This window comes from Notechis scutatus, chromosome 6 (genome assembly GCF_049901735.1).
Source record: "Notechis scutatus isolate UNSWTSFEM ecotype Mainland chromosome 6, rNotScu1.2, whole genome shotgun sequence".
Classification (NCBI taxonomy): Eukaryota; Metazoa; Chordata; class Lepidosauria; order Squamata; family Elapidae; genus Notechis; species Notechis scutatus.
The window spans coordinates 20,016,315-20,160,493 of record NC_142014.1 but is presented as its reverse complement, the minus strand read 5'-3'; the positions used below and the strand labels follow the sequence as shown (position 1 = coordinate 20,160,493).

At 39.3% G+C, this 144,179-nt stretch overlaps 1 protein-coding gene and 2 long non-coding RNA genes across 4 annotated transcripts; 1 reads left to right on the top strand and 2 right to left on the bottom strand.

Annotated features, from left to right (window-relative positions):
- Nucleotides 1-9,265: 9,265 nt before the first annotated feature.
- On the bottom strand, nucleotides 9,266-11,394 carry LOC113418669 (uncharacterized). Its single transcript, XR_003371790.2, has 3 exons — nucleotides 11,065-11,394; nucleotides 10,726-10,852; nucleotides 9,266-9,760 (listed from the first exon to the last, which is right to left on the bottom strand). It is a non-coding gene; the product is annotated as an uncharacterized LOC113418669 (long non-coding RNA).
- Nucleotides 11,395-53,578: 42,184 nt separating this feature from the next.
- On the bottom strand, nucleotides 53,579-55,283 carry LOC148130138 (uncharacterized). The gene is made up of 2 exons (XR_015750280.1): nucleotides 55,150-55,283; nucleotides 53,579-53,767 (listed from the first exon to the last, which is right to left on the bottom strand). It is a non-coding gene; the product is annotated as an uncharacterized LOC148130138 (long non-coding RNA).
- LOC113418649 (copine-8) lies at nucleotides 55,157-123,726 on the top strand. 2 transcript variants are annotated; one of them, XM_026677640.2, is made up of 21 exons: nucleotides 55,166-55,526; nucleotides 81,721-81,761; nucleotides 83,616-83,662; nucleotides 88,372-88,475; nucleotides 90,546-90,585; nucleotides 91,336-91,412; nucleotides 92,088-92,153; nucleotides 95,506-95,569; nucleotides 96,961-97,064; nucleotides 98,177-98,281; nucleotides 101,566-101,607; nucleotides 102,678-102,753; nucleotides 105,370-105,423; nucleotides 107,834-107,895; nucleotides 110,576-110,622; nucleotides 113,491-113,672; nucleotides 114,371-114,498; nucleotides 118,424-118,526; nucleotides 119,873-119,930; nucleotides 120,778-120,851; nucleotides 121,648-123,726. In XM_026677640.2, the coding sequence occupies exons 1-21, from the start codon at nucleotides 55,393-55,395 to the stop codon at nucleotides 121,834-121,836; spliced, it is 1,797 nt and encodes a 598-aa protein (XP_026533425.1). In that variant the 5' UTR covers nucleotides 55,166-55,392; the 3' UTR covers nucleotides 121,837-123,726. The 2 variants fall into 2 exon arrangements, with proteins under 2 accessions (XP_026533426.1, XP_026533425.1); XM_026677641.2 differs by lacking the exon at nucleotides 92,088-92,153 and having other exon boundaries at nucleotides 55,157-55,526.
- Nucleotides 123,727-144,179: the final 20,453 nt, after the last annotated feature.

Below are 144,179 nucleotides of genomic sequence, written 5' to 3'. Positions count from 1 at the left end.
AAACTGAATATTAACGGTATTAACTAGGTTTCTTTTATGACTCCCTCATCACCTAACTGATGAGAACTCTGAGGTGCCCCACTGCAAGCTTCCCTCCACATAGATGTAATTGTATTACCAAGTTATGCTAAGTTAAATATCTTCGATAGTCTTGAGATTTTAAATTTTGCAATAATGGACAACATATGCAGCTTAAAATTGAATTATTCGGTTCTTGGTGCTCTCTGGCAATAAGGCTGCAGACTTAAGTAACATCATCAGGGCAGAGTGGCGTGAACCATGGGTTTTCCTCAGGGGTGAGCTTCAAAAATTTTAGCAATGGGTTACCTGCCTGGTTGCTGGATGGGCGTGACCATGTTGGGTGTGGCCTAGTTGGCCTCCTGCACCACGATGGGGGCGGGAGCGTTTTTACCCTTCCCAGCTGGAAACGGGCCCATTACTAACCTTCCTGAACTTCCAGGATGCCCGTTTTTCTACCTTCCCAAGCCTCCATGTGCACCTTGCACTTACCTGCATCTGAAACGTGCCATGTGGGGACTCCTGGGAGGGGAGGGGTGGGTTGGGGTGGGCAGGGCAAGCCAGGAGTGGGATTTGGGGGTTCCCTGAACCTCACAGAATCTTAGCTAGGGGCTCTCCCAAACCCAAAGCAGCCCACCCCTGGTTTTTCTCCCAAATGTCACTTCTCAATGCAGCTAGCGTGATAATGAAACACCTGTGAGAAGAAAACGAACTCAGAGATCACCAGGAATCTTTTGAAATCATGCCTGCAGGATAAATGCACCAAAATTCAAGGGAGCTTCTATGCCAAGAAATCTCCAATCTACATCCAGTAACTTTCTCTCTTATTCCAGAAATTGTATTGCGAAATGTGATGACCCAGGGTGGGATACAAAAGCAACAAAGTCCCCCAAAACAGGTGAAGTCCCTTTAATTCCTTCAGCTTGACTTCAAAGCTCCAATTATCCTTGACTGGAGAAAAAACTCCCCCACAAACAGTTGCGAAAAGGAAGACATGCTGTTCAAACTCAAAACATATATAAATTATAAATAGAAAAAACAACGCAAGCCACACTGAAGCAATTAATGAGACAAGGCAGGATAAGGGCTTGAAGAGGTCCACAGATATCGAAATACACACACTGGGAAGGACGCCAGAACTCAGATAAAAACCGAAAGACTAGAATTATTTCACGCTTTGCTTCCAGCACTGGGCCACGCACAGTTTGTCCTTTTAAACAGTCCTCACGGCTGCAGTCCATGAAGGGGATTAGGGCCCTTTCCTCCCCCGTAGACCACACCATTCACGTTTCTCCCTTTTCCGCTTCTCCCTGCATGGCCTAGGATGAAGAGGGGATGAGCCTGGGTTTTCCTCTGAATGCCCAACCGACCTGTGCCCCTTCCCTGTTTCCTCCACAACCTCTGGAGCCACACTCCCACTCCCTGTCAGCTCTTCGTCCTCTCCCTCTGAGTCAGATTCTAACAGGGGCATGACATGAATTGCTGATGACAGTGAGTCTGCATAGAGGGGAAAGTAGGTTTATGTCAGTGTTAGCAGCAGTGTTATCAGGAGTTATCAAATGGTGGGTTGCAACATTGAGTCACAGCTTGGTTAGGAGGCTTTTGAAAAAAAAAAAGTGGATGAAGTTTGAGTAGGCCAAATGAGAAGGATGTCAAAAATTATTTCAGTTTTGCCTGGGCATGCCTACAGCAGTCTTGCTTGGCAAAGCAGAAGCAAACTCTGGAACCACTCCTGAGACATAGTCAGGTCCAAGGGCCTAGCCATATGTCAAAATCATCTGCCAACTATCCAAAAAAGAAAGTATTACTCGGTTTTATTTAAGGACAATGCACAAATGCATTTTTCCTTTTAAAAGGGCATAATATGGGAGCAGTTCTGTAGTGGACAAAAAAGCTCTACAGAGAATCATTAAAAACTGCCCAGAATATCATCAGGTTCCAGCTACCAGCCCTGGATGACATCTTCCCATCTCGCTGTTTGAGGAAGTTGCACAACATTCTCAGAGACTCTTCCCATCCTGCTTACAATCTTTGTGAACTCTTGCCTTCTGGCAGAAGATACAGAACAATTAAAAGTCAGACCTCATGTTTTCTGAACAGTTTTTATCTCAGAGCTATAATTGCACTTAACAGTGAACTTAAGGACCACCATCAGTGAGCTGTTGGATAGTATTTCTTGGTTTGTTGTGTGGATGCTTATGTGTTTTTAGGGGGTGGGTAGGGGTGTGTTTGGGAATTGTCATGTGTGGGTCTGGTCTCTGGGTGTTAAGTGAATTGCGTTGTATGTGTATACTGTGTATATACATACAATGACAATAAAGTATCATTGTCATTGTTATTGTTATTATATTTCAACCTTTGAGAACCCTTGTGTTAGTTTGATGCACAGAAATTACTCCACTAACAAACTTTCGACATATCTGAAGCTTTGCCAGTACGAACAAGCCTGTCTACACTCAGAACTTAGGAGAAGTTGGGAAAGGGCCAACATCTGTTGTGCTGCATAGATATGTGGTGCACTGGAAACCATTCCCTCCTATTCTTTCCCAACCCTCTGTACCCTTTAAGCTGGAGTTGCAGACAAACTACAACACAGTTGTTATCCCAAGCATGCAGTAGCATTTCAGCAAAACCCGATGGGTCTAGCAAATCCTGGGCCATGGCAGGAGAAGGCAAGAAAGGGCCCACTTCCAATGTGCTGCACTCGATGTCCACCCACGTGAGAACTACACCGCACAAAACCCAGACACTAACAGCATCTCAGTATGACAGAACATCTATCATAAGTAGGGACTGCCTATACATGTCTATTTAAAGCAAGGGTGTTAAACTCGATTTCATTCATCAGGGTTATGTTTGACCTCAGGGAGGAGCAGGGGGAGGGCATTGTTAAGTTTGGGAAATAATGGAGACCAGACATCTGACCAGTGACTTCAACTCTTTAATAATCGTAAATAGAACAGAACAGAGCAAGGCTATAGGCAACAGCAACCCTTTTATAGGGTTATCTGCTACCTTATTAACCAATGGCATGTGCCATAAGTTTAAACTTATAACCAATGAGAAGTGTCCAAATAGTGGCCAATCAGGGACTACTTATGGACCAATCCCTAGTTGTTGTATAAGGGCCAATCAGGTGTGCAGGTTTCCAAACCCTGATTTGCATTTATGTTAGTAACTTTTATTCATTCACAACAGGCATGGTCAGGGTGGGCGTGGCCAGCTTGACGTCACTCATGTCAGAGGTGCCTGTGGAGGCCTGAGAGCTCTGCCAGCGAAAACAGGCTCCTGAGCTACGTTTTTGGCTGCGATGGCTTACTGCAATCCTCTGCCAGCAAAAACGGAGCTCAAGAGGGCTGCAGATGGCATTCTTGAGCTCTGTTTTCGCTGGCAGAGGCACCACGGGCCTTTGCTGTTTCCAGGGTGGCCCTGTGGGCCGGATCTAAACACCAGCTCCTGGGCCTTGAGTTTGACACCCCTGATTTAAAGCATCTGTGTCAGGATCCCAACTAACAAACCCAAGCAAATCAGAACTCTGAGGATGAGGTCTTCCTCTAAGAACTTCTTTATGGGATACATCGTATCGGCACAATCAAATGGAACTCTAAATGTTTCCCATAATTTCAGTATAACTAGAATAGGAAATAACTCCCTCCCCAAAAGTGACAGATGACATTGGCCAATTAGGTTAATTGGTGGGGTCTCCAGGAACTCCTCCCCACCTCTATCCACCACCTGTAGAGATGACCTTGGTTCCCATGAGAAAGTTCTGTGTTTTATCTAGCAACACATTTCATCCCCCTTCCCCCCCACTCCTCTGTATGGCAACTGAGGAATAGAAAAATGGCTCCTGCCAGGTTCGATTTGAAGTTGACAATCTATTTATCAGCAACTAGAAAATGCCTTACAATGGGCAAAGGTGCAATGGTTGCCTCTAAACATATTTTATTCACCATCTGTTTTTGGAAGCAGGGAGGAAAGAAACAGAACGGGAGCAAAAGTTAGACTTGCCACAATCAAATAAAGAAGGATGCCTGAAGAATGGCCTCAAGCACAATTGCTTTTTGCTCATTGTATGACCTCCTGGGTATCAACTACTTTAGGAATCAAGATAGGATGGACAGGTTTTTTTTTTTTTTTGTCCTATTCTTTGCTTCTCCTCCCACTTTCTCCTAACTTCCCTTTATAACCTTAGCGGCACTGTCGAGCCATCTGTTTTCAAATTATGCATGGATTGTGAACACCAAGTCTATGCAAATTGTCTTACAGAAGTGCTTGCTCTCGGTGACAAGATGGTCCTCTTACAATGGTCTTACAATAATGAAACAGAATAAACAGAAATAAACAGCATGTCTAGAGATATAGTAATATGAGTGCAATGCTTTCATAAGCATAATGATGATTTTTTTTTTTTGGAAAGCATGTTTTCCCTAGGGATCCAAACTTACACCACTGCAGTTCTTCACAAGTCAACTCCCAAATTACAGATTACTCTGCTATTGGACCCGACATAATTTTAAAACCTGAATGACAGATAGACAGCATCCACAATGGGAGTGCACAATCACAAGGAGTGTCAGAAATAATCAATAATAAATTGATTCTGGGCTGCTTTCCAAAGAAATTTGCTCCAAAGTAAAGTGATAAATAACTAGGTTTAGAAACCTGATGCTTGTACAGAATATCTTAACTCAGGGGTGTCAAACTCGCAGCATCACGGTGACATCGCGTGACGTATTGCGACTTTTTCAAGGCTAATTGGTATCTTAAGTAAGTTAATAAATATATTGAAATCCTACTGCTAGTATTTTCATATCCTAACTCATGTTATTAACATTAGCTGATTTGACTCTAGTATTTTGAGGAATACAGATTAGTTGGGACCAGCCCTATCATTTAGCAATTCTCTCAGGCATTAGACAAAGGCATTACATTGGGGCACATGTGCCTCCCCTCCAAACCTTTACAGTGACTTGCCAGATATAATTCCTGCCTATATGACATAAGCTGGAGAAATTGATTCCATACCTTCCTCCCTTAAGGTGTGAACATATGCAAACCTTCAGCTGTTCGGAGGAGCTGGTTCCAGCAGCTGACCCTTGCCAAATTGACTATATTTTATTTATTTATTTGTCTAACATATACAAGATAACAAGTATAAGTATTGTTAGGTATAACATTGATACCAAATATGGTTTGGGTGAATAAATATATAAAACTTAGATATCATGGTTTAAGTGCTTATCACTTTAAGCACAATGCAGCAGGCAATTAGCCGATTAAGGGTGCGGTTAGAAGTTACAATATAAGGAAGCATTAGAAGCTGGAAAGCTGGCTGTAACTGTGTGCTGCTGCGACTAACTGTGATTACTGACTGTGAGTGCCTGTGACTGAACTGTTATTGTTTGCTACTGTTTGCTGATTATTGCGTAATTCTACTGAATATCCAGCGTTTGTTTCTCTGGAGAGTGAAACCGAGGAGGAGAAGATATCTTTATCGGCTGATAAAGATATTGCAAGGACTCTTAACTTGGACTATACTAGTGAGTCTTACTGGATGGAAATACTGTGAATGACTTAATGGACTGAATGACAATGCTTAAACTCTAACTGGATTAAAAACTATTTAAACTACAAACAGTGTTTGTGTTCAGTGTGTGTATACTCTGGGGCCCTTCCACTCTCGTTTTGGCTGCCTGGCTTGACTACTGCTGCAATACTCTTCTAGGGGTTAATTCCCAAACCCTAACATTTATGAACATAAGCAAGAACAAAGGAAGTAAATACAGATAAATGGGGACAGTAAGGCAGGGATGTAGGCATGCTGGTGCGCTTATGCATGCCCCCTTTATATATATATATATATATAAGATGAGCAGCTACCATATCATATATATAAGATGAGCAGCTACCATATAACAAATGATTGACTGACTGAATAAGGTTATACTGAATTATACTATACTTACACTTATGTATTTATACTAATGTCTGTGTGTATGTCAGTGTGTTTGTATAATTCCTAGAACAGTCTAGTGAACATTCTGTTTTCCTTTGAACTGCCTTTGTGCCTAAAGTAGAATTTATAGTTTCCTGGTTTCAAACCTGATGCTTTAACTATGACACCAAACTGGCTCTCAGCCAAGTCCTTAGCCATTTTCAAGTTAGTTGACGTTCACTCTTGTTCTGAACTGCTGCCAAAGTGTTGGCTTTGCAGTTGCTCACTCTGTGCTGGGTTGGGAAAAGAAAGGTGCTTTTTTCCCCCAGCTGCTGGCTGGCTATATTCTCAGTGTTTCAGAGCTACTGGACTCTGATTCTCCTGCTGCTGGTTTCTTGACATTCAGTCCTGCCCTTCATTCATCATCAGTTGCCTGCAGAGTTTGGCTGAAAATTCTTCCTCGCTGCTCTGCCAGATAATACAAATCTTCCTTTCTAAGCATGAACATTTCGATGCTCTCAGCATTTTCCTTTTATAATTGGAAACCAAATGTGGTCCAGTGCCTTTGAGACTGTCTTAAATGCCTAAGGAAAAAACACAAGGAAGAGCTCATAAATAAACAAACCAACAAACCAACACTGGCTACTGCTTAAATTACACAGTTTTTCAATGTGAAGGAAATAATACGACCAAAATGTGCTGTTGATAAAATATTTTTATTTAATTGAACTCCTCATCCTTCTTGTTTTTGGGGTGTATATCTGTTTTTCCTATTGATTCTTCATTGCTTAGTTTTGAAGTGTGGGGGGGGTGATTTTTCTCTTTGCCATAATATTAATTTGGCACTTCTACTAAGAGTTTGAAATAAAATATTTAATTTTGAAAGCGCCATCATTTTAAACGATCACATTTCAAACCAGAATATTTAAGTATTTTTCACTTCTTTTTTTATTTTTTCCACATTGGGATTAAATTATTATAACAATATTTGGTTATTAATTATTTTTCATAGTATTGGTTGTTACATATTTGAAGGATTGCCTTTCAGTAGGTACATTTGAAATACTAGTGATAGTGTTTCATAGTATGGAAGAACATGAGTTGAAATTTTGAAAAATGTCTGTTAACCTTGATACTTTTGCAATTCCTGCCAATTCTATTTTAACATATTGATTGAATCCAGAGATTGGCAACAAAAATGATGCAAGGTCTGGGGGACAAAACATATCAGGAGAGGTTGAAAAAACTGAATATGTACAGCCTGCAGGACAGAAAAGAAAGGGGACGCATGATTGAACTTTTAAATATATTATAGTATGGGTGTGAATCAGAGGTGGTATTCAGCAGGTTCTGACCAGTTCTGGAGAACTGGTAGCGGAAATTTTGAGTACTTTGGAGAATCGGCAAATACCATCTCTGACTGGAGATTTTACAGTATCCTACCCCCTGCCATGCCCACCAAGCCACACACACAGAACCGGTAGTAAAAAAATTTGAATCCCACTACTGGTATGAATAAGGAAGGCAGTATTTTGAATATTAAGCAAAAATCAAGAACACGGGGACATAACTTCAAGCTGACAGGAGGGAAGTTGAAAAATAATGTTAGAAAGTTTTACTTCAGAGAAAGAGTACTGGAAGCTTGGAACCAACTTCCAGCTGAGGTAAATGGGTCATTCATCAGTAACTGAATTTAAACATGCTTGGGATAAACACATGTCCATCATCCAACTAAAATAAAATAATAAAAAATAATAATATATACATAAAAAGAAAAAAAAACCCTCAAAGGGCAGTTTTGATGGACCACCAGGTCTTTTCCTGCTGTCATTTTTCTATGTTTCTATACATTCTCCTGCCTTGGGTAGGGTAGTCTAGAAGACCTTCAAGAACTCTTCCAATCTTATGATTCTATAAGTTACCAAATTTAAATATTTTATTCTTACCATTTCTACAAAATCGGGTTAGGAAAAGTGAAACCCCTCCCCCGCCACACTGTCTGATTCTCTATTATTTATTTGTTTGTTTGTTGGTTGGTTTCTTACCATAGGGTAACTCTGGGTGGCTTACAGTTACATATACCGTTAAAACATAAAAAGACATTAAATTCAAGGACACATGGGGAAGGCGGGGGGGGAGGTGGGATCCGCTATTACTCAATCAACCACCTCCATTGCGCTGGGCCTCCACTGGGCCCCCAAGTTGAGTGGCACAGCCACGTCTTTAGGCCCTTATGAAAAGATAGGGTTGGGGACAACTTCACATGGAGTGGGGGGGAACACAAGATCTTTTTGGCCCATATTCCCATCCTTACACACACATACACACACACACTATCCTCCAATTCCATTTACACCACATGTGAATTGAGATGCTCTATCTGGAGCAAGTTTCGTGGAGTGTTTACATTCAGCTCTTTCCCAACTTGCAATGTCTTTGTATTAACTTTCTATGATATTTTGCCATTCCCTGTGTTAAGTCAGCTCTCTTAAAGTCTAAGACCCTAGTTTGGTGTTGTTTAATTACTTGTGACTGCATTATGTTGAATTTCAATATGACGTGTCACGTGATGGTCATATGGTCTTTTGCTTTTCTGCCTGTGCGGTTTTCTTTTTGTTCTTGTCTTTAGTATTTAGTTTTTTCATTGTTTCCCATATGTCCTGAATTGGGGGTTTTTTTCTAGGATTTCCAGCCATGAAATCATTCCTAGACTCTTAGTTTGTTGAAGTGTAAATACGTTATAAATATATATTTACACTGCTTCCACCTAGAAAGGAGAATGTTATTCTAGCCTAGGAGAACATTATGCATCAAGAATCAGACTAAGTTTTGTTGATGGAAATAATGAAAAGTGAGATCATAATGACTCATGATGTTTCTGTAAGTGTAAGGAAAATAATCATTGCAGAAATGCTGACAATCTGATACTCCCCATAAGTTTCCATCACTTATAAAGGATTCTAAGACCATCTGCAGAACTACTAAAATCTTATAAGATCTTGCAAAATAATTGTAACGTTGCTACATGAGATGAAAATTGCAGAAAATCACTGAACTCTGTTAACCCCCTGATATTTTGGTTTTTGGTTTGGGTGTAATTTCCCCAAAAGTGTAAGTTTTGGGGGATGGGAGTTATCCTAAAACCTTGGAGTGCAAGGTTTCCTACAAAGCAGGGCCTTATTTTGTGACATGATTTATGATTGGGGATCAGATACTTAAATACATACAGTTTCTTTAAAAAAAGGAAATATAGAACAGAAGCCTAAGGGTCTTTAGGTAGGAAAAAAAAGCAAAGAAATAGCATCCAAAGTTTATTTATTTATTCAGTTTGTATTGCCATCCATCTGAAACAAATGATTCTGAGCAGCAAACCATCATGAAATCATTTAAACAACTTAAAAACAGAATACAGGGGGAAAAAATACATAGAGCAACCAGAAGATAATTTAATCCATAATTGTTAACATCAGTGGGGCCTTCACAAACTCAGGACTGAAGACACAGAACCAGGTCCTCAAGGTCTTCTGAAAGGCCAACAGGATCAGGATGACTCTAATCTCAGGAGGGAGGATGTTCCAGAGGGGAGGGGCTGTGTGCCCCACCCTACAGCTTCCAGACACTCTGTCAGCCTTTCCAAAGTACACCAGACGGTGCATAACAACTTATCCCCCTGCAAAAGCTGCTCCGTATGCCTGGTGTATTCAATAATCCAATCAGCCAACTGCCAGGTCCTGGAAAGACGATGGTCCAGCCAAGGTGAGTTCCAGGCACCACCTGAAATTCTATCCGAAGCCGCTACGCAGCCTAACAAGAGAGACAAATTGTGTGGCAAAAAGCAGCAGCAACTAAGCTCAGTAGAGCAAAACCCCACATTTGCAGAAACTCTACCAATCCTTAGTCCATAGACCACCTACCTGCTGCCACATACTAAAAGTGACTACCGTTGGAACCTGTTCCCCACGCATCTGGTCTCGGTCAGTGGTGGGATTAATTTTTTTTTACTACCAGTTCTGTAAAATCTCCATTCCCACCCCACTCCTGGGGGAAGTTTACTGCAAAATCCCCATTCCCTCCCCACCCCACTGACCTGCTTTCTAGCTCCGTTCTCCTGTGCAGGGCAACAAAAGAAGACCCAGCCAATCAGCTGGGACTCAATGGCAGGCAGAGAATAGATGGGGGCAGAGCCAGTCAGAGGTGGTATTTGCCAGTTCTCTGAACTATTCAAATTTTCCACTACTGGTTTTCCAGAACTGGCCAGAACCTGCTGAATACCATCTCTGGTCTCAGTGCCAGTTGAATAGCAGAGTGGTCCTGAGGATGGTGCAATGATCAAAAAGCACAAATGGCAGGGTTTATTACAAAGTCAGAAGTGTACAACAGAAGATAACAGCCATTATTTGTAATAATTGAAAGTCGTAGATGGAACAAACTAAGGGCCTTTCCCTGTTACAGAGAGGAATTATTATTATTTAACCAGAGGTGGTATTCAGCAGGTTCTGACCAGGTCTGGAGAACCGGTAGCGGAAATTTTGAGTAGTTCAGAGAACTGGCCAATATCACCTCTGACCAGATGCAGCTGACCTGTTTTTCAAGAGGCACAGAACAAGCAGTGTGTGGTGTTTTTTCTACATTTTCTTATATCGGGTGGGAATTTAAAATTCTAAGTGCACACCCTGAGTCCTTCACAAGACAGATCCTATGGAGAGGAGCTTACCATTCTCTTAAATGCCCATCGTATTGGTCATGGCCAGTGAAAAACCAACAATCACCTTGAATGAATGGAAACTGATGATCCAGCTCTCTATTCTCCATATTGCTTTAGATTCCCCCAGCTTAACTTGTTCAATATTGGGTGGGTGGGTGGGAAGATCATAGCTCCTCTACTTCTAGGTTCATCTGCGTAGAAAAGAAATGAGAAAAATAAAAAAAGAGGAAAGTTGGCAAGTGTTAGGGAACCTTACACCGATTAACTCAGTGAGTGCAATTGAATGACACAGAGATGTTGAAGTTTAATCTACTGGATAAATATATACCCAATTTGAGATACAAAGAGTGGGATCTTTCCTTTCACTCTCAACGCTTTCCCTTGATGCTCTAAATGAAATTACCTTCATTAATGAAACCATATGTTTTCCAGTATCCCAGACCTCCTCAGGAACTTCAGGAAATGTCTGATGGACTTTAATAAGCTGGAGGAGATAGAAAGGAGTCCATTACACTGTTGCCAAGTTTCTCCAGGGATACCTTAGTCCACCATCAAGTGGAATCAAGTGGCATCTCCCTGCCCCTTTGTCCCAGGAGAGAGATTATATCAGGAACAGGGTGGGCACCCAAAGCTTACAATCCATACTATTTTAGCTTTGCTACCTATATTGATCCTAGGCTGATGGTTTCCACAGTAGCGAAGCTGGTTCGAGACATGAGGAGAAACATCTCCAGCCGTGAACACCTTTGCTTGTTTCTTTGAATCAAGAATCTCATTGCCAAAGCACATGTGTATGCCATTTATGGTAAATTCTTCTCTAGACTTCTGGAGCCATCTTCTCCCTCTTACATTCCCCACACATCCTAAATCCCAATTCCTTTGGAAGGAGGAAAATTTGGGATGGCATTTCTATCCAAGAATTCAAGGTCATTGTAAGCACTTCTTTCTTGTCTGCAATTGTGGCCTTGGAACTTTACAGTTACTGTAGGTCGGCATCTTCGTGAAGAGATCCCCTGCATGAGGAAAAATTGCATGAGGAAAAACTGTAACAAGCCAATATTCTCACAATACTTGATCCCAGTCCTCAAAAACACTCCCACACTTATTGTTCAGTTGGGACATTTAACAGGAGCTTTAACTCTTGATTCTCTGAATGTTTGCAGTGGCCAAGTGTACCTTCAGGCTCTTCCCAGGACTTCTATGCCTTCAAAATAAAAAGGGGGTGCTTTGAGGTGGGAGACTGCCGAAGAAGGCCTCTGAGCATGAGACCAAAGACCTGCTCCGTCAGCTTCTCCACCTGCAAGGAAACACAGAGATGATGTGCGCTTTTCTGGAATGCCTGGGAGTATTGCTGAAGATGGTATCTCTGGAACGTCCTCATTTTTTCTCTCTCCATGAATGCCATCCACAGGAAGCCATAGACGTCCAAGAGCTTAATTTCCACAGGTAGGTCCATGGCTGGTGGGACCTCGCTGTAGGGGCAAAAGAAGGAAAAGGTATCAGTGGCCAGCTGGGTCAAGCACTAGATTCTAGTGACTAGAAGGCATGGAAAGTTCCTCTTTTCTGTCCACGTTATAAGGAAAACCTTTCCTTTGATTTGGCTGCCCCAGCAGAAAGTGTCCAAAATGGCAATGAGCCTAACTGAAGCTTCTGGCTAGGGTTCAAGAGCAACCGTATGTGGAGTTTGTGCAGTAGTCAAGCTGCAAGTTGACCAGGGCAGGATTGATTGTCTGAAAGGCCTCCAGACCTAGTAGGGGGCACAACTGGTATAACACATGAAGCTGTGCCTTTAACTTTTTTCTTTTGTTTTCTATTGTCCCCCTTCTTACCCTCTAAGTATTACAAACAGATTTTTCTCTACTCGCGACAAAAGAAACAAGAGGTTGACCTGATCTCATATAATGTTAGCAGGGCAGTGCAGTCCCACAGTGAAGCAGCTAAACTGGTTGTCCTCCAATAGATTCTGGCAGGAAGCAAGAGCGGAGAGAAGCAAAGAATTCAGGGCCAACCAGGCTGCTCCAGCCCTTTCTCTTTGTCCCAGCCCCTTTTGAGTTGCTATTACGCTACAGCTTGTCTCTTAGTCCAAAGGAAAATTACTCCCAGGTTAAGAACCCTTTGCATGGCCCTGTTTTTGGAAAGTTTCATTCCGTTTCTCTAGCGGACTAAACGGTCTGAAAATAAAGGGGTAGCTTCTCCTCTCCCTCTACTGCTACTTTCTCTCCATCCTCCTTGGCTTGCTCCCAATTACCACTTTTCTCCCACTTACTTACCATGACTGCAAGGTTACATAGAGGTTTTATTCCAGGGAACTGGGGCAGGCATTTCCCCGCTCTGCTTCATCTGAAACAGGTGGAATGCAGGCCCTGAATGGATGCTTGGTCTTGCTGCAAAGCAAAATAGTATTGGAAACGTATACATATATATCTATAACTTTAGCTGTATAGCCCCACAGATCAAATATAATGTACAGTCACCATGGGCCTTGCTGCTTAAATGTTTAACTGTTAGAGAGAACTCTCCTCAGAACAAAAGGTCATAGAGTATAACCATAGATGCAAACTTATGAACACTGCCCTCTACTGGTTGCCTGTTGCTGTAGTTGTTGCATAAAATACAAGCAAACTACAAGTAGCCCTCGCTTTACGATCACAATTGAGCCCCAAATTTATGTTCTTAAGTGAGACATCCGTGATATCAATTTTGCCCCATTTCGCGCCCTTTCTTGCCACGTTTGTTAAGTGAATCACTTCGGCTGTTAATTTAGTAACAGGGTTGTTGAGTGAAGTTGGTTTTCCCATTGACATTGATCGATTGAATTTATATTGCTGCCTATTCGGCCATGGTGACTCAAGATGGCTTACAGAATGTAAAACCATATTCAAAATAAAAAAAACAATAAAAACTAACAAAAAGAATCAAATAAATTAATAAAGTACAGTAGAACAAAATATGAAGAAAAAAAAATCACCCCGAACTCCCTCCCTGCCCCAACAACAGCAGATCACAGGAGCCATTCGATGGGCTCCATCCCGCTCTGGGTTCCCCAGGCCCGCTGGCAGAACCAGGTCTTCAGTGCCTTCCGGAAGAGTATTAGAGAGGGGGCCATTCTAATCTCTGGGGGAATGATGTTCCAGAGAGAGGGAGCCACCACGGAGAAGGCCCTTCTTCTGGGTCCCACCAGGTGTATCTCCCTCAGGGATGGGACCAGCAGCATTCCCTGTCTCCCTGCTCTAATGGGTCAAGTAGATGTGACCGGCAAGAGACGTTCCCTCAGATAAACCTGGTCCCAAGCCATGAAGGGCTTTAAAGGTGACAACCAGCACCTTGAATTGCACCCGGAAGCAAATCGGCAACCAATGCAGCTCCCGCAGGAGAGACATTGCTCGTCAGAAGGTCACAAAAGGTGACCACATGACTCCAGGACACTGCAACCGTCATAAATATAAGTTGGTTGTCAAGCCTCTGAATTTTGATCACGTGACCATGGGGATGCTGCAATGGTCATAAGTGTGAAAAACGGTCATAAGTCACTTTTTACGGTGCTGTGGTAACTTTAACGGTCACTAAATGAACTAGTGGAAGTCAAGGACTACTTGTATTCCAACCAAGATTTAGATTGTAAGGCTGTGTAGAGTGTTTTGCCCTGAGTTGTCTCTAGTGATCTCTTTTTCAGAGAGAAGTTTGAAAACTTTCTGAGACTCTCTCTGTCCTGAGGAATCTTTTGCACCATATATTGAGTTTGGGCAAAAGGGACTGTGATTCAGACATGAGGTCCAAACCCAGCTATAGCAAACTCTATGCTCATGGAAGGTCTATTTTTGAAGCTGCCTCTGTATTCCACTCATGGACTTCTTGCCAAAGCTTTTGGCCAGTGGTGGGATTCGGGTTTTTTACTACTGGTTCTGTGGGCGTGGCTTGATGGGTGTGGCATGGCTTGGCAGGCGTGGCAGGGGAAGGATACTGCAAAATCCCATTCCCTCCCCACCCCACTAATCTGCTTTCCAACTCCGTACTCCTGTGCAGGGCAATCAAAGAAGACCCAGCCAATCAGCTAGGACTCAGGAGGCAGAGAATAGATGGGGGCAGGGCCAGTCAGAGGTGGTATTTGCTGGTTCTCCAAACTACTCAAAATTTCCACTACCAGTTCTCCAGAACTGGTCAGAACCTGCTGAATACCACCTCTGTTTTTGGCTGGTCCACTGGTCAGATCTAACATAGGCAGCCTTACATTGGGTCTTACATACTCGCTGGGGCTTTGTTTTTTATGAAAAATCTGGAAAAGGAGAGACAGGGTTATGAGCACATCAAATGTTTAGGTCTCCTCTGGCTGAAGAAAACCCACCGAAATCAGACCTGTCTTTGCAGCAGACTCTATATAAGACTGTCTGGCTTAGTTATGTTTTTCAAAACCTTAGGCAAATTGCAATCTAAATATGCCAAGGCAAATGTAAGATTTCTGGCAAAGAATTGAGAGGTTTCCCAAAAGGCTCCCATGGAAGGCCAAAAACTTCCAGGGAGGGCAGGGTGGTCAGAAGAGGAAGGGCTTTGGACCAATGAGAGTAGCCCAATTCCCATTTTGTGTTGCCATGCTGTTTTTTTTTTTTATTCCCAACATCTCTATGTCTAGGGTCAACTTCCTCTATCATTTCTACTAGGTATATCCCAAACTATTGTTAGATGATATAAATATACATATAATATGCATTATATATAGGCATATATAGCTAATAAATATGTATACATATATAATATATATAACATGCATATATAATAGATGTATATGATATAATAAAATATATATCATATATTATAATTATATAATATTGTAATAATAATATATGGTGTTATATGATGCATAGGGACAGGATAGACAGTACCGGCAAACCAGTAGTAACTGTGAAAGGATCTAGGTATCCTAGTAGAGTGGACCACTAGTTGAGTCTGAGTAAGCAGTATGGTGCAGTTGTCAAAAAAGCCAATGAAGTCCTAGGTTGCATCAACACAGGGAGCATCAAGATAATCAGAAGTGATAGTACTACTTTATATCACTCTTGGAGGCCACACATGGAATACTACACTCAGTTCTGGTCACCACCAGTGGTGGGATTCAAAAAAAATTTTTATTACCAGTTCTGTGGACGTGGCTTGGTGGGCATGGCATGGCTTGGTGGGCGTAGTGTGGCTTGGTGGGAATGACTTGGTGGGAATGGCATGGGAAGGATACTGTAAAATCTCCATTCCCTCCTCACTCTTGAGGGAAGTTACTGTAAAATCTCTATTCCGTCCCCACCCCACTAACCTGCTTTCCAGCTCCGTTCTCCTGTGCAGGGCAACAAAAGAAGACCCAGCCACTCAGCTGGGACTCGAGAGGCAGAGAATAGATGGGGCGGGGCCAGTCAGAGGTGGTATTTGCCGGTTCTCTGAACTACTCAAAATTCCCGCTACCGATTCTCCAGAACTGGTCAGAACCTGCTGAATACCACTTCTGGTCACCACAATACAAAAACCATGTTGAGATCCTAGAATATGTGCAGAGAAGAGCAACAAAGATGATAAAGGTTCTGGAGGCTAAATTGTAGAATGAATTGTTGATGGAACTAGGTATGTCTGGCCTATTGAAGAGAAGGATTAGCAGGAACATGATAACTGTCTTGTAGTGTATGTAGGTAAAAATAAATGTGGTCACATCAATAATAGTATATGTAGGTGGGTGGGTAGGTAAGTAGTTTGGTAGGTAGATAGACATTTACTTATTTTTCATATTTACTTGCAGCCCATCTTGTGGTTCAGGTGACTCTAAACGGAGGGGATTGAGCAAAGCACCAGAGGGAAGGACAAAATGTAATGGGTGGAAGCTTGTTAAAGAGTGATCCAACCTAGAAGTAAGGAAAATTTTCTGGACAATGAGAACAATTAATCAATGGAACAGTTTACTTCCTGTAGTTGTGGGTGCTCCAATGCTGGAAGTTTTCAAAAATAGACTGGACAACCCCTGTAGTCCATTCTAGCATATGATTATATGATGCTGAGTTTCAGGACAGAGAGGGGTGTGTGTGAGAAATTCAGACATCATTTCTCATAGAGCAGATCAAGGCTGAAAAAAAACAAAACAATCTTGTATTCATAGAACAGATTTTGCCATGGCAAAATATTATATAGCTTAATGATGCTGAACCCCACTGGAGCAGTGTTAACCGAATTAGATGGGGACCTATTTGTAACTTAATATCTCCCTTACTATTGAGTGGCTTATTATTGTGGAAGTTTTTCAAAAACTCTCAGATTTGTGGATCTGTTTTGCTTATAGAATCCTAGGTACACCAGTCAAGGTTTTGGAGAAGAGATTCCTTATATCAAAGCTGCATATCTTTTTTTTTTTCTAAACCTGAAATGTAGCTTTGGGGAATATATCACTTACAGTATATTATCTATTTTTATAAAGACTTTTGGAAGGGAAAAAAAAACCATTTGGCTTTTTGATTTATTCACCCCCTGTTTATTTTGTGGACTATAGTGTCCCCAGACCACCAATTGGGAACCATGGTTTTATAGCTGAGAAGCAGATGTTGAAAGTACAAGATAACATTTAAACTTCTGTAAACTCAAATATTATCCTATTTCAGACACATTATGCAGTTTGCTCTTATGCATAATGTGTCTGAAGTAAGATAATATTTGAGTCTACAGAAGTTTAAATCGTTTATCTTATATGCTCAACATCTGCTTCTCAGCTATAAAGCCATGATTCCCAACTGGTAGTCTGGGGACACTATAATCCACAAAATAATAAACTGGGTGAGTAAATAGAAATAAATCGACAAAATTACTGCAGATAGTCTCTGATCAAGGCTGTCCCTATCTTTAAAAAACTGCCAAAATTTTGAAGATCATAACAATTTTGGTAGAAAACCCCAAATCCCATAAGATCTTGAACTGGTAGATATATTCATTTTGGATTTTGCAATCTGAGACCAGTTATACATGCCATGGTGCCTGTATTTACTGCACTACCAACATATGACTTATGGGATGGTTTTTGAAACAATTTCCTCTTATTTCTAACTTTCTTAATCTTTAGCCCATTTAAATTATTTTATTTATTTATTTATTTTATTTATTTATTTTATTTATTTGATTTGCCAATTGTTTACAAGATAATAAGTATAAGTGTATACATAGTTGTGAATACATGAAATGGGTACATATAAGAAAAATAAAACAAGAATAAGAGAAACAATAGGACAGGGACGGTAGGCACGTTGGTGCGCTTATGCACGCCCCCTACAGACCTCTTAGGAAAGGGGTGAGGTCAATAATAGACAGTCTAACGTTAAAGTTTTTGGGGTTTGGGGAAGAAACTACAGAGTCGGATAGAGTATTCCAGACATTGACCACTCTATTGCTGAAGTCGTATTTCCTGCAATCAAGTTTGGTGCGGTTAACTTTGAGTTTGTATCTATTGTGTGCTCATGTGTTGTTATGGTTGAAGCTGAAGTATTCATTGACAGGTAGGACATTGCAATGTATGATTTTATATACCATGCTTAAATCAAACCGAAGACGGTGTAATTCAAGGTTTTCTAGTTCTAGAATTTCAAGTCTGGTGGCATAAGGTATTCTACAACGAGTAGAGGAGTGGAGAACTCTTCTTGTGAAATATTTCTGGACTTTCTTAATTGTGCTAATATCAGATACGTAATGTGGGTTCCAGACTGATGAACTGTATTCGAGTATTGGTCTAGCAAATGTTTTGTATGCTCTAGTTAGTAGTGTGATATTACCAGAGAAAAAGCTACGTAGAATTAGGTTAACAACTCTTAATGCCTTTTTGGCTATGTAGTTGCAGTGGGCTCTAGCACTTAGATCATTAGAGGTGAGTATTCCAAGGTCCTTTACAGAGTTTGGGTCATCAACAAGATCTTGACTATTCAGCTTGTATTTTATTTTCTGATTTTTTTTGCCAATATGTAAGACAGAGCATTTATTTGTTGAGATTTGAAGTTGCCATTTGTTTGACCATTCTGATACATAGTCAAGATCTTTTGTAGGGTAGCAGTATTGTCTGTGGTATTGAACAGCTTTACATCATCAGCGAAAAGAACGCAATTGCTCTTAATATGATCACAGAGGTCATTTATGTAGAGTATGAAGAGAGTTGGTCCTAGAACACTGCCTTGGGGGACACCACTATTGACAGGTACAGAATTTGATAGGACGCTCCCAATTTTGACCATTTGTTGTCTGTTTGACAGGAATGCTTCTATCCAGTTATGCAGTTGTCCAGAGATACCATAGGATTTTATTTTTAGGAGTAGTTTGTCGTGTACCACTGAATCAAAGGCTTTACAGAAGTCTATGTAGATTGCGTCTATTGCTTTGCCCTGGTCGAGTTGTGTCGTCCATATGTTTTTGCAGTGTAAGAGTTGCAGATTACAGGATAGTTTTTTTCTGAAACCAAATTGTTTATTGGAGAGTAGGTTGTTTGTCTCTAAGTGGAGGATGATGGATTGGTTAATAATTGATTCCATGACTTTACAGGTGACGCAGCATAAGGAGATTGGTCTGTAATTTTCAACTAGGCTTGGGTCTCCCTTTTTGAAGATGGGGATGACTGTGGCTTGTGACCATAGGTTAGGCAAGGAGCTGGTCCTGAAAGATTTTTCAAAGATTATGCTTAGAGGTTTGGCTATGGCAATGGATAGCTTTTTTAAGAAGTAGGCACGTATTCCATCCGGTCCAATAGATAGAGATGGTTTTAGATTGCGTAGTGCTTTTTCAACATTGTCTTCTGTAAAATCGATATGTATTAGACCATTGTGGTTATCTGTGGTACGGCTAGGAAATACTGGGCATGATCCATTGCTGTTTACAAATACTGAGCCGAAGAATGTGTTAAAGATGTTGGCTTTAATGGTGTCATCGTTGCAGTCTTTACCATCAGGTCCTATCAGGGGTGGGATGGACCTTGAGTCTTTTAGTTTGTTGTTTACAAAATTGTAGAAAGCACGGGTGGAATTGGTGCTTAGAAGGTTTTCCTCTTGTTTAATGTGATAATTGGTGCATTCGGTCTTTATCTGGTGGCATAAATTTTTGTATCGGCTTTTGAAATTGGCAACGTGACCAGATTTGTTTTTCCGCCAGAGTGATCTCTTTTTGGATTGAAGTTTCCTTATTGTTATGGGTAATCTGCTTTTTTGTTTTGTTTTGGGAGTTGTTGTTGGTACATATAGTTTGATGACTCTTTTGACTTCAAGTAAAAATATGTTGTAATGGTCTTCAACAGTATTGCATCCAGTAAATAGAGATTGCCAATCAAGGGATGAGAGATCGTTGTCTATAAGATCATAGTTGCCTTTTTTGAAGTTACAATTGGGGATTACATCATTGTGGTGATTTTTGTGTGGGCGTATGTTGAGACAAAAGTCAATCATATTGTGGTCACTGCTGGAAAAGGGTTCTTTAGTTTGTATTCCGTAAATTAAATTCAAACTATTGCAGAAGATGAGATCGAGGCAGTTGTTTAAAAGTCTAGTGTTGTTGGTTACTAGTTGTTCCAGTCCCAGATTTGTAATAGCATTGTAGAAGGTTGCGTGTATGGTTTCAGTTGTACATTCATTTAGGGTCCAGTCAATATGAGGTAGATTGAAATCACCAAGAAAGATAAAAGGGTATGGGCAGGATGCAGCCCATGTTAGTAATGTATTTAGCTTGTTTACATGTTTGATGTCATAATCAGGTGCTCTGTAACATAGTAAGAATCGAATTGTGATATTTAAGGATAGTTCACAGATGATGGTCTCAGGAAGAGCAAGCTCCTGGGTAACTTGGATATTATGTTGCAGAACTTGATTTCTTTTCATTCTTTCTTTAGCCCCCTCACAAAATCCTTCAAAATTTTAATTTTTTTATAAAATGAAAAAAAGAAAAAAGAAAAGAAAAGCAGAAACAGAGACAGAGAAAAAAATGTCTGGTGCTGAGGTCCAAAAAGAGCAAGAAGGGACATAGCATTATATCTACAGAAGCATTATATCTAATAAAGAAATTGAGAATAATCATATGGGACAAAGAAGAGATTTATTTTTAAAAAATTGCAGAAATGAAGGCAAACTTTAGACACCATAAGAAGAAAAAGATGACATCATAATAGGACAAGGAAAAAAAAGGATGACTGGAGAAAGAAGACAGATGACAACAGATATGTAAAAATACGTCTAGGTTCCACTGCTGCATTTATAAATAAAGCCATTTATTATAAAATATTAATCTCCAATGCTCCTTCACTGAGTAGCTTATCTGAGAAGTCCACTAAACAATAAGCATCAGGGTTGCTATATTCCAGCACATGTAACATTTGTTTATTTTTATCTGAAGAAAAAAATTGGAATGTTTAAAACAGCTGAATTATTGTTTGGAGTGCTTATTCATATCAGCCTCATTCCTCAACGGAGTTTTCTGCTGAGGAATTAACGTTTTTCATCCCCCAAAGTAGAAGATTGGCATTTCAGTTCCAGATCTATGCAATTAATAACTAAGCATCAACTAAGAAAGTAACATTAATATTGTTGTGATGTTTATTTTGTACTTCTTGCTTCCAACAACTCCACTAGTGGATTAGGAAAGAGCGATGACTATTTTTCTGTATGACTATTTTTCTCTACAGAGACTAAGGTCCTATATTTGCTCTAATACAGTAGATGCTTTTCTTCCCACTGCTAAGATTCTTGCTCTTCTCTTTCTTCACTGTCCTTTTATCTTGTTGTCTTAGAGACAACAGAAAAGTAAGGTAAAAATTATAGTAGTTTTCCTGCTAATATTCCCAGTGAAAAACTGATACAACAAAAGCTAATGGAAAGTGCTGAAATGAATATGAAACATTTCATTGAACATTACATTGAAATTGAAAGAAAAAGAAGACTCTGAATATTTCTTAATTTGGAATAAATGGTATGATTGGATAACAAACAGAAATAAGAAATAACATAGAAAATTAATTTGTAAGAGAACTTAAGAAAATGAATGATAAATATGTAGAATATATAAGAATAAGAATTATGAATTAAAGTACTAATCAATGTTAAATAAATGTAAATGTAATGTGTTAAGTCATATAAGATAAGAACTTATATAGATGTCAAAAATGCTGTTGAAATCATGATGTTTTGAGTTGTAATAATGGAAACTTAATAAAAACATATTTTTTTCAAAAAAAATTATAGTAGTTTTCTGCATTTGGTGTAGCACAAATTTCTGAATACGGACAAAAACATGCACATATTCCCCAGGGAGTCTGTTTTTATTTGATTGCTGATTCCGTGCCATTTTAATCTCTCTTTGCTTCAATTACAGGTGGTCCTCGACTTACAACCATCGATTGAATGACCTTTGAAGTTACAACAGCACTGACAAAAGTAAATTATGACCATTTCTCACACTTAACAGATAACAGATAATCAGAGTTGGAAGGGACCTTATAGGTCATCTAGTCCAACTCCCCGCCCAAGCAGAGACCCTACACCATTTCTGACAAATGGCAGTCCAATCTCTTTTTGAAAGTCTCAAGTGATGGCGCTCCCACAACTTCCGAGGGCAAAGCTGTTCATTTGGTTGATTGTTCTCATTGTCAGAAAGTTTCTCCTTATTTCCAGGTTGAATCTCTCCTTGTTCAGTTTCCATCCATTATTCCTTGACTGGCCTTCAGGTGCTTTAGAAAATAATTGACCCCTTCCTCCTCTCTGTGGCAGCCCCTCAAATATTAGAAGACTGCTGTCATGTCTCCCCTGGTCCTTTTCTTCCCTAGACTAGCCAGGCCCAGTTCTTGCAACTGTTCTTCATATGTTTTAGCCTCCAGTCCCCTAATTATCCTGGTTGCTCTTATGGCTTATGACTGTTGCTGCATCCCCATAGTCAAATGATCAAAATTCAGATAGTTGGCAACTGGTTCATTTTTATGACAGAGGCAGTGCCCCAACAATGGGGAATGCAAAGTCAACAAGGAAGCCAGATCCCCTAACAACCATGTTATTAGCTTAACAACTGTGGCAAGAAAGGTCATAAAATGGGTCAAAACTCACTTAACAACTATTTTACTTAGCAATAGAAAGTTTGGACTCAGTTGGGGTCATATGTTGAGGACTATCCGCAGGGTTTTTTTTTTTTTTGTAGTTCAATCTTTTTCCTCAACAATTCTGTTGGTGTTAAAATTCATTTTAACTGTCAAGCTAAGTTAATTGGGCAGACCTGATCCAGTTAGAACTGTATGGTGTAGAAGGAGAGGACAGTATACTATACATTCAGATTTAGCAGGCTTTCATGAATAACGAAATCTTTTATAACTTATTCCCACTAAACTGAACTTACTTAAAGTTGGGGTTTATTTATTTATTTATTTATTTGTGATATACCCAACTCTCATCCGTTAACAAAGTAGGTAGAAATGTGTTCATTTACACAGCCATTTTTGCTTCTTTCAGCAAACTTTCATGCCTTTCAACAAACCAATACTTCCCACGATCTTTTTAACAGCTGTCAACTCATAAAACATTTTGTGTACACGTTTTATAGTTGACAACAGAAAGAAGGGGGGGGGAGTTTCAAAGAGCAGGCAACAGGGTAAATCGAAAGTACATTCCATTTATATTTTCTTCTAAGAGTGATTAGATGGCTCAAGCTTCTGCCTCACAAAAATCTAATTGGAGAGCATGATTGATGACTGTTGGCTGTGGACATGTTTCGTTGGATGATACACCCAGAGGGGTGGGGGCAGGGGTGGGATTCTACAGGTTCGCACCTATTGTCTAGAACTGGTTGTTAACTTTCTAAGCAGTTCGGAGAACCGATTGTTGGAAGAAATCTCCTTTTGTTTTTTTCTACCCTTCTTACATTCTTGGCAGTATGCCTAGACTTACTGTCTCCAAAGGAGGTTTTTCTTTTCTTTGCTGGTACTTTCTTAAAGGGGAAGGGTTGTTTTAAGCTTTTTACACTGCTATTGGGAGGAAATACTCCCCTGTTGGAGTTAGCACTTTGAAGAAATAATTGAATAATGAAGCAGAGCTGCCAGAAAGAAGCTTTTAATGACAAGGAACCAAGATGAGGGACATTCAGCAAGGCTTCTTGGCTAGCTAGAAAGATTGACATTCAAACGTGAGTTTACATACCCTTTCTGAGTTTTGATCTAAAACTGGTGACCATTCAAAGTTACAATGGCGCTGAAAAAAGTGACTTATGACCATTTTTAACACTTACGACCATTGCAGTATCCCCACTGTCATGAGAGGCCAGGCGGGGAGAAGCGCCCCTTGATGTGAGTGTTGTTGAGTTGGCCACGTTCACCCAGTCACATGACCAGCAAGCCACGCCCACCAACTAAGCCACACCCACAGAACCAGTTGTTAAAAAAATTGAATCCCACCCCTGGGTGGGGGGAAAGGCAGGATCAAGGGTGACAGTGAATTACGTATCTCAGAGTTGGCTGCACCCAGATTAGTACCGGATGTAGAATGTTACCTTCAAATAAATCCCCTTTAGTTTTGGGAGTGTGGCTCAAGGCTCATGATTTAATTGGAGTAACTGCCGGAACCCTGACAACAGTATTTGCATTCTGAAAAATCTCTATTCATTTTTGCTGCCCATTAAAACAAAGTTACAAAAAATATTTTACTTGCTGTAGCATTTGTTGCTGTTTATATGTATCTCCCCCCCTGCCCCGTCAAATATAACTTCCCTGATCTTGGGGGGTATTCATTTCCAGATCACACTCCTTGTGCAGGCCAATATTTGCCACTTATCAGTTCAGTTAGCAGCTAACAATATAATCATTTTGATCCAAAAACACAGGAAAAGTCATTTCCCCAATCAATAGGCCTCAAACATCACCACAAGCATCTCTTATACATTTATACACAAATATCATAACAATCAAAAGGATTTTGTGTCTCCTACTAGTACTTCTGTTCACCATTGAACCATTTGCTAAGCATTCCTTTTCTTCACACGTGTATCTTTCTTCCATTTTATCCTGCTTTTTATTGTAGTCAGTAACCAATCTTCAGGTCCATAATCATGCAAAATATTTCATAATTGAAGCCTATTGCTACAATACATTTTCTCACATCCATTAAAAATACCGATGGAAAAGAATAAACAAACAAAAAGAGGCATTTTGTGTTTTGGCAAAAAATAAATGTGGTCACATCAATAATAGTTCTATTCATACATCAGAAATGTGGGATGCCCATGATGGGAGCATTGTAACTGATCCTTATTTACTCCCAATGTTGCTGCAGAGATGCCAACTTTCCTGCACACATTCATGCTTTTGTGTCTATGATGATTCTCAGTCATCCAGGTTAATGTTGTGCCAAGGGTGCTTTTCAAAAGGCAATTGGGTTTTCTTGTTTTTTTTCCCCTTGAAGATGTTTCGCTTCTCATCCAAGAAGCTTGTAGGATGAGAAGCGAAACGTCTCCAAGGAAAAAATAAGGAAGTCCTTGGGGACATTCATGCTTTTAACACAAACATTTGTACCAGAGAAACCATCTGGATATAACCAGCTTCCCTTTTGAGTTAAGATCCTGAATGTTAGGGAAACCAACTCAGGCACAAATTATGACCCAGATCTGGATTTCACCGGTATCAACCTGAATACAACTATAGTTGGGGTAGCTTCTCTCGTACTGGGGGGAAAATATCTCTCTCTAATATGATGTTAGGAAACCGACAAATTGTATTGAATAATTCATATCTGCAATGCTGGAAGAAAGTTCTTGGATTAATGTGGAACCAAACTGCAGATGGGCAAATGTGTTTTTCTTCAGGTACAGATTTAATGCTAGGCTGTGCTACGAATGCTGTGCTAGAATGAAGAAATAAATGATGGCTTTCTCATTTTTGGAAATGGAAAACCCAGCTGTCTAATTAACTGTTATTGGAAATGAACGGAGCTTGATTTGAACCATGATGTTCTTCATCATTGGTTATTATGCCTTTATTTTTTAAGAAGCATTTGTGGAAGTTAATGACCCAATAGCTAGCAAGTATTCCGTAGGGAGCATTTCTTTAGCATGGAGTGTTTTTTCTTCTTCTGAGGAACAACAATGTTGGAACAGAACTACTCTGGGCCAATAAGAATTTGATAGATTGTGTTTACAGTGCTTCTTTCGGAAAGATTTCAGCCATGGCTCAGATGTCATTTGCTGGAATTAAGTTCACTATAGAAACTAAACCTGGTGCACTAGAGCAACAAATATGATTGTCATTTTTCGAAAAGGATGGTGGAAAGGGATTGAATGTTCCTCCGGGTGTTATTGCTCTCTCTCTCTCACACACACATATACACATTCAGCCACATCGATCTTTTTTTTTTCCAGCTATCACCTGCAAACTCCAATGCTCCATCACAATTAGATCAGTTCTGCTTTGTCAGCTTATTTTGAAAGATGGCATAAGGAAATTAATTAGTGATGTGAATCATAAAACTGTCAGATCACGGCTATGTTAGCTAGTAGATGGGGGTGAAGAAACCCTCTCTTGGACAAATATACTATGTGTCAATATTCCAACTGATGAACCCAACCAAAACAGGCACGGTTGAGATGATCCAATCTCAGAATACAAAACTTTATTGAGTACAGCATTTTAGCACTGATGAGGGCAAAATCAGATTTAGCTAATTCCTGAGCAAATCCACATAATTAAAGTAGAGGATTCCCACCCACCCACCCACCCATTAGTGCAGGTCACATTATCCAATTGAATGTCACTTTATTGTTATGAGAAAAAGTCTTTGGTTTTGGCAGACACCTGCTAAAGTGTCCTTGGCTCTCAAGGTTTGTCTTCTTGATGTCTGGAGTCTACATTCCACTTTACCCTTCCCTCACCACTGGTTCGTTGGCAAGCTGAAAATTGATAGTAGATACAACAGCAAAAGCATGCTTCAAACTCAACACTATGATATATATACCAGCACGTTCTTCATGTATCTGTTTAAAGGTTTGTTCCTCTTTATTTCCATATTATGGCACCATGCTGGCATTGAAAAGCAATACTGGAGGAGTCACTGTGGAACTAAAAATAATAACATTTGCCTCATTCCCTATTCATATTGCATCCTTAAATGTGTTCTTCTGAATTATTTCAGGATCATCTGAAAACAAGTACTATTAACAAGAACTATTGGCTCATATGTAAATGATGGTCAGCTGGACATCTAGATCCAGTTACTCACAGTTACTGCTATTGAGCCAGGTATTGCATATTCTGTACCAATGCATTTGGTATTTCCTGCCTAAATGCAGGATTTTACTTTTTTCACTACTGAACTTCATCTCGTTGGATAGGGACCAATGCTCAAGTCTGCCAAGATCCTTCTGAATCTTGAGTCTATCTTCCAAAATGTTAGTAAGCTTTATGTCATCTGCAAATTTGATTAGATGTTTTCACTAAAAGATTTGACCCTCCCTTGTCCAAAATGGTATAAGGCCATGATAGCGAACCTATGGCACGCATGCTGGAAATGACACGCAGAGTCACTTCTGCTGGCACGTGAGAGGTTGCCTGGAAGAGCCCCACTGCTCATGTGCGTACACTACCTGCCCAACAGCTTATTGTCGGGTATCTGGTGCGCATGCGCGGGGGGCATGGGAGACACGTGCACATGCGCAGAGACACACAGGGTGTGCAGGGGGTCTCACTCGCATGTGCAGAGATGTGTGGGGCGCATGGGGGTATCACATGCGCATGCGCAGGGGGCGTGGCTCCCCCCACACACATTGCCTTCCAATTTTCGGCACGGGAGCTGAAAAAGTTTAGTCACCACTGGCATAAGGTCTCCTGCTCAAGGAGGGATTGGACTAGAAGACCTCCAAGATCCATTCGAACCCTATGATTCTATTGTGAAAGAACTCTTAAAAAGAAGGCCTTCAGGATTCAGCTCCAATGTCCGGTCACAGGATTCTCAGTGGCCATTGTCCACTGATTTTATCATGGATGAGGCAGCCAATCTGGCATGATTTGGGTAGGCATCAAGGGGGATCTTCCCCTTGCCCTGGCTTTCAAATTGGGCGTCAGCGGCTAGCCTAGAGTAGGTGATGTAGGATGACTATTGCAGGATCTTATTTGGTCACTGGGGTCAAAGGTTTATTCTTCCAAGCTTTTGGGCTTGTACTGGAGCCCATCATGAGGGAACTTCTCTTTCTCCAGAATATGTGGGCTGTTCTACATGTTGCTCTTATCTAGTTCCTGGCTGTGTGTGGCTTTTAGTTGTTAATTAGGATGGTAATAGCTGGCTATTAAGTCATTAATTATTGTTTCCTTCTCTCTTGGTGCCCTAGACTCCTAGGTACCTGATAGGCTGGGGGAAATCAATACTTCTATTGACTTGCCAGGCGTCAATAATTTTTCTGGCTGTTTTTGTCCCTGCTCCGCCAACAACAATAGTAGCTGTAAAATTGAATGCATGTCCTTTTTCATTATAATGTGAGGCTACCAATGAGTTCAGATTTCCTTGTCTAACTGCTGGCTCATGTTCTCACAATCTTGTGGTTAGCTTCCTCTCCATCTGTCCCACGTATTTGCAGGGACAATCCATGCAAGGAATCTGGCAAATTGCATGTAAAGTTTCTCTCACCTCCAAATGATCATTGTAGTGCATGATTTGTCCTTGCATGGCAGTCTTTCTGTGATGGCCGATGTCCACTTGAAGATCACGGAAGTTCTATCCTTCTGAAATGTTTTGTAATATATGGCAGGGTGTGCCATGTGGTTAGTTTTGTTCCTTCCTTCTTCCTTTCTCTCTCCAGCATATTACGCAGGAATCTTGTGATCAGCACTTGTGAATACCTATTCTGCTTAAATTGTTCATGCAGGTACTTGCTCTCCAGTTGTTTTGCTTGCTGGGAACTAAGTGTGTTCTCATCCTGCTATATGCTGTTCTGATGCAACTATTTTTATGTGACAGTGGATGGTTAGTGTTGAAATTCAGAATGTGTGAGTGTTGGTAACCTTGTGATATATCTGGTTTCTAGGCTTCCATCTTCCTGTCTGTCAATAAGCACATCTAAAGACGGCAATTGTTTAGCTGTTTCTTCCTCCACTGTGAACACACACACACACACACACACACACACACACAAGGTCAAACAAAACCCTGATGTAGCCCTCAATTAAATCGAGTTTGACACCCCTACGGTAGGGTATGAAAGTTTTCCAGAGCATTTCTTCTGATGACAACAAATGTGTCATCCACATAGTGGCGCTGAAATTTAGGTGTGTAGCTTTGAAATGCACAGTGTCCTAGTTCATGTAGGATTGTTTTTGCAATGACTCCTGATATTACTCCTGATGAGTATTGTCCTTCAAGCAAACTTATGCATGTTAAGGTTGTTGAACAAGCCACTGAACAATATCATTTTTGTGCCATTTTGTGGCAGGCCTCTTAAACTAGATCTGCCAAAACTGGATTGCGAAATGAATAAATAAATAAAAATCAAGATTATCATAAAATGGTAATGAAGAGTTATCGCTTTCTGCTTCTCTTTGCTGCCACTTATTGGTAATCTGGATTTTTTCTTGAGGAAACTGGTAATGTTAACCAAAGCAGTGTTGCTCTGATAAATTTTTCCCCTCACCTGTTTATATCCTAAACCAGTTTTCTATAAAGCAAGAACAAAAGATCATTTCATAATTGCAGCACTATACACAGGATGGGATTTATGATGGTTTGTTTACATTAGCACTCATTCCAGATCTCTATAGAAGTTATTTGGCAAGCAGATCAGGCTTAACTATTAATGTCATTCTACAGTCAAGGATAGCATTTCCCCAATCCAGTTAGAATATTGAGTTTGAAAGCCACTCTCTTTTGTGCTTCCATTGCTGGAAAAAATATCAGAGGAAGAAACATCAGTGCAATATACTTTGAAATGTTTAATTTATGTTGCACTACTTGCATTATTCAATTGGCTCCTTGACAGACCAATTAGAGTGAATATTCCTTCTTTATTTCTCTGCCCCTATGGTAAAAGCTCTTAAATAAAGCTCAGACTTCAGTGAATAAAAGGATTGGTCCAAATGTTGCTCACTTGATTTAAGGATTTTATTTTGCTTTTTAGAACCCATCCTTATGACGTTATTCTTCCCAGATACATAGATATCCAAGTTTAAATTACATCTAAATGAATGGCATATGTGCGTTTTAACCTCTTGAACAGTGCATCTGGACATAATCATGAAAGTGTCCTTTATTTTAAAGAAAAATAAAATTTCATTTTACATACAGTATATTAAAAAAAATTTCTGTGTTTCATTCATTCATTTGATTCCTAAGTGGCATACAAGAAGTATAAGCTCTTTTGCTTAGATTAATATATGCATATGCTTCTTCGTTTAGGTCAACTAAATGGCTATTATTAGTTGATTTGTTAAAATATTGAATTTACATATTCGAGAATGATTAAAGTCTAACTGAGTCCAATGGAATTTACTCCTAATTAAGTAAATACACAGTATAGGATTACAGCCTACTGTAGTAGTTTTGCCTACTTCCTTTCTCTTTTTCCTCTTTCCATATTCTCTAAATTTACTGGGAAGAGTTCAGAATCTTCAACAGCAAATATAGTAATTATAGGGACAAAATGAAATAGGAAAACTCTCTGGTAAGAGTCTATTAATGTAATGTCAGATTAAAATTATAATCCACAGATATGCAATTTGCAGTTCAGAACAAAATAATGGAATAATAGAGTTGGAAGGCAGCTCCAAGGTTTTCTAATCCAAACCTCTGTTCAAGTAAGAGATCTTATACCACTTCAGACCAATGTTTGATCTCCTTTTAAAAACGACCAGTGTTTTTAATTTGTGGGATTCCTCCTCCTTCAAAACTTTAAAATTATGATCTAAAAATTTAACAAGATTATTCGTGATGTCACTTTACAGTAAATTGACAGGAGGGTTGGGATTTTTTTTTCATTTTGCAGCACCATTGATCTGTTAAAACGATTTTAAAAAAATCAATAGCAAGTGTGGGAGTCATTTCAGGATTACACAGTGTCAATTACAACCTGGAAAGAATGCTTTGCCAGCAGCTAAACAACTGATAAAATTAAAAACTTCTTGGAAAGATGTTTTCTCCTTCCTGTGGATCTACCTTGCCAGAAGAATGCATTGTGCACATCTACTATCCTTTGGTTCTTCAGTTGGTTCTGTTGACTGTTAACCAAACTCAGAGAAATGACATGCTGTAGGTGAGGGTGATAAGTATGAGTCTAGGTGCTATGCAAAGATACAAAGAGAATTCAATGGAGCCTGCCCTCAGCTTTTCCTTCTAAAATACTCTATACCCATGATGGAGAACCTACGGCACGCGTGCGGGCACGTGAACCCCATTTGTGCGGGCACGCGAGCCCCAGCCAAATTTCCTGCACTGGGCACGCACGCGCCTTCCAGTTGATTTTCGGCCCGTTTGAGGCCGTTTTCACCCTCCTGGAGGCTCGAAGGAAACCTCTGCAGCCTCGGGAGGCCGAAAAATGGGCCTTCTGAAAATATCAGAAGTGACTAAATGGGCCTGTTTTCAGCCTCCCGAGGCTCCAGAGGCTTCCCTCGAGCCTCCGTGAGGGCAAAAACGGCCTTAAACAAGCCAAAAATCAGCAGGGAGGCATGTGCATGCGCAGTGCAGGTAAGGGGGTGGAGTAGGGGTGTTGCACATGCATGCACAGGGGGCGGGGCACATTGCATTGTGGATGCCAGCACGCATGTGCGTGCGCTATTGTAGCATGCATGCTTTCGGCACATCACAACAAAAAGGTTCGCCATCACTGCTCTATACCAAAATATCTAGCTTTATATGGTCAAGTAGAGAAGTAACTAAGGAGTCAAGGAACAAAGGAAAGTTTCCTTGAGGTGCTAACTTCTGGGTGCAGGGGATTATATTTTGTGGGTGGCATAGGTTTAGTTTAAAAGATAATTAAAGTGCTGAGAGGGAAAATCTAAACCAGGGGGTCAAACTCGCGGCCCGTGGGTGTCATGTGCTGGCCATGCCCGGTTTAGCAAAGGGGGAAAAAGTCGTGACACATCATGTGACACCTTGATAAACCGGGCTTGACACCCATGATCTAAGCTAAAGGAAGAAAGGAGTACAGTAGTTGAAAAGAAAGATGGATAGTGAGCAAGAGAAATTAGATATATCTTTCATAATTGCCATGCAGACAGGGAAGCAATGGCACAGGCCAAAAAGGTTTGCAGAATATACTATCACAAGTGACTTCAGAGCAGTGGAGGAGAAGACTAACAAAACACCTCTGTCTTAACTCAAATAAATATTTCATATATTGTTATTTCCATATTACAATATTACATATTATCACTTGGGAAGTGGCCAAAGCATAAATTTATGTTTTGCCCATCCTTTTCTAAAAACATTATTAATATTTTCACTGCTTCAGCAGGTGATTCCTTTTTTTTATTTAAATTAATTTTTTTAATTTTTAATACAATCATTCCATCTTCAGTTGAACAGGGTGTTGTCTGGGTAAAACATCTTTGTCAAATAATCAAAGTTACAACATCCTTCAGTACATATTAATTCTGCAATATTTAACATAGTAATGTCTGCCTATCAATATTCAATATTAACATAGTAATATTCAACATGTTAGTCATCATATTAACTTATCTCTTTTAACGTATCATCTTTATTTTGTTTCCCTATTTCTAACTTCCATTTTTATTATTTAACCATTGATAGAATAAATCCCATACTATATAATATTCAGTTTGCTCTTTCTCCTTAATTGCCAGTGTTAATCTATTCATTTCCACACATTCTAGTATTTTCCTAATCACATTCTCATCTGTAGGTATCTCTTCACTCTTCCAATTTTGTGCAAACACAATTCTGGCAGCAGTTAATATATGAATAAATAAACACGCATTTTCCTACTGTATCAAATCAGCAGGTGAGTCCTATGATATTTTATACAGACAGTCCTCAACTTATAACAGTTCATTTAATGACTGTTCATAATTACAACAGCACTAAAAAAAGTGAGCTGTGACCATTTTTCACACTTACGACCATTGCAGCATCCCCATTTACATTCATATGCTTAACAGCTAAACAATTACTACCAACCTGCCTTCAGTCGAGGACCTGTATACTGCATGAGTCAAAAAGAGGGCTGTAAAAATATTTACAGACCCCTCACATCCTGGACATAAACTGTTTCAACTCCTACCCTCAAAACGACACTATAGAACACTGCACACCAGAACTAGACACAAGGACAGTTTTTTCCCAAATGCCATCACTCTGCTAAACAAATAATTCCCTCAACACTGTCCAACTATTACAAAGTCTGCACTACTATTACTGTTAATCTTCTCATCACTCCTTATCACCCATCCCCTCCCACTTGTGACTGTATGACTGTAACTTTGTTGCTTGTATCCGTACGATTTATATTGACTGTTTCCTAGTATGATTTGATTGCTTATTGTACCCTATGACTATTATTAAGTGTTGTACCTTATGATTCTTGACTCTTGATGAATGTATCTTTTCTTTTATATACACTGAGAGCATTTGCACCAAGACAAATTCCTTGTGTGTTCAACCACACTTAGCCAATAAAGAATTCTATTCTATTCTATTCTATTCTATTCTATTCTATTCTATTCTATTCTATTTTTAGGATAGTTGCAGTGTCCCAATGTCATCTGATCCCCTTTTTTGACCTTCTGACAAGCAAATTCAATTTAACAACTGCAGTGATTCACTTAACAAACGTGGCACAAAAAGTTGTAAAATGGGGTTGCAAAACTCACTTAACAAATTTCTCTCTTAGCAACATAAATTTTGGGCTCCGTCGTACATTGAGGACTACCTCTACTCAATTGATTGATTCCAGGCAGCCAAAAAGCTTTAATACTTTAAAAACTTTAATATCTGCATTGTAATAAAAATGTAATAGTTCTCTTACAATGCAGTGTCATAAGTGTACCCAAAAGTAAATCTTACAAAATTTAATGGAGCTGATTCAATGGTGCAAGATTGCATTCATAAATTGGACAAATTCAAACATTAGGCAAAAGGAAGCATCTCTGCTGATAGATTTTTGGTATATATTGGTGGTGTTGTCCCCAGTTTGGGTCTGAGCCTGGTGCCAAAGATCATGATAGATGCCAGACACGAAGTGCAGGTTTTCTGATTGCTTTTTATTGGAGTACTCCAAGGAAAAGGGCTCCTGGACAAAATGTCAAGAGCTAAGAACAAAGGATTGAGCAAGTTTTATACATTTTCACTAAAGAAGAAGGTAGGACAAAGTGAGAAAATAAGAAATATCATCTAATAAACATTTTAGTAATAATTCTACAATTTGTTCTATTGGTCTCTAGTTGTCCCTATTTCTAAGCCTTGGCTAATGAATGCCCTAGGAGTTATCTAATACACATTTGATTTGCTGTAGGCCAGTGATCCCCAACCTTTCTTATGCCGCGGCCTGGTATCCCCAACCTTTTTATGGCGCGGCCCGGTACGGCATAGCTGGGCGCCGCCATCTTTTTGATGAAAAGTGCTTCCGGTGAGCTTTCTACCCGAAAAGCTCACCGGAAGCACTTTTTCATCAAAAAGATGGCGGCGCCTAGCAAACCAGCGGCCCGGTAGGACTTGTTCCACGGACTGCACGTCCACGGACCGGTGGTTGGGGACCCCTGCTGTAGGCCATCTCTATCCCTAACTGTTAGCTGAGGCCTGCAAGTTGGCTAACTCATGTTCCTTTTATCAGCTTTCCAATTAGCCAGGATTGTTACAAGATTTATACATGCCTATCTCCTGTGGATAAACATTCTTTGTTCTTGCCAGACAAGACTCCACAATTACAGGCTTCCTGATTTACTTTGAAGTGTGTGCCATGACCTGGCTTTATTTTAGCAGATGGCCCATCAGTGGCATCTTATCAAATGTTTTTTTTTTATTATATATTTTCCCATAATTGGTTGGTCACTTTAAGGATCAGACTGGTTTTATCAACTCTATTAAGAAATAAAATGTCTGCAAAACCTAAAAAATATTTCTACATTTAACGAGTGAGCCTATCAGAACAAACTTCGCCTGCTTAAACAATCTTGTATTTTTTTAAAATTAAACTGCCTTAATTCGTTTCACATGAATGGAAATAGGCCTGATAAAAAAAAAGCCTATCATCTTGAACCTCATAATAGAAATTGAAAATAGGTTTCCTAAAACCGTACAAATGTGATATGTCAATTTGTGCTTAGGGTGTTTTTAATCAACACAGAAAAATGACTTAAGGCCTTTGAAATCCTTGTGCATATATTGCTCATTAAACATTAATTTGGTTCAGTACATTGTTGTTTTGGCATATATGAATGCAAAATGTGCTTTCATATCTATTGCCTCTTTCCACAGCTATTGCCTTGATTGTAAGGAAACAGGATTCTCAGAAGAAAATAGATACTAAAAAGTTTTGAAATTATTCCTGTAGCTGTAAAGATGTAGGTGGTTCAGGGACAAAGGGCCTTTCAGTGCAGATGACAATTTGATGCCATCAAGCATCAAATCTAGTTTCATACAAACTCAGTTAGGGACATCACCAAACTTCAGAATATTTTGCAATATTGCACACTTGATAAAAATGCTGATTGTATTTTTTAAATTGTTCCAAGGTTAATAGGATAGGATAGGATAGGATAGGACAGGATGGGATGGGATGGGATCGGATGGGATGGAACAGAATGGAATAGAATAACAAAATACTTTATTTCTGTTAAGACAGAAAACAAGCATTTTTTTCTCTGAAGCTGTTCTATGACAAACGTTATCAGGACAGTTCACAAAAATGGATAATAACAACATGCAGTAAATGAATGCAAATGATAGGAAAATACGGGACAATTAAAACATGGATTTTAATTTGAGATAGATATTTTTCAGCTGGCACTGAAGAATTATAAAAATGATCCCAAACAAGCCTCTCTTGAAAGAGTGATTTACTTAATGTTTACCTTCCTCACTTTATTTCAAAGGCGCATAGAACAGGATAATCTGCTGAACAGCAGGCAATGCAAAAACAGCTTGAATGTGAAACTCAATAATAGATGCTATAAGAAGCTACCTTGCAAAGCTTGCTCTACATAGCATATTAATAAATTTATGACTATTTTTGATGAAATGAAGTAGATTTATATATAGCTCTATATTGTGTAGAATATTATAGAATATAAGAAGAGTCCAATAGGCTACCTCTGCTTCTATGACATTCCTCCTCAATATCTTCCCATAAAGGGATGCTCAGATTGGTCAGGTGGCCATGGACACAAATGGTGCTTCTATGACTCTAATCTTGGAAATATGGGATTATCTCAAAGCAAGGAAGTTGGGCCTCTTAAGCTCTTCAGGGAGCTAATGTGTCTCACTAAAATACCAATTTCTCTTGTTTCTTGCCATTAAGACTCCTTGAATCCATGCGTTGGCTGGATTGTGCATTCTCCTAAGCCACACCTAATGCTTTTCAAGATTGGGGGATGCAGACAAATAAGCCCCTGGCATCTCAAGCAAAATTTGTGCCAACCTTAAATAATAAAGTTACCATATGTTTGTTTGCTTCTCGCTTGTAGAAATGGAAAACTCCAGCAACGCCTCTTAAATATGTAGAGATGACTGTCTCTCTTGAAACTAGGGAGTTGCAATCAACAAAGGTAGCATTTTGGACATGATGGGAAGGACCCTACCTGTCAACTAATCTGATGTAACAGAAGTTTTGTTGTTTTCTCTGAGCTGAAAAATAGAAAAACTAGACAAGCCCAAGCAGTTGAAATATTATAGCATGAGTCATGAAGCAATCTCCATGCCTATCACATAGTGTAACACACACAATTCTTAGAACCTGCTGTTACAGATGTCACAACTAGCAAAAAGGATTCTAAGAATATCTGAAGGCAGCAGCTCTTCTTAAGAGAGCAAAATATTAGCAAACATAAATGGCCTTTGTTAATATGGTATCACACTCTCACAAATCTACCTCCCATGTCTCAAGAAATATTAATAATTAGTTTTGTCAACTGCGATCCAAACTGCCAAACCCAGCTACAGTAATGAGAAGTCATACATTTTTTAACAAGTGATCCTAGTGCCATTCAATAATGTTTTCTATGAAGGTATTTTGACATGGTTGGAAAAATATACATTTGAGTCTGGAAGGTTCTCAAAGAAGCCTGCAGAAGGCAGGATATAGGCAAACATACAGATATTATGTTAGAAAAATGGTCTCCCTTTTAGTGATGGCAACCAAAATTAATACATTCAAGAAATATGGCAGTACTAAATCACCACTAGGCTTTGATTTCATTCAAACAGCAATATTTGTTATTAGAATTAGAATTCTTTTTATTGGCCAAGTGTGATTGGACACACAAGGAATTTGTCTTGGTGCCCATGCTCTCAGTATACATAAAAGAAAAGATATATTTGTCAAGAGTCCAGAATCATAAGGTACAACACTTAATAATAGTCATAGGGTACAATAAGCAATCAAATCATACTAGGAAACAGTCAATATAAATCGTAAGGATACAAGCGACAAAGTTACAGTCGTACATTATATATGTTATATATAGCAACCCACGAAGAAAGAACCTTTTTAAGTATTTGAGTTGAATGACATACACTGCATCCAACCTGACAGCCTTAATTAAATCCCACTCATTATTTATACTGTATATATTAGAATCTTTAAATTGTTATTAAAAAGATCAGAAGACTGGCATCACAAAAGAAATGAGCATTACAACCTGTTCTATGAAAGATCTATAACACTCTGATGAAAGTTCTTTAAAAAGTGTTCATTTTCACAATATCCTCTAACAACAGATCTGTGGGATACAGGGAATACTTCTTCCTCAGCAAGAATGCAAATAATAATACTTACTTTTTTTTTTAGTTTAAAAGGCTCCAGTAAAGCCTCTGAACATCAGTTCTTAAGAACTGCAATCAAAAGGATTGTTGAAGTGGGAGGAAGAGAGTTTCTGTTCTCCTGGGAGGCAGGCGTGCAAGGACAAAGAAGCCCCTGATAATCTTCTCTCAATAGAACCAGGCAAGTATTTCTCCCTCAGCTGCACCCATTTAGCATGACAGCTGCCAGAGGTCAGGGAATGTTAGAAAGAACCTTACAGAAACCTCTTATCACTTAAGATCGAGGTGTTCTTGCTGACTTCCATTGCTCCTTCCAGTGCAGCCTGCAATAATGGTTAGTAAAATTAATAATAGCCAATGTAAGTCAATTTCTACTCTAGTGGTTTGGCAAATATTTTGTTGATGAGATTATTAGAAAAGAGTGCAGTACTGCAAATTCGCTTTCTGCCACCCCAACTGGCAATGTACATCATTGCAATCATGTGGCAAAGTGCATCTTTTATCAGTTTCACATCACAATCCTAATTCTCCCATTTTTAGAAGCTTTTCAGACACCATATTGTAGGAAACCGTTACTTCCAATGTTTTGCCTCAGTCCTTTGGCTGCTGTGTTGATTGCTTGTTTATCTTCTTGTCAGAGCCAGCTGCCTGGCCCTGTCTGATAATAAACTGAAGGATGGATTTTGTGCCGCTATCAAATTTTTAGCTTCCTTGAAACACTATATATCAGCATCTGCCTGTTCTATTTTGCTTGAAAGCCACAAAGAAAATACATCTGTATGTAGATTACTCTGGTTTGGATAAATTATTGTTCGACTTGGAACCTGGCCATGTTTGGCTTTGAATATGTTGACTTTCAGACAAAAATGTGTTACCGAGAATATCCTTTGTATTAAATACACCAAAGGGAAGTTGTATTTTCTAAGTAGAACATAGAATTATCATATGGTTAGAAGGGACCTCAAAGATTTTCTAGTCCAACCTCCTGCCTAAGGCAGGAAATCATATACCATCTTGGTCAAATGGTTGTCTAGTCTACTTTTGAAAACCTCCAGTGATAAAGCACTCACAACTTCTAGGTTGTATCTTTCTTTAGTAAGCTTCCACCCATGGCTTCTTGCCCTGCCTTCTTTGTGCTTTGACAATAAGCAAATCTTCTCTTCTTTGTGATAGTCCCTCAAATACTGGAAGGCAGTTATCATGCCCCATAATCCTTCTCTTTGGTAGGCTAAATGTACTATTCTCCCTCAATTGTTCATCATACAATTTAGCCTCTACTCCTCTTTATCATGTCTAAGTGCAGTGGCCAGCCAGTTGCAAATCCATCTGATGGTAGTTCTGTCTATCCCACATTGTTCTATCTTACCAAGAAATAGGTTATGATCTACTTTGTCAAATGCCTTTCTGGAGTCCAAGTATACAATGTCCATGGCATTTTACAGGTCCAGTAATTTACTCAATTTATCAAAGAAGGCAATAAGGTTTGTCTGGTATGATCTGCTTTTAACAAACCCATGCTGGCTTCTAGAAATTACCTTGCTTATTTCTAGGTACTCACAAATCCTCCATTTGATTATCTCTGATATTTCTTATGCTACAGAGACTTGAAAGATTGCATTCAGTGGCTCTGATATTATGTCTGCCCGCTCCTTCAGAACCCTGGAATGTAAACCATCTGTTCCAAGTGATTTGTACTTGTCCAGAGTGGCTAGGCATTTGCTTACTAAATCCTTACCTAGTTTGACTTCTATTTCTGTTCTATCTCCCTCAGTGCTGCTTTTGATAACTTGGACTATTTCTTCCTTTTGTGTAAAAACAGATGCAAAGAAGGAATTAAGCAGTTCTGCTTTCTCCTTGATTCTCATTACCTTCTTGCCATCTGCTCCCACTACTGGACCTATTGTTTCTTTAACTTTTTGTTTCTTACATGTTGAAAGAAACTTTTAAAATTAATTTTGTTATTAGTTACCAGTCTCAGTGGGTTCTGGCCCTTAGCTTTCCGGATTCCATCCTTGCAGATTTGGGCTATTTGCTGGTATTCTGTTTTAGCTCTTTCCATTTTTTAATGTGGCATTTTTGTCCCTCAATTGATCAGAGAGGTCTTTGTGCACCATGCAGGTCTTGTCTGCTGTCTTTTGTTTTTCTTTCTCTGTGGTACTGTTTTTGTTTGGGCCTTCATTATCTCATTTTCAGGCGCCTTGTACTGCTTTTCGTTTTAGAACTAGTCTGACTTGGTTTTGTTACCTGGTTACATTATAATGAATTCAAGAATGACATGGTTACTCTCCCCAAAATTTCTATATCTTCTACTGCCTCAACCATTTTATCTCTATTGGTAAGAATGAAGTCCAGTATAGTTGACCCTCTATTTCCCTCCTCTATCTTTTGTATGATAAAGTTATCAGGTAGGCACATCAAGAACCTGTTTGATCTTCCACTTGTTACAGAGTTTGTTTCCTAGTTGATGTCAGAGTAGTTAGGGTAGTTAAAGTCCCCATTAGTACAGTGGTGTGTGTTCTGCACACATCAGCTAAACCAGGGGTGTGAAACTCAATTTCATTGGGGGCCACATCAGAGTTGTGTTTGACCTCAAGTGGCACGGCCAGATCATTGTCACTTGTGTCAGGGGCACCTGTGGTAGCCCAGGCAGGGCTGGGGGGGGTCCATTGTCCTCCTGGGCTCTGTTTTTGGCTGCTCTCTGCCAGTGAAAATGGAGCCCAAGAGGACCACATGTGCTCTTCCTGAGCTCTGTTTTCTCTGGCAGAGGCACCATGGGCCGGTCCTTCACTGTTTCCAAGGCAGCCCTGTGGGCCAGATCTAAGGACCTCGTGGGATGGATGCGGGCCGCGGGCCTTGAGTTTGACACCCCTGAGCTAAATGATTAACAAAGAATTCATATATCTCCTCTCATTGGTTGGGTGGCCTATAATATACACCCATAGCAAAGTCATTTCTTTTTCTTCTAATATTTACCCAAATACTTCCAAGAAGACTTCGACCCCTTGTATTGCGTATTCTACATTTCCCAAGTACATTTTAAAATGTGGTGTTAAATGTGCCGTGTTCATTTAGAGAAAGATTGGCTGGAAATTTCTTTTGAACAAATCTCATAGAAGCAGATAAGGGCTGCCACAGAAAACCTGACAGTTATTTCTGGAGAATGTATTTCTTAAAATGTAAAACATATTAACTTTCTAACTAGAAAAATACATGATTTTGCTTTCTGGGGGTCTCAGAAGTATACTGCATGCTCTGCTCTGTATAAGTTGACTTAGTTGTTGATATTTTTCTCTTGCCACCTTGTCAAATTACATTTTTTTATAGTTGACTGTAAACATACATTCCCATATTTATAAAATGCATGAAGTCTATTCCCATTTGAAGCATAACTAACAGGTCACTGCACAACTGCCAAAATTGCTCTGTGATAGGGAGGCCATGTTATTGCTTCATTGAGATGCTGTGTTCCAGTGACAACTTTCCCTGAAGAGGCTGATGGACATCTACTGTTCAGCCTAAAAGCACAGGAATCCAAAGAAACCTGGCCATTTTACTGTTGGGAAGCGTGAGCCACACTGTTTTGTGAATTGCCTTCAGAAGCCTTCACTCCAAAGATCACTGAAGCAAAGGCTCTTTTTCAGAGTTTTGCACAGCTCCAATAATTCAGCTATGCTAAGTGACCCGAAAGCTACCATGTTTCTAAAAAAAAAAAAAAGTCAAAAATGAAGATAAAAGATTCAGAAGGATCATGATAGAGCAATGGACCCTATCTAATCAGATGCAGTTCAGCAGTGAGAAAAGTAAGATCCTGCACTTAGGCAGGAAAAACCAAATGCAGTTACAGAATAGGCCAGTGGTGGCTAAGCTTTTGGGGCTCCTGTGCCGAAAATTGTGCGTGCGCTCATGTGCTCGCATGCCAGCACCTAGAAGGCAATGTGCACGCCCCCACACCCCCTGCACATGTGTGCATGATTCCCCCTCGCTGCTCCCTTACCTGCACTGCGCACCTCCCAGCTGATTTTTGACCACTTTGAGGCCTTTTTCAGCCTCCCAGAGGCTCAAGGGAAGCCACTGCAGCCTTTGGAGGCTGAAAAATGGGCCCATTTCATCACTTCCAGTATTTCCGGAAATACAGGTAATGATGAAACCGGCCTGTTTTTCAGCCTGCAAAGGCTGCAGAGGCTTCCCTCAAGCCTCTGGGAGGCTAAAAAAGGCCTCAAACGGGCCAAAAATCAGCTGTGAGGGGCACGCATGCGCAGTGCAGGTAAGTTTGTCTTGGGCTTGCCTGCCCGCACAAATGGCTCTGCGTGCCACCTGTGGCATGCGTGCCATAGGTTCGCCATCATGGGAATAGGCAGTACCTGGCTCAATAGTGGTAACTGTGAAAGGGATCTTGGTGTCTTAGTGTATCACCACTTAAATATGAGTCAGCAGTATGCTGCATCTGCCAACAACAAATCCTAATGCAATCCTATGCTGCATCAAGAGAGGAATAGCATCAAGTTCATGGGAAGTAATAGTACTGCCTTTATTGCACTAGTGAGGCCAAAGCACTGAACTGCATCCAGTTGCCACAATACAAAAAAGATACTGAGTCCCTAGAAAGAGTGCAGAGAAGAGCAACAAAGATGATAAGGGATCTGAAGGCTAAACAGTTCAATGAATGATTAAGGGACCTAGGTATGTCTAGCCCAGGGCTCTGCAACTTTAAACACTCAGAGAGCCATTTGGACCCATTTCCCACAGAAAACACCAGGAGCCTCAAAGCCTGGGTAGGCGTGGCCAACTCAACATCACTCCCACCTGGTCACATGACCCACCCCTGCCACGCCTACCCAGGTTTTGTGGCTCCCAGTGTTTTCTGTGGGAAATGGGTCTCTCTTCCTCCTCCCTCCCTCTCATTTCTGTTTAATGTGTTTTACCTTCTCAGGCCAGGCCAGGCATGACTGGGAAGGAAAGCAAGGGGCGGAGCCAGCCAGTGGTGGTGTAGCAGTAGAAAAATTACACATAAAGCACTTTTGTATTTGGCAGGGGTCCCCCAGTTCCCTAAGGCTTTGCTTAGGACAATGTTGTGCAAAACCTCAAGGTTACTGAACCAAGGAACTAACCATATTACAGTAAACGAGGGTGGATATGGAAAATAACAGATGGTGTAAGATAAAATGAGTAATTATATGTACTTCTCTTTTCTTGGTATATATGTTATTCTCCTTTGTTGGTATAGTTTAATAAAAGTAACGCCCCGGGCTAAGCTGAGGTCATGACATGTATAAAAGTGACGCCTCAGGAAGAGCCAGGGGTTCAGAATTTGCCATGCTAATGCTCTGAACCTTGTGCACAAATAAAAACCTGTATTCTCCAACCTTTCGTGGTCTTGTGTCCTGATTTGGAAACAGGATCTGCTGCAACAGTGGGATCACCCAACAGGGAGCCACAATAGAAGGCCCAAAGAGCCACATGCAGTTCCAGAGTCATGGGTTGCTGACACCCGGTTTAGCCTAACAAAGAGAAGGATTAGGGGTGACATTATAGCTGTTTTCTAGTATATTTTAGGCAGTCACAGAGAAGCGGGGTTGATTATTAAGTGCCTGAAGGCAGAACAAGAAGGAACAGTGGAAGCTCATCAACGAGAGACCCTACCTGCAACTAAGGATAAATTCCCTAACAGTGAGAGCAATTAAATAATGGAATAGCTTACCTCCCAGAGTTGTGGGAGCTTTTCAAGTAAAGATTGGATATCCATTTGTCCAGGATGATATAAGGATTCCTGCTTTCAGCAGGGAGTTAGACTAGAACACTTCCAAGGTCCCTTTCCAACTCCTATAATTCTATGATTTATATGACTATTAGTATTCTGGTATCCTATATAACAGGGATGGACTAAGACAGAAAAGCTTTTGCGGAACCAGAAGACTACATTTGAGCCAATAGCAATACAGTGAGACTGGAATTCCCTCCCTTGAGTTTTTCCTCTTTGTTGTGCTGTTTTTGTATTCACACATCCTTCCTCAAAATAACTGATCGAAGGAAATTTCATGGTTGCAGGAAAAGGATTTCATGGACTTCATGTAAGAGCAGGGGGCTAAGGGTAGCTGAGCCACTTGACAAAACTTTTGAAAAAGCTTGTTGCTGCGAGGCATATCACTGAGAAATGGATGATACTTCAGAGTTGAACTTCTGTCGGCCTCTGGTCTATATGAAGCTCTTACATAGCAAGACATCTTAAAGTGGGTCAGAGTGTTTGTTTGTTTGCCTGTCTGAACACTGTGTATCAGGCCTGTCAAACTCACAGCCCATGGGCCAGATGTGTCACGTGCTGGCCACACCCACGCCCAGTTTAGAAAAGGGGGTGGAAGTCCTGATATGTCACGTGACATCTCCATGACGACGTGAGTTTGACACCCCTGCTGTATATCGTCAACTTGATTTACTTTATCTGAGACTCTAATCTTTACCATCAGACTGATTTTGGACTGTGCCCCTGAAAAGACTCCAACTTTGTTGGGGTGGTTTTTTTTTTGAGTCTCCAGCTATGACCCATGAATTTGTAATGAGTCTTTCCTCAACTGGTTGCCGTGGCCTATGTGAGACAAGAATCTTAATACTAACATTTTCTGGTTTGGGTTAAGGGAAGATAATGTCAGAGTATATTCATGAATTGGAATAGAGCTTGGTCACAAGGTCAGCCAATGAATAGGCACAGCAACTAAGTCAGTCAATGAGGACTGATTGGAAACTGAAACTAGAAGTAGCCTAGGCATGGCTCTGTATTAAGCTCTGCAACTCTGCAGCTATGTTAAGCTCTGAGTCTGTCTATTGAAAATGAAACTGCTTCTCTCCTCTTGCTTGCCTGCTGAACTAAAGTAAAACAGAAACTAACTTGCTTGCTGCTGAAGTTGAGGTACTTGCAACATGTTTCTGTTTGAGTTTGCTCAATGTTGAAGAAATCTACAACTGGTATTGTAAAATTTTTTACTTGTGTTTATAAAAGAAGTTAAATGAAACCTCAGCCATCTGTGTTTACTTTTCTGGCACTGAATTTACGCTGCAAAACTCTAAATAGATAATATATGACTTATAGCAAGGGTCACCAACCTTTTGGAGCTCAGGGACCACCAAACTCATAATTTTAAATCCCGGGGACCACTAATATGAATTTTGACTAACGGTGGCTTGCTGACGTTGGTGGGAGAGAGAAAGAGAGAGAGATCTGATCTAACCTCTCTCTCTCTCTCCCTCCCTCCCTCTCTCACATACATACACACATACACAGAGGTAGGGGTGGGATTCAAATTTTTTAACGGCCAGTTCTGTGGGTGTGGCCTAATTTGTGGGTGTGGCTTGGCCATGTGACTGGCTGGGCAAGGCTTATATGTAAATATTATAAATATTTATATAAATATTGAATTTTTGATAAAAAAGAGCAACTTTTACCCAAAATCAGGCAAAGCAGGCAGGCAGATTGAGTTGCCCACAGAATCACAGATTCATTCAGAGATCTGTGAGATCGACTACCTGAGCCTGTCACATAAAATTTGCTTGCAAGAAAACCCATAAAATTTGCTAGCAAGAAAACTCACAAAATTAACTCACAACACACCATGTATGTAAATATTGAATTTTTTTTAATCAAAATCATATAAGCCAAGTTTGGCATGTCACCTAACGAGTAGTCATTTTGTCATGAAGACTGTTATTGTGTTTGACATTTATTAGCAAACCTATCCTCATCCAAAAGTGATAGTGGTCCATATGAAACTAAACGATGGTCTTAACATTGGAGTGAATCCAACAGGGGTGTCCATAGGATATGGGGAAAAAGTCCAGATGGTTGCTGTGATAATAAGATCAAACATTTGCCAGGCTTCTTTATATACCTCAGTGTGCTCTGCGCATAAAAAAAAAAAACAGATAGAAAAAAGACATAACCCCTGGATACCACACAAGATATGAGAGACAATAACCCCAGAAGATATTTGCCTCACTGTAGTCGTATCTGAAGCACCTTGAATTTTGAGTTTCCACTCCTGAGAAAATTATAATGTAGTAGATTATAGACATGCATTTGTTATTTATTTTTCTTAATTATCACAATTATTATCAATAATAGTAACAATAAAAATAGCATTATCTTATTGATATAGTATTGAATATTTTCTGTTATTCATGACCATCAATACTTCAATTAATTTATTTGACAACAATAAATAGTACAGAACATTACCTTCTTCCATAGAGGGAGGGAAGGGCTCTTTTGTTCTCCCCCCCCCTCTGTGTGTATGTAGATTTAGCGAGCACATTTCCCACATCAAGCCAGAAGAGAGATTAAGCAATCAGGAGACAATTAAAGCCAATTTAGAACAATTTTGCAGCTGTGAAAGGGAGACCTTTTTGTTATAAGGATTTTGAACTTATGTCATATGTAATGAGAAGCTTGTGACTAAGAAAGGAATTAAGAAAAAAAAAAACTACAGAGAAATACTAAAAATAGACATGTTTTCCCATTTTTAATTTTCATCACATGGTAAAATATTACTGTTTTTAAAAAAATGCAGCTAGGCATTTTAGTCATACATTTTCATTCCATCAGTCACCCAAACACAATAAAATACTCTGTTCACAGAAAGGCAATGCAGTTAAATATAATTGAACACTCTTTATCAACCAAATTCCAATAGAACATATTAAGCACTTGAATTAGACACACTTAAACCCACCAAAACGAATGGACTTAATGCATCTGAATAGGATTGTGGCCACTTTGTCTAGTTAAAGAATAATGGGCTGCAAATATGTTGTGTACCTGCAAATCTTTCTGTGTCTTTTATTATATGGGTGCTTAAACATGCTGAACCAAACATATGATAGTGGTAACATTTAAATAAAAGATCTACTTAGCAGAGGAGTATTTCCATAGAAACATTCACTTAGCTAACAGCTTACTTCCATGTGGATTATAGACATATTTATGAACTCTTTTTCATTCTTGGCAATTTCATTTTAGTTGTAATTATCACATGCAAATTTCAGTGGTAATATGCAATACTGACAACTGAACCTTCACAGCTGAGTTTTTCAACCCACCCATTAAGGCAAACTATATTCTTTTTCTATTGTTGCCTATCATAGTGATCTCTATACTGTTTCCACTGTTACTAAGGTAAAGGGATGTCATGTCTAATAGTTGGAAAATGAAATAAGATGCTTCCAAAATGGAACAATCTTTTCTGTAGAGCTAAGAGGCTCTACAAATGTATAGACTACAACACGTTTCTTGATAAGATTGAACAATGTGTGATAGACAATATCCCCATCAAATGGATTTTATTTAGTAAATATGGCAATGACTTGTTAAAAGGGATCATCATTCCTACATTATAAAGGCTAAGTAGCAAATTTATAAAATAATGGAAAAGGCATTCTCCAAATACTGTGACAACGTCCTTTTTAATACTATGTCTCTTCTCATTAAATAAGTGTTTTGGGGATATTTATTTATTTGTTTAGTTAGTTAGCTATTGAGAGTGCAAAGATTGAGTCGTGTACATTTTATTTTTCTTGAAATGTATTAATTATTGACCTAGAAGGGAAAAAATACAGAGATGGTTAAAGAGAGAATGAGCAATGTTTGTATCCTGTGGCAATCAGGTTCAATCTTCAATGTATCAATATTTAATTACAATTTATTTAATGCTATAAATTTCATTTTTCTACATTCTAATTTGTATTGAATTAAGTTCCTTTTCTTAAAACTTTGTGTGTACTACTGGATTAATAATGAGTAAGAATGCTTTAAGTTTCAACAGAAGGTTAAATATCTCTATCTCATTTCTCATTTCATTTTTGGCTGGAAGCCCTTTCCTTACGTTGTGCCACTGCTATTGCTTCACGTTGCAGGCAGCTCTCCTTTGTAGGATGAGCTCATGGTATATTAGTTAGGAGGAGCTGCAGTATAGACTGCTTCTACAGTTTCTCTTTCGATAATATAAATTTGCGCTTTGCACAAGCTTTTGCAATCGCAGCAGCGCAGCAAAACAAGAAGTTAGTATCATATTTTACTATTGTAGTCCAAAGTTATGAGGATGTGGATATCTATGTTTTTCAAATAATCAACTTCTGTATTTTATGATGGTCATGTTTTTAATGCTTGATTTATTTAATAAAGATTTATAATGCCTTTTATAGCATTACCCATAGGTCTTATTTAGTGCACACAACTGGGACCAGCAAGTCAGTTTTTAAGCAAAGTGGCCGCTAAGTGAAACTGCAACTGTGTTTATGATCTTCAGCTTTCCTCTGCTACAAAGGGTCTAGGACAACTTAGTGCGCCAGCTTACCACCACCAGATCCCCAATGCCAAGTCACTTCTGCCAACTCACTGTTGCCAAGTCAATATGGAGACAACTTGCCCCAGGAAAACAGAGGGATGGCAGGGCAGATGGGCAGATGAGCAAGTGGGTGGGCAGAGTTCAGAGTGGCGGCAGTGGTCGGGCACTTCCTGTTTTCACACACCTCACTGCAGCTACCATGCCAAGCTTCAGGTTATTCAGAGTTTGGACCATTTGGCAGAGATGAAAAGGTGGCAGTGAGGCGCATCACATTTTCACCTCCTGCCGCTGCTACTGAGCTCTGGGGGCTCCAGTAGCTTGGTGTGGTGGCAGCAGCATGGGTGTGAAAATGGGATGCACCCAGGGGTGGGATTCTACCACTTTGGAGTGGTTCAGGTGAACCCTTTGTTCCAATGATCAGCTGGCTCAGAACCGGTTTGCCGCAATGAGCACCTGGGCCCGCCCGCTCCTTTATTTCCTTTGTTTAGAGCACAGCTGATTCACGCGGCAGAGCGGTTTGCCGCTCCTCAGCTGTTTGAGTCACAGAGGCTGCAGTTGAAGCTTTTTTGTGGGCTTTTTAAAAATGTGGAGCGCACGATCACCAAACCCGTTGTTATGCCGGTGAAATCCAACCCCTGGATGCACCCGGGCACCTGCCCTGCCTGTTGTTGCCACCGAATGGCCCAAACTCCAAATGGCCTTGAGCTCAGTGTGGTGGTAGCAGTGGCAGCAATGGCAGCAGGGGGTGTAAAAATGGGAATGTGCCTGGCCACTGCCATCTTATATATCTTCAGAGCATAATAGGGTAACAAATATGCTCTTAATTTTTAACAAATTAAAAAAAAAGAAAGCTCAAACTGCCCAAGGAGCTGCTGATACAGTTCTACAGAGGAATTATTGAGTATGTCATTTGCACCTCTATAACTGTCTGGTTTGGTTCTGAAACCCAAAAGGACAGACAGAGACTTCAGAGAGAAATTAGGATTGCAGAAAAAAACAATTGCTACCAACCTGCCTTCAATCGAGGACCTGTATACCGCACGAGTCAAAAAGAGGGCTGTGAAAATATTTACAGACCCTTCACATCCTGGACATAAACTGTTTCAACTCCTACCCTCAAAACGATGCTATAGAGCAGTGATCCCCAACCTTTTTTATGCCGCGGCCCGGTACCGGCATCAGCTGGGCGCCGCCATCTTTTTCATCAAAAAGATGGCGGCGCGCAGCGCTCCGGTGAGCTTTACCTGGAAAAGCTCACGGAGCGCTAGCACCGCCATCTTTTTGATGAAAAAGTGCTTCCGGTGAGCTTTCTACCGGAAAAGCTCACCGGAAGCACTTTTTCATCAAAAAAAGATGGCGGCGCCCAGCAAACCAGCGGCCCGGTAGGACTTGTTCCACGGACCGGTACCGGTCCGCGGACCGGTGGTTGGGGACCCCTGCTATAGAGCACTGCACACCAGAACAACTAGACACAAGGATAGTTTTTTCCCAAACACCATCACTGTGCTAAACAAATAATTCCTTCAACACTGTCAAACTATTTACAAAGTCTGCACTATTACTATTAATCTTCTCATCACTCCTTATCACCCATCCCCTCCCACTTGTGACTGTAACTTTGTCACTTGTATCCTTATGATTTATATTGACTGTTTCCAAGTATAATTTGATTGTTTATTGTACCCTATGACTATTATTAAGTGTTGTACCTTATGAGTCTTGACTCTTGGCAAATGTATCTTTTATGTACACTGACAGCATTTGCACCAAGACAAATTCCTTGGGTGTCCAGTCACACTTGGCCAATAAAGAATTCTATTCTATCCTATAACAAATCATAAGGCTATACCTAGATTTTATTCAAATATTCATGAAATTATATTCAAGTTTTTAATCAAATTTATATCAAGTTTTTCCCGATTTGTATTTAAAATATGCATCATTAAATAGGGGTCATGTATTAATAAAGGTTCAAAAGGAAAAAGCATCTAAACAATAAAACAATTGCAGCATTTTCAATTTCCTTTTGTGTTTTCTATTGTTAAAACAAACTAAAAATAAAGAATTAAGCATTCTGATGACTGTGAACACTTTTTATCATTTTTTAAAATATTGATATTTGAAATACGTAATGCTAAACATTTCTGGAAGCACTGATTTTTGGATTTAATACAGTTGAAACTAGACTATATTTCTGCATGCAATATTAACAAATGGTATGGACCACTCATTAGAACTGATCTAATTTCAGCGTTTTTAAATTAAATCTTTGCAGACAAATTTCCACTATTAATGATTAGAGAGAACAACTGTCTCCTGCAACTGAAACCCATCAATTATTGGGAGCAATTCCAGCCCTGTTAGGCTTGCCAAACCCAAGAAACATGCTGCAATCAAATGCAATGGTTGTAATTATGGGAAAGAGCTGGAGAATAGGTAGCTTTGAAATGAATTTGAAATGACAGCTGGAGATGCTATGATCTGAGTGGACTTTGGAGAATGTACTGATTTGGCCCACCAAATGTTCTATATTTTAACATTTGCTTCAGAACTATTTCAATTGTTGACTGCATTTGTGTGTGTAAAGAAAAAAAATCAACATGCTATAACTAAGCCCTGAATTCTGGTAGCAGTTCTGACAACTAGTGCCGCTTCAGTTTGGGGCTTCTATGTATGTTAAGACCAGAGGTCCCCAAACTTGGCAAAGCCTACTGAGAAATTCTAAAAGTTGAAGTCCAAGTCTTAAAGTTGCCAAGTTTGGAGACCTCTGGTTAAGACCCTGAAAGTGACATTGGAATAAATGGGAGTCCTATAATTCCTAATTATGCCATTTAACATAATAGTTTCATGAGATATTTTTTATAGTCCAGCGCATGCAGGTATTTGTTTATTCTAATTAGCTACCCAAGAATTTTTTTTTGACTTACAATCATGCAAGGTCTTCTTGTGAAATGAAATACTAGACAGAAAGCATTAGGTTTACGAGCATTGAAAAATAATGGTGTTTCATTTGGAATGTAATATTAATGAAGGTTAACTCAAGTTTTAAAAGCAAAAGAGTGCAGCTGATTGCATCTCATGGTGCTGATGGGCTGATCTAATGTGATGGCTTGGTTTTAAGTGCTGAAGGAATTAACAGTGTGCAGTTCCATTTCTGTCAGGTTGGAAATATTGTATTGAGTTGGCTTAGGACAGGAAAAAATGGTGGGACTTAAGGAAATTGAGAGAAAGGAAACCCAAAGACAACAATGAAGGAGCAGACAATATCACTGGAAAAGGAAGCATACTGGGAAATGAGGTTGTCAGCTAGCACGTGGAAGTAAGTAACTGAAGCAAGGAACAGCTAGTAAATGAACTGAATAACCTCATGGTAAGAGAGACAAGAATGACATGGAGGTGCCTCAGAAATAGTTCCTAAAGGAAGCCAATCAAATATAGTAAAGGAAAACATAGAAAAGAAAGAAGGAAAACATAGAAAAGAAAGATAAATGGACCAGGAGCTGCATACTACTAATGTGAGTGGTAGACAAGGAAAGGAGACATAGGTATCTCAGTAGAATGTAGCAACTATGGAATGTTGTTGTTGCAGATTTTTTGTAGCACTGGAAGCTAATGTGGACCCAAAATATGCACAGAAGTGCATTTACAATTTAGAATTTATCAAGTAATATGGCCTGGGCTTTAAGGATAATTGGTATGATCTGCAATAAAAACCTTGTAATGTGGCATATCTCCAAGGTTCCAGACAGTCCATAGACCTTATTTTCCTTCACGGTTCCTTATTTTTTTTCTCCCCTCATCTATTATCTCCTTTCTCTCTCTTTCCCACAAAAATCTACATTTAATACTACATTAAATCCCTACTGAAATGTTGAAAGAGGAAGTATATTAATTCATGACAGTGCCAGTTTTAGTCCTGCCATGGACATGAAAACTGGCTGGGTAACTCTGGGCCAGTCTCTATCAGCCCATCCCACCTCACAGGGAGAAAATGGGAGGGAGGAAAGTTAGGTATGATCAGTTTCTTGAGTTATAAAGAAAAATGATGAAGGTGGGACATTTCTGCAAATCCTCCTGCTGCTTCTTTTTGTATATGGATAGCGTTATTTTGGCTGCATAAAACTCCACTCACATATGTACTCCAAAAAGAATGAGAACAGGTTTCACTCTAAAGCGATGAGAACTGAAAGAGCAATCATATACTGTACATAGCTCCTGGGAAGTATAGTATCAGGAGACTTATTTCTAAGAAATAATGCACAGAAATATTATATTTTTGCTGTACACAAGGAGCAGCAGTATTATCCTCTCCAATTCCTATTTCATCGTTATTAAAGGTTCAAATGTCAGTTGTATGATGAGATATTCATAAACTTGCTCATTTGCTAATGGGATGTGTGCTGCCATTTCAACCCAATACACACACACACACACACACAAAAAAAGGGGGGGGTAATAGACCGCTTTCTGCCATCAATATTCAAAAACCAATAGGAAAGTACTGAATCATCTAGGAAACCCATCACTGATCTACAGATTGCTGAGGCTATAAAGGCTAATTTGTTTGAGAAAAGCTGAAATTTGTTAGGAAACTTAATATTTCTCAGAGAATAAAACATTTCCAAGGTTTCTTATTACATTATATGGAGTCAATTCAATAATGCAAAATGTCTTTGCGTATCTGTTTTGTAAATGCTAGGTATCTATCAAGGGTGGGATTCAACTGGTGTTACTACTGGTTCGGTGACTTTGTTGTGCGCGTGCATGCGTGTGTATAAAAAACCTTAAGCTATGCTGCCCAGACAGCTGAAAAGTGCTGTGCGCAGGCGCGCAGCATTTGAAAAGCCATTTCCCCCCCTGCTTTTTCAACCTCAGCTATGTCTCACAAAGTAGCTGAGGTTGAAAAAGCAGGAAATAAAGGACAGGTAAGAGCCCAGGTGGGCCAAACAGCAGCAAACACAGAACCGGTTCAATGTCTGCTGCTCTTCAATTCTATAGAGCCGGGCAGAACCAGTAGCATCCCACCCCTGGTATCTATATCTTTCTCCATGGCTCCTTTTATATTTTCCACTACTCTCTCTCTTAGTTAACATTCAGTGTCTTCGATGAAATAAACTGTAGTCTGCAAAAGCTAAAGCTACACTCAATTTGAGACTTTAAACTTTAAAAGTCAATATGACTTTTTATGATCTCTGCAGGCTGCCCCTTTCCAAACTTCAATTTGAGAACATCTGAAGTTTGACCCCTTTGGTGTTTGAGGACTGAAGAGGTTTAGTTTGTTTCAGAAAGAAAAAAAAAAGGTCACCCTGTGAACCCAAGAGCACTTAATAGCGTTCTTGGAAGGTTTTTCCAACTAGTGTAAAGGTGTATCAGCTATTTAAGTAGAGCATGTTGCTCTGTTTCAATGCACTTGAGAAATCCTGCAGCACTTTCCCTCTTTAGGAAGAAATAGAAGAATTTGTGGTTCATCAGTGAACAAATTGCAGCATACTCTTGTCTGGCCATCTCAGGCAGCACTTGGGAGTTTTTGTGGGAGTTTGCATCAAAGGCACCCAAGCTGCCATCCAGAGCCAAGAATGTGAGGTTCTTCTCTTTAACAATTTGAACACAGTTTTCTCCCCCTTTCTTATTAAGAAACTGAATCCAACGGCGATGCTATAAAAGAAAACTGTAAGGATCCTGACGACGGTTGTGTATTTATACTTCATAACATTTCACGGACTATTTATATACTTTACATTCGTTTAGTAAGCCTAAGCTGACTCATCCACGTTAGGCGTGGAAAGATCGTTCCTCAGCAACGGTCGTCGTTCCTCCTTTTTCAGGATAGACCTCTTATGTCACCGGGGAATGCCGCCACCTTTTTTTTTTTCCTGGAAAGAGAAAAGACCCCTTAGTAGCAAATCCCCCCCTAGCGGAACTTTCCCCCCCCCAACTCCGCTGATCCGGAGAAAGCGGTTGGTTGCCCTTTTGCAGGAGAGCTTTGGAAAGGATCTATGATTGCCGGGGGCGACCGTCAGTTCAGACCCCGCGTTTATTGACCTCCCTTGTGCTGCGTTGAAGAAACGGATGTTTCCCGAGCAAATCGTGCAAAGGGAGGGAGGGAGGGGTCGGAAGCGGGCAGCCGCCGCGGATCGATTTTCGTCCCGGGGAAGTATGTTGCAAACCCGATTCACTCGGGGTCGTTTTATCGTTAAATTAAAGGCTAATTTGTTTGAGAAAAGCTGAAATTCGTTAGGAAACCTATTATTTCTCAGAGAATAAAACATTGCCAAGGTTTCTTATTACATTATATGGAGTCAATTCCACAATGCAAAATGTCTTTGCGTATCTGTTTTGTAAATGCTAGGTTACAAAATGCTAGGTTACATCAGGGGTGGGATTCAACTGGTGTTACTACTACTGGTTCGGTTTTATCACTTACAAGCACCAGGCAGCCTTTAAAACCACGCGTTTCCTGCTGTGAACCGCCTGGGGTGCGCGTCATATACACCCCCACCCTCTTTCCCGGATTGTGCAACACAGGAATTTCACACACCCCACGAACTTTTGCCAGGTTGCGTGGGGAGAGGAGGGGCCGGTGCCAACCGGAGCGTCACGGCGGGTCAAGAAAACCACTGACACGCACGGAAGAAAAAGTCCGCGTCGAGGATTTCCCGCACCCAACCCACGGGGGATGGGGGGGGGTGTCGTGGCGTGGGTGGCTCCCGTCAGGGCTGTCAGCACTTAGGGTTGAGGAAAGCCCAAACCCAGCAGGATCTTTAGGGGAAAGAAGAAAAAAACCACGGCTTAATCGCCGCAACCAGGGTGGGCTTCGCCTCAGAGCGCTAAACCACAACGGCTTGGGGATGTCTCAGGCGAACGTTCATTATTTTGATTTGTAGCCTTAAGGAAAACCGCAACGTGGGGAATGGGTTGGCCGGTTTGTTAACTCGCCGCTGGTTTCTTGGGCAGTTTTGTTTTTTAATTTTCAAACTTTCCCTAAGTGTCAAGACGGGCCCCGCTGAGTCTCGTCTGCCACGTAGTACGAGCAACACTTGAACTTTGCGGGGAAACGCGCATCTTCACCTCATCCGGAGATTCCTCCTCAGCCCCGCCCGTCCCGCTTCTCGCCGCCTCCTTAAAAAGCTGAGAGCAAATCTCGGGCTTCGCGCCAAATTCCAAACGCCAAGTGAGAGACACCCCCCACCCAATCCGCCCGCATACCCAGGGGGAGGGAGGGAGGGGGGGACGTTCACGCACGTCTCCTGAAGGCGGTGACGTCACAAACCCACTCCGTCCCTCGCGCCCGCTGTCCCTTCCGAGCAGTCCGCGTTGGGCGTTCGCAGACCCGCGCGCCTCGCTAGACGCTCCGTCGTTCCTCCTCCTCCTCCTCCTCCTGCACCCCTACCCCGCCCCTCCCCGCGGCGCGCGAGCTCCGTGCCTGCCCGCTAAATTCCGTTAGCGCCACCTCTTCCCTCCGCCTCGCCCCGCCTTTGGCCCCACATGTTCGGTCCGGAAAAGCTGTTGGGGCAGCTGCCCAAGCTGGAGACATACGGGAATATGGCGTCCGTGGGGGATTTTAACTCGGTGAGCGCCAACGTCCCGGCCACCCGGGTGGAGATCTCCGTGTCTTGCAGGTGAGGCGAAGGGAGAGGAAAGGCGGTTGCGGGCGCGTCTTTCTTGATTCGGGGCGAAAGGGAGCTTCCCGCTCCTGGACGGGACAAAAGGGGAGGAGTGGGGAGTGGACCCACCCGCGCCTTTCTGTGAGGCGGTGGGCGAAGGAATGAAGGAACGTGTGAACGGAATATCCTTGCTTTGCCTGGCTGGCCGCTTGGAAGGGTCGCCTCCGTCGGAGTCGCGTCGTTTTTCTCCTCCCCCCCCCCTCAGATCCTTGCTGGGTTTGTGTGGGCTTTCCTCAACCCCGCGGGCTGACAGCCAAGACGGGAGCCGGCAACGGTCCCCCGTCCCCCCACCCCGGTGGGTTGGGTGCGGGAGATCCTCGACGCAGACTTTTCCTGACCCTCCGTGACGCTCCGATCGGCCCCGGCCCCTCCTTCCCTCCCCCCCCCGCCTCCTCCTCCTCTGGCTTCCCCACACGACCTGCGGAAAGTTCGTGGGCTGTGAAATTCCTGCGCCGTGCAATCCGGGAAGAGGGTGTGTGTGTGTGTGTGTGTGTGTGTGTTTGACGCGCACCCGCCAGGCGGTTCACAGCAGGAACTTGTGGCTTGAAGGTTGCCCTGTGCTTCCAAGTGACAAAACGAACCGCAAGGCCACTAAAAAATAAAGTACGGGAGAGTGGAGAAAAGGGGGGGCGGGGGGTGGGTGGGGGGAAATGACACGGAACTCAACAGTATAAATTCGGGTATTGGGGGTAGGAAATGTTTCTGGCGTCAGTCTTTGCTTAGGATTACTATTTCGACATCCAGCAAAGGGTTTGATTTCCTCCTGTTTGAAAAGTTGTTAAATTCCTGCAGTTCTTCAACTTCGGATACAAATGCCGATTTTCATCCCCCTTTCAACTCCATTGATCTGATTGGTAACTTCAGTCTGTGTGAACCTTTTCCTGGTAAAACAATAAAGAAGATATTAAACCCCCCTTTATCCTAAGCCCCATGTTATTGTTTTTCTTACAGGATGCAAACAAGTGGAAAATACTGACTTTATTATCTCTGGGCAAACATGCCAATAGTAATGCATGTTCCAATTTTCCTTTGGAGATCAATCAATCTGTCTATCATCTTCAAGAGAATTGTTTGAAATCCTGTTAACTAGGAAATGAGTAATTAAATCTGATTTTTTTTTCTACTCACTCTGTTTCTTCCTGCAATCCAGTATTGGACTTTTGAAAATAGATTTTTTTTTATCATGGTGATTAAGGAGACAAGAAAATTAAAACTGATATTGGGCATTATGAAACCAATATCCATTGCCTTTAATGTTCGTTTCCTTCCTTATTTTATTAGGAATTTTTAGATATACGTTTTCTGGAGTTCTAATAAAGAATTGCAACTTATGTCTACTAAAGCTATCTGCTAAAGGAAGAAAATGGTTACTTCTTATTGTTTGAAATTTAGAGAAAAGACCTTCATATTTTTGTTTCCAGAATGTCTTGGCTTCTTTTGAAATGTTATGCCAGTGTGATTACCTCGTTTTCAGAGGCCTTTATAATGAATAAAATTAAATAGGAATTGAATTGTCTTTTCTCATTTCTGAATATTTGTAAAAAAAATTGTACTAGTTTAATTTTGCACTAGACACATAGAATGGCATTTTTCTGCTGTTTGCAATATCAGTAATCGGGTTCGGTTCTTTTGTATAAGCAAGAGAATGCAGTAACCAGTTTGTGATGATGAGAAAATGTGGTTCCAGATTTTGGAAAAGCTCTGAAGCCAGACCTTATTTGTTGTAGCAGTTAATTTCCGACCATTCTTTCATTATAAATACATAACTTCCTCCAATTGTTTTGGGAAATGGTTTTTCTTTGGAAGAATTTGTGATAGCTACAAATGGAAGAAGACTATTCAACAGAGTACACCAATACAGACATTTTATATTCAAGCCTATGTGATTTTGAATAAGCTGTTCATTATGATGGTATTTCCACATTGGAAACAGTTTCCTTTAATGCATAAAGACTGGTACAGAAGAATTTGAAGGGGTATTTCATTGTCAATGGATATAATAAATGTTGCTCCAATTACTTAAAACGTGATGGAACACATGTTAATAAAAGAGCATTAGGAATAGACTGATGTAGCAAACTAATACCAATTTGGAGGATGCAGAAAAATTATTATGTGATCCATAATGTTTGATAGATTCAGCATGTTTTAATCGTAGCATTAATTGTCTGATGTTTTTCATGGCAGCCTTCTTCTCGGATCAAAATATGATGCCCTTTTAAAAACATTACTTGTTCATTTTTATTATTTGGTTTTTCTATTCCTTCCTCCAAGAAAAGATATACATATATAGATAGTCCTTGATCTTACGACCAAAATTTCTGTTGCTAAGCAAGACAGTTGAGTTTTGCCTCTTTTTATGACCTTGTGTGCCACAGTTGTTAAGTGAATCACTATAGTTGTTAAATTAGTAAAACAGTTGTGAATCTGCTTACCCCATTTTTTTCCTAACAAAAAGTGAATGCATGATCCCCGGACACTGCAGTTGTCATAAATATGAACCAGTTGCCAATCTGTTTAGAAAGTTTTTGTCCAATTGCTGTATTATGGGGGAGGGGGGTTCCAAAGAATTACTAAATGAGGGATTGAATCAGTATTTTATACATGCTGTGGTACCCCATTCCCTCCCTTCTCTGTATAGCAAAATGTGGCAACTTGATTGGAAAGAATATACAGGTTGTCCTTGAGAATAATTGAGCCCAACATTTCTATTGATAAGTAAGACAGTTGTTAAGTGAATTATGCCCCATTTTAGCATGTTTGTGCCATGGTTGTTAAGCGAATCACTAGAGTGAATCATGTGATCGTTAAGAGAGTTTCCCCCATTGACTTTGCTTGTCAGATGCTCCTTAGGGCCCCACGATGCTGCAAATATCATAAATACATGCCGGTTGCCAAGCGCTTGAAGTTTGGTCATGTGACTGGGGATGCTGCCACAGTCATAAGTCACTTTTTTCAATGCCATGTAACTTTGAACAATCATTAAACAAATGATTGTAAGTCAAGGAATACCTGTAGCAGAATATTTTTGACCTTTTGCAGAGAGGAAATCTACATAGTGGAAATGAGCACAGGAAACTAAAAGACAAACTCCCGTCCATAACATCCCTAAATCTGAAAAAACCCATAGCTCCTTTTTGGTGGGGATTGCTTCAAACTTTGGATGGAGTTAATTAGGTGAAGGGATTAATCAGGTTTGATACGTAGTCTTTGCTCTCACTAACCACACACCCCTGGGATTAATTGAAAAATATCAGTTAAGTGCGGGAATAGGAGGCCATGGCTTCCTGCTCCTATTGCCATCTTAATTTTTAAATTCATGCTCACATACTGCACCACCAAAATGTACTTATTTATAAATCAATTAATTTATGGGTTGTTCAACTCAAAACAATTCACCATGGCACATAAGATAAATTAAGTAATGAGTTTGGGGATGAGTTTGGGGCTCATCTTTAGGTGCTGATGATCCATGGAATATAGGAGACTGGACGTTGGTAGAAGTTACCCTGAACGCCCTTTCTATCTATGCTGTGAGAGAGCCCAGGATGGGTTGACTCCTTCCTATGACGTCATTTAGTTGAGTCTGTACTAAGATATAAAAGCCAGACCCCGGAAGTTACCCCAGCTTTGGCGAAGATACTTGACAGACTGAAAGGTGTCTCTGAAAGCACAAATGAATACAGAATTATGACTTACCCTCTCCGGACGAATCAAGGGAGGAGCTGGACTCTCTCGCAGCATAGATAGAAAGGGCGTTCAGGGTAACTTCTACCAACGTCCATTCTCCTCCATGCTGCATCGAGAGCCCAGGATGGGACATACCAAAGCTTGCATGTCCACGGGCGGGTCCTCGTCCGGCTCATCACACCAACTGTTGAACCACTCGTTGAAGCACCCGTCTGCCAAAGGCTGAAGTTGCCGAGGCAAAGGCATCCAGACGGTAGTATCTGATGAAAGGAGACGGAGATGTCCACGTGGCTGTATGACAGATCTCCTCCAAGGGTGCTTGGGTCGCCCAGGCAGCCGAAGTGGCCGCGTTTTTGGTAGAGTGCGCCGTCAGACCTTGAGGAACCGGAAGGGCTGCAGCTTTGTAGGCCTGCTCAATGCAAGATCTGACCCACCTGCTAATAGTAGGAGAAGAGGCCTTGTGCCCCAAGTGAGAAGGGGAAAGGAAACAAACATGGCGTCTGATTTCCTGAAGGAGAAAGTGCACTTAATGTATATTCTAAGAGCCCTTCCTATGTCTAGCGTGTGCCACTGCTGCTCTAAGTCATGGTGCGGGAGGGGGCAGAAGCCAGGCAACATAATATCCTGGGACCTGTGGAACAGGTGTTAACTTTTGGAAGAAATGAGAGGTCCAGACTGAGGACAACCCTATCATCGTGAAAGGAACAAAGGTCCTGTCTGATGGAAAGAGCAGCAAGCTCGGATACCCGCCTGGCTGAAGTGATGAAAACGGGGAACACTACCCTCAGAGTCAGGAAACGGAGAGACACTGTTCTAAGGGGTTCAAAGGGGGGGGCTTCGTAAGGGCATTAAGGACCTCATGAAGATCCCAGGAGGGATACCTGTGAACCACCGGGGGTGCAGGTTGGAAGTCCCCTTTCAAAAAAACTTCCTGATTGAAGGGTGATGGTATAAGGAAGGAAGCGAACCCCATGAAAGAACTGAGGAGAGGGCCTCAACCTGCCTGCGTAAGGAGTTGGGGGCCAAACCTTTCTACAGATCATGCTAAAGGAATCTAAGAACCTCTGCCAACTGGGCTGAAGCAGGAGAGAGACCCTCCCTAAGGAACCCTCGGGAAGGGCCTTCCAGGTGGCATAATAGAAGCGCCTTGTAGAAGGTTTGCGAGATGCCAGGATAGTGATGATGACCCTTTCAGGAAGATCAGCCATCCCTAGCTGCTGCCGCCCAAGTGCCACATGGTCAGCTTGAGCCACAGGGGCTCCGGGTGGAGCAGAATCCCCTGATGAAGGGAGGTTAGATGGACTGGGATCCTCCAAGGAGAAGCCCCCGATAAGTTGACCAGGTCTGCAAACCAGGGCATCCTTAGCCAATAGGGTGTCAGGAGGAGGAGCTCCACTTGTTCCTCCAGCATCTTCCGAATTACTGCCAGAATGATGGGAAGCGGGGGAAAGGCATAGAGGAGACTTTTGGGCCATCTGCACCAAAGAGCATTGATCCCCTTAGCTCCCTGGCAAGGAAACCTGGTGAAGAATCTGGTGACCTGGGCGATTTGAGGAGTGGAGAAGAGATCCCCCTCTGGCGTTCTGAATCTGAGGGAAAGGTCCCTGAATAGAGACAGAGGAATGGACCATTCTGCCTGGTCGACTAGGCTCCTGCTGAGCCAGTCGGCCTGGGAGTTGTCGATCCCGGAGATGTGGTCCGCCAAGATTGACAACAGGTGTTTCTCTGCCCATAACAGCAACCGTAGCGCCTCTCCCATGAGGGCTCTGGACCTCGTCCCCCCTTGCCGGTTGACATGAGCTATGGTGGCCATGTTGTCCATAAGGACTAGAACATGAGAGCCAGTCACTGGGTGCCTGAAATGCTTGAGAGCTAGAAGAATGGCTCTGAGCTTTAGCCAATTTATGGGAAGGGCCAGCTCTGAGGTCCTGAGCTATCTGGTCCTGAGCTATCTGGCCTTGCATATGGGACCCCCAACCCAGGAGGCTGGCATCGGTGGTTATCACTAGCCTGTCTGGGACCCTGAAAGGGAGTCCCTTCTAGATTAATGGGGAATACCACCAATTGAGAGATCTCTGGATTTGTGGCGGGAACGGGACCTTGATGGATGAGAGGCCAGTTCCTGCTCGTTGGTAGGGAAGCAGGAACCATTAGAGTGGACGGGAGTGGAAAAATCCGTGGCTCTGGAGATATGACAGGGTAATTTGCAGATCCCGATGGGCTGCATGGATGGAGGAGGACAGAATCAAAATGTCGTCCCAGTAGCATTGGATCCTCACTGGAACAAAACGCAGAGATGCCATCAATGCTGCCAGAACCTTCGTGAAGACCCTTGAAGCCGATGAGAGGCTGAAGGGAAGTGCTCAATACTGGTAATGGGTATTCTGATAACAGAAACGGAGAAACTGGCGATGATGAGGCCAAAAGGGGATGTGGAGGAAGGCTCCATGAGATCAATGGAAGAGAGGAGATCACCCTCCCGAACGCTCTCTAAAATAGAATGCAGAGTCTGCATTTTAATTTGTCTGTATTTTACCAATTGGTTGAGAATTTTTAGATCCAGCATGGTTCGCCACCCCCCCCCAGAGGCTTTGGGAACGATGAAAAGGTGAGAGGGAAAGCCCACGTCCCCATTGAGAGGGGGCAACAGGTTGAATAGCTCGGATTTCAAGAAGGTGTTGAATGGCCTGTTTCATGAGGTCTTGCCTTGAAATGTTCCGAGAGACAGGCCAGCTCAAAAAAAAATTTTTTTCTTTTTCCCCCTTTTGGGGGTGGCATTAGGAAGTCCAATTGTAACCCTGACCTAATAGTGCAGAGCACACAGGCATCCGTCGTTGACTCCTCCCATTTGGAGGCAAAGAAGGCTAGGTGACCTCCGATGGGTGGGGAGAACGAGGGATTACTTAGAGCGACGGAAGGAACAAACCCCCCCTCCCCTGAAAGGGCTGTTTACCAGTAGAAGGTTGTCGCCTGCCAGATGTTTCCGCACATTGGTCTTGGCGTTGGGAGTATGGACTCTGAGACTGGGGGAAGCAGGATGAGGTCTCCGCTTGAAAGGCAGGAGGGCGATAAGGAGCTGGGCAATAGTCGGCTCTCTTCCCAGAGGAAGAGAGAATCTTACGTTTATCTCTGGTTTCAATGCGATAAGGTTCCAGAGCATCGCCAAAAAGCTTATCGCCCGTGAATGGAACTGAAGCCAGCTTCCATTTACGGCGTGACTCCGCCTGCCAACTTCTGAGCCATAACAGTCTTCTTGTTGCTAAGATGCCATGGCCCTAGATGCAAATTTGGCAGAATTGAGAGTGGCATCTGCAGTGAATTCCACCGCTGCGATAATCTTATAAAGGTCTTGGTGAGACCGAAGGTCAGATGTAGGCAATCTAATCTGGAGTTGGTGCAGCCACCGTATGGATGCCCTCGTGAAAAAAGGATGCTGCTGTTGAAGGCCGAACAGCCCATTCAGCGCCGGAATGTCAACAGAAGGCACTGCCTGGGCATTGTCCAGGGCTGCACTGACGTCGTAGAAACGCTTATCCAGAGAAGATGGGCGAGGACCTGCCGAAGGGGAAGCGCACTGTTCCTTGACCGTGACCAGGAGCAAAGTGGGAGAAGGAAAACCCCCTGCATGCACTACAGGCTTGGAGAAGAGTGTGTCTCCCTGTCTAGAGGGATTTCCTTGTGGCTCGGGAGCCACTTCCTCTGACGACAGCTTGGCAGTGACCAAGGCCTTGCTGAGTAATGGCCTGAAGAGAGAAGGATTGAAGACCAATGCAGAGGATGTCTGCTCTGGGCAAGAGTCCTCTTCCTCTGAAAGATTTTGGTCAAAGGTCTCACCCTAAATCAGGGTAATGAGGCAGGGAACTTATAGATTGAGAAGGGAGAAGGGCCTGAGCCCTTTCCAGAGGTCAAAGAATTTGCTTGAAGCCTTCAGCCAATCCCTGCCTAATGGCCAATGAGACAACATCTTGGATATTCCCTGGTCTATGCTCAAAGGTAGAGGCAGAAGGCCCGCTGCTGTGGGAGTGAAGGTGGCTTCAGGCCTAGATTGAGAAGAGGTTCGAGGCCTGGAGGGAGGGGGAGGAGCATAGGGCCCAGAAGCCTGTTGGAAATAAGGCCCAGATCTGCTTAGATCCTGAGGATCATATTGTACTGCTAAAGCCTCAGGAGACCAGGATGGAGGATGGAAAGGCTCAAGATAACTTCTCCTCCCCTGGGAGGGCTTGGCTGGGGCCCACGGGTATCACCTGAAACCTGCTGTAATTGCACTTCCTTCTGTTGAATAGTTCTGTTGAACTGCCTCTCTAGGGCTGCATGTCTGCGCTTTTCTGCCCTCAATTCAGCCTGAGTTGCCTTCTTAGGGGCTAGAGCCTTAGCTCTGATTTTAGCAGCCACCTCCCTCTGGACTGATTGGGTGCGTTGCCTACATCTTTTTCTCTTATTGGCTTAAGAGACTGCTCCACTGGGGGGAAAAGCTCTGCCTGACCCTTATCTTGCTCCATTGTAGAATAAAAGGCTCTTGCGATGGAAAGAAACTGTAAATTTTTCTATTAAGCCCCTTAGGGTATAAATGGCCCCTAGGCTTACAATATGGCCGCTCACCTCGTGGTGGAAGGCTTCAATCCAAGATGGCCGCTAACTAGAGGAAACAGGCTCCGAGATCGAAGAATCGCTCCTTAGGCTACAAAGAGCACCGAGCGAAGTCAGCAAAGGAAAGGGCAGCCTCTGGCCACACGATCAGCTGGCTGACACTGTTATTGATTTGCCGATCGCTTTTTAGACCGCTCAAACCGCAGGCGTGGGGGAGGTCTACAGATGCTGTCCAACTTGCCTGAACAGTGCTCTGGCAACGCTGCTCCCAACGTTGCAGGAGAGAGAGAACCCTGCTCTCCTGGAAGAGCAGCTGTCCAGATCCTGGAAGCTGCTGAAGCGAGGACAAAAAGGTACTGAAGATCGCTGGTACTGAAGATCGCTGGTGAGTGCTAACTAACAGAACTCTTTCAGAGACACAGCTACTGACTGAAAGGAGCTCAGTCAAAAGCTGGGGTAACTTCCGGGGTCTGGCTTTTATATCTTAGTACAGACTCAGCTAAATGACGTCATAGGAAGGAGTCAACCCATCCTGGGCTCTCGATGCAGCATGGAGGAGAACATATGTTGCTCACTATACTATAGATCAGGAATGTCAAACTAGGCCGGATGCATGACACTCTGGCCATGCCCACCCCCCGGTTTAGTGAAGAGGGGAAAAGGTGACAATGTGATGTCGCGAGTTTGACGCCTGTGCTCTAGATTAGCAGTCACCAACTGGCGGTCCATGGACCACTGGTGGTCTGCGAGAAAATTTTGATGGTCCACAGAAAAATTATTTGCATTTTTTATACTGCATTAAATCAGGGGTCCTCAAACTATGGCCCCTAGGCTGGATACGTGCAATTAACATTTGTGGTGCTGCAGAGAGTCTCCCCCTTCGGGGTTTTTTTGTGTGGGTCGGAGGGGGGGCAGAAATTCTGACTTGGGGTCTAATTCAGCCTCCTGGTGCAGGGCTTTGGGTGAAGGCTGGAGGGAAGTGCCATTGGTGGCAAAGAACCGGAGGGCCTTGTTCCAGTAGGACTGCATTATGTCCTGGAACTAGCTGACCATCTCAGTCCACTGAGCCTCCAGGCGCCAGTACCTGGCCTTGCGCTCCCGCAGGTCTTCCCTCTGCTTGGAAAGCCTATGTTCGTAGCCCTCAGTGAGGTGCTTCTGCTGAGCCCCCTTCTCAGTCATATCCAATTTGAACTGAGCCAGCTGTTTTGCCAACTCTTTCTTATGGTGGCTGCTTAGCTCCAACAACTGCTTCCTGTTGGGGCTGTAAGGAGACAATGTGGGCAGGCAGGTGAGGCACAGTGGCTGGGAGGGGAGGGGTGAGTAGAGGCTGGTGAGGCAACCCTCAATGTCACATGACCACCTAGCCATGCCCACCCAGCTGGTCATTAGGCAGATCATATCAGTGGTCCGCAGGATTTAAAATTATGAATTTTGTGATCCCTGAGGTTGAAAAGGTTGGTGACCCCTGCTCTAGGTCATAAGGTCCTTAACAAAGGAAGCAACAGTGCCTCCTAGAGGAAAAATGTAGTCTTGTTTTTGCATTTGAGAGTTTTACTATGCAACTTACAGTATGTAATATTTGTTTATAAATTATGCCACTGATACTTTAAAGAAAAAAACCTTAACTATATACAAGTCCTTGGGTAACAAACAATTTTAAAATATTTTTTGAATGTTTGGAATATTTTTGGTGGTTAGCGATATGAAAATCATCTTCTTTGCCGCATTATGCATTACAGTATTTAAAATAAAATTGTAGGAATTGTGTCATTTTTTCATTTTCATAAAAAATATTGTAGAAAAATCAGGTTTCTCAATATTTTCTTGTTTTTATCCACCCTCACATTTCTAATGATATATTCTATACACATCCAAAACCAACATCTGCATTTATTTATAGATTTATATCCATTTTTGTTCAGGAATCACGTTGGCATGAAAAGTGCTCTTTCCTCCAATTTTACTATGCGACACCCCTGTGAGGTAGTTTGGGATGAGAGAATGCGACTGGTCCAGAATTCCTCAGTGAAGTTTTTCCACCGAATGTAGACCAGAACCTAGATCTTCCCAATGGCAGTCCATTCCTCCTACCCACCATACCAACCTGGTTCTTTCATTATAAAATAAGGTTTTCTTTGAAAATTTACTAAAAATATTCCAGATTTGTAAGATGTGTAATCCATAAACATACATGGTGGAATATTAATTCCATGTTTACTACATGTTACAAACATTCAGAGCATTTTATACACACACTGATATTTAGATTCTTTACATCCGTGATGGCGAACCTATGGCATGCATGCCGGAAGTGGCACACAGAGCCACTTCTGCCTGCATGCGAGAGGTCACCCAGAACAGCTCACTGCGCATGCGTGCATGCTGCCTGCCCACCAGCTGATTGTCAGGTATATGGCGCGCATGCACGTGGTACGGGGTGTGGGAGATGCGCGTGCATGCGCAGACACGGGCATGGGGGATCACATGCGCAGGGGCGTGGGGAAGGCACACGCGCATTGCCTTCTGGGTGCTGGCACACGTGTGTGCGCATACGTGCACACAATTTTCAGCACAGGAGCCCCAAAAGGTTAGCCACCACTGCTCTACATGCTTCTAGATCATTTAGTTTTCAGTAATGCACCTAATAGCAAAGCGTCTACCAGGATTTTTAGCATGTCTCTTTCAAAATAGGAGATGTGAAATACGCTCTAGGAGTGTAAAATATTTTTGCATTAGATAGGAAGGCAAACATTGGTCTATACATGTTTAGAGGTATCTTGATTTCAAGGATATTTTACCTATGCTTATTTTACCTAGATTTTACCTATGTATGCAGGAGGTAGAATGATACCACAATGAAATAAAGTCAAAAGATTGTATGGAATTTTGGACAATGGCCGTTTCCTGGTTTTTCATGCAGGGTAGTTGAAACAAGACTAAAGTGTGAAAGTAGAGGAGGAAATTTCCAAGTAGTTTTCTGCATGGCTACAGAAATCAAATTATATTTATCAGTACACTAGCCTATGCTGTAGCTCTCTACTTGTTTAACTTTATCCATTTTACTAATATTGTCTTTGTCATTTTACTAATATTGCCTTTGTAGGAGCAGCTATACTTTGTTTTAGTCAGTTCTAAGTCCCCAGGACTCTAGAGTAGACTGGGAAGTAAAAAAAGTAAAAAAGTAAATGACAAACCTCTTATTTATTGTTATCAAGAATACTAGGTTAGTATTCTAGCTCATGTAATCATCAAAAGTATAGTTGCTTGTGCAATCCTAAAACGGATTAAGACTTTCACCTAAACAGTTTTATAATGAATAAATCTTGCTCTGAGATGAGATGGCTAGATTGCTCAACCTATGATAGCATGCTCCCTTTTGCAGTTAAATTGCTGCTTTTATATTATAATGTGATTGATTTTTATATGTGTATAATTCTGTATTATAAATTATTTCATTCCATTCACATTCATTCATTCACTGTTATAAGTTAACATGATTTTAATGTGTCTTTCTCACAATCATTTGGAAGCTTCCTTGTTGAATTATTTTTATTGCTCACTCAGTATGCAGGCTGGCCATTATAATGTCTTTATATACCCTATTGAATAATCAGTTACGCACTATAAAGCTGAAGTCAGCCTGAGGAAATAATAATATGCTTTTCCTGGTGTTAGGTTTAATAATCTGGCTTTCAGCACCAGCCCTTACCTTTTTAATCTACAGTATCTTGCATGTTTATGACTATGTATGACTTTATCTAATATTTGTGATTTTCAATCTCATTTTCAGTTTGTTGCATCTCAGGTTCTGTGTAGATTATATTGAACTTTCTGCTCTAGAATGTTTTATACACTTGAATAAAAGGGATGTGAGAATTTATTTTTTCAGTAGAGAGAAAGCATCCTGACCAGTAGAGATCATGACAAAATCACTGAGTAACTTGTTTTCCGATTAAGGGTTCATGAATGAAATAGTTAATAGAAAAAATATTACGCTGTCTTATTGTTCCTGGTCATAGGTAACTTACAAATTTAGTGACCATTCAAAGTCATAATGGCACTGAATAGGTGACTTATGTCCATTTTTCACACTTAACAGCTGCTGCAGCATTCTTATGGCCATGTGATAAAAATCCAGACACTTGGCCACTGGCATGTATTGATAACAGTTGCAGTTTCCTGGGTTCATGTAATCTCCTTTTGCAAGCAAAATCAATGGGGAAGCCATATTTTATTAACAACTACCGTATATACTCGAGTATAAGTCGACCCGAATATAAGCCGATGCACCTAATTTTACACAAAAAACTGGGAAAACTTATTGACTCGAGTATAAGCCGAGGGTGGGAAATGCAGCAGCTACTGGTAAATTTCAAAAATAAAAATAATTAATTTGGGAAACGATCTCACTATCATGAAAGGTTTAATTGATTCACTAACCCAAAAGAAGAAGATGATGATGACAGCGGGAGGCAGGAGTCACTCTCTTCCCCTCCCTCGGAGGCCCCTGAGTCAGGAGTCACTACCGCCGGCGCGGCCCCAGTCCCGCCGCCTCGGGAAGGGAAAGGCAAAGTGCTTTTGCCTTTCCCTTCCCGGCTGGGGCTGTTGGGAGTCGCTGCCGCCGGAGGCCGCGACTCCACACCATTTTTTTCAGAGGGAATCTGACTCGAGTATAAGCCGAGGGGGATTTTTTCAGCACAAAAATTGGGCTGAAAAACTAGGCTTATACTCGAGTATATACAGTATGTCACTGACTTAACAACTGCAGAGATTCATGTAATAACTATGGCAAGAAGGATTGTAAAATGGGGCAAAGCTCATGTAACAGCAGCTTTGTTTAGCAATAGAAATTTGGGGCTCAATTGTGGTTGTATGTCTACTTCCCGATGTGTGTGTGTGTGTGTGTGTATACACACACACACACACACACACACATACATACACACACATACATGTTGTTCAGATTTAACTTTTAGAGATGAATTAGAGAAGCTGAAATTAGAGCTAGGAATATTCATATTTCTGAGAATTTTTAACAGAGTAACTCCGTAGCCAGATGGGCGGCAAATAAATTTAACAAACAAATAAATAAACATAGCAAATTAGTATATAAATGCCATAATAAACAGTATATTAGGATTTTATTAAACCTTAAGTTGTATTTATTTATTAAGAATTCATACCTTTTGTTTTTTCTTCTAAATTGTTCCATAAGAACAACAGAGGCAATAAGGCTAATTATTACTTAGAACAGAGAACATAAATAAAAGTGTTGGAAGGGAGATTGGAGATCTTGAAGTTCAGCCCACTGCTCAAGCAAGAGACTCTATACCATTTCAGTCAAATGGCTGTCCAATCTCTTCTTAGAAGCGAAGGGGCACCTACACCTTCTGAAGGCAGGCCATTCCAGGGGTTAATTGTTCTCACCATTAGGAAGTTTTTCGTCTAGTTTTAGGTTGCTTTTCTCCTTGTTTAGTTTCCATCTATTGTTTCTTGTGTTGCCTTCTGCTGCTTTGAAAAGTGAGTTGATCCCCTCTTCTTTGTGGTAGCTCCTCAAATATCGAAACACTGTTACCATGTTTCCCCTGCACCTTCTTTTCACTAGACATACCTAAGTCATGCAACCATTCTTCATATGTTTCAGCGTCCAGTCCCTTAATCATTTTTGTCACCCTTCTTTGCACACTTTCCAGAATCTCAACATCTTTTTTATATTGTGGTGACCAAAACTGGGTGCAATATTCCAAGTGTGGTCTTATTCAGGCTTTATAAAGTGATACTAATAATTTACGTGTTTTTGATTCTACCTTTCTATAACATTACATTGGCCTCTGTGGCTTCTACTGCATACTACTGGCTCATATTTTAGTGATTGTCCACTAGGACTCGAAGATCCCTCACGGTTATTGCAGTTGAGCAAAATTTCACCTAATCTGTATCCATACAATTGGTGTTTCTTGCCTAAGTGTAAAACCTTTTCTCTCAATTGAATTTCATTTTGTTAGATAGGGCCCAGTATTCAGGTCTGATGAAATCCATTTGGATCTTGATATCTTCTGGGGTATTGGCCAGCTTAGTGTCATCTGCAAATTTGATGAGTTCCCCTTTTATTCCATCACCTAGATCATTTATGAAGATATTAAAGAGTACTGGGCCTTAAATAGAACCTTGGGGTACCCCACTGCTTACTTCCCTCCATTAAGGACTACACATGGAATATAGTTTGTTAGCCAGTTACAAATCCATCTGGTGGTGCTGCTGTCTATCCCACATTTTTCTATCTCACCAAGAAGTAGGTTGTGGTCTGCTTTGTCAAATGCCTTACTAAAATCCAAATGTACTATGCCCAGAGCATTTCACTGGTTCACTAGTTTACTCACTTTTGTCAAAGAATGAAATAAGATTTGTTTGGCATAATCTGTTTTTGATGGCCAACCCCATGTTGGCTTTCGGTTATAATTTTGCTAGCTTCTAGGTGTTTGCAGATTTGTTGCTTGATTATCTTTTTCAGAAATTTCCCAGGTATTGATGTCAGACTGATTGGTCTGTAGTTTCCTGGGTCTGTTTTTTTCCTCTCTTTTTTTGAAGATGGGAACCACATCATCTCTTTTCCAGTCCTCAGATAAGTTCCCTCATGCTCTAAGAACTTAGAAAAATATGGTATGTAAATATGGTTCTGAAATCACACATATCCCAGTTCCTTCAGAACTCTGGAGTGTAATTCATCAGGACCTGGTGATTTGAATCCATCTAGAGCAGGGGTGTCCAACCTTGGCAACTTTAAGACTTGTGGACTTCAACTCCCAGAATTCCTCAGCCAGCTTTGCTGGCTGAGGAATTCTGGGAGTTGAAGTCCACAAGTCTTAAAGTTGCCAAGGTTGGACACCCCTGATCTAGAGCAATCAGGTGTCCTCTTATCTTTTTCTTGCTCATTTTAATTTGCATTTGTAGTCTGTGTTTTACAGCTCTGTTTTTGGTAAGTTGGGTTGTATTTTCTTTTTGCATGAAGACAGATGCAAATGAATTAAGCAGCTCTGGTTTCTCTTTACTGCCAGTTACTTCTTTGCCATCTTCTCCCATTAGTGAATGGATTGTTTCCTTGACTTTTTTTTCTTGTTTTCTTATGTGTGGAAAGAAACTTTTATTATTATTTTTGACATTTGTTGCAAATCTTACTTCATTCTGAGGCTTAATTTTCCTGACTTCATCTTTGCAGGTTTGAGCTATTTGTTGGTATTCTGTCCTAGGTATATATCCCTCTTTCCATTTACTATTACTATTATTTATTATTATTATTAATTATAGGAATTTTCTCATGTAAAATGAAATCATTAATTCATGATTGTGGTTCTTGCTGTGGCTTTGGTCTATATTTGTTGTTAATACCTCTCCCTCCCTCAGTATATTCCCACTGCAAACTGTTCCTCATCTTTTTTCTTATGTTCCTAAGATTATCTAGTTTGGTAATAATTCTGACCTTATTTTTCCCCATATCATTGCTTTGGATTATTTCTGGTAGAAAAATGAGTATTAGCAAAGGGCATAGGGCTTGGGTTTTCCGATTGTAACTCAAGGGCAACAATATGCTTATCACCCTATTTTCAATTTTTTAACTTAAAAATAAATATGCTTTCAAAATTTCAAATGCTCCCTATTCTAAACACTTGGGATACTTGTTACTAGAAAAGAACATTTCATTTATACTTAAGTTTTTGTTAACTTTAAATGTAATAACCTTAATGTTCAAATACACAGAATAATTTACTATTCTTCATGTTATTATAAATTTCAGAATGGGGCAATCTGGAGTTCCAGGATGACAATAATTTCAAATGCCCTCTTTCAAGTCAAGGCTCTTCTTTCCTGGCATCCCCTACCCTCCCTACTAAGGGAGTAACTGTCAAATAGTTATGTCCCTAAGAAAGTAACTGTCAAATAGTTCCTGTGATAGTAACTGTCAAAGTGTTCCTAAGAATTCAAGCCGGTTTAAGGTTCTTGACAATTGCCTGGAACAATAAAGTTGGCTGAAATTAATTTTGCCCAAGTGGAGCAAATGAGAAACAGACATGTTATTCAAACTACATCAGTGGAGGCCTCCAGATAGGTATAGTGTCTTCACTAAATGTCTGTAAACATAGCACAGGAATTGTATATGGGTTCCAACATTTATAGGGGATGATATTACAGCAATAGTTTCCAAACCACATAGGATAATTTTTCTGGGCAGCAACGAAAAGGTACAGTATTAACTGGCAAAGAAACACTAAAAATATTCCAAGCTATTTTCAGTCATCCTCACATAGAATTTCGTAGTTGGATTCTAATCATCTCCAGTTATGATTAATTCTTCATGGATCCTCTGAACTTTAATAATGAAAATAATAATATCAAGGATCCATTTTACATTGTCATTTGATAACAAGAATAAGCCTCACTATAGTTGCTCAGCCTGTCCTTTTGAAAATTATCCCAAGGCATTTGGTAATCTTCTGAATTCTATGTTTCTTAGACTATTTTAATTAACCCCTTACTTTAGCAGGTGGACAACTTGGCTGCTGGTCGAAGTGGTTTAGGATAACAATGGATTAATAATAGCATTTTTCCCATCCCAACTCCCATACATTTTATTGTATTCACTATCACTTTTCACATTGTGAAGTTAAATGTGAATAAATATGACTCATGAATAACGTACTTAGTTGGCATACAAACCATGAAGTCACAAACTGGCACTGAGAAATCCTTGGCATAGATTTTATCTTGTCTTTATTGTATCAAAACTGGTTTTATTTTTCTTATTTTTCTTTCTTGCAGATTATATGCATTAGACTGAGTATCTATTGCGTATTTGTCAGTTTTCCTATTTCACCGAAATTGCAGTTTTACTCAGGATAAATTTGATAGCTCTCTCTTGAAGTGGAATAGCTGTTGAATATATAGTCAACACAATTTTTAGGTTATCTATGAAAAAGTGTTCTTTAGTAAAGCCAGGTTCCCACTTGTAGAATGTATTTGTTAGCCCTTTAATCTAAATCCTTCCCATCTTTTGCAAGTTCTAATCTCGTAGTCATTTAGCCTTCTTAATGACCATCATTTCAACTCAGTGGGTGAATTTTCAGTCCTTTGAATAAATTTTACCTTACTGAATAAATTTTACCTTACTGATTTTCATTCCCATGTAACTATAAAGCATTTGCATGATCGTGGACTATTATTTTTATATTACAAAATAAGGATTTCCATATATATGCCAATGTTTTATGGGATGTATTCATACAATACCCTCATGCAACAGCCTTTTCCTAGTGGTATTCTTTGTTTCTTAAGCTGCTGTGTAGCAGCCTCAGGGAACTGAGAGAAAAAGCAAAAGCTTGATTATGGAAATATGCAGATAGTAGAGGAAGGCTTCTCACAAATGTCATTCTCAGCCATAGTACATTTCTGAATAGGACTTGTATATTTAAGTGGAACTGGGTTTTTCCGTTCTGTCTTTTGCACAATTTTCTTAAGTAGATAAGAAAATTATTTTCTCAAATAGTTCTTAAATATTGCTTGAATTGATGGGCACATTATCTGTCTCTGTTCTTGATAGAATATCCTGAGTAAATAGTAAAGGTGGTTAAAAATGAAAGCCTACATTATAAATCCCTGGCACTTTTTTTCGGAAGCTGCATGTGAATTTGCTATTGGTATATGCAGCACATAAGAAATTTTGTGAAACCTGGAAGTATGCATTGTCTGTTGTAGTGCCTGGCCTATTGGCTTTTGTAAGACACTAAAGACCTATCTGTTGCCATGAGCAGTGTGTATATAGTATGCTGGCTGGTATCCTCAGCTACCAGTCTGTTATTTGCTTTTGATTAGTATTGTTTTTATGATTGACTTTAAATTTGTAATTTTTAAATTTACGTATTTTGAATTTGTGAGCTGCCTAGGGTGGTTTGCAAGTTGGGTAGCTGTAGAGGTTGAATAAATAGCCAAACATCTTTATTGCTTAAAATGTTTGACACATGAGATAGTCCTGAGAGGATCATACCAAAAAATTACAATACAATTATTTAGAAGAAAATTGTATTGTATTGTGTTCAAAGACTTATGGTTCAAAATGTAAGTTGAAAAAAGCGTTAGACAGGTTTACTCCCAGTAGTCTCTCCTTTTCATTAATATAAGTATTATACTTAATTTATTTACTTGCTGTAGGAGATAAATGACACAAAAACACCTAAAGCAATACTAGTAAAAGATGTGAATATAATTATGGATAAGCATAGATATAAATCAATATTTACTTTTATTTTTTTAAATGACTGCCCATCTTATGGGCCACAGCCCTGGGCAGCTCACAAAAAACTATAATAAAAAACAAAGAAAAATAATAAAACCAATGTCCAAGATAAAATAAATAAAATCCCAGCTTCTTAAACAACATTCAGTACATCAACATTTACAGTCACTCACCCCATTCAATTCTTAGGGCGAAGAACCAGATTTTTAAGGCTTTCTGGAAAGCTGGAAAAGTTACAGAAAAGTTAGAAAACTCAGGTTTGACTATATACTATGACAGTAAGAGTGACAAGCATCCATATTTATGTTCTTTTCATGATTGCAAAATACCATTCAGTAATACTGTTTAAAGAGAAATAACCCTATTGATGAATGGTGACAAAATGAATTATTGGCCAACTTCTGTGACCTTTTTGCTAGATATTTCAGGAAGGAAAATCATTCATAATTTTATCAATTAGATGATAGTTAGTCAAAATTCAATTAAGAGGGACATCTTCCAATGAGAGATTTATTTGAAATTGTGGATTCTGATGAAGTGGGCAGTATTTTACATGAATTGGATTCTTGTCTCTTTTAACCTAATCAAATTGCCAAGAAGGAGATATAGATTTGATTGGGAAAGTGGTGAATTCTTTGAGAAAGGGGAATCATCATCCTTGAAGGAAATGGTAGTATGCCCTGTCCACAAGAGGGAAGCTTGAATCTTGAAGTGGCCAACAACAGACATTTTCTGCCCCATCAAGCAGCTACATCAACTGGGAGATAAATTCTGCGCCAATTGGGAGATCAAACAAGATCCTGACATGTCTAGTTGACAATTTTGTCAACCAAAAGGTAGAGAAGGGAATAGAGGGTCAGCTATCCTGGACTTCATTTTTACTATTAGGGATGTAATGATTGAAGTTGTAGGAACTTGGGGGGAAGAGTCACTATGTCATATTAGAATTCAACATAATGTAGGCACAGGTAATTGAACAAAATCAATCCATTGTTTTAGATTTCAAGAAAGCTGACTTCAACAAACTAAGAGATTAGGATGGAAATTGTAAAGGGTAAACAATTCAGAATGTTTGGGAGACACTGAAAATGAGATTATAAAAAACAACAACAATCAAACACAATACCACAGAGGGAAAAAAAGAGACACAAGATGAAACCAGCATGGTTGCACAAAGAACTGTCTAAGAAACCAAGGGACAAAAAGAACAAGTATAAAATAAAATAAAATGAGGGGCACATAACTAGAACAGAATACCAATAAATAGCTCAAATCTACAAGGATGATGTCAGGAAAACTAAGGCACAGAATTAACCTAGACTTGCAGCAAATTCCAAAAATAACAAAAAAAGTTTCTTTTAGTATGTAAATAAGAAGAAGAAACTCAAGGAAATGATCATCAGTTCACTAATGTGAGAAAATCATAAGATGGCAGCAGGCAGCAAGGAGAAAGTGGAACTACTTAATTTCTTGTTTGCATTTGTCACAAAGGGGGGGAAAAGTCCAATGATCAAAAGCAGCAGACATAGAACAGGACTGCAGTTCAAAAGAGGCAAACAAATTAGTAAGAGGACATCTATCCACTCTAGACAAATTCAAATCTCCAGGACCAGATGGTTAACATCTCAGGGTTCTAAAGGAGCTGGCAGATGTGATCTCTGAATCACTGAACAAAATCTTTCTGTGGTCCTGGACCATGGGGGAACTAACAGAGGACTCGAAATGGGCGGATGTGATTCTCCAATTTTAAAAAAGGAGAACATGTGGAACCAGGAAACCACAGATCAATCAGTTTGACATTAAAACCTGGGAAAATCCAGGAAAAGATAATCAAGCATAGGATTTGAACAAGGCAATTACTAGAAGTTAGCAATGGATTTGTTAAAAACAGATCATGCTAAACAAATCTTATTACCTTCTTTGACAAATGACTAAATTACTGAATCAAGGAAATGCGGTGAATATAGAATGCATGGACTCTTCAATAAGGCATTTGTCAAAGGAGATCACAGCCTATATCAGCGCCATCACCAGATGGATTCACAGTGTGAATCGAACTACATCTACAAGGAGGGAAGCATGCAGTGGCGTACCTCAAGGTTCTTTCTCCCCCCCCCCCCTTTCAACTTTTTTATAAAAAAAAATCTAGATGAGGGGATAAACCTGAGGGGAATTGCTAAAGCTTTGAAAGATAGAGTCAAGATTCAGAAGGATTTTAACAGACTTGAGCATTGCACCTATCAAACAACATGCAGTTGAGTTATGAGAAAAGTAAGACCCTACTCTTGCCAGCAGGAGGAACTTGTTCTGCTGATTAATTGTTTTCACTGTCAGGAAATTTCTTCTTAGTTCTAAGTTGGATCTCTTTGATAAATTTTCATCCAATTGGAGAGAAAAAAAGATGCTGAGATACTAGAAGGAGTGTGCCCTAACCCAAAGTTGATAAAAGTTCTGGAGGCTAAAGCATATGATAAACAGTTAAGGGAACTAGTTATATCTAGCCTGAAGAAGAAAAGGTTTAGGGATGACATGATACTGGAAGAATACTGTCTTCCAGTACTTGAAGAGCAGTCTCAGAGAAGAGGGAACAACTTGTTTTTCAAAGCATCTGAGGGTAGAACAAAAAGTAATGGGTGGAAAAAGAGAGATCCAACCGGGAATTAAGGAGAAATTTCCTGACAGTAGGAACAACTGACTAATAGGACAGCTCATCTCCCGGAATTGTGGGTGCTCCGTTGCTGGAGGGTTTCAAGAAAAAAATTGTACATCCACTTGTCCAGGATGGTCTAAAGTCTTGTCCCTTGAACATGGGGCTGGATTAGAGGACTTCAAAGTCACTTCCAGCCCTATGATTCTGTTTCTATGTTTCTGTTAATTTAATGTCAAATATTATAGTTTAATATTAGATTATATCCTGGATGTTCACTTCCATGACTTACAACTACAGTTGAGCCCAAAATCTCTGTTGCCAAGTGAGACAGTTGTTAAATGAGCTTTTCCCCATCTTATGACCTTTCTTGCCACAGTTGTTAAGTGAATCACTGCAGTTGTTAAATTAGCAACATGACTGTTAAATGAATCTGGCTTTCCCATCGACTTTACTTGTCAGATGACATGACTCCGGGACACAGCAACCATCTTAAATATCAGTCAGTTGCCAAGCATCTAAATTGTGACCATGGGGATGCTACAACGGTCATAAGAGTGAAATACAATCATAATTTTTTTTCGGTGTCTTTGTGACTTCAAACAGTCACTAAACAAACTGCTGTAAGTCGAGGACTACCTGTACTTTTTATTGTATCTTTGTTAGGGTTTTAAGATTATACAGAACAGTAACACAACAGTAACATAACATTGTTTCCCAACCCCACCCCAAAAATTGTTTTAGCGTACAAAATTAAATTTGTATCTTATTTTACTGTCTTCCTATTACTGTACATTTACAACTGTTTCTATTTTTATTCAATCTAGAGATAGAAAGGTATAGATTGAATAAAAATAGAAATAGTTGTAAATTTCTATCTCTATGTTCTATTTCTCTATTCCTATTTCTATGTTTGTAGCACTATGTTTTCTTATATTAACTCTTAGCTTTTATATTAAAAGCTTAATATATTAATATAGCTTATATTAAATCTTAGCTTTTTAAATCTTCCCTTTTCCTCAGATCTTATTTTCCAGTAGCCAGTCTCAGTGCATTTGCATGCAAAAATCCTTTTCACTATAGACTTGTGAATGGGGTTTTTCTTCCCTCCCCAGTAGGAAGAAATTACAGCCTGGAGCTGGTTCTTACAGCTACTGCACATGGTGGAACTTAGCTATGGACTCTGATTGGGCTCCTTTCCTCCCTTGTGTCTCAGCTCCGCCTCGCAACAGCCTTGCAATTCTCTTCCTACCTGAAAACTACTCTGAGTTGCTTGTCTTTTTGGGTTGGAGGTTTCTCATTCCCAAGTCTCTGCTCTCTTTGTGGCTTGACTCCTTTATTGATATACTCAGCCACCTGCTTTCTTTCAGTTACCTTTTTATAAAACAAACTCACCAGTTAAGGAGAGCTTGGGGCTGTTTTAACCCTCCTGCTTCCAGGTAATACCAAAACTCTGAAATGCCTGCTCACTCCAGATGGCGAGTTCATTCTTCCACAGTCATAACCACCTAAAGCCTAGGTTTGAGGTTGCTGTAAAAAAAAAATAGAATGGTAATATCCACAAAGCCAACCATAAATTTATTGGAGAAATTATGGGATAAAAATAGAAAAAAAATAATTCTTCAAGCCTGGTGAAAGGTACTCTGAAAATTTGAAAAGATGGGAGATTAAAAATAATTTTACAGAATCATGAAAAGTATGGTGCAAGTGCTCATCTGCACCCAATATATAAATATATGCTGAGCCCAGCCCTTTAAATTTAAACACAACAGCACTAATTTCTAATACTTGCCATAATATATTTAAGAATTTTAAGACTCATTGCATTGCTGACTAGACAGTTAGGGTTATGTTTTCTTCCATTGCCCTGAGCCATTATGCCTTGCTTCACTACACTGAATTTAAGCTGGAAGCTATGGCCAGAATTGAAGACCTTCTCTTCAGAAAGGACAGATGAATAATACTGGTAACACCTAGTATGGGGTTCTGAACTTCATGCTAGCCTGTATACAGGCAATAACTATTTCATTTCACAACTTCATTTTCTTTAACTGCAATCTATAATCTCATTAATCTTGATAAAAGTCCACCGACCTTAAAGACTACACTGTTCTATAGCTGTGAGGGTTGCCAGACATCAAGTCCATCTACATGGCTAGCACAAAGCCACTCGTACCTTGTTTGGGTTAAGTTGAAGCCCATTGCAACATTGAGACCCTTACAGCCTCCAGACACTATGATGGGATATCCATGACATTGTTCAGGGCAGACCAGGGTGGAGTATAAAGCTCGGTATTATTGGCATATTGATGATACTTCTCCCCGTACTATCAGTCACCTCACTAGCAGCATCATGTAAGTGTTAAATAGAGGGAGGAAAATTGAGCCCTGAAGCGCCTCGTGAAATCGGTGCTGTTGGCTAGATCTCTCCCTCCCCCCATTCCATACTGAGTGGAACTGTCCCTGAGGAAGGAGAGCCAGCAGAACATAGTGCCACCCATCCCCAACTCCTGAAACCAGTCTAGTAGGATAGTATCATCAACAATATCGAAAGTAGTTGAGAGTTCAAGAATAGTAAGGATGGTCACACTACTCCCATCCCACTTTCGCCAGAAGTCATCTAAGAGCACAGTCAGTGCCATCTCACTCCCATAACCCAGACTGAAACCTGACCTAAAATAATATAATTATCTGGGGAGAGTTTGATTGCATTGTACCTGTGCACATATTATCTATGTGATAAGATAATCTGCTTAGTAGGGTCCAGAGTCCTCTGCAGTGCCATGTGACCACCTTCTTCACAACTTTCCACAAAAAGGAGAGGTTGGAGATTGGGTGAAAGCTATCCAGACTCATTGGGTCAAGTAATGGTCCTTTCAGGAGAGGGCATACTACTGCCTCCTTAAGAGGAACCACTCCTTCCCTCAAGGAGTATTAATCATTCCCTAGACCCAATTATGTGCCCCCCCCCGGCAGCTTTAACCAGCTAGAAGAGACATAGGTCTAACGGAGGTGATTGAGCTAGCAGCTACAAGAGACCCTGGCCACATCCTCAGGTGCAATGCAATCAAACTCTCCCCAGATAATCTTGCAAATCTTCACCCCGGTAATCTCTATGGGCATTTCCATAAAGCTGCACTAGAGTGAATATGAGAGTCTTAATCTGCATGTTCCTGACGCCGACTCTGCACGTGGAACCCAATTTTACTCTCCCCGAGATGGGACTGAGTCACCAAAATAGGCTTGCTGGACAAATCCTTGTGGATTTATTAATGACACAGAAATAATCACATTTTGCTGCCCTTACCATCATAAGATAGACTCTTAATAGTGGCTCTAGTTCATGTTCAGTTGTCTTAATTCCTCATCATTTGCCAGTGGCACTTTAGGCATCTCTTAGCCCTCTTTAGTTCCTTCAGCTCTTCTGTATATCATGGGGATTATTGGGAACCATGTGCACAAAGAGACCACTCAAGTACAATCTGATCCAAGGCTGTAGCCCCTCTCCCATTTCAATGAGCACCAAAGCTTTGATGAGACTGTGCAGCAGGTTTCCCAGGACAATCCCAAGCTGGATCCAGTAGTCATCTGGGATGTGCCGGGTGTGTGTGCCAGAGAATTGGAGGCTCACTGGTCTGAGCATGATGGGAGAAACCAGTTTTTTCCCCCTCCCCCAATGAAAGAGCATTCTGCCACTGGTCTGACAGAAAAGTGTGATGAGGTATATGACCACTATTTTACTATGGTCTGTCTGTTGATTTAATGTTTCTTGCTGTTTTTGCAACACCCAGAATCCACTGGAGGTAAGCAACCAATATATATATTCCTCCCATTAAAATCTGACAGAACACCTCCCCCTTTTTTTATTGGTCGTAAAAGGTCCGTTGACTCTCTCTAGGCACATCTGGCACATCTAGGCATATTCCTCTGGGCAGCACATTAAATTTGATTTAAAGATCCAGCTGCTGAAGACTACAGCATCCATCTACTGAAATATAAAGCGTGTGTGCGTGTGTGTTCTTTCACAGAAAGTATTGCCACTTTTCAATAAATGGATGCTGTGCTGTTCAGCAGCTGGACTTTAAATCAAATTTAATATGCCCAGAGGAAGTCACCTGACTTTTGACAGCCAATAAAAAAGGGGAGGTGTACTGTCAAATTTTGACCAGAGGAATTTTGACTGTCTTTTGTGACAGTTGCCTAGAGTCTTGGATGATGGGATTAGGTAAGACAGAAAGGCCTTTAAGTACACTTAGAATTGCATTTGAATTTCTTTGTATTTAAAAAGTGTGTAAGCTTATTCTTTTTCCACATCTTTAATACTCTTGATTTTTGTCTCAATCCTGGGATTGATCTGTTGCCTTGTATCTATCAGCCATTTCAGCTTGCTTGAACTAACTCCCAAAGTTTTTGTTTCGGTTTTGTTTTGTTTTGTTTTTGCATTGAGCCAGACCCCCATTTGGGAGATGTTTTCCCCTCTGTCCTCTCCTGCTTCCCCACATAACTGGTGTGGAAAGAAGAAAGGTTTATAGCAAAACAGAAGGGGAGGGCAGCAAGGAGACTTAACTTGCTAATTGCTGTTCACCCACAGCTGCAAGTTACCACAGAACAGGAGAGCCTCACTGAAGGGACTGGTTCTATCCCAAGGATGCCTCTTCCCTCATTTCAGATACATTTACCACTTTAGTGCCTAACTGTGTGTCTTTTCAAAGTTGTTTAAAATAAATGTATGGCATCTATTGCTCTGATTTTCCACCTCCAGCTACTTATTTGGCATCTCTTCGAAATTATTGGTTCATAGCATTTATACATGCGCTGAGTGATCTCACTACATTTCAAGTATTTCAATTCCTACAATGCGTCAGTTTCCATGATTCCGCTCCGCAGTTTGAGTAAAATGTTTTTAATAAAAATATAATTTTATTTTGTTTTATTAATAGGAACCTTTTGGATAGAGATACATTTTCAAAATCTGATCCAAGTAAGTATTATTTCCCTTTTGGAATAAAACAATGAAGAAATGAAATTGTAAATTTACCGTTGTTTCCTTATCATATCTCGCTATATTGCTAACATCATTTTAGCTACTAGTTTAGCTTTTCTTTGTTTAGTTTGAGTATTCAAGGAACTGGCTAAAAAGTTAAAGATCCTTTCTTATGTATACTGTAGTATTCCAGAATAGTGAAAATGAGATATACTATTTCTTTTGCAAGTTTCTCCTTACCCTAATATTGTAAAAAAAAAAAAAAAGATATCTACAAAACTTTAATCTGTACAACAAATATTCTTGTCGTTATTTCTAAACTCACAAGAATTGGCAGAGAACAAAGTAATGAAACCCCAATTCAAATTTTGTTTTGAATCTCATGACCCAAGTAGAATATAGATTTTTTAAAATTAAACTATTTGCATAAAATATGAGTTTCCTCTGCAGCTAATTCAAATTGTCCTTCCAGGTAATTGTCCTTCCAGGTAAGAATAATAATAATAATAATAATAATAATAATAATAATAATAATAATAATAATAATAGCATCTTGCAAAGCTTCTTCATGATAGGCTTTAGAAAGAGAATATAAAAATCTAATATCTTCATAAAGCAGGTAAAACTCTATTTAGGAGACATCAGGTGTAACGGGCAGAATTGTATCTCAGGCTTTACCCCACATAGTGAGCAAAGTGTTATTTTCAAAGCAGTTCAGACAATTGACATAATTTATGTAATTTGTTTCAATGTATGTTTGCATAATCATGCAGTTGTGCAAATAACACATTGATAAAAATTACATTAAAATTAATTGCATAATTATGCAAATAATGTACATAATGTACATTTGCATAAATAATGTACATTACAAGGATATAATTTTAGATACCCCTTCCACCAAATGTACTGTTGAATTGAGATTTTAGTGTAGGAATTTAAAAGCCAAATGTTGATTAATTGAACACCTATTTGAATGCAGTTTTGAAGTAGGCTGTGTTTAGAGATCTGAAAGCTTGAAAAAAAATGTAGATATTTTGTGCCTGTTTTTCCAGGGCCTATTTTGTCTTTTGTTTCCAAAAACTGATAAAGTGGCTATTAAACATTTTTTTTATTTTTAATATATGACATTCAAGACGTTAAAAATAGACAAGCTTGTCAAGGGACAAATCTCAGTAGAAGCATGAATTCTATTACACTCAGCCTTAAAATTAATATACCCACTGTTTTCCAATTAAGTCTCTTTCCTTTACTGTTGTACAATAAAATATATTACATTTTTATAGTTAAAATGACACTTTAAAAATGTGATGTAAGGTGGGATTGGCAATAGTTTTTATGGCTGACTGTAGTTGGCCATATGTGGTGTGGAAGGGATAAAATAAAAAAAAGATTATTCCTCCCCCCCTTTATCTCCTAGTGTAATGGACAAATGTTGAACTTTGAATTTTCTAAAATAAATCTATTTTCTGTGAAATCTGAGGAGGGGTCTTTGTTCTCTCTGTGGGCTCTTCCTTGGGGAGGCATACAGCCTGTGAGTTGTATAGTCAGGTGTAAATTAACAGGAATGGATATTTCTGGTAAATTTGAGTGTTTTTAGTATACATTTAACTCTGACTCAAATGCCTATTTTTAAAAAATACAATTATCTGTTATATATTTTTTAAAAATAAACAAAACACCACATACAAATATATATTCAAATTCCAGATATTAATTTCAGTTCATTAACTCTTAAATATAATTTGTGTTATATAGTTTTAAAATCTAAAATCTGCCTAATATTACAGATTAAATATTAGTCTAATACATTTTTTATATTGATTGCCTGTTTTTTTTCCTCTTCTACAGTTTGTGTTTTGTACACCCAAGGGATGGGAAATAAAGAATGGAGAGAGGTAAGTTATGTATAGCGGTTGAGTACTGTCATATAAAAGTAATATGTATTGGTATGATAATTTCTTGCTTTCCGAGAACTGGCAAGGACCAGCATAGCAAATCTACACAAATGCAACTTCCCCAATAATTGCTTTGGGTTAAACTCTATCCTTCTAGGTTTTGAAAGTTGATGTTGCCATGTAAATGTCTTGAATCCTTCATACTCAGTCTCTAACACTCAGTTCAAACAAAAGACTCAAAATCTATCAAGTACCATACAACCTTTGCCTTGTTCCAGATGTTCTTGCACTAGTTGCAATGTGGTGTGGTCCTTTTCTAGCTGCTACCGAGTCCAGGCAAAACTTTAAGCGGGATTCCCACCAGGATATGATGCTCTCTGCAGTTTGTGGTCCTGGCAATTGGTTTGCTGTTTGAAATAGCTGCCCATAGAACATAGAATCATAGAATTGGAAGCGACCTTGGAGGTCCTCTAGTCGAACTTGAGCAGGAAGGCAGGAGAAGCAATGCCAGTCAAATAGTTGTCCAGTCTATTATTAAAAACCTGCACAACTCCAGGTGGCAAGCTGTTTAGTTGGTTAATTGCTCTCACTGTCAGGAAATTTCTCCTTAGTTCTAAGCTGTATCGCTCTTTAAATTTCCACCAATTACTTTCTTGTCCTGCACTCTGGTGCTTTGGAGAATAAGTTGAACTTTTCTTTGTGACAAACCTAAAGTATCAGAAAACTATCATGTCACACCTAGTATTTCTCTTTGTTAATATGATATGTAAGATAAGTATTCCTTTAAAAATACATAGCAATACCTACTCCATATTTACTCTTCAGATGAACTAAGCTGGAGTTATATAAAAATGTTTCTATTTTCATGAAAACATGTTTGTTTTCAATTTTGCAAGAACATATTTTGGCAGGGGATATAAGACTTTCTGACAGGTCATATGGGCTTTTTGGAGGGTCACCATGATTAGTTTTAAGTTAGAAATAAATAATGTCAAAGGATGTAGATTATGTCAAGTATTATGTATATTCCTGGAATTAGAAGGGGAATAACAAGTATGATGGACATTATTAAAAACAGACCCTTACCCATCCCTGATCTTGACTAATGAGAATATAGGATGGGAGGAACTGGGGTAGGCTTTAGAAAAGGTATAAAAATATCTATTGTATCACTGGAAGCTTGTATCTCACTCCTCCCCAAAGGAGAGTGAGATTCCACATTTGTACACACGTATACACACACACAAATATATATGTGTGTGTGTGTGTGTATGTATATGTATGTGTATATATGTGTGTGTGTGTGTGTGTGTGTGTGTGTGTCAGAATTATCAGAGAAGCCATAGAGATTGAAAAAAGACCTGAAAGCATGAATAGAAGAGATGATTCCATCAGACTGTCAATTATTTGGAAGCCTGCACTCACAAACAAAAAAATCTCCACACCACTAGCCAGGCAAACACCTGGGAACAAACAGATCCCCCCTGATACCTCCAGCTCAAGCACACCCCAACCAGGCACCCAGATGAAACCTGGCTTCCTAACAAATGATAGCCGTCCATTTACTCGGAGCCAAGCTGCACTAAAAGCCTCCAATACGGTAACACAATGTTGCCAGCCAATCAAGACACAAAAAAAGCCACAAAACAGACAGAAGATATTAGAAACACCAATCAAGCAGAACACAGCAAACTCCAAGACCAATAAACACAGACCAAGACTCCCAACCAATCAGGATGAAGGAAAAACCATTCTGGCACAGCAATAGGCTGCCCCAAATTTAAAACTGAAACAGCTGTGAAAGTCTTACTCACAGACGAACACAATACAGAAGCCTGATGATGGCAGATGAGATTCTGCCGAAACGTTGCTACAACTTTAAAAGCACAACTATAATGACGTGGGAAAATACCCGAACAAAGCTCATACATACATACATACATACATATATAACTTCAGATGGTCACTAAATGAATGGTTGTTAATTAAGGACTACCTGTAACCAAATCATGAACTGCAGATATATCAGTTTCTTTGGCCCACTGAGAAAACTGTTATAAGATAACCTTTACTGTCATTTTTTACTGTGAGCACTCAGGCACACATTAAAAATGAAATTGTGTTGCCTATTCTCAAAGGAAAGTATATATCAACCCATACGCATACATAACACACATAAACATATGCTACACACACACATGCCTACACATACACATACATATATATAAACTGATATATCTGCAGTTCATTTATTTGGTTATAGGTAGTTCCTCGCACTTTCAACTCTTGCAACATTCTCAAGGTCATGTGATCAATATTCAGGCACTTAGCAACTGGCATATATTCACAGTGGTTGCAAGATCCTGGGATACTGTGATTGACATTCGTGACTTTCCCAGCTGGCTTCCAATAAGCAAAATAAGTGGGACAAGCCAGATTTGCTTAATGGCAAAAATATTGTAAAATCAGGAGCAACTCACTTAACAACCACCAAGATCAAGTGAGGTACTAATACCACACTATAAAGCCTTAGTAAGACCACACCTAGAGTACTGCATCCAGTTTTGTTCACCACATTATAAAAAAGATGTTGAGATTCTAGAAAAAGTACAGAGAAGAGCAACCAGGATGATGAGGGGACTGGAAGCTAAAACATACAATGAATGGTTGCAGGAACTGGGCTTGGCTAGTCTAGTAAAGAGAAGGACCAGGGGAGACATGATAGCGGTCTTCCAATATCTGAGGGGCTGCCACAGGGAGGAAGCGGTCAAACTATTTTCTAAAGCTCCCGAAGGCCGGACAAGGAATAATGGATGGAAACTGAACAAGGAGAGATTTAACCTGGAAATAAGGAGAAACTTTCTGACAGTGAGAACAATCAACCAATGGAACATAAGTTGCCCTCGAAAGTTGTGGGGGTGCCATTACTTCAGACTTTTCAAGAAGAGATTGGACTGCCATTTGTCAGAAATGGTGTAGGGTCTCCCGCTTGGGCGGCCGGTTGGACTAGATGACCTACAAGATCCCTTCCAACTCTGGTTAGCAACAGAAATTCTGATCCCAATTGTTCTTCAAGGATTACCTGTACTGTCAAGTCCTTTTTTGTGTGTTCTTCTGAAATCAAGTAATGCAGAAACTTACTCTTGTCCCATACGCATTGAATATGTATATGAACATATATATTTGAACATATACATATATATGAACATATATATTTCATGTAAAACTACTTGCTAGGATACAAGTGGTTGTATATGAAAAATAAGAAACTTGTTATGATACTTCATTGTTTGTTACCTCTTTTCAATTGTGCGGAATTAAATAAAAATATAATCAAATAATGATTTTGGTTCTGATATTTATAAAAAGCCTTTGAAAACTTTAAATTGGAAACAAGCATGCATGTGTTGTATTTCAGGCATACTTAAGATACAGTTATTGGTGCATTGCATTGCCTTTTTATATACTAGGTTCAATTCTTTTTTGAGATTACAACAGAAGAAAAAATGATCATGGCGTATGTTATAAATGAACACCCAAAGGATTGTATATAACAGTTTCACATAGTCGAAAGCTCCCTTCAGTCAGGTCAACAGGCCAAGAAGTACTATTTTTTCCACCGGAAAGAAATGGGAACTTAATGGAGCATAAATTAATGCTTTGTTGTCATTAGCAATAAAGATGTACTAACTCGCTGGGAGAATTACAGAATAACAGAATTGGAAGGGACCTTGGAGGTGTTCTAGTCAAACGTCTTGCTCAAGTAGGAGATCCTATATTATTCTGGAAAAATGGTTTCCAATCTCTTCTTGAAAACCTGAAGAGATGAACCACCCACAAGCAGTAGAGGCAAGCCATTCCGATGATTAATTGTTCTCACTGATAGAAAATCTCTCTTTAATTCTAGGTATTATAATTTTTTCTTGGATAAGCTTCCATCCATTACTTCTTGTCTCTCCCTCAGGTTCTATGGAGAATAGTTTGACCTCCTATTCTCTGTGACCACCCTACAAATATTGAAAGACTTCTATCACGTCATCTTTAGTCCTTCTCTTTGTTAGACTAGACTTTCCTAGAAAGAAAAAAGAGAAACTTTTCGCTTTCCTGTTTCATTCTGGATAAGGGCTGAAAATCCTTCCAATTTTGCTAACAAAAGAAAGGACTTTTTTGTCTCCCAGAAGAAGAGTAGGATATTTATGGAAATGATGTTATACATATGAGTGTAGGAAGTGATTTTGTTTGTGTACATGCTCTATATCCAAACATCTGAAGTGACTGCAGAGCCAAAAATCTTACCTACTCATAGCTTATATAATAAAAAAGTGACAGACTGGGATAAATGGCTCCTTAATGAAATCTGAGTATTTAACAAAAGCATAATTTGAAGCAAATTGGACTATGACTTATTATTATATCCTTTGTAGTCAATTTTGGATGTATTAAGTAGAAGAATAATATTAACATATTACATAGATCAGATAATATTTGGAAATAAGTTCTGAAAATACTTAGTTCTGTAAGGACTGAAAGTTTCTGTACCAGTATTTCATTTTAATTAAAGTGTCTCATTTCCTCCTTTATCTCCTTTAAACTGGTCCACAATTTGTTCACATATGTTCATATTTTTTTATTTGATATTTTTGTTTGATGTGCATATACAGAAAGATATTTATATACTGATGTATTTTCTTTAAAATATTCTTTTATAGTTTGGAAGAACAGAAGTAATTGACAATACTTTGAACCCAGATTTTGTAAGAAAATTTATAATGGATTACTTTTTTGAGGAGAGACAGAATCTGCGATTTGATTTGTAAGTTTACTAATAAACTTGGATTTTGATCATATAAGTTAATTGATCTATCGTAATAGTATGGATAGCTATTTTGTCAGTAAACTACTTACATTAGATAAGTCATATTTTATTATAGCAGTTTAAATTGTAATGAAGTGCTGCTATTTAAAAACAAACTGCAATAAAAATCTTATGTGAAATTTTTTTTTCTAAAATTATAGTTTTCATTATTTTATAGTATATTTTCAGATTAAGACAGTGTAAAAACTGTCCTGTGCTGCAGGCAGGTCAGGATATATCAATTTATCAGGAATTAACTTAAGTAACAGCAGAAATTATTTCTTATATCTCAGAACAATGTAGCAGATAAATACATGAAATCATATTACCACAATCTGTTGTTTCTTTTGCCAACCACATATGTATTTTTATCCAGTAATTTTTTGCCTTTGTTCAAGTCCACCACATATGCTAATATGACCCAGGAGAAACTTAGTTTTAAATGTTCAAAAGCACATTCTGTCTGCAGACAATTTACTGGATTTTTTTTTAACTTAAAAAGGCAGTTTAGGCATATTGATTTTGCTTGGACCTGAAAGCTCTTTTCATCCCAGTAGTTTTTGTTGACATTAAAGTAGTTTCAGGTCTGCTGCTAATCTAAAATAACAAACAAAAAGTGAATTAGTTATTGTCATAAGATATTCTCAATCATATTGGTTCATATTGGTAATTCAAACTACTATGTTACTTACAGTAGAGACTTTTCTCAATGTTTGCATTCTCATGCAAGGATCTTACAGTTCCTGATTTATTCTGATTATCTGTGGTGAATGCTGTTAGTTCATGCTGCCTGCAGCACATTCCTTTTTACATCATTTAAATAAGAATAACTAACAACAAATTTTAATGTGAAGCCATAAACCAGGTTTTGCTGTCATATCTTTGTTTATATAGTAAATCAAGAATGTAAGTTTGATGCCACATCATAATTTGTTTTGCTTGATTATTTAAGAAAAACAAACAGAAATAAATGGATAACGATACCCAAGTACTGTTTACCAACATTTAAAAGTATTATTTGAGGGAATCGTGTAGTTGCTGTCTTTTTAATAGTGCCCACCATCTGGAACAGTATTCCCCCAGAGTTTCAAATTGCTCTAAGCATCCTGTTCTTTAATCCAGCCTTGAAAACCTGGCTATTTCCAATAGTAGGTGCCCAGTGAGGGAGAAGAATTTTATCTATGCATTAGTGTTTTAGTCCCTGGATTTTTAATATCTATATTTTTTTAACTTGTACACTATCTAGAGTCACGAAAAGATGTGTGGCTTATAAATAAACAATGATTTGTAATTGACATATGTAACAAACCCTTCAGAGTGATATGTATTTTTGCTGTAAGTATTTTTCAATACAGATGTGCAATAAATACCACCTGTGGGCGGTATATGGCCAGTGATTACTCCTCTTACACACAGTCAGACCAGCCCTTTCTCCCAATTCAATACAATTTTTATTTTTTGTTTTGGCATTTTTGAGGGGTAGCTGAGCAAAATGGGTGGCATAAAATTTGTAGAGACAAATTTATAAGGCAACATTTTATCCCTTGTAAAATGCTAAAACATCTGAAAACTTGAGATACTAATCCCACCCAAGTTTTTTTTAGCATATATCTTTTTTAATGAATTTCCAGTGGGCTTTGTAATAAAGTTGTGAAGCAATGCCTAAATAGATACTATGATCTTAGTGGAGTACAAATCAGAAAACAAAAAAACCTTCATAATTATACTATTTATGTTCTGTCAAATACAATGGAATGCCAGTTAGAATCAGGGATTTCCTCTTATTTCCTATGTGTGCTATACATGTTGTTCATCACTTTTTGTTTGTTGGCTGGTTTTCCATTTTGGAGATGCGTAATTGATTTAGCCCCAGAGTGCAAGATTAAGCTAAACCTGGAAAGTGGGTTTCTCACATAGTAGGTTTTATCTTGTTCATTGTCTCTCTATGCTAGCTTTAGTAAACAACTCCAGTATGTCCTTGAATATTTTTGATAGAAAATATGAAATAAATCTATCATTTCTTTATAGGTATGATGTTGATTCTAAGAGTCCAAACCTTTCAAAGCATGTAAGTGCTTTAATTTAATGTTACAAATTTATCCATATAATATTTTATATTAATTGGGAATCTGGGAGCCAGTTGAGTATAGTGATCACGGCACCAGGGTAGAAATTAGTCTCAACTTAAGCACAAAGGTATCTGGGTGACTTTAGGTCAGTCATCCTTTCTCAGCTGTAGGAAGAAGGCAATGGCGAACCACTTCCAAAAATGTTGTCAAGAAAACTTGCAGTCTCCAGGAGTCAGTACTAAATGAAAACTGGAATGAAATTCACAAGAAAGATTATAAGGTGGGGATGAAGTGAGATATTAGAGCAGGTATTTGTTTAAAGCTTATCACTGTATATGTCTTTTTTAAAAAATAGCTGTACCAATTTTGTTTTTAGATAAAGTGTAATAATATGTTCCATTCAGATTAGTAATATCTGTAGCAAATTTCATATACATATTTGAAAAGTATTGAGGGCAATGAGTATGTACAATGAGCTCTTGACTTACCTAAGGTCATTCTGTTCTCATAAACTGTAATTCTTGCATCCAGACATAATTTGTTTTATTTATTTATTTATTTATTAAATTTATACATCACCCATCTCACTTTTGAAGTGATCCAGAGTGACTTAATTTAATTATTCCTAATTATGATTTTATATCTTAATTGTTCATAAGTAATGTATTTCCTGTGCTGATAAATGTAGTGAATATGGATGGAGTACTGCAGATGGAATAATGTCTAATAATGTCTTTTGTGATTTTCAGGATTTCTTGGGACAAGTGTTCTGTACATTAGGAGAGATCGTTGGGTCACAAGGAAGCAGACTAGAAAAACCAGTTATGTAAGCACATTTTTAATGATACAAATTTAGTAGCGCTGTGTTGTTGCAAGCCCAATGTTGTTTTCATAATTTTTATTTGTTCTCACAATGCTGATCTGAAACTGATAGAAGAGAATATTTGTAGCTCAGGGTTGAACCGTGGAGTCCTTGGTGCTCTCTGAACTTGATGGTTTTCTTGCAGATGTTTTATTACCAAACTAGGCAACATCATCAGCACTGAAAAGAACCAAAATCAGGTAGCACCAAGAACTCCACTGATCTGAAATTACAGGTAACCATTATAGCCCAACAAGGTCATTATTTGAGATAATTGTTTTCTCACTCAAACAGAGGGGACTTCTTCATTTCTAGCCCTGTAGGAATAGAATTTTCTTCCAACATATTGTTTCTTCTCCAATTAAATTAAATTGTTGAGTTGGTTTTGAATATATGATACCTTTGTATTGGTTTTTTAAATTGTATTGTAAAATAGAGCTGCCTGAAATACACTTACATGAAGAATTTAAATATCTTAAATAAAATCAAGCATTTAAGAATATTTTCTTTTTGTCATATATTACATGCATATAGCGTTATATAAATGTATCTCCCTAGATAAAAATACATTCCTATTGCTATGAAATAAGTGTTTTATATAAGTCCATGAATTGTAAAAGTAAGATATCTATTTGGCAGATCGAAACTTCCCTGGTGGAACCTGGTTGTCAAAGCAAAAGTGGCTGATCGAAGTAGCCTGCAGAAGTGTGTATTTGTTGTTGGAGGGAGAGTAGCTGCTGCTTTCATTTGGAATGACTATGTATTGTTGCATACATATGCTTTGGTGTGGCATTATACATTGCTGTGGGACTGTGTGTGATACCTTTATTTATTTATTACATTTATATATGCTGCCCATCTCATTCTTCAAAGTGACTCTCGTACATATTGCTGCTTACAATGTATGCTTATAATTTATAGTCATTTCTAGTGGCTGGGTATCTTTTCAAGTGCTGTACAGGTAGTCCTCATTTAGAGCCCAATGGAATGGTAATCAAAAAGTAATTTCGCAGTCAGACTTCATATTTATAACCTTTGCAGATCTGTAGAGCAAAGGAGAGCTGAAGTACAGGTAGTCCTGGATTTATGACCATTAGTACTTTTGGGTGTAGATTGTAACTCCCTTCGTTCACTGAATGAAGGGAGTTACAACCTATGTCCAAAGGTACAGCCTTTGCAACAGCCCCATTGTAAAGTAATTAAAATTTGAGCACTTAACATTTGTGCCCCACTCAATCATGCTCCAACTCACCCCCACCTGCTTATCTCTTCCCATCTCAGCCACCCACCAGCATGCATAAAGTTACTATGTACCTGGAGGCCTCAGCCTGCTCACTGGCTACTTCTTCCTACCTCATCATGCCTGGGAAGCCCAGCCCCACTCCCCACCCCACCATGCCCTGGAGGCCTGGGCCCTCTCCCGACCCAATCACACCTGGCTCCACTTACTTTGGACTTTTTTCTGCAGCTGTGTGGATAGGCAGGCTCAGCTAGAAAGAAAGCTAGCAGTTGGGATCTTTGTGAAGATTAGAAAAACACTTTCTACGTTTTCACTAGGTTTCTAGCTACACCTCCCATGGGCTGGGTGTACCTGTTAGAAGCTGCAGAAAAAGACAAATGTAAGTGGACCTGGATATGGTGAGATGGGTAGAAGACACAGTTCTCCTGGCCTGAAGCAGGTTTCTGCATGCTGGTGAGTCCTGTAGTCAGCCAAGGCCTCCCAACCCATGCCCAGTTTCCACACACCAGTAAGTGCTGGACTTCCCAGGTCTCCCTTACCTCCTGAGGCGCCCCTGCATGATCCTTTAATGACTGCAACTGGGAGAGCTAGGATTGAGTTTATTGAGTGAAGTCATGGTGTTTCATTTAACAACCACTTCACTCAACAACTGAGATTCCAGTCCCAATTGTAGTAATAAATTCAGGATTATCTATAAGATTATAAGCACAGTCACTTAATAACTGACTTGCCACTCCCAATTGTGGTTGCTAAATGAAAACTATACTGTTATGCCAAGTTTAATGCTTATATGTACTGAGCTCTTGCATGTTGTCAGCATGTAGGAAGTCTTTGCTGCCTACCTGTATTTGCGTTTACTGCATTCCTACACAGCCTTATTTCCTATGCTACAGTGCTGTTCTTATGCAGTATGTTTTCATATGTTGCAGTGTTTGTATATACAACATATACACAGTGTACATAATAATGCATATCCCAATGCTGTTTTCCCTTGATTACTGCTGCATCGTAATCTTAATTTGCCTGGGGCATACTGCTAAATTTTGCTTTGTATATTTTCATAGGATGTTCTTCTCTGTTTTATTGTTATTCTTACTTGCTTTGCTTGTTGCATGCTTTTGGATATGTCTGAAATAAGGGTTGGACTGAGTAGCCTGACTTTGTGTTAATTTTCAATTTTTGGCTTGCACCACTTTGTGCTGCTTATATCTCTTCTGCTTATATTCAGTTGCCTTGTAGCCTTTATGATAATAGATTATATGGCAGAGTTACTGAAAATATTCTCAGCTTTAACTTCCCATCATTGAAACAAACAAAAAAATGGTCTTGAATTACGTTTTAAGCACTTGGACAAATTATGAATATAAAGTAGTAGTCAAGGATTTTTTTTTAAAAAAAAATTTATTAAGCCATTGGATGGGGGAATATTGGGCATTTATTCATTCATTTATTTGAAAAGTAACAGATGTTGATAGATATAGAGAGTCAGGCAGTTTGGCCATCATAGGAGAAGAAAAGTGGCTATGTACTGTGGTCCTAAGATCTTATTGATTCATTGGCTTTTCCTAAAAGTTGCGTTGTAGGGTGTTCTGGGGAATGTGAAGTTAATAACATTAGTACATCAAACATTGATTCTAAATATAAATTTTCTGTCACTGGCACAAAACTGTCCAACAGAAGTGTAGCAAGTTGTGATTTATTGTAGATAATGTATCTTATGGAGGTGAGGTGGGCAGTGGCTCAGCAGGTAAGATGTTGAGCTTGTTGGCTGGAAAGTGGGGAGCTCACATTCAAGACTGAGTGCCATATAAACAGGGTGAGCTCCCATTCTTGCCCCAACACCTATCAACCTATCAGTTCAAAAGCATACAAATGCAAGTAGATAAATAGATACCACATTGGTGGAAGCGCCCTGTGACATCATGCTGGCCACATGATCACAGAAATGTCTTTGGACAGCACTGGCTCAATGGCCTTGAAACGGAGATGAGCACCACCTCTACATGACTAGTGGAGTAAATTCCGCAGGGACTCGTTTATCTTTTCTTTTAATGTATCACACATCTGCTATGTATAAGGATGTGTTATGGTCATTAAGGTTCTCACATCTACTCTGAATTAAGTGCATCACTACAAATTATTTATATTTATATATTTGCACACTTCCTTAATTGAAGAACATTTTCTCTGACTCTTTTTTGTGAACAGGAAAGGCTGTTTTTGTAAATCACATTATCATTACTATAGTTTTTTTTAAAAAAAATAATTAAAAAAATTCCTTTCATAGTAATTTGAATGTAAATAAACAGAGCACTTCTGATATGTTAAGCACAGTATAAGTGGTATGCATTGTGAATAGTATTCAACCTACAATACATCCTCCCACTTTTTAAAAATTAGTTGTGTTGAAAAAAATCAAAAAAATCTTCACTTTAAAGAAAAGGCATTTTGTGCCCCAGAAAGCAGGGAAAAAATGGTAAATTAACATCTATTATTGCTGTGCCATATAAGATGTGGACCTATCCTATTAAGTTTGCTTGCAACTTCTCTGTGAGCCTATCTTAGTTGATTAGTTCCAAATAATCTTTTTTGAAACCTGGGGGAAAAAATTTAATTCAAGGAACTGTAGGTCACTAGTGTATTGCTTTTCTGTTTTCTTTCCTATCCTTTCAGCTAGGGAAAAAGTGCATGTGCTATTACTATTGAAACGTATATGAAAGAGCAAACAAATCTGATAGAAATTATCTAGTGTTCTATTTGTTTGGAAACTTTCTTTACATTTATATTTCAGTTACGCATATGATTTTTTTTTAACAGAGGAATTCCTGGGAGGAAATGTGGCACAATAATACTGACAGCAGAGGAACTGAACTGTTGCCGGGTAAATTAAAAAATTTTGTTCACTGTGTAGCATGACCAGTCATTCTCTTATCAGCTCAACCTTACATGCAGGATTGTTGTGGGGAAAAGTAGAAAGAAGGTGCATGGTACACAGTGCCTTGAGCTAATGGGTGAAAGGTAGGGAGGGAAGGAACAAAGGAAAGTGTTCTCTAATAGTTAACTGGAATCAATAAAAACACTTTCCCCTTTGACTATAATTCATTACAGTAGCAACCAATTCCCTAAAAAGATGATGGTTCTCTAAAGTTGAAAAGATTCTAGAGAGGAGACTCACTAGAACCCAAAAAGCAAAAAAAAAAAAAAGGTCAAATCTTAGCCCCATCTTGCTGTGATTGCATGGATCCTAGGAGCTCTTGTATGGTGCTTTTCACACTTAATCTTTATCTTGAAAAGTATCCACAAAACAAAAGAAGCTTCTTCTGAATATCAGCATTATTTTCTAGATGACTACTGAATTACAATCCTATGTCATTGCATTACGAGCTACTACAAATCCACAATATTGCTATTAAGAAGGCATCGTGATTGGAAAAGCAGAAGTCACTTGCTATCTGAAATTTTCCAGCCAATGGTTCCAAAAAAAAAGAAGAAATATATTTATCTAGCTCACAAGAGAGAGGGAGAGAGCACTCACTGCCTCTTTGGGGGAATGTTTTCGGTGATGCCTTAACCAGACACCTCAGTGTGGGTGGAACAATAGATCCTCCGGCAATGGCAGTGGTAATGGGAGCATGGCCACTGGCTACTTCAGTGAAGCAGGTTGCCCACCTCAGACGTTTTTCTCAAATTGGAATTTTCTTAGGGAATGTAGCAACATTTTCACTCCATTCCCAGTATTAAAACGCTCAGATGCTTTCCTTCAACAATCTTTATTTCTGTGAATGAACAAAGAATATTATGATTCAGTTTGTTATCTGCCCAGCTACTCAAAAGAGAGTTCTGAAATTCACTCTTGCCCACCCCCATAAATCCAGAAACACTGACTGATATACTTTTCAAACTTCCCCTTGCCGCTACCTTGATTTTTTCTGCTACATTTTTTTTAATTATATTTAGTATATGCTCTTAAAATCTATTTCCATTCTTAGATAATACCACAGGAGTGTGTGTGTGTGTGTGTGTGTGTGTATATCTGACAGGTAGAGACCCTGGGCTTAAAATGAGACCCTGGGCTTAAAATATCATTCCATCTTAGTATTAAAAATCCAGGCAACTAATAAATGTTTTAAAGACTTTCATTACCTTTATTCTTTATTATAACTTTATTCTAATCTATTAGAATATTTAAAAAAATTAAATTGTGCATATTTTATGTAAATTGTTCTCTGTGATTTATGAATTAATATTTCTGTTATCCCTTTATTTTTTTAGGAAGCTGTTTTGATGCAATTTTGTGCAAACAAATTAGACAAGAAAGATTTTTTTGGGAAATCTGATCCCTTCCTGGTATTTTTTCGTAGCAATGAAGATGGCAGGTAGATGTTCACATTTGTTCTGCTAAATATTCAGTCTTATAAGCTTTAATAGTGATTACTGGATTCTCTTCATAATCTATGAAAAGTTTTCTCCTTACTTTCATAGCGTTATCAGCATTTTTTTATGGATCAATATCCCTCTAAAATATCCCTGTAAAAACAGTAGTATCTATAAGAGAGATCTAGTTGTCCCAGCAGACGACCACTTGAGTATGAGCAAACAGTGTGCTGCAGCTGCCAAAAAAGCCAATGCAGTCCTGGGCTGCATCAACAGGGGTAGAGCATCAAGATCATGAGAAGTTACAATACCACTTTATATTAAATATTAAAGCCAGTTCTGATTATCATGATACAAAAAAGATGCTAAGACTCTAGAAAGTATGCAGAGTACAGCAACAAAAATAATAAATTGTCTAGAAGCTAAATCAAATGATAGTGGTTGAGGTAGTTAATATGTCTAGCCTATCAAAGAGAAGGATTGGGGGACATTATAACTGTCTTCTAGTACTTTCGGGGCTTTCATAATGAAGAGGGCATTGGCTTATTTACCAAAGCAATAGAGTGCAGAACAAGAAGTAATGGGTAGATTCTTGTTAAAGAGAGATCCAATCTATAGAAGTAAGGTTAATTTTTTTTGACAGTGAGAACAATTAATCAATGAAATAGCTTGCTTCCTGGAGTTGTGGGTGCTCTATCACCAGAGATTTTCAAAACTAGAGTGGATAACTATTTGCCCAGAATGGTATAGGATCTCTTGCGATGTGCAAGGGGTTGGATTAGAAGATCACTGAGGTCATTTACAATTTATAATTCTATGTTCTATGTAATTTAAACTTGTTGATTATGAAAGAACATGTAATTCCCCAGTGATTTGTGATGTTAGGTAGAGGGAACAGTTATAATTAGATACCATCTCCAAAGCTATAAAAACAAAGTTATCACAATCCTTTGCTCTGCTTGCTTTGACTTCTATTATCTTTCTCTTCTGCACTGATCATGTTTTTTTTTAGTTTACAAATGTTCATTCAAACTATGAGGCATCAGATCTTTCACAGTTTTTCCTGATGGCAGATAATAAATACAAAGTAAAAAATATATATTTTTTGTTTTAGTTTCACAATCTGCCACAAGACAGAAGTTGTGAAGAACACTTTAAATCCAGTATGGCAGGCATTCAAGTTATCCATCAGAGCACTTTGTAATGGAGATTATGACCGGTAAGTGAAGCAATTTTTTGTTTAAATGTGTCAAAATGCTTATAAGATTGTTCATTTTAGTTGAATCCTTTTAAAAACCTTTTAAAATCCTTTTTAAAAATTTTGAATTCATAATAAATATTAATATTTTATTACTTATTTTATTATTGTTGTGAATGTCTGCCAACCCAGTCTGATGTACATGTTTACTTAGAGGTAAAATCCAATAATCCCATATAATGTTAAGTTACTGTTCATAAGAGTACAGTCTAAATGAAATAGAGAACATTTTTAGTACAATAGGTGCTATTCTTTCTACAGATGATTGACAAGCAGATAAAAAGCAAAATGTCAGGAAACAAGAAATTACTGCTGCTAGTACACTAAGATATTAATTACTGCTCTGTGTTATTAAAAAGTAAACATTGATGATGATGCTTTCCTCAAGCCAAACTATTAAATTTCATGGAAATGTCTTCTTGCTTAAAATAGATTGGATAAAAATAAGACTAAGAAGCTTCAACAGAATACATGGTACTCTCATTCATTTCATAACATCTATCATATCAAGAGATATGAATCTTGAGTACTACATTCAGTGCTTCTGATAAATAAATTCGATTTAGGTGATTGCCAACATTACTGATACAATCGCTACTTCAACTGATCTATCTTCTCTTCCCCCTTTGCCACCTTCAGTGTGAAACTTCAGGCTACATTATAAGCCACAGAATGGAGGAGGAAAGTTTCAGAGCAGTCTGTCAAGGTATTCTGAACTAAACCAAGTGAAGAAAAAGTAGCATTTGCAGTTGACAAAATGAGTTACATGTTTGTATAGAAAATCTGCTGACTTTCCTTTTCTTCATTTCATTGTCAGAATAAAGTCCTCCCCCCCATCAGAGAGATAAATTAATTATAATATATTTTCAATGCAGAAATGCTGAATTATGTACATTAACCTTAATCTTTTTTAAAAAAACAAACAAATATTTAGGAGACTTGTTCAGTCTCACATATTTGTCTCTGGACACTTGGCATCTTCAATTAATATGCCAGACATCTGCTTTCTTAAAAAGACATCGTGTTTTCACTAGCCGGTTTTCTTTGCTTTTTATGAGTGCCATCCATTGATGGAATGCAACATATTAATCTAGTGCACACATAAAAATCCTATGAGTTGTTTGTGTGCAGTTTATGAGGTAATACTTATATCAATATTTATCTAGACAAGTACAAATGATTATAAATGATATTATTTAAATAGTCTGGTTTTTGTATGGAAATTAGTTGTGAGTCCCAACCAATTTTCAGCTGAAACAGAATTGAAAAAAGTTATGGGCATGTCTGTAATATAAAGTCATTGATTTTGGAGATCTGATAGCAATGATTGTTCTTAATAGACTTAATATATTACTTTTAAAAAAACCTGAGAAATACAATTTAACTTGCCATGAAATAAGCACTAAAATATTTCTTTTTGAAAGCAGGCAGTTCAATTAAAATTATGGCTACAGTTCAAATTGACATGGACTAGAAAGAGTATTCTTACAGAAAATGCTAATATATTCTGTGGTTTGAAATATGTAGCTTTCTGCATCGTTAATTTGTACTACTTTGAACTTTAAATTTATGAATAAATATGGTTAACCATATATATAGACAACATTTAACATTAGTGATTCAAAGTATCTAGGCATAATTCCTCAGAAGCAGCTTCATTAATTTATTGTATATCTGAACTGCCTTCCTCCATAAATTCTGAGGAAGGCGAAGTGACTTGAAATGATCTATTGATGTTTAAGAATCCAATCTGGACAAGCTGATAGGCTTCATCTGACTTGGAAATGAGAAAGAGGTAAAAGCAGTTTTAAAAATCATTGATTTCTTTATTCATGACACAAATTCAATGAAACATTCCTTCATCTTATCAAAGCAGCAGTAGTAGTATAGGCTCTTATGAGGAGATCTGCAAAGCTGAAATCTTTATTAGTATTTCAAGATGAATATAATTTATAAAACTGTGGCTTCCCATTAAGCAAGATGGTTAATGTTATATGATATCCATTCTTGTGAATGAAGAATTTGTTCCCCCTGAAATATTTCTCTGAGAGTAGATCCAACAATCCACATAATTCCAATTGAGTGTTCTTTTAGCATATTCTAAAATATCATACAGATAGTTTTATACTCTAGCAGCAGTATCTGCCTCATTGTTACATCTGCCTGTCAGTCATCTATGGAATGAGAAGTTGGGATAATTGGACCTACCCTCAGAGAAATGTGTTTTTCAGGTAGGGAAAAATCTTAATTATTTTTTTCATTTATACAATTCGATTAAAAATATTTTGTTCATTACATTTATGTAGTTTTGATCATCTGCCATTTCTTTACATTATATACTTGTAGATCCTTTTACATTCTACCCATGCTTGTTTCTTCCTAAGTCATAAAAATAATAGAATGACTGCTAAAAGTTACCAAATAAATGATATTGAATGCTTTGTGCCAATGACTGAAGATTTGGTTGTTCCTTAACCATGTATTAATGTATTTGTTTAATTAAAAAGTTTAGTATTTCAGTTTATTTAAAAAATAAAATACGAAATATTTACATTAGCTCATTCCTTCATTGCAATAAAATCTAAGTTACATAGATCAGTTTGGGTGAAATAATTATGCTAAAGCCAAGTGTTTGTTAAACTTGTATTTATATCAGTCCAGTCAACTGATATAATTTATGTTATTTGCATCAATTTATTTCATTTATTTCTTAACATTTGTATTATGTATGTAATTTTATGGAAATTATGTGAATTACATAATTATATAAATGATATCAATAGATGTAAATGTCATATATATTACAGCAGTTGCCTAGATTGTTTTAAGAACAATGGATTTTATTTTTTGGAAATTAAATCTCATCTGAAATTCTGTCTATCTGAAATCTGCTGAAGAGGAGACTACAAAATTGAGGTTTTACTCTATCTTCTCCCCCGTGGAACCTTATATTTGGATACCCACTTTTGGAATATCAGACAGGTTACATAAGACGTATATTTTTCTCAGTCAAAGAAAGAAAAATCGGCTCGATTTTTGAGTAACTAGTTGGATTTTAAAGATTTTTTATAATGATCTTAGATTCAGTTGTACATTATCTTAATACTTACCTCTTGAAAGGATATCTTGAGACTTCTATAAATGAATTATATTGCCCTGTAAATTTGAACAAAATGATTGGCAGTGATAGTGCAGTTCAAATGATGTATTTTTTATTCTAGAATGTTTTCTTTATTTTTTTACAGAACAATTAAGATAGAAGTGTATGACTGGGATAGAGATGGAAGGTAATTATTATATGCACCACTAATGTACAGAAGATACAGTGTTACTTATATTTTTAATGCTAGCTATTTGGGGTGTTATGAAGGTGCATTTATCAATTAATTTTACTGAAATATTTAAGATTGGAATATGCTTATTAAGAGAAAAGACATGAATCTTAGCAACTCTTACTGCTTGCCATTTCCTTACTTCTGCTATCATTTATACACACATGCACAAATACAAACATATATGTACATACACTGTACTGAGCATACTGGTGTGTGGAAAAAATTCTGATAGAATGCATTTGCCTCTTCACTTTTGAGAGACGTGCTTTGAATTTTTATTTCTTTTATCACATAGAACCCCAACCTTTTAGGAAACCAGGGACCAGTTTCATGGAAGACAATTTTACCACAGACCAGGGGGAGGGGGAGGATAATTTTGGTTTTGCTCACTCACTCACTGCTTACCTCCAGCTGTGGGGCCCAGTTTCTAGTAGGCTATGGACCTGGGGGTTGGAGACCCCTGTTTTAGTAAACAAAGAAAAGTTAATTTTTGAAAAGTGGCTGATGTGATATCTTTATCAAGAATCAAATTCTTATTTTTTGATGCTTTTGACCCTTCTTTAAAGAAAAAATAGCGATTTAACAACCAAACATTTGGCTCCTTCTTTTAAGTATATATGCACTCCGCAGCACCATTAACTACTTTGCCTCCCTATCCAATAAGTTGGCTATCCCCCCAAGCTAAGTATTTTATGGATCACTGCCCCAATTGTTTCTTGGCCAGCAGATCTCTAAAATTTGCTACGTTAGACATTAGCACTGCCTTTCTGAATCTTTAATTTCTGTTAATAACAGTGTGGTGTTATAGAAGATCAACTAGTGGCCAAATGCATACTATTGAGAATATGAACATTGCAGAGAGCTTGCTGTTATTATTAAGTTTTTAGAGATTTGAAATATTGAAATCAATAGTCTCCAGAATTGTGAACAATTAATTAAAAAAAAAAACTTGGGCAAATATATGTGTCATTGTATTGTAATGCTTGATTCTATTAATGTGAATATTTCTTTGTTTTTTCTAGTCATGATTTTATTGGAGAATTCACCACAAGCTATAGGGAATTGTCTAGAGGACAGTCACAGTTTAATGTATATGAGGTAACGAGTTAAATTGATTCCCCCCCTGTATCTTTCCTTATTTTAAGAAATCAATACTCATCACCTCAAATCTTTACTTAAAGCTTATTAGAGAAATTGAGAAAAGGTAAAAACAGTCTTTGGAACCTGTCTACTCTTTTCTTCTCCCATTACTCAGGCATATTAGTTTAACTACAAAGATAAACTTGTTCAGGATTTTATAGAATTAAAATTAATTTCTTTTTAAACCCTTTACACCTCACCAATTAAGAGTTATTATTTAAAGTATGATGTATTATATACTTAACTTAAAAACATAAGAATCTCTTAAATACAGTATTATATATAGCTGTAATGTTAAACATAACAAGTACTTTTAAAAGTCTAAACCAGAGTTCCCCAAAGTGGTCATTATCAGCCCCAAGGACAATGGGGCTATGCATTCTTGGTTTGTTATTAATCTTTGTAGTGTTATTAGTTAAACACTATTTATTAAATTATTTTTACATAATAAACATTTGGAGTTGGTGAATGATCTAAAACTTCTTGAAGAGGTCAATGTGTTGAAGGAGTTGAGGACCCCTGGTCTATATGTTTGAGAGAAATATTTGGGAAAGCATCCCTTTTTGTCTTGGAATTGCTCTTAACATCTGTCTTAATAATCATCAAGGGATGAAAATCTATAGATGCACTCCACAAAAATGTCCCAAAAGTGCTTTTTTCCAAAAGGCAACTGGATTTTCTTGATTTTTTTTCTTTGAAAACATTTTTCTTCTTATCCAAGAAGTTTAGATGAATCTTGCTGTTGTGCCACTATGAGTTACTAGTCAACCTATTTGCATAGTACTAGGATTAAAATAGGAGATAGCACAGAGTCAAAAACAGATCATGCAACAAATCTTATTAGTTGCATTCTTTGACAAAGTGACTAAATTAGTGGGCAAGGAAAATGCTGCAGAGATAATATATTTGGATTTCAGTAAGACGTTTGACAAAATAAAACACAATCTACTTCCTGGTAAGCTAGAAAAATGTGGGATAGACAGTATCAGCACCAGGTGGATATTTAACAGGCTAACAAAACACACTCAACATGTAGTCCTGAATGGAACTACATCTACATGGAGGGAAGTAAGCAGTGGAGCACCCCAAGTTCTGTCTTAGGCCCAATGCTCTTCAATATCTTCGTAAGCTGTTTAGATGAGGGAATAAAGGGGGAACTGATTAAATTTGTAGATGATGACAAGCTGACAAAAATAGCCAAAACCCCAGAAGATAGGCTCAATATCCAGATGGATGGAGGCTAAAACATAAGAAAAGTTTCAGGAACTGGGTGTGTTTACTAGAAAAGTTCCTGCAACTGAGTGAAGAGAAAGATTAGAGGTGACTAGATAGTGGTGTTCCAATATTTGAGAGGATGCCACAAAAAAAGAGGGGAACAGCTTATTTACCAGAAGCACCAGAAGAAGCAATGGATGGAAAGTAACCAAGGAGAGGAGCAGCCTAGAACTAAGGAGAAATTTCCTAACAATGAGAACAATCAGTGGAACAGCTTGCCTTCAGAGATTGTGAGTGTTCCATCACTGGAGGTTTTTAAGAAGACACAAGACAGCCATTTGTCTAAAAAGGTACAGGGTCTCCTTGAGCAGGCAGTTGGACTAGAAGGTCTCCGAGGTCCTTTGCAACTCTGATGATGCTCTACATTCTAGAGTTATTTAGAGGGTCATTATTCCCTATAACATTCAGGGTTTTCCATGACAACGCGCTCAGAATATTTTGATAGTACTTTTCAGTGTGACACAATCACTGAAACATTGGAAGTTATGTATTCTCCTAGGATAACATGTTATAGCTCTGCTCTGTGCAGTGCATTGGTGACCAGTTTTCTTCCGTTGACTGTCCTCTCACTTCACATTCCAGACCTTTTGCACTACATCAGGGGTATCAAACTCGAATTTCATTGAGGGCTGCATTGGGGGTGGGAGAGGTCGTGGCCAGGGGGCACATGACCAGTTCAACATCACTCGTATCGGGGGTGCCTGTGACGGCCTGAGCACTCTGCCAGCGAAAACGCACTCCCAAGCTCCATTTCGGGCTCTGACGGCCTCCTGCAACCAACCCTCTGCCAGTGAAAAACGAGCTCTGTTTTCACTGGCTGTGGCACTGCAGGCCAAGTCCTTCACCTTTCCAGGGCAGCCTTGAGTTTTTGACACCCCTGCACTATATCATCCAGATGAATGACAGGAATTAACCCTTTCTTTTTCATCATTACTGTTTAATTAATTTTATTCCCATTCCATCACAATCAGGATGAGTCCAAAGTTAGTTAAAGCCAACCTTATTACAAGCCTCATTGTTTCATTGACAGTCCACTTGACAGACAAAGGGATTCTCCCTTACTACTTTAGAAACTTAGAAAAGCCTACAATTCTTACTTTTCCATCCTTCCATAATTAACTCCAAACAAAAAGATACAATAGCAGCCAAGGGAGCCCATGCAAATTCATATTTGCTTTGGAAAAGTTAGTTGTTTGTGTGTAGTGGATGTTAAAGGGATACAGTTGAATTCTAAAGGTGTATGAAACAAGAAAAAAATTGCATTAATATTGAATATACTTTATTTACTTATCTTCCTAGGTAATAAATCCAAAGAAAAAAGCAAAAAAGAAAAAGTATGTTAATTCAGGAACAGTTAAGTGTCTGTTTTTATTACTTCATTTCCATGCTTTGTATTATGCTGAAGTAAGTTATGGTTCATTGCACAGTCAGCCAGATGTTCAGATTGAATTTTTTGTCTGTCTAACAAGTTCTTCCCAGGGACCTGAGATAGGCAGATGTGAATGTTTCATGGTGTTATCGTTGCAGGATGTAAGGTGTTCTGAGCAATTGGCTGGTGGTGAATTTGTCAATATTATTATTTATTAAATTGATTTGCCACCTACTCCTGCCATAAGGTGACTCAGGACAGTTACAACATTATAATGAAAGCATAAATATATAAAATCACATTAAAATTACTGCAGTTAAATTCTGGAAGAATTTGCATAAGGAGCCTCCAAAATTTATCATCACTGAGTTTAAGATTGCTCGAAATATTAAAAATAGTGAGTAAGACTTGGTCTGGTACAGTTTTGAGATTTTCACTTAAGACTTAATATAGTCTGGTTAAAAGGCATAGAGATCAGTATAAAGCCTGAATAATTTTCTGTCCTAGGAAATAGTGATTAAATTGTCAGTAATAAAATTCATATGTGAAAGTGGTGAAGGTCTTTTAATAAATGTGTCATTTAGCAGAAGCCAATAAGTTCTTCCAAACATTTCAGAAATTAAATACAAATGGCTCAGTTATTCTGGGGAAACAAAAGCAGATAACTACTACTGTTCTTATTCACACATATAAAGTGAAACTAGGAATAATAACCTTGAACTTTGAACATTTTGTCTCTCCATGTTTTGTTTTGCTGTTTACACAGTTGGCAATCATTAATGCTAGATCAAGCAGTACTTTTAAAACATTAATTTAAGAGGTAATGCCGGTGATCTCTGAAAACAAAAGTGCATGCATGCAGTTGGACGGACAGAAGCTTTATTTCAGTCATTGACCAATAAAATTACATTCATTAAAATGAGCAATATAAAAAGTATACCCTAACAAGAACTATTAGTAACCTTTTGTGGGCAAAGCTTACACATAAATGTAGTAAATTGTTGCTACTTTTAGAGAAACAATTTTTAAAATTGTTTAATAGTGCAAACAAAAGATTGTGTACCCTGAAATTTTAAATAATAGAAGAATAACCTGTGATTGTCTCTGTAGAACTTGGCAATAACATGGGCTATAGTTTCTATGGTATCCATATCATAGAGGCAATACTGTGTTTCCAATGGGATTTTCCTATATTTCCCTTTCAAGACAGCTGTGTGGAGAGCATTACATCAAGTTAAAATAAGGCTCATCTCAATTTGGGAACAGTTATTGATGTAAATATTGTTAAGCCTGGATTCCCCAACGGGTGTTAAGGAAAAACAAACTAAACAGAATGTACAGCAAAGTCAGATAGGAAGACAGGTAAATGTGTGAGATAAGTTTTCTAGTTAACACGCAGTAAAAATACAGATAAACGCTTGTGCTATCAAAATTATAATTTATTCCATTTAAGAATTATAGCATAGTCATTATAAACAGTCCATTAGTCATATACCAAATTCAGTCAAGTCTTGTCGAGGATACTCTAATTGCAAAGTCCGTGTTGAATAGCCAGTGTCAGTACACATATAATAAATCTGTCCAAAACTTATCTTCTCTCCGTTGAGAAATATCTTCAAAGTAATCCAACACTTCTTCTCCTCCCCGATCAAGCAAGAACTCAGTCTTCAATAAGCCAGCCAGTAAGAGCCAGAGAGTGCCTTGCTGCTTATATAGTACTTTTACAGCTGCACCCTTAATTACATTCCTTTAGCTTAAAGTCACATACACTTTATCTGACAAACCATGATTCATCATTTTATTATCTTTACCCAAAACAGTTAGGGTAAAACAATGTTATCCCTAACAAATATATGAGGTTGGTTTAGGCACTCATTGGGTTATTTGCAATTATATTATTAAAGAAAGTAGCAATTTCCGTTGACCTTCTGTATCTAGGTAAGATCCTTTGCCATACTATTGATCTAGTTTGATCTGACTCTAAGGTTAATATGGCATCATTGGAGAAACCATAGAGACTCCGTTTCTTTTGGATCACTATTTCCCAGGAAGCTTGAGGTAGTTTGCTGATATTACATGGATCAGAGGCATATAGTCTGAATCCACTTGCTTGCATTACAGGAATTGATAGGAGAAATCCTCCAAACAGAGCTGTCAATAGGGAAATGACTGGACTTTTCTCAATAGTTGTGCATTTTGTAAAGTGGAGAAAAAAGTTGTTACTGATACATACCAGGATCAAAAATTTTCACTTTATTGTATAATGAAAAGTTTTAAATAAATATAAACTTTTCTAATTTAAAACAATATTTCAGTATTCTAAAAATAGATGTTCTGTATATGGCTGTTTTGAAAATTAATGTTCATTACTTCTTATGTATGATTTGTTCTCAGGTAACATTACTTTCCTTCCTAGTGGAAACAGAAGTTTCATTTCTCGACTATATTAAAGGAGGGTAAGTAAATACTCCAGAAAACTGATTAAAAACAAGATTTTACTTCCATTAAGAATAAAATAGGAGCATAAATAGCTCTTCTTTGTACTAATTTCTTATAGACACATTGTTTTAGGTATGGTTGTCAGGCCTCTATCAAATGTAAAGACATAATACTACTAAAATATGTTTATTAGGACACGAAAAATCAGAAATAATAGATTTATTATAGCAAAACTATAAAGCCATTATAAAAAATTCCAGTGCCTTCTGTATCAAATGCAAATTCTATTTATACTGCAATGAGTATTCAAATTTCTTGTGCCTCTTTCTCCTGCTGCTCTTTATATAAAGGCTAAAAGCAATTACCGTGTTGCCGGCGTATAAGACGACTGGGCATATAAGACGAGCCCCCAACATTTCCACTCAAAATATAGAGTTTGTTATATACTCGCCATATAAGACGACCCCCACTTGGAGGCATGTTTTTCAGGGCAAAAAGTCATCTCATACGCTGGCAAATACGGTAAGTTGTAACACTTGGGGTATTCTGGATATAATTCTTGATTGACACCCCCGCCCTTTCCCCCAAACTTACAAAGCCACCAAAATGCTTTAGAGAGGCAGCTTCGCCTTTCTCAGGCTGGCACTCAATTCCTCTCCCTTTCTTTGTGACAGCCCCGCGTGCATGCCATCGGGACTCCAAGGGTGGGGATAGACAGCTGCCAACTCTCTCTCTCTCTCTCTCTCTCTCTCTGTGTGTGTGTGTGTGTGTGTGTGGAGGGTAATTCCGGCTATCTCTGACCTCCGCTCGGTTTTAAAGTCGCTGGCCGGTTCCCAAGTCGCAAGCGCGCGCTGGCCGGGAGACGCGGCGCCGGGTGGCAGCTCGGTGCAGGGGGCGGATCTTTCTCTCTTAAGTGAGGAGGGGACAAGAGGAGGGATGGGACGGGACAGGGGGTGGGAGGAGGTCCTCGCTTTCTTCCACCGCCCACCGGACACTTTTCTTCCCAAGGGGACCCTGGAAAGCAGCTCGGGAGCCGGGTGGCCTGCCCAGCGGGGTCCCATCAGGAACTTCCCGAGGACACCCCCGCCCCAAGCACAGCCCTCCCGGTCTTTCAAAGAGGGAGGGAGCGGAGGAGCAAATGCTGCCCCCGCCCCGCTGCCCAGAAGGAGGGGCGCCACAGTCCACCCCTCACCACCTTCTCCCTCCCACTCCCGGGCCATTACGCGCCTCGGGCTGGCTGGGCAAGCGGCTCCGCCAGAGACCCTCCCGCTCCACCCCACCCCACTTCCAGATTGGCCTCCGCAAGCGCCCCAAGCCGGGCAGAGGGTGGGGGGTGGGTGGGGAGGAGGAGGAAGAGAGACTCCGGCTGGGCTTGAAGGGGCTTCGCAAGTTGCGGAGCCCCGCCCCGTCGCTCTTGCACCGAAGTGATAACGTATTTACCGGCGTATAAGGCGACCCCCCACTTGGAGGCATGTTTTTCAGGGCAAAAAGTCGTCTTATACGCCGGCAAATACGGTACTTGTGGTACCAGCCTGATGTAGGTACCAGTCTTCCAATCATGTGATACCTAACTTTCAAACAGTATAAAAGAATATCACAACTTAGGAGTTTGGATTGTTATTATAAATATTTTATTATATTTTATTTATTTTATTATAAATATTATTAAGAATAGTAAATAAATAATATATGCTGTGTGATGCTGTGGTTGTTTTCCTGTAGATGTTCCATTACCAAACAAGATAACATCATCAGTGCTAGAAGGGAGTGGGGTTTTTTAAATTATATTAGTACGGGAGAACACAGTTCAGAAATGCAACTAAATCAATAAATTATCAACCACCTGATAGATTTAAATGTTAAAACATCCACCCAAATAAAAATATGCAGCAAAAAAACTTTAAAAACGCCAAGGTCTCAAAATTAATTTATAATAAGTAATATTAAGTAATAAGTGAGTAATACCATAGTAAAGCATAGCTTATCATTTTGCGGACATGCTATTATGTCCTAATTGAACTGTTCACATGTGGATCTGGTTGTTCATGTCATTTTAAACCTTTCAGAGATTACAAACTACTAGGATTGTTACATTAAGTTGTTTTGTTTTGGTTTCTACAATTGCATGGTTGTTTAGCATTTGACCTAAAGACAGCTTTTGAAACATGAAAGCCTGTTTTTGCTTTCTGACATTTAAATTAAAGGTATTAGATATTTAGTATGTGGTTTGTCTTAATACATGTACTATCCAGGTGAGGATTTATCTGTCATAGGCCTCTACATTTTTAGTGAAATGATGTACTTTTCACTTATAAATTATTTTTAGTAGCTGCATTAAAGTTACAATATATTTGTCTCATCGCATGGATTAGTCTTTTGTGAGGGGATTATACTTTTAATTGTGATCATCTGCTTAAATTTATACACACACTTAAAAATAAGGAATGCTCCAAATATATGACTGTCTTGTATAAGTTCATACTCTTTTGAATGCCATTTTCATAATGAAAGTTTGGTTCTACTTTCTAAAAGATAATATATTCAGTATAACTTTAATTTTTGAATAATGCAGCTTGTAATTTATATATAGGAACATTTATAATTAAGTATATTTTATTGGTTTTTTTCTTATTATATTCCTTATATACTAAACCTCAATCTTAAACAATTTGCATCATTTATGCTTTCTTTCAATAGGACTCAAATCAATTTCACCGTGGCTATTGATTTTACAGCTTCAAATGGTAAGAGTTGTGTAGTTTATTCACTTAAGTTGGACATACCATTCAGCTTTCTAAACATTTCAATTGTGGGAAATATTTTGAGGTTATATGCTTTCATTTTGGCATACCATATTCCAAAAGCTTAATGCAAATAAATTACAGTGGTTTGGAAGCAAAAGTTCCTTACCTAAATAGAAAAGTGCTAACAACTTCATTCTGCATATTCTCACATTATGCTAAGGATTTCCCAGTCTTAATAAGTGTCGCTTCAGGAGGCACTGAATGATGAAGCAAGAAGGGAGGAAATAAAGTCCTTTTATTAGAGACATTTCTGTCTATAGAAATGTGGATCTAAGCCAGTACATTCAAACTGAGAATGCATTATTAAGCACTCGAGAGAGAGTTCTTTGCTTTGTTTGCTGTGAAAAATGCTGTGCTGTATTTCAGTAATCTAGCATTGACTGCCTAAATTCCTTTCTGATATATTATTAGAAAAAGATGGGGCGCCTTGCGTTTCTGAAAGCTTTTAATTACCTTACTCATGAGGGCTATTAAAATGCTATTTGTTTTTGGCATTGTATGCTTATAATCATTGTTATTTACAGTAAAAAATCAAGTCTAAATCTAAGTTTGCATATATCTGTAGAATATGGTTATATTTGTATGCAATTTATGGTAATAATTTATATATACAAACACAGAGGTGGCTGTTTAGGCTTGTTTTATAAAACCAGAAATGTATGGTTTTATATGATTAAAAAAGATATGAATCACATTATGATGCCTCCTTCCCTTCTTTCTATCAATATTGCTGGAAGGAATAGTTTTATTAATTACACTTGCCATATATTATGAAATACTAACTCTGCTCAATTTTAATTATTTTTAATTAACCTGAAGGCAGCTTTTGTTGCTTGTTTTTGTTTTCAAAGTCAAATGAGCTCATGAAGCCTAGCAGAAAATGAAAGAAATCCAGTGATTGGGCTATAGAAGACCTCCAAGGTCCCTTCCAGCCTTGTGATTGTACAATTCTGCACATAATCTTGGGAGGTTCAAAATCATCCACAGGCTCTAATGCTTACAGTGAAATATGGACGTCTGTTTTGGATGTGATTATGTAAAATTTTAGATACTTTTCGTAGAGACATTTTTAAAAGGTTTTTTTTTTTTTAGAACCTGAAGCAGGTTTATCTGAAGCCTTTGATTTAGAGATAAGTTAGTCTCTCAATCTCCATTTCTCCATTTTAGTGACGATACGGGACTATCTAACCTCTGGATCGAACTGCTGTTGCACAGTTTTCAAATTTAGCAAAATTAAAATTGCCATGATTGAATATAATTTTAAAAATGACCAAAGCAATATACCTCTGTACCAGGGGTGGGATTCTACTGGTTCGGTCCACTTCTGTAGAACTGGTTGCTCTGAAGAGCAGCAATAACAGAGATCATACATAGAACCGGTTCTATGTCTGCTGCTGTTTTGGCCCACCCGCCCGCCTGGGCTCTTACCTGACCGTTATTTCCTGCATTTTCAACGGCAGCTGCTTTGCGCGACACAGCTGCCGTTGAAAAAGCAGGAGAAAAGGGCTTTTCCAACCACTGCGCACTTGCACGCAGTGCTGCTCAGCTGTCCGGGCAGCTCAGCAGGCTGTAAATTGCACTCGGGCAACTTCCTTGTGCACATGCACGCATGATGCAGAGCAACAGAACCGGTAGTTATATCGGTCAGATCCCATCCCTGCTCTGTGCCCATTTAGCCCATTAAATTCTTAAATTGAATATAGTAAAAATATACCTGAAGAAATACTTAACTTTGCTGTCCTCATTTTGGAAAAGTTGGGTAGCTTTTTTATCACTAACACATTTATTGTTTAAGTCTGTTTTATTCACATGGAAAAGAAGGCAGCCTTTGATGAAATAATAGGGATTCAGTTCCCTGTGGGAGGAAGGTAATATAGTTGAGGGCAGAGATAATCAGAAATATATATTGATGGTACAAATTATATCTGTTAAGAAAGTAGCAGTTAGAGAGATTTTTGCTCATACACTCATATCTTGGTCCTTGACTGCTTTGAAACTCGTCGGATTTGGTACTCAAACATATTTTGTCTCGGTAGTCTTGTTTGTTTGTACTCAACATGCAAGCTAGAACTTGTCAGTGATGGTTGCTTCATGACTCGCTACCCTTTCCAGCTGAAACAAAGGGTCATGCATTAGTCACGCAATAGCTCTTGCCCTGTGCACATCCCCTTGTGGTCTGGTCTTAGCTTGTGGTCATTTTGTGTATTTTTGCACTTTTTTTGTCACTAGTACAAGTAAAGTGAAATTTTATTTTATTTAATCTAAGTATTTATGTTTAGGTTTATTTTTTATATAAATTAATGATATACAGCTCTATACCACTTTTTACATATTGCCTTAAAAGTGTGCATGGTCCTTAGTTTGGGAACACATTCAATTTATTTACATTATGAGCTGTGGTGGCGCAGTGGTTAGAGTGCAGTACTGCAGGCTACTTCTGCTGATCACCAGCTGCCAGCCATTTGGCAGATCGAATCTCACCAGGCTCAAGGTTGACTCAGCCTTCCATCCTTCCGAGGTGGGTAAAATGAGGACACAGATTGTTGGGAGCAATAGGCTGACTGTAAACTGCCTAGAGAGGGCTGGAAAACACTGAAGCGGTATAGAAGTCTAAGTGCTATTGCTAATATTCCTTATGGGAAAAAATTGTTTGGTATTTATCATTTTTGTCATTCGTCCTGCCTCCTGGAACCAGTTAAAAATGAGTACCAAGGTAGCACTGTATACAGAACCATATAACCATACATGTACTTTACATGTAAAGTCACATCTACTAAACATCCTCTACATATATTTTTTTAAAAACAGGTAACCCTGCACATCCAACATCACTTCACTACATGAATCCATACCAACTGAATGCATATGGAATGGCATTAAGGGCAGTAGGTGAAATCATTCAAGATTATGATACTGACAAAATGTTTCCAGCTCTAGGCTTTGGTGCAAAACTGCCCCCAGATGGAAGAATATCTCATGAGTTTGCCTTGGTAAGAAATTTGTTTGTTTGTGGCTATGTTGCTCTCCTCCTCCCAAGCCTCTGGTAAAAGTGTAGCTTTTAATTTTTGGAATTTAACATCTACTTCGGTTGCTAAAGGCACATCCCTGATTCATCAATATCGTTCTCATTATCATGACTTAAAAGCAAACATCCCTCCTAACTTAAAACAGCAATTCCTTCGAGAGACAAAATTACATGGCCACTCTAATAGAAGATGCTGAATTATATTTACTTTATTTACTTTACTTTCCTATATGAAATGCCTCACAAATTACTAAAATAAGCACTCTGGTGAAGTAGGGAAAAATTAGGATTTACAGTCTTGTAATTGCAGGTTGTCTTTGGGAATAGTCTTGGGATAACTAAGTGAACTTAAAAAGAAAAAGGCCAGAAGTGAAGGATGTATGATTGGGATTCCTATCATAGTTTCCAGAATCTTGTGGCCTCACCTCCCTTACCCAGATTTGGAGATTTTGAGTGGATAATGGGCAAAATGGACGACTTAAGCTTTGCAGTTACTTACTTCATCCCTTAAAACCCCTGAAACCTACCTTAAAATACAGTTTTCCTACTTTTTTAAAAGTCTTAGATAGCTCATGCAATGCTTGGTGACCTTTATCAGTCATAATGCTATTTTATAAATAACATTCTCAGTAATTAATATATTTTCCTGGTTTTAATTTACAGAATGGAAATCCACAAAATCCTTACTGCAGTGGAATTGATGGTGTAATGGAAGCATACTATATGAGTTTAAAATCTGTGCAACTTTATGGACCAACCAACTTTGCTCCTGTTATTAATCATGTAGCAAGGTAATGAATAGGTCTAATACCCGAAACTGAAACTTTATATAATAATATTTAAGATTTTTAATGTAGTTTTCATTAAAATGGAAAGAACTGCATTGTGTATTTGCATTAGCATATTATGCCATTATTACATAGTGTACTTATTTTAGACTTCATTTATCCCTCTTGTCTCTTTTAATATGAAAATTCATTTGTGTTTTTAATTCATGAATATTTAGGCAAGGGAATCGTTTGGGGTGCATAGGAAACAAACTGTTTTTGGGGGGCATTGTTTTTTTTAACACCACATAGAACATCAGGCATTCTGCCTTTCAGACCAGCTGTGGTTAAACAAAAATAAAATTTCAAATATTTTGTTATTCTGGATTTGGCTTAAAATAACCTTCAAGGATTATACAGGTGAAACTCAAAAAATTAGAATATCGTGCAAAAGTTCATTTATTTCAGTAATGCAACTTAAAAGGTGAAACTAATATATGAGATAGACTCATTACATGCAAAGCAAGATAGTTCATGCCGTGATTTGCCATAATTGAGATGATTATGGCTTACAGCTCATAAAAACCCCAAATCCACAATCTCAGAAAATTAGAATATTGTGAAAAGGTTCAATATTCTAGGCTCAAAGTGTCCCACTCTAATCAGCTAATTAAGCCATAACACCTGCAAAGGGTTCCTGAGCCTTTAAATGGTCTCTCAGTTTGGTTCAGTAGGAATCACAATCATGGGAAAGGCTGCTGACCTGACAGTTGTGCAGAAAACTATCATTGACACCCTCCATAAGGAGGGAAAGCCTCAAAAGGTAATTGCAAAAGAAGTTGGATGTTCCCAAAGTGCTGTATCAAAGCACATTAATAGAAAGTTATGTGGAAGGGAAAAGAGTGGAAGAAAAAGGTGCACAAGCAGCAGGGATGACCGCAGCCTGGAGAGGATTGTCAGGAAAAGGCCATTCAAAAGTGTTGGGAACTTTCACAAGGAGTGGACCGAGGCTGGAGTCAATGCATCAAGAGCCACCACACACAGATGGATCCTGGACATGGCCTTCAAATGTCGTATTCCTCTTGTCAAGCCGCTCCTGAACAACAAACAACGTCAGAAGCATCTTACCTGGGATAAAGAAAAACAGACTTGGTCTGTTGCTCAGTGGTCCAAAGTCCTCTTTTCATCTTTCAACTTTTCTTTCAACTTTTGCATCTCATTTGGAAACCAAGGACCCAGAGTCTGGAGGAAGAATGGAGAGGCACACACTGCAAGATGCTTGAAGTCCAGTGTGAAGTTTTCACAGTCTGTGTTGTCATCTGTGTTGGTCCACTGTGCTTCATTAAGTCCAGGGTCAACGCAGCCGTCTACAGGAGATTTTGGAGCATTTCATGCTTCCTTCCACAGACGAGCTTTATGGAGATGCTGATTTCATTTTCCAGCAGGACTTGGCACCTGTCCACACTGCCAAAAACACCAAAACCTGGTTCAGTGACCGTGGGATTACTGTGCTTGATTGGCCAGCAAACTCACCTGACCTGAACCCCATAGAGAATCTATGGGGCATTGCCAAGAGAAAGATGAGAGACATGAGACCGAACAATGCAGAAGAGCTGAAGGCCGCTACTGAAGCATCCTGGTCTTCCATAACACCTCAGTAGTGCCACAGGCTGATAGCTTCCATGCCACGCCGCATTGAGGCAGTAATTGCTGCAAAAGGGACCCAAACCAAGTACTTAGTACATATGCATGCTTATACTTTTCAGAGGTCCGATATTTTCTATGTACAATCCTTGTTTTATTGATTGCATGTAATATTCTAATTTTCTGAGATTGTGGATTTGGAGTTTTTATGAACTGTAAGCCATCATCATTACAATTATGACAAATCACGGCTTGAACTATTTTGCTTTGCATGTAATGAGTCTATCTCATATATTAGTTTCACCTTTTAAGTTGCATTACTGAAATAAATGAACTTTTGCACGATATTCTAATTTTTCGAGTTTCACCTGTGGAGTGATTTTATGGATAAGTGGTATAGGAGTATGCTGTCTCTTCTCTCACATTCTATCAGTCTGTCCCTTCAGTTATCAAGACTTTTCCCATTCTGCCTGTCTCCTCACATCTGCAAATGCCAGTGTTCTTGGGTTGTTGGTTTTTTTGCTATTTTTACACCACCCCAAAACAATACACTTTTGCTCAAAACATCTAGAGTGCTACTGTGTACAGAATAAACTTTTTGTGCATCCATAGACTCATTTGCAATTATAACTTCATTTCAACAACTCTTAGCTTATTTTCACAGTATAAACAGAATGAAGCAAGACTTCACAGTGTTTTGCTCTATATCCATCATACTATATGTCAGTGGTGGCTAACCTTTTTGGGCTCCTGTGCAAAAAATTGTGCGCATGCTCACATGCCAGCACCCAAAAGGCAATGCGTACGCCCCCCATTCCCCCTGCGCATGCGTGTGTAATCCCCCCGTGGCCGCCCCCTTATCTACACTGCACCTTCTAGCTGATTTTTGGGCTGCTGGAGGCCTTTTTCAGCCTCCCAGAGGCTTGAGGAAAACTTCTGCAGCCTTTGCAGGCCAAAAAATGGGCCCGTTTTATCACTTCTGATATTTCCGGAAATACAGGAAGTGACAAAATGGGCCTATTGTTTGGCCTGCAAAGGCTTTCCTCAAGTTTCTGGGAGGCCGAAAAAGGCCTCAAACAGCCCAAAAATCAGCTGTGAGGCATGTACATGCACAGTGAGGTAAGCTTGCCTGTGGCTCATGTGCCGGCACAAATGGTTCTGCGTGCCACCTGTTCGCCATCACAGCTATATATTATTACCAACGTAAATCACAAATATCCTATCTTTAGACAATTAAGCTTTTCCAAGACCGGAATACTAGGAGACGCAGTTCAGTTCAATTAGCAAACAGGAATTAAATCAAATGCAGCAATTCATTGCCCACTGCCACTGTGAGATACAAGGGCCTCATAAAGCTAGAGTGGTTCAGACCCATAGCTTTTTCTTCATATAAATTAGCCATCTCTCCCCAACACTGGATGGCCTTGAAGCTGAGTCATTTGTTGAGTGTTTTACATGACTGCCAATCTGCCTTGAGAATTGCTAATTTTCTATTTTATAAATATAAAGGATCAGTATAAAAATGGAAAGAGGGACATATAACTAAGGCAGAATACCAGCATATTGGAAAAATCTGCAGAGATGAAGTCTGGAAGGTTAAGGCTCCAAATAAACCAAGACTTGCAAAAAATGTCAAAAATAATGTTAAAAGTTCTTTTCAACATGTGAAAAATAAGAAAAAAGTCAAGGAAACTCTGAAAAATATGGATAATGATCAATACCACTGAAAAAGAGAAACAAGAAATCCAGGAAAAAAACAGCTTGGTTACACAAAGAACTTTGATAAACCGAAAGACAAAAAAAAATAAGCACAAAAAATGGAAAATGGAATAAGTACAAAAAATGGAAAAAGAGATGCATAGCTAAGGTAGAATACCAACAAATAGCCCAAACTTCAAAAATGATCAGGAAGACAAAGACTCAGAATAAAGTAAGACTTCCAACAGATGTCAAAAATAATTTTAAAAGTTTCTTTCACCACATAAAAAACAAGAAAAAAGTCAAGGAAACAATTGGTCCACCAATGAAAAAAGATGGCAAGGAAGTAATGGGCAGTACAGAGAAAGCAGAGGTACTTAATTCATTATTTGCGTCTGTCTTCACGCAAAAAGATAATGCAGTCCAATCTACCAAAAACATAGCCATAGACTAGGAATATAATTTGAATACTCAAAGGTTTTTGTTTTTTTGTTTTTAAAATAATTGGGTGTTTATCACTTGTTTTAGTGTTAATTAGATTCAGATTTAAAAGCATTCCAAATAGTGTTTAGTATTAAAATGTGAAGACTTCTTTTTTGTTTTTTAGATATGCTGCCTCAATAAAAGATGGCTCCCAGTATTTTGTTCTTCTCATTGTTACAGATGGAGTCATTTCTGATATGGCTCAGACAAAGGAGTCCATAGTGAACGTAAGTTATGTTTTGTGACAAACTCTTTTTTGGAAAATGTTACAGACCACAAACAAGAAGCAAAGTTTCTCTTCCTTTGTGAAAGGGGAAGATTTATTGTACTAAAGTAATCAATTTTTTCCCCAAACAAAATGGAGCATATCCTTCCGTTTTCTAAATCTTATGTCTCTGTATGTCAGTTCCTAAATCTTAATTACTTGTATCTAATTCTATGGGTGTCTTTCTCTATATTTATTATTTTGATAAGTTTCTATTAAAAAAATTTCCCCCTCTCCCTCTTTTACAGGCTTGCTTAAATTGCCCATGCCTGTATTAATTATTAGGGCTTAGTTAACCCTGTCCTTAGCCTCTCTCCCAAGTGTGGAATGTGGAGTAACTTTATTCCCTATTCAGCCTTAGATCTCACCCCACTTTAGTCATCACAGGCTTAGCTGACCGGCTGACATTTTGTAGGGTTTTTGGACAATTATACTTTGCCTCTATCCGGAGCTGTTCCTATGACTTTAGCATCTTTTCAGTTCCTGACTGGGTGTGGAACTGTGCTACAGCTCTAGCCGCCTGCTATATATGTTAGTTAGTCAATAGTTCCTACCCCTCTTGACGGCATGCCCTCTGAAAAACCTCCCACCTCATCATGCCTCCAGTTCACCCTCTGGATATTGGCTCTGGTCCTGCATGCTTACCAAGTTGGCTTTGTTCTGGAAATCCTTTGATTTGCTCAGCTGTGTTCCCCATCTCCTACGCATTGAGCTGGAGCACAGGCAGGATCTGTCCAATTTGGCTGTCTCCTTTTCCAAGAGAGGAAAATAAAATGGGAAGGAAGTACCCTCAACAGATTACAAGGAGGCTGTCTTCCACGTATTGAAAATTTAAGTTAATTAACATGTAAGATACCGTTTTTAAATGATGTAGGTTGAATCTTTAAAATATCAGAGATCAACAGAAAAATTATAAATGTCATAGAAGCAACCACATTTTGCTGTTTCAAGAACTAACTGGCCTTTAAAATATACTGTATGAGTTTTTATATTTTTACCTTTGAAAACATGGGTGATAGGAAGCAACAAGAGAAGATTGAGGTTCTAATTTTCCTCTATACTTTTAAGTAATTTAGTTTTCATGTATGTTTGAAACTGTTGTTTCATTTCCTGATGAAAACTTGAAAATACATTTCAGGTTGGTTATTGGATTCAAAAGTAAATCAAGTTTGATGAAAATAAAACAAATATTTTATTTAGCTATTTCACGAATGTTTTTTTAATATTAAGGGATAAAAATGTATATTTAAAGTATTTTCCTGCAATATCTGAAAATGATGTAACTTTTCATTTGTTTTTCTTTTGAAGGCTGCAAAACTCCCAATGTCAATAATAATAGTGGGTGTTGGACCTGCGGAATTTGATGGTGAGGACCTCACTTAATACAGTTCCTGTTATCTAAAGAGAAGTCTTACACAAATCAGTGGGACAAATTCTGTACTTTTTTGTTTAATAGTTTGTTATATCTTTCATATAATAAATTATTTGACAAAGTGATTAGTTAGCAGACCAGAAAAAATGCTGTGAACATAATACTTTTGTACTTCACTGAAGCATTTGACAAAGTAGACCACAACCTTTTACTTGGTAAGATACAAAAATGTAGGTTAGATATCATCACCACCAGACGGCTTCACAACTGACTTAGCAACTACACCCAATCTCTACTGCTTAATGGAACTACATCTACCTGGAAGCAAGTATGCAGTGGGATATCCCAAGTTTCTGTCTTAGGCCCAGTACTCTTTAGCATCCTCATAAATGATTTAGATGCCAGCATGGTTGTTGGTCCAGTGGAGGCATTAGGGGCAGGTCCTTGCCCTGTTATCTGGGAACGGTTTGGCCTGTTGGTCCTGAGGAAGTGAACAGGAACCTAGAGAATACTAGCACACACACCCCTGTGTTTTAGATCCATGCCCTTCCTGGTTTTGGAAAGCTTCCCAGTACGTGACATGCTGGTGGGTCCTGGTGTGATTAATGCTCCCCTGCAACAGCTCCAGAGGTTCCTGGATGAAATGGATTATTTAGACCGGGGCTGTCAAAGTCCCCGCCCACAGGCTGAATGCGTCACGTGCTGGCCACGCCCACGCCCAGTTTAGCAATGGCACTATATAGATTATTTATATAGGAAAGCCACACATTTCATATCAGGTTGGCTGCATTGATTAATTTCAGACAGCGAAATAATGGGAATATTTTTTTTTTCTTTTAAGCCATGGAAGAATTGGATGGTGATGAAATAAGAGTTTCATCAAGAGGAGTTTATGCAGAAAGAGATATAGTACAGGTAAGACAAAAATATCAATGTATTGATTCATTTAAAAGATTTCTATAGCCACTGCTTTAAGCAAAATCGCCATAGGTGGCTCACAAATGACAGTAAAAAAAATGGGAAACTTCCAACTTCACCAACCACAGTACATCTTCACACATCCACAAAGTACTTTATTGGGCTCATAATCAGATAAGTGAACATGATAAGTAGAGAAACAAGCCTGGGTTATTTTATGGCATCATGTGAAATCTGTGATCCGTATTGTTTTGCTGCTGGTGGTATTTGTGTGTTTGTATTTGATCAGATCTTTGGTGAGAAGTAACTTTTTCTAAATGGTCTTTTAAAGCAGTGGCCCCCAACCTTTTTCGAACCAGGGACTGGTTTCACAATTATTTATTCTTCCACGGACCAGTACCTGAGTAATGTGAGACTCTACCGCCATCGGGACAGCTTTGTTCGAAGCCGCCCCCCCTTCGACGAAACTAAGGCGCGAGCACCCAAACGCCGCTTTCCAACTGAAAAACCGGAAGCAACCGAAAACCCGGAAGCGCTGTCGAAACAAGATGGCGGCGCCCAAGCTTTGCGGCCTGGTAAAAAATGATCCACGGACCGATACTGGTCCAGGGACCGGTGGTTGGGGACCCCTGTTTTAAAGTACATTATTACTGTGGTTTTGATGATGATTATTTTGTTTCGTGTTACTTTTCCCTGCATTCGTCTCAAAGTATTTTATTTCCTGCTTTAGATTTCATTCTGTATGACACCCCAAAAGCAACACTTAAGCTCCCCCCCCCCTGTTTCATTTCAGTTTGTACCATTTCGGGATTATATTGACAGAACTGGAAACCACATATTAAGTATGGCCCGACTTGCAAGAGATGTCTTAGCTGAGGTCCCGGACCAGTTTCTTTCCTACATGAGGGTCAGAGGAATCAAGCCATCTCCGGCACCACCTCCGTACACACCGCCTATTCACGTGGTACAGACTCAGATATGAGCACTTTGAATATTGAATACTTTTCAAAATTAGACAGTGCTGCCAAGAAAGAGTTTTCCAGTACAGTGATGCACTTTAAGAGCCAGCAAGCTCTTTGTATGCAGTGAGTAGAATTTCCTCGTGGGCTTGGGAAAAGAAAAAAAAAATAAGTTAACTTCGTATACCAAAATGTTCAAACTTGTTGCACGTGCAACTGAACAGCTTTTATTTACAAGAAGCAAAATGGTGAAGTTGTTTCTAAGTGTTACTGTTTCTAACAGAAAATGCCTATTAATACGGGGCAGGGGGAGGGAGGCACGATTGGAGAAAGCACAAGACCACGGGTTCCATTCAGAAGTCTTTGTCTTTCTGACCTAATACGTACATGTATATAATGTGAATGCAAACCCTCTGTATCACTGTTTACATGTTACTGTTTACTTTTGAAATTTAACAACTTTTTATACGTAGTTATTCTTAAACATTTGTCTTCTATCTTGCAATAGTAAAAATCCACAAGAGAAGCAATATCTCTTTGAATGATTGTCCAGACGAATTAGGTGCAAAGCTAAAAATAGAAAGTGGGGACAAATGCATTCATAGGTCTCAATAATGGAAACACCTCATTGAATAGCTCAGCAAAGTATCAACCTGATATATCTGAGAATAAGCTTCCAAGATGTGAATAGTGTAAGAAAATGTATTTTTGCAAGATACTCTAATCCTAAAATAACTTGTGTTTACATTTTTTAAGATTGATTATGCTGGCATAATAAATGATAACAACCGTATCATGCACTTCTAAGAACTTTTGAGCCCTGTGTTTCCTCGTGTAAGGTGTGAAATCTGTAAAGTATCTTGCATTGAATAACAATAGACCTTTGGCATTATATTGCTTTCTGAAGGTGAATATTTTACTATGATTGACAGTTGCTGTGAGGTTTGTCTAGGTTGGCTATTCAGAGTGGGGCTGGCTCATTTTGAGTTGGCTAAGACACAGTCATATTGCTATGGAGGGCACAATAAGTCGTGAATCTTATTTAACTTGATTAAAACTGCACAATTGTATTGTTTTGTGCACAACTTTGTGTATAGAACTACTCAAGTGTTTTATGATATGCCTGTTCTTATCTCAATTATCCAGTGTTTTTGCATGTACAGTTTTTACAAGAAATTCACATTTTTCTGGGTATTTGTGTCAAAATTTTACAGTAGAACAAATGGCCTTAAATCTCACAGATATCTTGGAAATGATTGTGAATTGCCTTTTACTTTTCTGTCAAAAATGTGTAATTGCCTTGTAATGTGTAGCGCTCTTTTTTGACACATAACCTGTTTGGTACTTTCTTTAATATTATACATGTTACACTGAATAATATGAAATTAAGGTGCGTTTTTAAAGCATGAAAGGGATTTCTTCTGGAAAAGCAAATACATATAGCATCAATAGCATATAATCCTATGTAATACAAAATCTTACACTTTTAAATATATTAAAGGTCCTGAAAACACTATCTTATTGGAAAAATGCTTCTCTGAATAGTGTGAGGAATAATCAACTTATTCAGAATACCTAAATAATACTATAAATAGTAACTTCTACTTCAAATGTTGAAATTGCCAACCTAGGTACAATTTGATACTATTAGGATAGGTATATTCAGAATTTTGAAACACTTCATAACTTCTTTGATTAAACCAGACAATGAAAAAGTGTTTTTTTTTAAAGAAAGTTGCCAAACATTTAAGTACTAAATATTTCTCTTATTTATATTTGCCAAATAACAACTAATGCAGTAATGTTTCCTTATTGCTTATTCTTAAGAATTTTCCCAAAACAGTTTCTTTACATTCCATTTTTTTCTGTTTTACAGTTGTGTTACTATTGAAATAAAAAAGGCAATTTCTGAATGTGTCCATTAGAATTTTTTTCTCTGGTGAGCTGAATGTTAATGTAAACTAAAAGCTGCAAAAATTCCCATTTATTCCTTACACTTTGAATAATTAATTATTTCATAATTGATTTCATAAAAGCTTTCTTGCTCCAAGTTGCATCTAATTTCATGTGAAATCTTGTATCCAGTTAATCTAAAACAGTGTTTTTCAAACTTGGCAACTTTAAGACATTGCCAATTTCCAGATTGCAGTTTGAAAAGCACTAATCTAAAATGTTGCTCATTTTTATCACTTCTTGACCAAATTTAGAATTATCATAAAAGCCTTCTCTGGTCAATAGATTATAAGAGATACAGAAAGTAAAATGAAATGCTTTTTAATTCCCTTTTTTAAAAGATTCTTAGTGGTAAGTATATATGACCCAAATAGAAAATATACTCTAGAATTTGAAATGAAAGATATGACAAGCCAAGCTATAGGGAGGGGAACAAAACAGCAAATCTTTGGTTAGTTCCATAAGCAGTTATATCAGGTAGCAATGATTAAAGAAGACTTAACCATATATCGTACAGTTAAGTTTAAGAGATCAAAATGATTGTACTAAGCTTGAGTAAGATTTTTCAACATAGCTTCTCAACACAGCTTCTCAAAACTGCTGGGGGTAGTGATCTGAAGATGATCTGTGATTTGAAGATAGATGCAAACCATCCCAGGCTAAAACAATTTTTTTCCCCAATATGTAAAAGAGAAGAAGAAAGTTAAGGAATCAATCGGTCCATTAATGGGAGGAGATAGCCAGGAAGTGACAGGCCGCAGGGAGAAAGCAGAGCTGCTTAATTCGTTCTTGGCATCTGTCTTCACACAAAAGGAGAAAAAATAGCCCAACTTACCACAAACAGAATTGTAAACAAACAGGAATACAAATTAAAATAGACAACAAAATGGTAAGAGAACATCTGTGTAGTCTAGATGAGTTCAACATACCAGGACCAGATGGATTACATTTATTTCTAATTCTATTGCTGTGGACCTCAAGTAATGACTGTAAGGGATCCCGCCCATTAGGATTGGACAAATAAATGAACTACCTCAATTAACAAATGGCCATCTGCTGTCTCCAGTGCATTTATTAAACAAATATACAGGTTGTTAAGTAGAGCATGGGGTGCCTCAGGGTGGAATGGGGAATGGGACAATTGGTTGTGCCCACTTCACCTCAGCCCTCACCCCACCCCAGTTGACCCACCATGAGTGTTCATCCCTGACTGCCCCTCTCCTGGTGCTTCTCTGCCACTATTATTCCCCCACTGGCCCTCCCCGACTGCCTAGTTGTGCTGTGGGACAAATCTCCACGGCCGATTTCCTGTGCAAGCAAATTAGCTGTGCCTGTGATGCACCCGTGTGCCCAGCTATCTCGCCTTATTGGGGTGTCAGAGCAGGAGTTGAAGCAAACCGGGAGAGAAGGCGGTGCAGGAGAGACGGCAGGAAGGGCCTGGGACACTTGTGGGGAAGTGGTGGGATCAGGACCTTCGTGGATGTGCAGGGGGAGGCAGCAGCAGATGGCTGCCATAAAGGAAGTTCTTATCTGCGTTCCCAGAGTTGCTTATGCACAGTTCCCACAGGGATGACGGCAGGGGGAGGGACGCCACACGATGGCAGGAGGGAGGAGGCATGCACCCTTTTCCCTGTCTTGCATTCTTCCTCCTCCCCACCTCTACTGCCACACTGGGACGTCTTTCAATGTTTCGGGGTACCTGTGTTGTTTAGGTTACCGCTGCGGTGCCCATAGAGCCTCCTGCTTTCATCAATCCCCTTGCCTTTGGTAGGTATTTCCAACCTTCTCCAATGTCATCCAGGGAGGTGCGTGCTCAGTCACCCCGGCCCTCCACTTTCTTGCTCGTGTGAAGAAAAATGGAATTCAAAGGAAACTGGCTTAGGTTTCCAAAGAGACTCTACACCTGGTAACAACGACAAGCTGCACTCCGATCTTTGCTAACTATGTCTAGCGATTTGCTGTGCTTAATGCCATGACAGCTGACAACTATCTGATGAGAAATTCCCCAGCTAGACAACATTTTCAGAAGTTCGGAGAGCTGAGTCACTTTTCTAGTCTGTGATAGAAAAATAATAGCGCACTTCTTTTTCTTTTCTTTTTTAAAAAAGAGGTTTATTTTAAGAACAAGATAAGAAACATCTTCAGAATCCTAAAAACAGAAAGTCTCTCACTGACAATGGCAATTAAATTATTTGAGAGAAGACTTGATGACTTACAAGGATGTAGATTAATATTAAACATTGGCATATTCCTCCAAAAGAAAGGATCAGCTATCTCCCTTCCCAAATTCCATGAATGTTTGAGCAAAATTGATTTTTATTGCAGCCCTGAGTGTTTTCGTGAGATAAAACTTCCCAAAGATATAAAATAATTCTGTTGCAGCAAGTTATGCCACAATAAATCGGAATGGTAAATTGTGAGTTAAGTACATGGCTTTGGGCCATCTAAATGGATATTACTTGATTCACATACCTTGGATCAGGATGATGACTCTAAGAGTCCATGGGTAATGCTGATCTGCCATGTAGAAAACTGCTGTCCACACATAACGATTCTTGATTCTAAGGATAAATGCCAACAGTTGAAGTCAAGGAAATGTAGTTTTATGGAAACCAGATGTTCCACTTAACATTTAAGAAGGAGGAAAGGTAAGTCGGCAGTGATGCAAAGTGAGCGTGGCTGTTTCTCACACATAGAAGGGCTCAGTTTTCCTATGCTTTGAGGAAGAGAAATTCTGTTACAGGATTTAAGCTACAAGGTTCATGTACTTTCCCATCTCTAGCAGCAAACACTACCACTTTGGTGCAAAGTGCTTATAGGGAACTTAGGCTCTTCCAACAACCCGAGACTCAAATTGTCCGCTCTGATTGTGGTGCGAAATTGGCAGTTCCCTAGATCTTTCTCTTGATATGTCTTGCATGGCATTGCACTGCCTTCATTACCTAGGATAAGTGTCACATATGAGAATTGCTACCACAAAGGTTTGATTTTTTTTTTGAAAACAAGTATCTTCATGGCTCAGAAGTCAGTTGATGGTGATTAGCCATAATGACCATTGTATGCTTTAAGTGTCTTGGAGGTTTCTGGATGATCCCAATGAAAAGCAAAATGTTGTAAATTTATGCTGTAAATTGAATCCAGCAATGTTCCGAGATTAATCTTTTTCTGCTTCTCTAGGTTTTGGTATGTTGATAACTAAGTTTTCTTTGGTTGAGGATTCTGGGAAATGTAATCTAATACATCCAAAGTGTATCAGATGAAAATAAAAGGTTATTCTGCTGTGGTTAAGAAGTTGAACTTTGAGGAGGCTCAAGTTTAAGTCTCCACTTGACCAGCGAGTTTAGGAACAATTAAGAGCCCATCTTACTGTTCTGACCTGGCCTTCGCAGAAGCAAGAAACACATTCCCCACAAAGAAAACCCCCTCTTTATTTACACATTGGGAATTAACTGCATTCACCAACAGATAGTCCTGCAAGAAGTTCACTGAAACAATAGTCCTTATTAGCTCATTATGATAAATGGAAGGTTGTGAGCTCCCAGCTGGGAGGCTGCAAATTAAGTCAGTTCAAACAGAGAAATAGACAACCCTCACTTCTGGCAAAGCAGTCTTTGTCACAGGAGCAAACTTTCCAGAAATGTGGTGGTCTGTGACAACCAAACCACTCCCCTTTCCTCCTATTTATTCCCCAGCCAAGGAAGGGCCAGTCCAGCATCCATATTGTTTTGCTTCCCTTCACTGTCCTCCGTTGTTCATCTCTCCTATCTGCTCTGTGCATATGCGCATCTGGAATAGGCCCCAGCTGTTCCTCCTCCTCACTCATCTCTGACTCCAAAGGCAGCTTGCCTCTCCAGTTGGGAAACGCCAGACGGCCCTGGCTCTATCTCTGTGTCTGACGCTGAGCATCCATCGGAGCCTTCCCCGGGCTCCAGAACTGGCCCAAGTCCTTCCCCAATCTCCTCATCGTCTGAATCTGCTGGCAGCTCTGCTGGCAGCTGGCGGTCCACAACACTTACCTCCAAGAGAATGAAATAAGGGAAGACGCCTCCACCCTCCCTGGTGAATTGCCTTCAGTGTTGAGAGTATAAATGCTAAAACTAAATAAATAAATAGTACTGACATTTGAGAAGGCTCCTTTTTCCTGCTTTCTTTTGGCATTTGAAGACACCAGGTAAAAAAGTACATTTTTCCCTCGTGGCCTTTAGAAAACCACTGAAGAGAGTTTAATTTCACCAAGCCTTCAACCCAAGTTTGTTATTTGCATTCAACGTGGGGATGAGTTGATATGTTAACCATTGTTTGAAATGTGTTTTATATGTGTAACCTCCCAGGGTCTTTTCCTTCTGGGAACTATGAAAACTGAAATAAATCAACAAATAAATAGATTGTGTATTTATTCAAGAGGAAACATACAAATGTGACTATATTAAGATTTGCTCAGGGTTGAATTCTGATACCTGCCAAGCTCAGGGAGAGAAGGAGACAATGCCATGGAATAGCAGAAGCCCCAAATAGCTGGTGCTAAAAGAATCAAGACTATAGAAGAATTGACCCAGTGTTTGAAAAAGCTGCCCTTTGTGGGCTTCTTTGCTAGCATTGAAGCTGGTTATAAGGAGAAGGAAGAAGAATAGGTGCTCTTCCAGGGGGGGAAAAAAACCTTTTTTCCTTGAATGCCAATTCAATTCTAATGCCTGTATAGAAAGCAAATTAAAAAGATGGAACCCGATCTCCATTAGATAATGTCTTCGAGCAATGGTCTCTGGAATATGGAAAATGAATCAATGTACTGCTGAGAGGAGATTCCATGTGTGGGAGATAGAACCACAGAGTTAGAAGAAGCAGAGGGTTACTAAATTTTGTGTTTCTCAACCTTGGCAACTTTTAAGTTGTGTCGACTTCACTTCTCTGAGTTCCCCAGCCAACATGCTGCATTTAGCAAAATGGAACTCTACATGTCACCAAATAAGTGATTCCACTTTCCTTTAGAAAGGATTTTCTCCCCCGCATAAGTCAAAATTTGCCTTCCTATAACTTAAATTCTGTTCCCCTAATGCTTTCTTGAGGTTTGGTGTACTTTGTATAACTTCTATAAGAAAAAGTGGGTGTCACTATTAAATTCCAATAAGTGAGAAAGTTAAGCTGAACTTTACATATGACCTTTCTCCTTCCCTCTCTTCCACATTTGAAGTTCCATGACGTGGTAGAATACAAAGTTGCTGTAATAATAGAACAGTTTGAAATAACTGGGAAGCATTTGACGTGTTCTGCATGGGATTTTAACAGCAGAATTGGTGAAATTATAATGCCATTCCTAAAGCCTATTCTTTTGATGATTCTTTTTGCACCATTCTTCAGCTGTCTATAATGGTTTCTAAATTCAAAGACAGTTCAGTTTTCAAGTTTATACAGGTGTTTTATAGGAAAAGATTGCTTTTAGAAAGTATACACATCAACAGATTGATGGGTTTCGTTTCAAAGCTTGATGTGTGAGTTTTGACATTGGCCACTAATTATCAGATCAGAATAGGAAAAGAACTGTGTTAAGTCTATGGAGCCAAAACCACCAGCAATTTGATGCTACTTTTTTTTGCAGCTCACAATATACTAGTGGTTTCAACATAAGTGACGGGGATGTGTCTGTTGGAAAGAAAGAAGAGAGTTACAATATTTAGCTAATGAGCTCTTATTTTTAGCCGTTTTCGCTAATGTGGGAAGTAGCATTTTTCTTCTCCAGATTTCTAAGCAACCACTGCTCCATGTCACCATTTAGTGAAGTATTACAAATGTTCAGCTACTTTCTAGGTGCTTATGTTCCCACCACACTAGAGTACGTTAGCGTTTGATAAATATGTACTTAGAGAACCTCGAGATTGTGCGTGCCTTCCATTCCTTTCCCAGAACAACTTATAGCAATTTTCCAAACCTCAAAGATCAATAAACAGATTTCACTATGTCAGGCAGCCATTTTTAAATAACAGTCCTCAAGATGGTGCCCAAGGAGGGGTGAGGAACTTTTGCCCTCAGAGGTTTCTGAACGACGTCTCCCCACAATCCTAATCAGCACGAACAGTAATGAGGGATGCTTGCAATGGTCCTTCAAGTCTTAGAGGGAGATGGGTGGTGTAGAAATATGATATATAAATAAGTAAATGAACATCTGAAGAGATTCGAGCTTTCCATTCCAAGTGTAGACTCTGCACTTTCTTACAAGATAAAATAAATAGGGATAATACATTAAATAGGGATAATAAAGTGACAGTCAAGCTATTCTCCAAAGCACCTGAGGGCAGGACAAGAAGCAATGGGTAGAAACTAATCAAGGAGAGAAGCAACTTAGAACTAAGGAGAAATTTCTTGACAGAACAATTAATCAATGGAACAACTTGCCTCCAGAAGTTGTGAATGCTCCAATACTGGAAGTTGTTAAAAAGAGATTGAATAACCATTTGTCTGAAGTGGTGTAGGGTTTCCTGCCTAGGCAGGGGGTTGGACTAGAAGACCTCCAAGGTCCCTTCCAACTCTGTTATTCTATTCTACTCTACTCTACTCTACTCTACTCTACTCTACTCTACTCTACTCTACCCTGCCCTATTCTAAATACATTGGAGGCAATGCTTTTTCACTTTCTTCATTTCATACCCGACCACAGATTTTCAGTTACATTTTCTTCTATTAAAGGCTCCTGCCATTGCTGCACCAAAATTTATTCAAAAGAAGATGATGGCCTTAAATGATTGTATAGAGTATTTACTGGGTGTGTGGAAAATATTTCAACCTCTGAACCGTCTGGTTCATAATGATAGTTTTGCCTTCTAAATCGAAACACACACAAGAGTTGAGCATTTTCCCTCAAGTTCATATGATTTCCCCCATTGCTGCTTTCTTTGAATAAGAAGAAGCCATTTTGAATGCGGAGGAAAAGGATCAAGCAAGGTGAGTCATACTACATATGAACCTCCTCCTCCACAATCTCTCATTGAAGACTGAAAAAGGAAATGTTCCTTCTTGCCATTTCTTTTGCTGGGCTGCACTCTTATTATAGTGACATAGTTGCTGCCTTCCATCACTATGATCTGGGCACCCCCTGCTGCTCTGGAGGTTGGGTCAGCCTCAAAGGCCTTTAGTCATCCTTCTGAAAAAGAAATCTAGCAGATCTGTATGTCATGGACTCTCTGTGTGGGCTGTGAATGCCAAACAAAGGCACTGGTATTGTATTTTCTGTCGGTCTTGGCATTCTCCTCCTCCCCCCGCCGTGCTCAAATCATTATATAAATAACCTATTCATCCTGTGGACAATATCTTCTAAGAAATACACACACACACACACAAATTGACTCCCTTCCTCTATTCTACCTGCACACATGAATGCATAAACACTTCTCATTCTTGAAAAAAAATAGTGCAACCGACAGTATAATGGATAAGCTGCTGTTGAAATCTATAGTATAGAATGCATACCATGGTATTGTCCCCATTGTTTCCACCTGGTGCAGAAGAGAACAACTAGGTGAAATGGAGGCCTATAGGTTTAGTCTAGAATTACCTCTACCGCTCTTCAGAAAACCCCACCAGCCAATCAGGATGACTTGGTTTCTTGCTGTTTTACTCATAATTTAACCAAGCCTGAAGAACCAACATGCCAAGAACATGAAAAATAGTCCAGCAGCAGCAGAATGCCCTGTACTGTTTGTTCCCCAACTAAGTGTTTTTTTCAGCTGTGGCTCTTGCTCAAAACTTACCCAGAAAATTTGCAAAGTGCCCTGAGTGCATGATTTGACCAAAGGTCCATTTCATTAAAAAGTCTGTTTCCAAAAATGGCTAAGAAGACAAATTGGGAATTTACAACAAGAAGACAAGCAATGCCACTGGCTACCATTAAGCAGAATAAGTCAATTGCCTCAAGCAGCTAATTCTGACATTAGGAAAGAACAACAGTTGTTTGGTTGCAAATTCTTTTTATTGTTATTATAAATATATGTCACTGGTTGTTGTTGTTGTTGTTGTTGTTGTTTTTGCACAGAGACTCCAAGAAGCAGGCATTTGATCTACTGCCTCAGGTAGCCAAACATTTAGGTTGTTCCTATTCCCATAATCTGCTTCTTTGGAAATTTTGCCACAGGTTGAATATTTTGCTGAAGTAATGAAAAACTAGTTCGTGTGTGCTTAATATAAATGTGACACCATTCGGGTTAATCGGGAACTTAACTTGTTATACAAGCCCTTTTCGTGCCATTGGTGATTATGACAATTCTGATCAGTGAGTGAGATGTGGCATAGTGTCAAATTTCAAACACCTTGGTGTAAAAGAATGCACAACTTCCACCAATCCACAGGAAAACAATGAGATAGTGACCAAACTATTGGACTGACACCAGGAAGACCCAATTTTACTGTCAGTTACAGAAGCGCACAAGGGCCAGGCATACTCTCAGCCCCACTGAGCTGTTGAGAAAGACATGCAATGTCTTTCCAAGGTAAGCACAGTTTAAGAGATGCTTGAGATCCATATCATGCCTCTGGAAATGATGCCATGTCCGGAGCATAGCCATGCCAAGTAGTTGCTCTTCTGCTGATTTATAGCTTTTCTCCAAGGCATTTGTAATTATTAATGGAGAATCAGAACTTATGGTCTTTCAAGCACCCCCTGTTATTCCTAATGTTGGGAAGTATTATGAGGAAGAAAAAGGGCATCATCTGGAGGTGTCATAGATCTTCCACACTCCACTGCACACATATCAATAGGAAATTCTTTTCCAGGTTTTGGCTTTCCTCAATGGAAAGTATGTGAGCCTTCAAGTTAATGTTAACTCCTAGTCCCTGCAGAGTTTTTGTTTTTTAGGGTAGTTTCAGAAGTGGTTTGCCATTGCCTTCTTCTAGGACTGAGAGAGAACAACTGGCCAATGGCTTTGTAGTCTAGTTAGAACTAGAATTAATGGTCTCCTAATTTCTAGTCTAATGCCTTAACTGTTGACTGAACTAGCTCTCTCTTCATTGATCAATACGGGGGTCTTCAAACTTGACAGCTTCAAGACTTGTGGACTTCAGCTCCCAGAATTCCTCCTCCAGTCATGTTAGCTCAGGAATTCTGGGAGTTGAAGTCCACAAGTCTTAAATTTGCCAAGTTTGAAGACCCTTGGATTAATAGATGAATAGGCATGTTAATTTAATTTAGGGTTAATTTAAGACAACAGAATCGGTTCCTTACGGTTTCCCTCTTTTTGACAAAAGAGGAAAACAGTAAGGATTTGATTCTGTTGTCTTGAATTAACCTAAATTAATGAACAAAATGATTTGATGAACAAAAGTGATAAAGAAAAAAAAAAACCATTGCCCCTCCCTTAATTAAATGCAATTTCAAAATGACACAAATCAAATACAACTGCCTTCTTCCGTTTGAACCTCTGATTTTAAATTTTAAAACAGATTGGCCAAATAATCATGATTAACAATTAAGTGGTAATTAAGTATTATCCTTTAGTGAAAATTCTGTATGAAGGAGGTATTAATTTCTCCAAAATTCTCCAGGGAATCACAGGTCACAGTGGCAATCCACCTCTATATTCACTCCAGGAAAAAAAAATCCACAGGCCTTCCTATCAAATTCCCAGAAACTGAGCTCAACTCAGAGAAGATGTTAGTTTTTGAAAATTGCTCCTTTGGGTTTTTTTTTTTTTTTTTGGCTACCTTTTCCTTGTATTTATTTACTACGTCTACCTTGTTTCTATTGTAAATCATCAGAAGTGACACAGATGTTAACATGATGAAAATGAAGCTGTTTCCATGAGGAAAAAGGTCAATTGCCTAGATGAGAGGGGGGAAATCTAATGTACTCCAAACATATAAATATCATGGCTCAATTATATTTCCAATCAGGTTCAAAGAATGATAATGGATAAAGAAGTGGCTAATTCAAATGGAAGGCCAAAGTTCAGGTCAGAAAGTGACAGAAGGAATCTTCTGCTTGATTTTACAGGCTTAACCTTTTCAAAGCTTTTGTGGATTAAAAAGCTAGCAGACTGGTGGCTAGGCAGTTGGATCTGGCCTAGTGTTACTTTCGGCCATCTTTTAAGTCATGGTTTTGTTTTTTCAATTTTTTAAAAATTTATTATAATTTCATTATTGATTTTCAACATCATTTCCTTGTGATTTATAACCCAGAAATGACAAGGTTGTCATATATTTTGTTTATTAGTTAACATGGGGTTTATTAGCAGTACTATAGCAAAATGGACTCAGGGTCAAAAGATTTGATATGCCAAGAGAGAAAAACAAAGGAGAACTTTTCAAATGCTGGCTCCCACCTCCTCTCCCCACCCCCATCTTTTTTTAAAAAAAAAAATCCAGGTGGTGAAAAAAAAATTGTGAGGATAGTCATGCTTGGGAGATTTCAATCTGTCTCACAGGATCTCAACCAGCAAATCTAAAATTCATGATCTTCATGAAGGAAAGCTCCTAAATCAGAGGTGTCAAACTCAAGGCCTGCGAGCCAAATCTGGCCCACGAGGTGCTTAGATCTGGCCCATGGTGCCATCCTGAAAACAGCAAAGGATTGGCCCGCAGTGCCTCTGCCAGCAAAAATGGAGATCTGGTTCACGGGGCCTCCCTGGGCTCCGTTTTCAGCCACGATGGCTTCCTACTGCCCTCTGCCAAGGAAAATGGGGCTTAGGGGAGGATGCAGACCCCAAGTTCAGTTTTTGTGGGAGAGGGCAGCAGGAGGCCATTGTGGCCAAAAATGGAGTCTGGGGGCGCAAGCTCCATTTTCACTCGCCGAGGGCAGCAGGAGGTTGCTGTAGCTGCAAATGGAGTGTGAGTCCGCTTTCGCCAGCAGAGCGCTCGGGCCACCACAGATGCCCCAGCATGGATGATGTCGAGCTGGTCACTTCCCCCCCAGCCACACACACCCCCAGGTCAAATGCAACCCTGATGCAGCCCTCAATGAAATCAAGTTTGACACCCCTGCCCTAAATTATTAAATGTGGGGCCCACAGATGTCATCCAGCCTTTTCTTTTCTAAGCCCCTTTGAAACTACATATAATTGGTACTGGGGAGTATCATCCGAACTGTTTCAAAGAGCTCAAAATCAACTATCAGTGAACATAAAAATATAATTGTCTTTATAAGATTGGCTTCTATACTATAAGATGGGTAAATGGCTGAAAAAATAAAACTTGTGTCTTTTCAGCATGGTAAGATGGCATGTTGCTTTGTTCTGTAAAGCGGTGAGAAGGCAGAAGCTGAAGCTACCCTGGCATCAGAGGTGGTATTCAGCAGGTTCTGACCAGTTCTGGAGAACCAATATTTGCTGGTTCTTTGAACTACTTAAAATTTCCGCTACTGGTTCTCCAGAACTGGTCAGAACCTGCTGAATCCCACCTCTGCTTCTCATTATATCAATATTGATGTTGGCAGCCCTGGTTGTGGAGCCTCTAGAAGGGAGAAGACAGATTCCCCAAACTAACCAGCATAAAAACCAAGAAAGAATCTGCCGTAGAAACAAGTTTCTTGTTGCCATTTAGTACAATTTAAGAAGAAGGGAAAAAGATTCATTCTTCCTGCAATCTAAGTGATCCAGTTTGACCAAATGCCAAGGTTGCTTCGAAAATGCATCACTCATTGCAAACAATAGATTTATGTTCCTTCACAGAGAGCGAGAAAATTCTCAAGACAAATAAATGGTCTCTGTGTCTGTCAAATAGAGAAATGTTGGCAGTTAAGCATTTCTTTAATAACAACATCAACATCGGTCCTAGAGGAAAGTAATTTAGTCTCCTAGAGGTCATGAGTTTTCATGATGTCTAGAAAGTTAAGACAACCAGAAAGACATAGAAATGATTACTATTATACAGATATTAAATCTCTGATTCCTGTACCTTTTAACTGGATGAAACAGTGCACCATAGGGTGAAATGTTTTGGGGGGAAAAAGTACCTCAAATGGACCAACTTACAGAATATGTCCAAAATCCAGAACCCATGATTCATGTGGAATTGAAATTTGGCAAATTTTGTAGAACACTTTATGACATAAATATAAAACAGTTTATGACATATATCATAAAACCTTTTCTATGCTGATTTTTGTGCTGTACAATTCAATGTAGACTAAACAGTTTGTGACATATTGCAAAATGTTGGAAAATTAGCATTTCCTGTGCTAATTGTGCTAACCAGTTCAAGGCAGATATTCTACATCTCTGAATGTATCCCAACTTTTTCAGTGAAGGCAGCACATTAGAATTTCTGTCATTGCTACATGGTGGTGCAATGGTTAGAATGAAGTATTGCAGGCTAACTCTGCCCACTGCCTTGAGTTCGATCCTGACTACTCAATGTCGACTCAGCTTTTCATCCTTCCAAGGTTGGTAAAATGAGGACTCAGATCATTGTGGGGAGCAATATACTGACTCTGTTAACTGCTCATAGAGTGCTGTGAAGCATTATGGAGTGGTATATAATGCTAAGTGCTATTGCTATTGCTATTGAGAAATCTAGTAAGGAAATATTTCTGAAACAATGACTCAGTGGCTCATGGGTTCTCTAGTTCCTTTATGTCACAGTGTAAACTCGATCGCATCACATAATGTATCATGATATATCACAACCTTTTTTTGCCTTTGCGGAACCAGAGTGGGCGTGGCCTGCACATCCGGCCCGCGGGCCGCCATTTTGACAGGCCTGCTTTATGTCTTTCTTAAAGCAGAGTAGAGAATTGCTTGTATTTTATAAGGCCTTAACAACCTCATTTTCCTCCTGGCCATTGAATCTGAAACATTTATAATCCCATCCCATATGATTGTCTTATTTTTGGTTTTCCTTCAGTGGACGTACTTTCAGTGTGTTCTGTTGCTTTAACTTTGCCATCCTGAGACATTTTTGAAAGAGTAGTTTTGCAAACTGATCAAATAAAATGAATGGCTGAGTAGATGGAAATGGATTTCAGTATGCAACTGCATTACAACATTGACAACTTGATAAAAAGGACAACCCCCCATGGAATTATCTCTAAACAATGTACATATATATGACTAATCTACATAAAAAAAGTATATCCATACTAGAGAGGTATGACACGACCATTGAAAAACAACAAGGATGTAAAATCTTAAATATAGAACCAATGACTAAAGTGCTTAATTACTGTGGGTGTGATGGGTTGGGTAGGAACTAGCAGCATTAGAATTTATTATGGATTTATAATCATGCTTTTAAAAAGGTGTGCATTTATGAACTGGTATACTACCAAATAATAAAAAGGCTGATGAATAAATATTATTTCCTATGGCCAAAGGGTAATTATTTATTAAAAATAAGGGGGAATTAAATAGTTTGAATGTGATGGTTAGGGGGTATGTACTTTTCTTTTTTCTTTCTTCTTTGCATAAACATCATATTAAAAATGATTGCCGTAAATATATTACGGGGAACTGTGACTTTTGAACATCCAACTACAGCAGCAAGATATGAATTTCTTTTAATAAAATGAGTTCAATCAAGACTTTTTAAAATGCAAATATAAACCACACCAACACTCAATTGCTTGTTCACTTTCAATAATCGGGTCAAAAGAGGCAAGATTTTATTTCTATGACACTGAAAATATTTTTATTTATACACCTCCAAGGTCGGTCATTAAAATGCAATTGAAGTTTCACCTTTTTCAGTATGCAACTTGGAGGTCTTCTATTCCGGGGTGTCAAATTTGCGTCATCGTGGCAGCGTCACATGACATATCAGGACTTTTTTCTCCTTCGCTAAACTGGGTGGGGGCGGGGCCAACACATGACATATCTGGCCTGTGGGGCGTGAGTTTGACACCCCTGTTTTAGTCCAAACCCCTGATCAAGCAGGAGATCCTACAACATTCCAGACAAGTGGCTGTCCAGTCTCTTAAGAGCTTCCAGTGATGCAGCACCCACAACTTCTGAAGGCAAGCTATTCCAATGGTTAATTGTTCTCCCTGTTAGGAAATTTCTCCTTAGTTCTAGGTTGCATCTCTCCTTGATTAGTTTCCATCCATTGTTTCTTGTCTTGCCTTATGGTGCTTTGGAAAATAAGTTGATCCCGTCTTCTTTGTGGTGGCCCCTCAAATACTGGAATACTGCTATCATGTCCTCCTTTTCACAAACCCAATTCCTACAACTGCTCTTCATATGTTTTAGCTTCCAGCCCTCTTTGCTGCTTTTGTTTCTGCGCTCTTTCCAGAGTCTCAACCTCTTTTTTTTATAATATAGTGACCAAAACTGGATGCAGTATTCTAAATGTGCTCTTACTAAGGCTTTATAAAGCAGCACTAATACTTCATGTGGCCTTGACGTTGTCCCTCTGTTAATGCAGCTTAAGATTGTATTGGCTTTCTTGGCTGCTGCCACAGACTGTTGGCTCATTTTTAAGTGATTTTAAGTGATTAGGACTCCAAGACCCCTCTCACAATCAATACTGTGGAGCCAAGATTTACCTAATCTGAACCTGTACATTTGGTTTTTCTTACCTAAGTGTAGAACCTTATTTTTTTTTTTTGTCTGTTGAATTTCATTGTGTTGGATAGGCCCAGTGTTTGAGTCTGTTGAGCGCCTTCTGGATCTTGAGCCTATCTTCTGGGGTATTAGTTATTCCTGACAGCTTAGTGTCTTCTGCAAATTTGATGAGTTCCCCTTCAGAGGTGGTATTCAGCATATACTGACCAATTCTGGAGAATCAGTAGCTGAAATTTTGAGTATTTTGGAGAACCAGAAAATACTACCGCTGACAGGAGATTTTACAGTATCCTTTCCCTCCCACAACCACCAAACCACAACCACAGAACCAGTAGTAAAAATTTTTGAATCCCACCACTGTTCCCCTTATATTCCCTCATCTAGATTGTTTATGAAGATATTAAAGAATACTAGGCCTAAAACAGAACCTTGGGGTATCCCTCTGCTTACTTCCCTCCATGTAGATAAAGCACCATTAAGGACTGCATGTTGAGTACAGTTTGTCAACCAATTACAAAACCATCTGGGTGGTGTTGCTGTCTATCCCACAATTTTTAGCTTACCAAGAAGTAGTTGTGGTCTTCGTTGTCAAATGCCTTACTGATATCCAAGTATACCATGTCCACAGCATTTGGCTGGTCCACTAATTTAGTCACTATGTCAAAGAAAAAAATAAGATTTGTTTGGCATGATCTGTTTTGGACAAACCCGTGTTGGCTTCTGGTTATAACTTTCCTGGCTTCTAGCTGTTCGTAGAACTGTTTTTTGATGATCTTTTCCAGGATCTTCCCAGATATTGATATCAGGCTAATCGGACTGTAGTTTCCTGGATCTGTCCCCCTCTTTTTCTTTCTTTTTTTTAAGATGGGAACTACATCAGCCCTTTTCCAGTCCTCTTGTAGTTTTGTGGTTCTCCAGGGTCTTTGAAAGATATGGTTCAATCAGTGGTGGGATTCAATTTTTTTTACTACTGGTTCTGTGGGCTTGGTTTGGTGGGCATGGTTTGTGGGCATGGCAGGAGAAGGATACTGCAAAATCTCCATTCCCACCCCACTCCAGGGGAAGGATACTATAAAATCTCCATTCCCTCCCCTACCCCACTAACCTGCTTTCCAGCTCCATTCTCCTGTGCAGGGCAACAAAAGAAGACCCAGCCGATCAGCTGGGACTCAGGAGGCAGAGAATAGATGGGGACAGGGCGAGTTAGAGGTGGTATTTGCCGGTTCTCCAAACTACTCAAAATTTCTGCCACCGGTTCTCCAGAACTGGTCAGAACCTGCTGAATACCACCTCTGGGTCCAGTGTTTCCAAGATCACATCTGCCAGCTCCTTCAGAACTCTGGGATGTAATCCTTAAGGTCCCAGTTATTTGAATTCATCTAGCTGTTCTCTTACCATTCTCTGGCTTATTTTAATGAGATTGTCATCATGAACAGGACAGAACAACAAACTATGATTATGCAAATACGGATCAATGCCAATGTGCAAACCCTATCAGAGAGTCAGCCCCAAATGACCTTTTCAAACCTCTCTTCAAAACCTTGACTTTAGATCAGTTCAGAGCGAGGATACCGATTTCTTTTCAATACACTTGACGTTGCATTAAAAACAAAGGTGTTTCTTTCAGGAACGCTCCTCAGTGGAATATTAAAACAAGCTTCATTTGGATTAAATATTGGGATGGACACCATGGAGGAACAGAAACACACACAGATGCCCGTGAAAGGGGAAATTGTTACAATTCCGTGGCAAAGAACATTTCCCTCTCTACATGTTCACTTCATTAAGTGGCTTTAGGGTTCTTCCCCTCCCCGATCAGCTCTTCCAGAAGATACTAACGCAGCTATAAGCCCCTCTCTTACACCAGTGGGATCACACAAGTTAATTGCAGGTCTGCTGCTCTAGATTGACATGAAAGTGCCGCCCCCAGACAGGATACCACTAAAATGCAGTCGCCATGTGGGATTATAAATAATATGGCAACTAATGTGGGACTTTTAAAAAATCTTTTCCCCTTCTCCAGACTCCTCCAGCCTGGTGCCCTCCACTTCCTGACCAGTTGAGCTTGTTGTGAATTACAGGAAGAGTCCCAAAGGTACTTTTTCAAGAGGCAACTGGGCTTTCTTGTTTTTTTTTTTGACTCTACAGACTTTAGCTATTGGGATGAACACCCTTTGAACGGTGTGGAAATAGGAATGGATTTCCAGAGACAGAGAGAAAATAAACCTCCAAGTGCTTCAACGACCCTCTAAAAGGATACAAATAACCAGCTGTCTGCAAGGAATATAACTCCTTCCGTTTCCCCACCATCCTGTCAGAGCTGAAGAACCTTTTTGGATGAGAAGCGAAACATCTTCAAAAGAAAAAGAAAAAAGAAGGAAGTCCAGTTGCCTCCTGAAAAAGCACCTTTGAGACAGTCATGACCTGGATGACTAAGAATCTCTGCAGACAATCAGACCACTTGAAAAGCCAGGCATAAATGTAGCCATACCAGTCATTGATAAATTATTACTCATTGATTTCTCTGGCACTTTATAGGATGCAGTGAAGGCATCAGTTTGAGCAGCCTTTCTCTCTCTCTCCCTCTCTCTCTCTCTCTGAATGTGTGTGTGTGTGTGAGTCCATGCTTCCACGCTTCTCATTCCCTCCATAAAAAAGTAAAGGAAATTAGAATCTAGCGCACACACACATACACAAAAACAGAGTTCTTAGTTTAGATCAGGGGTTCCCAACCTAGGTTCCCCTGGGGGTGCGAGACGATATTCCAGGGGGTGCGAGAAAAGTCCAGGTAAATAATAGGATATTGGCTATATGTTGGCATTTTTATTTATTATGCAATGGATTAACTTTGTTTTCATTTTAGAGTGAAGTATCGTTATTTAGTGGCCGTCACATACATAGCTGAAAAGATTCAATCCTACCATATATTTATCGCGTTCAGTAGTTCCTAAAGTCTAAATTTCAGGGGGTGCGAGGTTCGAGTGAAATTTCTTTAGGGGTGCGGGGCGAAAAAAAGGTTGGGAACCACTGGTTTAGATTGTATGTATGTGTCTGGTTATACAAAAACTAATCAATTAAATGATTATGCAGAGAACTACCCCTGCTCTGTGGATTGGCACTGGGCCACGAGATGTCAGAAACCGGGCCGAAGCTCCATCCGTGTGGGATACAGGCAGCATGCGAAACCACAACTCCTCCAGTTCTCTCTCCACAGAACCGGTCCCTGGTGCCCAAAAGGTTGGCGGGCTGTTGCGTTGAGCCACTTTTCTCCTTAAAAGGCCTGTGAAATAATACCATGTAGCTGAAAGGGAGGTGTCAAAAGATGAGATAAATAAAACCTCTGATGTAACAAGAGAAATCATCCAAGGGTTCTAAAGAGGTGCAACATTACCAGAGAAAGGATGAGCCGCGGGGCACAGTGGTTAGAGCGCAATACTGCAGGCTGCTTTCGCTGACTGCTGCAGGGGTGGTCTTTAGCAGGTTCTGACCATTTGTGGAGAACCGGTAGTGGAAATTTTGAGTAGTTCGGAGAACCAGCAAATACCACCTCGAGTGAAGGCCCCGCCCCCATCTATTCTCTGCCTCCCATTGAGTCCCAGCTAATCGGCTGGGTCTTCTTTGGTTGCCCTGCACAGGAGAACAGAGCTGGAAAGCAGGTTAGTGGGGTGGGGAGGGAATGGGGATTTTGCAGTAACCTTCCCCTGTCACGCCCACCAAACCACACCATACCCACCAAGCCATGCCCACAGAACCAGTAGTAAAAAAAATTTGAATCCTACCACTGTCATGGTTGTCCAAAATGTGCTCTTTTTTTCCCCAAGAGGCAACTGGACTTTTTTGGCTTTTCTTTGAAGAAGTTTTGCTTCTCATCCAAGAAGCTTCTTCCGCTTTCTTGCAGTTCGTATGAAATACATCCATCTGAGTTTATACTGGTAAAACTGTTTAAGGGATGACTGCTTCGGAGCAGGGTTTTGTTTTTTTAAAGATACAGATGTTGTGACTCAGAGGTTTGAACCTGCTCTGTCAGAAGACATAGGCTCAAGTGATGAGGAAGATCTGGCATTAAGGTTTGAGCCTGCTTTGTTGAGTGACATAGACGGGAGTCAGGAGGAAGAGGAGGACTTGGCTCTAAGATTTGAGCCTGCTTTGCTGGAAGTTTCGGAGTCGTCTTCCTCCCCAGAATCTTCCTCCCTGATTGTGCCTCAGGTGTCGGCAGATAATCAAGACAGCGTGCCGGAGCCATTGGCTGAAGATCAAGCCGAGAAATGCTGGTCTGATGCAAGGCAAAGACGCAGGCAGAAACGTGAAATAGAACGGAAAAGGAAATGTCAAATCAGGGACTGAGAAAAGAGATTGACACGCCCCTCAGGGAATATAAGGAGGCGTGTTAGCTCTGAATCCCTGTTCTGGTCAACTTGTTTATTTGAGTTAGCAGTTCGGACAAAATTATTCTGTGTGGCATTCGCCTCTGATTTATGGTTCTGCTCGTTATCAGACTTGGTAGGCAGCTTCTGGGAAAACTGCCAAAGACGGATTCAGCCAAAGGAAGTTAACTCTGTCGTTCCTGTTCCTGTCTGTTTGTGTATTTTTCCTTTGGAAATTTGGACTCTCACTTTGTGGCTACAGGTGAGACAGAACACACAGATAGTCATTCAACATCCATTCAAAATTGGAACAGTGCTGAACAAGGAAATTTATTGCCGGCTCTCACTGTTACAATTGTTTGCAATGCCTCCACTAGTCATATGATTGCAATTTGGATACTTGTCAACTGACTTACAGTTACCATGTTGCAGCTTCCTGTGGTCACATGATCACCATTTGTGTCTTTCGCTGTTGACCTCCAAAAAGCAAAGTCACTGGGGAAGCCAGTAGGGAATCACAAATGGTCTCCGCAGGGTGTCATGCTTAACGACCATGTGGGATTCACTTCATGACAGCAGCCAGAATTTCCGTTGTAAGTCAGCACAGTCATGTGGCGTTGATGACCACGTCACTTGCTAATCTCTTACTGCCACTAAACGAGGACTGCTTGTATGAAACAAAAAGTGGACAGAGGGGAGAAATGGATAGCCCCATATAGCGGACAAAATATCAGAAACATCCTGTAGCAGATTCTTCTTTTTGCTTAATTAATACTTTTTTAAAAACGGATTAAGTGTCTTTTAAGATTGGGCACATATCGAAAGCAGCTTTCTGAAAGCCAACCCCGTTTTTTGCTACTTCATCTCCATTTAGAGGCGGGGGCTTCTGAAAGATGCTGATGGAGCTTGACGGCAATCTGCTGGCTCTTTCATCGTGATGTGAAGGGCTCAGTATCTATTCTTAGGAAGAAATTGTTTCTGCGGCTGATTGAGCACCCAGCCCCAGGCATCGTGCAAAGGAAAATGACTGCCAAAATGCAACTAAAAATAAAATAAAATAGAATATTCAATTAATTGCTTACTGCGTAATCTTACTGATTACTTGTGCAAGTGTCAATAGATATAAATGTAAAATACTGTAAAAATAAAAGGTTCTCCCCTGTCTCATCTGATGCTTTAATAATTGGCACTGAACTAGATGAAAGAGAAAAGCCAGCTGCAGTTATTCCAATAATTTTGCAGTGTAACGATTATCCTTATGGCCATAATAAAAGCAAAGGATCTTTTTTTTTGGTCTCCTTTGAAGACTACTGGTATTAGAAACCGCTCCCCTTGAGTCCGGGGAGGGAAGTAAACATGCCTAACTCTCTTTGACATTAGCGAACCCAGTGGCCGCCTCCAATAGTAGTAATAGGTAGACAGACAGACAGACAGACAGATAGAGTGGTGAGATTCAATTTTTTTTACTACCGGTTCTGTGGGCGTGGCTTGGTGGGCGTGGCAGGGGAAGAATACTGTAAAATCTCCAGTCAGAGGTGGCATTTGCTGGTTCTCTAAATACTCAACATTTCCACT

Bases quoted from the DNA above. Each gene is read 5' to 3' on its own strand.
- LOC113418649 (XM_026677640.2), top strand. From the start codon at position 55,393: ATGTTCGGTCCGGAAAAGCTGTTGGGGCAGCTGCCCAAGCTGGAGACA. The intron at 110,623-113,490 runs GTAAGAGTTGTG...TTTTAAAAACAG, and splicing joins TGATTTTACAGCTTCAAATG to GTAACCCTGCACATCCAACA. The intron at 120,852-121,647 runs GTAAGACAAAAA...GTTTCATTTCAG, and splicing joins CAGAAAGAGATATAGTACAG to TTTGTACCATTTCGGGATTA.